This window comes from Hippocampus bargibanti, linkage group LG13, assembly GCF_051943395.1.
Source record: "Hippocampus bargibanti isolate YZ-2025 linkage group LG13, ASM5194339v1, whole genome shotgun sequence".
NCBI classification, from domain to species: domain Eukaryota; kingdom Metazoa; phylum Chordata; class Actinopteri; order Syngnathiformes; family Syngnathidae; genus Hippocampus; species Hippocampus bargibanti.
In genome coordinates this window covers 4,300,752-4,444,930 of record NC_142746.1, presented here as the reverse complement: position 1 = coordinate 4,444,930, position 144,179 = coordinate 4,300,752, and the positions used below count along the sequence as shown (strand labels likewise).

The 144,179-nt window shown below is 41.8% G+C and overlaps 5 protein-coding genes across 7 annotated transcripts; 2 read left to right on the top strand and 3 right to left on the bottom strand.

Annotated features, from left to right (window-relative positions):
• The first annotated feature begins 7,411 nt into the window (after positions 1-7,411).
• On the top strand, positions 7,412-27,082 carry LOC148889087 (galactose-specific lectin nattectin-like). Its single transcript, XM_089012070.1, has 7 exons — positions 7,412-7,458; positions 7,563-7,625; positions 18,434-18,455; positions 23,232-23,317; positions 23,432-23,566; positions 25,531-25,639; positions 26,872-27,082. The coding sequence occupies exons 2-7, from the start codon at positions 7,563-7,565 to the stop codon at positions 26,943-26,945; spliced, it is 489 nt and encodes a 162-aa protein (XP_088868196.1). The 5' UTR covers positions 7,412-7,458; the 3' UTR covers positions 26,946-27,082.
• Positions 27,083-40,197: 13,115 nt separating this feature from the next.
• LOC148889086 (galactose-specific lectin nattectin-like) lies at positions 40,198-57,830 on the bottom strand. The gene is made up of 7 exons (XM_089012153.1): positions 57,789-57,830; positions 57,550-57,612; positions 51,847-51,868; positions 47,348-47,433; positions 47,099-47,233; positions 41,953-42,061; positions 40,198-40,355 (listed from the first exon to the last, which is right to left on the bottom strand). The coding sequence occupies exons 2-7, from the start codon at positions 57,610-57,612 to the stop codon at positions 40,282-40,284; spliced, it is 489 nt and encodes a 162-aa protein (XP_088868279.1). The 5' UTR covers positions 57,789-57,830; the 3' UTR covers positions 40,198-40,281.
• Positions 57,831-61,529: 3,699 nt separating this feature from the next.
• Positions 61,530-72,948, bottom strand: LOC148889085 (galactose-specific lectin nattectin-like). 3 transcript variants are annotated; one of them, XM_089012666.1, is made up of 7 exons: positions 72,765-72,948; positions 69,174-69,236; positions 65,370-65,391; positions 64,647-64,732; positions 64,389-64,523; positions 63,704-63,812; positions 61,530-61,731 (listed from the first exon to the last, which is right to left on the bottom strand). In XM_089012666.1, exons 2-7 carry the CDS (start codon positions 69,234-69,236, stop codon positions 61,658-61,660), a joined length of 489 nt encoding a protein of 162 aa, XP_088868792.1. In that variant the 5' UTR covers positions 72,765-72,948; the 3' UTR covers positions 61,530-61,657. The 3 variants fall into 3 exon arrangements, with proteins under 3 accessions (XP_088868792.1, XP_088868793.1, XP_088868791.1); XM_089012667.1 differs by lacking the exon at positions 72,765-72,948 and adding an exon at positions 69,465-70,422; XM_089012665.1 differs by lacking the exon at positions 72,765-72,948 and adding an exon at positions 69,411-70,420.
• Positions 72,949-73,102: 154 nt separating this feature from the next.
• On the bottom strand, positions 73,103-77,078 carry LOC148889084 (galactose-specific lectin nattectin-like). Its single transcript, XM_089012664.1, is given in 8 exon segments — positions 73,103-73,336; positions 73,533-73,586; positions 73,589-73,640; positions 75,840-75,974; positions 76,078-76,181; positions 76,571-76,592; positions 76,745-76,801; positions 76,988-77,078. Coding segments are annotated over 7 exon segments (498 nt in total). The 5' UTR covers positions 76,988-77,078; the 3' UTR covers positions 73,103-73,262.
• A 3,741-nt stretch (positions 77,079-80,819) lies between these two features.
• slc2a15a (solute carrier family 2 member 15a) lies at positions 80,820-121,493 on the top strand. Its single transcript, XM_089012434.1, has 12 exons — positions 80,820-81,256; positions 81,677-81,775; positions 84,473-84,633; positions 87,195-87,319; positions 87,904-88,049; positions 89,264-89,396; positions 92,100-92,287; positions 92,443-92,553; positions 92,628-92,729; positions 95,207-95,282; positions 116,705-116,832; positions 120,831-121,493. Exons 1-12 carry the CDS (start codon positions 81,212-81,214, stop codon positions 121,083-121,085), a joined length of 1,569 nt encoding a protein of 522 aa, XP_088868560.1. The 5' UTR covers positions 80,820-81,211; the 3' UTR covers positions 121,086-121,493.
• Positions 121,494-144,179: the final 22,686 nt, after the last annotated feature.

The following is a 144,179-nucleotide window of genomic DNA, read 5'->3' as shown; positions in this document are numbered from 1 at the left end:
GGGATGCCTTGAACCGGTTGACAGTGCGGCACGATCCAAAACTTAATTAAACCGCCTTCAAAATTCCTGTACAATTTTGCACATGAGTATCAAGCCTAAATCAACATTTGTGGCCAAAATCAGCAATCTAAAATCACATTTTATTTTATTTGGTTAACTAGTAAGTGAAAGTGAAAACTTTATTTTTCTTCACCGGTGAATAAAAGGCCATTGTCCCTGCCCGCATTCCAAACTTTTTTTAAAAACAGATCAGTCTGAGAGCAAAATAAGTAGGATGTAATCTTCTCAAACCTGTGAATATAACCTTCTTGTTTACTTCTGTGTAAGCTCTCAGTCGTACAGGAGTGGTCCATAAATGAAAAGGTTTCTTCAGCCATCATCTGTACTTCTTTGAAGGTGTCGGACGTTTCGCCTCTTATCCAAGATGCTTCGTCAGCGAACTAAAGTATTTTGCTGGTAGTTTCGGCCCTATATATATCACTACTGTCCAGATGTGGCGGTGCCAGACTCTACTAAGAATGGTTCCTGTTCTCAGGTTGGGGGGAGCAGAGGACTACTCCCTGTGGCGACACTGATTGCTTCTATTGTCCTGCCTGAGTATGAGGTCTACGACTGGCCTGATTGCCCCATTTGCACTGGTATCACCTATTCAGCATAACTAAGCCTACGCTGGCTAAGCTCTCTTGTACGAATGATCCAAATTGAACCTCATCCCACCATGGCAATTTAGAAGATGTTGCTGTTTGATGAAAATTTTCAGTAATCAGTGTAGCCGCAGGGAGTAGTCCTCTGCTCCCCCCAACCTGAGACCAGGGACCAATTATAGCAGAGTCTGGCACCGCCACGTCTGGACAGTAGGGTTATATATAGGGCCGAAACTACCAGCAAAAGGCTTTAGTTCACTGACGAAGCAGCTTGGATAAGAAGCGAAACGTCCGACACCTTCAAAGAAATACAGAGGACGTCTGAAGAATCCTTTTCTTCTTGTTTACTACAATTAATTGTTTTTATAGTACTTTTTCCAAATCTAAACACATTGTAGAGGTCCAAAAGCCACAGGTCTCAGGACTGAAACCACAGGTTTGTTTAGTGTAGTAACTGAGACAGCACAACAAATTCCTTCTGGCATCAAATAGAGCCGTAAATTGAACATGGCTAAAATGAGCAACAGCCATCATGGCCCTTAAGATGAACAAAGGGAAGAAAGTAAGAGAAAAGAAAGATGTAGAAACACAAAATACAGGACCTGCTGTAAAGGCGGCAACTCTAACGGCGCCATCTTGAAGTCAAAAGAACAACAACAAAAAAACTAAATGACGAATCATGTGACAGAAGACAAAAGAAATTGACAGTCATTCAATCTTAAGCACTCTGTGCAACCTCTTTGTTGTATTTAGCATTTCTAGATGAAAGAGGAGAGGATCAAAGCCTCCTTTTCACCATTACAGGGGCAAAAAAAGCACAATCCCCCCTGAGCTGTCCAGCGATGACAGTCAAATGGCGTATTGAGAAGTGGTGTGACTGTTGGGTTTTCAATTTGTGACAAATTCTAGTTGTGGGAGATAAGCATAACTTCTTTTCGCTACATTCTTTTTTTGAAGGATGCTTGTGAAGGTGTGCCAAATGTATAGTAAACAACGTACACTGTAAATTGTTGTGGCATGCGTCATCAAGACCATTAAAGTTATTGGATAACGTCAGTCAAGTGCTGGCACTTAGAAAGGCTGCTGATTCCTGCCCTGACTTCATTTGCTCAGCTCAGGAATCGCAACGGTATATAAATGTAAACTCAATAGAGCACCGGTCCTTGTTGTTACTTTTAAGGACACTGAATTCCTAAATTCTATTGTATATATTTTCTCTTGGCATAGATGGGATTCCCTCTTCACATGTTGTTGGTCTTTTGTGGCATCAGTGGATTGTTCACCAGAACTGTAAGTCAAATGATGCATAATTGAGTCCACTTTATGTTTTGGCTGGATATGTCTCTTTTTATTTTCATCTGACTCTCGGTCTTTGGTGTTTAATGTCTTTGGATAACAAGAACAAATCAGATACTGAGGCAAAAAGATTTTTCTACTAATAGAATAAAAATCTAGATCCAGGTAAGTACAGACTTAAATTTATATTTTCGGTATTGTTTACTTGAAACTATTTGTTTGTTTTTATTATTGAAATGATTCAATACAGGAACGGAAGTAATGGTATTTACGCTAGTACAGTGTAAATTTTTAACTGAACACAAGGATCATTCAACAAATAAAATGAGTTTTTTTAATGTATGTAAGGACATATAATGCAGATAGAAGCTTACATATATCGATGAAAAGGTTTCTTCAGCCGTCATCTGTACTTCTTTGAAGATGTCGGACGTTTCGCTTCTTATCCAAGAAACTTCGTCAGCAAACAAAAGTCTTACTGGTAGTTTAGGCCCTATATATATATCCCTAAGGTCCAGACATGGCGGTGCCGGCCTCTGCTATGATAGGTCCCTGCTCTCAGGTTGGGGGGAGCAGAGGACGACTCCCTGCAGCTCCACTGATTGTTCTTATCGTTCTGACTAACGATGGCCTGATTGCCCAACTTCGACCGGTATCACCTCATCAGTATTACTACTCCTATGTTGCCTAAGCAAGCTATTGTATGAACGATCCAAATTGAACCTCACCCCACCAAACCGGTTTAATGAAGGATTTCATGAAAATCGCTTCTTTTACTCCCCTTTCAAACCATCTATGTTCTTTCGCTAAGATTTTAACCTCATTGTCGTCAAATGAGTGGTTGCTAGCTTTTAGGTGCAAATGTACTGCCGATTGCGGCCCACTAGTATTATCCCTGCAATCAGAATCAGAATCAGAATCAGAATCATCTTTATTGCCAAGTATGTAGAACATACAAGGAATTTGTTTCCGGTAGAACACGCTGCACTAGTATTGTCGTCAAAAAAACTGCTAAGTGGCACTATACAGTTCCATTTTGGCTACTGTTGAAGAGTTCAAAGAGTTAATGGCTTGGGGGAAGAAGCTGTTTAAATGTCTGCTGGATTTGGTGCGCATGGATCGGTAGCGCCTGCCTGAGGGGAGTAGTTGGAAAAGGTGGTGGGCAGGGTGCGGAGGGTCCAGTAGGATTTTCCGCGCTCTTGTTCGGATTCTTGCACTGTGCAAGTCCTCGAGAGTGGGTAGGGCGGTGCCAATGATTTTTTCCGCCATCCTAACTGTCCGTTGAAGTCGGATTTTGTCCATTTTTGTGGCGGCCCCGAACCAAACGGTGATGGAAGAACACAGGATGGATTCGATGACAGCCGTGTAGAAATGTTGCAGCACCTCCTGTGGCAGGCCATGCTTCTTTAGCAGCCTCAGGAAGTACATTCTCTGTTGGGCCTTTTTCAGAATAGAGTTGGTGTTGACCTCCCACTTCATGTCCTGGGAGACTGTGATCCCCAGAAACTTGAAGGTCTCAACGGTTGACACAAGGCAGTTGGATAGTGTGAGGGGTAGCTGTGGTGATGGATGTTTCCTGAAGTCCACGATCATCTCAACTGTCTTGAGCGTGTTCAGCTCCAGGTTGTGACGGCTGCACCAGAGCTCCAGCTGCTCCACTTGTTGTCGGTACGCAGACTCGTCGCCGTCTTTGATGAGACCGATGACCGTGGTGTCGTCTGCGAACTTTATGAATTTGACAGCTGGGTGCGTTGAGGTGCAGTCGTTTGTGTAGAGAGAAAAGAGCAATGGAGAGAGGACGCATCCCTGCGGGGCTCCAGTGCTCGTGGTTCGTGTTGTGGATGATATATTTCCCAGTCTGACCTGTTGTGTCCGTCCTGTCAGGAAGCTGAGGGTCCACTGGCAGATCGTGGGGGACACACCAAGCTGGAGAAGTTTGGGGATGAGGAGTTCTGGGATGATGGTATTGAACGCAGAGCTGTAGTCCACAAACAGGATCCTTGCGTAGGTTCCTGTGTTGTCAAGGTGGTCGAGGATGTGATGCAGTCCAATGTTGACTGCATCCTCCACAGACCTGTTTGCCCGGTAGGCAAACTGAAGAGGATCTAGCAGAGGTCCAGTGATGTTCTTTAGGTGGTTCAGCACGAGGCGTTCAAAGGACTTCATGACCACAGACGTCAGAGCGACAGGTCTATAGTCGTTAAATCCCGAGGGTGCTGGTTTCTTTGGAACTGGGACGATAGTAGACTGTTTGAAGCAGGATGGGACTTCACACTGCTCCAGGGATCTGTTGAAGATTCATGTGAAGACCGGAGCTAGCTGGTCAGCGCAGACTTTCAGGCAGGAGGGGGACACTCTGTCCAGTCCCGCAGCTTTCTTGATCTTCTGCTGCTTGAAGAGCCGTCTCACATCCAATTCGTGGATCTGTTGGGCAGAGGGCGGATATACGGTAGTTTCTGGTAATGGTGGAAGGACGTGGGAAATGGGGGTGTCTTTTTCAAAACGGCAAAAGTATGTATTTAACTCATCAGCCATACCATTGTTGTACACTGCTTGGGGGGAAGGTAAACGATAATTTGTTTATGCTTTCAGGCCATTCCACACCGATGCAGAGTCGTTAGCGGAGAACTGTTTGTTAAGCCTCTCCGCATAACTTTTCTTTGCGATGTTAATTTCCTTCGTCAGCCTGTTTCGGCCGAGTTTGTAAACTGCTCGATTGCCGCTTTTAAATGCGGATTCTTTCTCTTTCCTAAATTGCCTGAGTTTGGGAGTTTGTTGTTGTTGAATGAGCGGAAGGACTTTGTTGGTACACACATGTCCTCACAGAAACTGATGTATGATGTTACAGTGTCTGTGTATTCATCCAATGTGCCCGTTGAAGTTTCAAAGACGCTCCAATCAGTGCAGTCTCAGCATTCTTGTAGCGATAACTTTGCTTCATCTGTCCATGTTTTAACTGTCTTGACTACCGGTTTTACACATTTGAGTTTCTGTTTGTATGTGGGAATTAAGTGGATTAAATAGTGGTCAGAAAGACCCAATGCTGCATGCGCAACAGACCGGTATGCGCCTTTGAGTGCTGTGTAACAATGATCTAGAATGTTTTCTCCTCTGGTGAAACAGTCAATATGCTGCTTATATTTGGGGAGTTCACGGTTTAAGCGTGTTTGATTAAAATCACCCAAAATGATCAGGGGTGATTCTGGATATTTTAGCTCCAGATGGTTTACATGGTCCGCTAGCGTTTGTATACACGCGTTAGCATTAGCTTGTGGCGCGATGTACACGGCAACGAGAATAAAGGAAGCGAACTCACGTGGCGAGTAGAATGGCTTGCAGTTGAGAGACAGCGATTCCAAACCAGGGCTGCAGTGTGCGTCGAGCGAGCATCGTGACATCGGTGCACCATTCTTCGTTGATGTAGAAGCATAGTCCACCGCCTCCACTTTCGGTTTCAATTTTTTACAGTTTCAGCACACTTTAAGTCATTTTTATTGGTGTTTAGCATTTGACTAAAAATATCATACTGCGTGTTTTGGGTATTTTAGATGCTATAAAACGTTTTTCTGATGTCAGCTAGGAAACAAAAAATTGGTGTCGGTTGTCCTTTTAGGTTTATTTGTTCAAGATGTAAAATAATATCATTTCCAATTGTCACAATGATAGAGAGAGAGTAGAGTGGGGCTTCACTTCAATTTATGTGACACTGTTGGAGCCTTTCCCAGCCGTCTTTCGGCAGCCAGTGTGGGACGCCATGAACCGGTTGACAGTGCGGCACGATCCAAAACTTCATTAAACCGCCTTCAAAATTCCTGTACAACATAGCACATGAGTATCAAGCCTAAATCAACATTTGTGGCCAAAATCAGCAATCTAAAGTCACATTTTATTTTATTTGGTTAACTAGTAAGTGAAAGTGAAAACTTGATTTTTCTTCAACGGTGAATAAAAAAGGCCATTGTCCCTGCCCGCATTCCAAACTTTTTTTAAAAACAGATCAGTCTGAGTGCAAAATAAGTAGGATGTAATCTTCTCAAACCTGTGAATATAACCTTCTTGTTTACTTCTGTGTAAGCTCTCAGTCGTACAGGAGTGGTCCATAAATGAAAAGGTTTCTTCAGCCATCATCTGTACTTCTTTGAAGGTGTCGTTTTGCTTCTTATCCAAGATGCTTCGTCAGCGAACTAAAGTATTTTGCTGGTAGTTTCGGCCCTATATATATCACTACTGTCCAGATGTGGCGGTGCCAGACTCTACTAAGAATGGTTCCTGCTCTCAGGTTGGGGGGAGCAGAGGACTACTCCCTGTGGCTACACTGATTGCTTCTATTGTTCTGCCTGAGTATGAGGTCTACGACTGGCCTGATTGCCCCATTTGCACTGGTATCACCTATTCAGCATAACTAAGCCTACGCTGGCTAAGCTCTCTTGTACGAATGATCCAAATTGAACCTCATCCCACCATGGCAATTTAGAAGATGTTGCTGTTTGATGAAAATTTTCAGTAATCAGTGTAGCCGCAGGGAGTAGTCCTCTGCTCCCCCCAACCTGAGACCAGGGACCAATTATAGCAGAGTCTGGCACCGCCACGTCTGGACAGTAGGGTTATATATAGGGCCGAAACTACCAGCAAAAGGCTTTAGTTCACTGACGAAGCAGCTTGGATAAGAAGCGAAACGTCCGACACCTTCAAAGAAATACAGAGGACGTCTGAAGAATCCTTTTCTTCTTGTTTACTACAATTAATTGTTTTTATAGTACTTTTTCCAAATCTAAACACATTGTAGAGGTCCAAAAGCCACAGGTCTCAGGACTGAAACCACAGGTTTGTTTAGTGTAGTAACTGAGACAGCACAACAAATTCCTTCTGGCATCAAATAGAGCCGTAAATTGAACATGGCTAAAATGAGCACCAGCCATCATGGCCCTGAAGATGAACAAAGGGAAGAAAGTAAGAGAAAAGAAAGATGTAGAAACACAAAATACAGGACCTGCTGTAAAGGCGGCAACTCTAGCGGCGCCATCTTGAAGTCAAAAGAACAACAACAAAAAAACTAAATGACGAATAATGTGACAGAAGACAAAAGAAATTGACAGTCATTCAATCTTAAGCACTCTGTGCACCCTCTTTGTTGTATTTAGCATTTCTAGATGAAAGAGGAGAGGATCAAAGCCTCCTTTTCACCATTACAGGAGCAAAAAAAAGCACAATCCCCCCTGAGCTGTCCAGCGATGACAGTCAAATGGCGTATTGAGAAGTGGTGTGACTGTTGGGTTTTCAATTTGTGACAAATTCTAGTCGTGGGAGATAAGCATAACTTCTTTTCGCTACATCCTTTTTTTGAAGGATGCTTGTGAAGGTGTGCCAAATGTATAGTAAAGAACGTACACTGTAAATTGTTGTAGCATGCGTCATCAAGACCATTAAAGTTATTGGATAATGTCAGTCAAGTGCTGGCACTTAGAAAGGCTGCTGATTCCTGCCCTGACTTCATTTGCTCAGCTCAGGAATCGCAACGGTATATAAATGTAAATTCAATAGAGCACCGGTCCTTGTTGTTGTTGTTACTTTTAAAGACACTGAATTTCAAAATGCTATTGTATATATTTTCTCATTGAATAGATGGCATTCCGTCTTCTCATGTTATTGGTCTTTTGTGGCATCAGTGGATTGTTCACCAGAACTGTAAGTCAAATGATGCATAATTGAGTCCACTTTATGTTTTGGCTGGAGATGTCTCTTTTTATTTTCATCTGACTCTCAGTCTTTGGTGTTTAATGTCTTTGGATAACAAGAACAAATCAGATACTGAGGCAAAAAGATTTTTCTACTAATAGAATAAAAATCTAGATCCAGGTAAGTACAGACTTAAATTTATATTTTCGGTATTGTTTACTTGAAACTATATGTGTGTTTTTATTATTGAAATGATACAATACAGGAACTGAAGTAATGGTATTTACGCTAGTACAGTGTAAATGTTTAACTGAACACAAGGATCATTCAACAAATAAAATGAGTTTTTTTAATGTATGCAAGGACATATAATGCAGATAGAAGCTTACATATATCGATGAAAAGGTTTCTTCAGCCGTCATCTGTAGTTCTTTGAAGATGTCGGACGTTTCGCTTCTTATCCAAGAAACTTCGTCAGCAAACAAAAGTCTTACTGGTAGTTTAGGCCCTATATATATATCCCTACTGTGCAGACATGGCGGTGCCGGCCTCTGCTATGATAGGTCCCTGCTCTCAGGTTGGGGGGAGCAGAGGACGACTCCCTGCAGCTCCACTGATTGTTCTTATCGTTCTGACTAACGATCGCCTGATTGCCCAACTTCGACCGGTATCACCTCATCAGTATTACTAATCTATCTATGTTGCCTAAGCAAGCTATTGTATGAACGATCCAAATTGAACCTCACCCCACCAAACCGGTTTAATGAAGGATTTAGTTGTTTCATGAAAATCGCTTCTTTTACTCCACTTTCAAATCATCTATGTTCTTTCGCTAAGATTTTAACCTCATTGTCGTCAAATGAGTGGTTGCTAGCTTTTAGGTGCAAATGTACTGCCGATTGAGGCCCACTAGTATTATCCCTGCGATGGAGATAAAGTCTTTTTTTTTTTAGAATTTGTTGAGTCTCCCCAATGTACTGCTCTTTATAATTTTCATTCTTACAATGTATTGAATAAACTACATTACTTTGTTTTTCATTTGGCAGCCTATCTTTTGGCTGCACTAATTTTTGCCTTAAAGTGTTTATCGGTTTGAAATAAGTAGGGTACCCACAGTTTGTGAGTGCTCTCCTGATATGTTTTGACTCATTTTCTCTACCTTCAACGCTTGTTGGTATTAGTTTAGCCCTATGCTGGAGGGTTCTGATAACTCCTAGTTTGTGTTGTAAAGGGTGGTTAGAGTCAAAAATAAGTATTGGTCAGTGTGCATAGCCTTCCTAAAGACTTCTGTTTTTAGCGCTCTGTCCTCTTTTATAATTACTTTACAATCCAAGAAGGCTAGTTGGTTCTCTTTAATGTCCTCACGAGTAAATTTAATGTTGATGTCTACAGAATTGAGGTAATCTGTGAAGGCTTGAATTTCTTGTTTTTTTAATTATGACAAAACCATCTCTTTCATGTACAGATTCGCCACTATGGGTGAAACTGGTGAGCCCATAGCACAACCAGGAATTTGTTTGTAAAATTTCTCCCTAAATTGAAAATACGTAGTATTAAGGCAGATTCCAATAATTGGCAGATGTGGTCCGGTTTAAGTTTGGTTCTTTCATGCAGAGAAACATCCGCCAGCAGTCTCGTCCTCACCACTGAGACTGCTGCTGGGGTTGGGACAGATGTAAAGGTGGAAGTCATAGCGTAAGATGCCAATGTTTCCTCAGGTTCCAATATGAGGTATTTGATCTTCTCTACAAACCCTGTGGTGTTTTCTACGTGAAATTCGGTGTTACCAACCAACGGACCTAAGATAGTTTTTAAATATTTGGCTACATTGTATGTAGAGGAGTCAATGCTACAAACAATGGGTCTGAGGGGGAACCCTTATTCATGTATTTTTGGGAGGCCATTGAGTCATGGTGTGGCCTCCCACGGGTATAATCTAAAATACATCTGTTTGTTTATATGTTTCCCTTTTTTATTTTTATTTTATTTTTGGAGCCAGTCTATCATTTCTTTCTTGTATCTATTGGAAGGTTCCCTTTTTAGTAGCTCATAAGTGGAAGAATCACTGATTAACTTATTTATTTTGTCTTCATAATCCAATGTGTTGAGAAGCACTGTACACCTACCCTTGTCTGCTGGCAAAATAGTAATATTTTTACTTTTTGGAGAGTATTTAACGCCTTTCTTTCTTCTCATGTTATGTTGGACGGTGGTGGTTTGGCACTGCTAAGACGGGCCGATATTTTAATGTGCAAATCATCTGCCTCTGCATAGGAAAGTTAGTTATTTTTAATAGCCCATTCAGTAGCTGTGATGTAGTCTATTGTAGGTATTGTTTTAGGAGTTACTGAGAAATTTAAACCTTTGGTTAGTACCGTCTTTTCTGTTTCTGAATGATCTCTGTCTGACACATTTTTTATCCAATTCTTCCTTGAAATCTGCTCATACCTAATTTTTCCCGCGTTTACAAGTAGCTGTGATTGTTTCTGTAACAGTAATTTTTGAAATTTACCCTTTTGTCTCTCTTTGGTTTTGTGTGGTTCCTCATATGTGGTTAAGATTCCATTTCTGACTGTTTGTTTTCTATCTCTATGTTATGTCAAATTTAGTATTTTCCTATTATAATTTTGTTGCATTTTGTCGGCTAAGTATCCAGGTTCCAGGGATTAACAGGCTCTGTCTACATCTAAGATTGAATCTGAGGTGGTTTTTTAAGTCAGCTGATTTAAAAGTGGCCTTTTCTAAGTTACATACCAGCAGAAGGATGTCTCTCCCAAAGTTGGCATCAGTACGTCTGTGTAAGCTCTCAGTCGTACAGGAGTGGTCCATCGATGAAAAGGTTTCTTCAGCCGTCATCTAGACTTCTTTGAAGTTGTCGGACGTTTCGCTTCTTATCCAAGAATCTTCTTCAGCAAACTAGTCTTACTCATAGTTTAGGCCTTATATATATATCCCTACTGTCCAGACATGGCGGTGCCGGCCTCTGCTATGATAGGTCCCTGCTCTCAGGTTGGGGGAACAGAGGATTACTCCCTGCAGCTTACATATATTTTATTTTTCATTGACGAAGTCTGGAGTGACAGAGAAGTATGTCAGAGCGGTGCAGGACATGTATGATGACTGTAAGACAGCTCTGCTGTCGGTGTGACGGAGGAATTCAAGCTCGAGGGCGTCACAAGGGGTCAGCTCTGAGCCCCTTCTTATATGCTCTGCCAATGAACAGGCTGAGAGAGCAAAGTTAGACAGGAATTTACTTGGAGGATGATGTTTGCAGATGACATTGTGATCTGTAACAAGAGCAGGGAACAGGTAGAGGAGAAACTAGAGAGGTGGAGGTCTGCCCAGGAAAGAAAAGGAAGGAAGGTCAGTCGCAGCACGACGGAATATATGTGTGAATGAGAGGGAAACTCCCTTCCATGAGCCGTCACCTTACCGTGGTGGAGGGGTTTGTGTGTGCGATTATCTGAGGAGCTAAGTTGTCTGGGCGTTTATGCCCCTGGAAAGGTCACCCATGGCAAACTGGTGAGGGACCAGACATAGTACGACTCAACAGACACCTTATGATGAAAAACATGAATGGATTTGGTTTTCCCTTGCCCTGGAGCCAGGCCTTGAGATGGGGCTCATTGGCGAGCGCCTGGTGGCTGGGCCTACAACCATGTCGCCTGAAGAGGTAACATGGGTCCCCTTCTCAAGCGCTCACCACCCATTGTAGGAGCCATAAGGGTCGGGTACAATGTGAGCTGGGCGGCAGCCAAAGGCAGGACCCTGGTCCGATGCTCGGCTGCAGAAGCTAGTTCTTGAGACATGGAAGGTCACCTCTCAGGGAAGGAGCTCGAGCTGGTGTCTGAGGTATAAAAAAACTAGATATAGTACACACAGCCTAGGTTTTGGTACCACCCCTCTCGAGAAGGGTTATATTCTCTTCCACTCTGGAGTTGCCCATGGTGAGAGGTGTAGTGTGGGTGTGGGCATACTCCTTGCCCCCGGCTCGTCACCAGTATGTTGGGATTCACTACAGTAGACAAGAGGGTTGCTTTCCTCCGCCTTTGGGTGGGGGGACGGGTCCTGACTGTTGTTTGTGCATACCGGTCTGTTGCGCATGCAGCATTGGGTCTTTCTGACCACTATTTAATCCACTTAATTCCCACATACAAACAGAAACTCAAATGTGTAAAACCGGTAGTCAAGACAGTTAAAGCAAGGGCAGATGAAGCAAAGTTATCGCTACAAGAATGCTTAGACTGCACTGATTGGAGCGTCTTTGAAACTTCAATGGGCACATTGGATGAATACACAGACACTGTAACATCATACATCAGTTTCTGTGAGGACATGTGTGTACCAACAAAGTCCTTCCGCTCATTCAACAACAACAAGCCATGGTTCACTCCCAAACTCAGGCAGCTTAGGAAAGAGAAAGAATCCGCATTTAAAAGCGGCGATCGAGCAGTTTACAAACTCGCCCGAAACAGGCTGACAAAGGAAATGAACATCGCAAAGAAACGTTATGCGGAGAGGCTTAACAAACAGTTCTCCGCTAACGACTCTGCATCGGTGTGGAATGGCCTGAAAGCAATAAGTTTACCGTCTCCCCAAGCATTGTACAACAATGGTATGGCTGATGAGTTAAATACATACTTTTGCCGATTTGAAAAGGACACCCCCATTTCCCCGGTCTGCCCACCATTACCAGAAACTACCGTATCTCCGCCCTCTGCCATACAGATCCACGAACTGGACGTTAGACGGCTCTTCAAGCAGCAGAAGATCAAGAAAGCTGCAGGACCTGACAGAGTGTCCCCCTCCTGCCTGAGAGTCTGCGCTTCACACAAATCTTCAACAGATCCCTGGAGCAGTGTGAAGTCCCATCCTGCTTCAAACAGTCTACTATCGTCCCAGTACCAAAGAAACCAGCACCCTCGGGATTGAACGACTATAGACCTGTCGCTCTGACGTCTGTGGTCATGAAGTCCTTTGAACGCCTCGTGCTGAACCACCTAAAGAACATCACCGGACCTCTGCTAGATCCTCTTCAGTTTGCCTACCGGGCAAACAGGTCTGTGGAGGATGCAGTCAACATCGGACTGCACCACATCCTCGACCACCTTGACAACACAGGAACCTACGCAAGGATCCTGTTTGTGGACTACAGCTCTGCGTTCAATACCATAATACCAGAACTCCTCATCCCCAAACTTTTCCAGCTTGGTGTGTCCCCCACGATCTTCCAGTGGACCCTCAGCTTCCTGACAGGACGGACACAACAGGTCAGACTGGGAAATATATCATCCACAACACGAACCACGAGCACTGGAGCCCCGCAGGGATGCGTCCTCTCTCCATTGCTCTTCTCTCTCTACACGAACGACTGCACCTCAACGCACCCAGCTGTCAAATTCATAAAGTTCGCAGACGACACCACGGTCATCGGTCTCATCAAAGACGGCGACGAGTCTGCGTACCGACAACAAGTGGAGCAGCTGGAGCTCTGGTGCAGCCGTCACAACCTGGAGCTGAACACGCTCAAGACAGTTGAGATGATCGTGGACTTCAGGAAACATCCATCACCACAGCTACCCCTCACACTATCCAACTGCCTGGTGTCAACCGTTGAAACCTTCAAGTTCCTGGGAATCACAGTCTCCCAGGACATGAGGTGGGAGGTCAACACCAACTCTATCCTGAAAAAGGCCCAACAGAGAATGTACTTCCTGAGGCTACTAAAGAAGCATGGCCTGCCACAGGAGGTGCTGCAACATTTCTACACGGCTGTCATCGAATCCATCCTGTATTCTTCCATCACCGTTTGGTTCGGGGCCGCCATAAAAATGGACAAAATCCGACTTCAACGGACAGTTAGGACGGCGGAAAAAATCATTGGCACCGCCCTACCCACTCTCGAGGACTTGCACACTGCAAGAATCCAAACTAGGGCGCGGAAAATCCTACTGGACCCTCCGCACCCTGCCCACCACCTTTTCCAGCTACTCCCCTCAGGCAGGCGCTACCGATCCATGCGCACCAAATCCAGCAGACATTTAAACAGCTTCTTCCTCCAAGCCATTAACTCTTTGAACTTTTTCAACAGTAGCCAAAATGGAACTGTATAGTGCCACTTAGCATTTTTTTTTTTTACGACGATACTAGTGCAGCGTGTTCTACCGGAAACAAATTCCTTGTGTGTTCTACATACTTGGCAATAAAGATGATTCTGATCTGATCTGATCTGATATGCACCAAACAGCAGTTCAGTGTAATGCAATTCTGCAGCCCTTTGCCAAGCTATTTATTGAGAGTATATACAAATTAAAGTGCAATGACAGTGAGACCTGGAGGGTCGTGATTGCCCCGCCCCCCCGATCAGAACCTGGGTGGTGTTTTGTTATTGGACTTCTGTGCTGGACACTGATTGTCTATAACGAACACCTTGTTCAATCATAAGGGTGTCAATAAGTGCATTTGGCACCAGGACACCCTTGGTCAGTGTTCGATGATTGACTTTTTAGTTGTATCATAGAATTTTTGGCCACGTGTTTCGGACACTTAGGTAAAGAGAGAGGCGGAGCTGTCAACTGATCACCACCTAGTTGTGAGTAGGCTCCGATGGTAAGGGAAGATACAAGTCCAGCCCCTGCAGACACAAACATGTTGTGAGGGTTTGTTGGGAACGTCTGACGGAATTCCTTGTTAGAAGGAGTTTCAACTCCCACCTCCGAAAGAACTTTTCACATGTCCCAGGTGAGGTGGGGGACATTAAGTCCGAATGGACCATGTCTCTCTTGTTGTGGTGGCCAAACGGAGTTTTGGCAGTAAGGTGGATGGTGCCTGTCATGGCCGCAACCACCGTACTCGCTGGTGGACACCAGCAGTAAGGGATGCCGCCACGCTGAAGAAGGGGTCATATCGGGCCTATATGGCCTGTAGGGCCACAGAGACAGCTGACCGGTATCGATTAGCCAAGCAGAATGCGCCTTCGGTGGTCGGCGAGGCAAACACGCGGGCATGGGAAGAGTTTGGTGAGTCCATGGAAGCCGATCTCCGGATGGCTTCGAGGAAATTCCCGTCTAACATCCGGTGTCTCAGGAGGGGAAAGCAGCGCACCACGAACACTGTGTACAGTGGGGATAAGGCCTTGCTGACCTCGACTCGGTGGGCAGAGTACTTCAAAGAACTCCTCAATTTCACCAACACGTCTTCCTTGGAGAAAGCAGAGTCTGGGGGATCTGGGATGGGCTCACCGATGTGGTTAAAAAGCTCCTTGTGGCAAGTACCCAGGGGTGGATGAGATCCGCCCAGAGTTCCTCAAGGCTCTGGTTGTTGTGGGGCTGTCTTGGTTAACACACCTCTGCAACATTGAGTGGTCATCGGGAATAGTGACTCTGGATTGGCAGACTCGGGTGGTGGTCCCTCTTTTTAAAAAAAGGGACCAGCGGGGGTGTTCCAACTAACCAGGGATCACACTTCTCTGGCTTCCTGGAATGGTCTATTTAGGGTTTCTAGAGGGAAGTCGAGCCTCAGATTGAGGAGGAGCAGTGTGGTTTTCGTCCCGGCCGTAGAGCAGTGGATCAGCTATACACCCTTAGCAGGGTCCTTGAGGGTGCATGGGAAATCACTCAACCAGTCTACCTGTGCTTTGTGGACTTGGAAAATGTGTTTTATGGTGTCCCTCGGGGAGTTCTGTGGGGGGTGCTTCGGGAGTATGGAGTACAGGAACCCCTGATACGGACTGTTCGGTCTCTCTACGAGCGATGTCAGAGTTTGGTTTGCGTTGTCACTCAGTCTGAATCGTTTCCAGTGAAGGTTGGGCTCCACCAAGGCTTCCCTTTCTCACGGATTCTGTTCATAACATTTCGGGACAGAATTTCTAGGCGCAGCCGAAGCGTTTAATGGTTCCTCAGAAAAGTATATCTGCTTTTTGCAAATTATGTGGTACTGTTAGGACCTTCAAACGGGGCACCCCAACTCTCTCTGGAGTGTTTCGCAGCCGAATATGAAGCTGTTGGGTTGGAAATCGGCACCTCCAAATCTGAGACAATGGTCTCAGTCGGAAAAGGGTGGAGATCTTGGCCCAAATGGAGGAGTGTCATGATGCCAAAAGAAATGTTAAATAATTTTGTGTTTTTCTGGATTTTGGATGGGAGAAAGGTGCGCATTTCTCCCCATCCAAAACAGTAGTGTTGGGCGACCACTAATTGACTCTGAGAAGGTGATTGCAACCACCTGGGAATGGCCAATTTACGCTGGGATCTGATTGGCCAGAAGCTCAGGTGAAGCACCTTTAAAACCAGACTGAGCCAGTCACTTCGAGGAGGAAGAAGAGGGAGTAAGGACAGCCAGGAGAGCAGTGTTACCTGTGGTCTGCCAAAAACAACATCTGTTGCGACTTCAAATAAAGAAAACTCGCAATACCCTTCCTGCATCTGGCTGAGTGAACTTTTATCATCTTTCCACTTGTTTGGTGTCTCACCGCACAACAAGGAGTTTAAGTATCTGGGAGTCTTGTTTACAAATGAGCGTACGAGGAAACAAGAGATCGCCTCAGTGTGGCGTCTGCTGTGATACAGACTTTGTACCAATCTATCGTTGTGAAGAAGGAGCTGAGCAAAAAGGCAAAGCTCTCAATTTACCGGTCGATCTATGCCCCAACCCTTATCTATGGTCATTAGCTATGGGTCGTTACCGAAAGAACAAGATCCCAGATATTAGCGGTCGAAATGAGCTTTCTCTGTAGGGGTTCCGGGCTCTCCCTTAGAGATAAGGTGAGAAGCTTGGTCATCTGGGAGGAGCTCAGAGTCAGTATGCCTCCTGGATCCCTCTCTTGTGAGGTGTTCCGGGCATGCCCCACTGGCAGAAGACCCCGGGGACGACACAGGACACGCTGGAGAGATTATCTCTCCCAGCTGGCATGGGAACGCCTCGGGATCCGCCAGCATGAGCTGGAAGAAGTGGTTGGGGAGAGGGAATTATCGGCTTCCCTACTGAAGCTGCTGCGCCCGTGACCCGACCCCGGATATGCCGCAGAATATGGATGGATGGATGAAAGGGACCTCAGTATAAGAGTGAGTTTACAGGGAGAAGATATACATAAGGTGGAGGATTTTAAGAACTCGGGATCAACTGTCCAGAGCAATTGAGAGTGTGGAAAAGAGGCGAAGAAGTGCGTCCATGCAAGCTGGAACAGCTGGAGAAAAATGTCAGGTGTGATGTGTGATAAAAACGTTTCGGCTGGGATGAAAGGAAAGGTGTATAAAACGGTGGTAAGACCAGTCATTATGTTTGGACTGGAGACAGTGGCACTGAATAAAAGAAAGGAATCAGAGCTGGAGGTACCAAGTTGGATAGCATCAGGAATGAGTCTATCAGAGGGACAACTCATGTGAGAGCTTTTGAAGAGAAAGTCAAAGAGGCCAGACTGAGATGGTTTGGACATGTCTAAAGGAGAGTGAATATATTGGAAGAAGGATGTCAAGCCTTGAACTGTCAGGCAGGAGAACAATGGATGTCGTGAAAGAGGACATGAAGGAAGCTGGTGTGAGAGAAGACGATGTGCAAAACAGCGTTAGATGGACAGCACTGATTCGCTGTGAGGACCCCTGAAGGTTAAAGCCTAAAGTAAAATAAGGCCCCGAGGCACCGAGGCCCACTAGATTATCCCTGCGATGTTGATAAAGTCTTTGTTTGAGAATTTGTTCTGTCTCCCTAATGTATTGCTCTTTACAATTTTCATTTTTACAATGTATTGAATAAACTACAATACTTTGTTTTTTATTTAGCATAATACTACTACAACACATACATAATACTAAGGGGCCTCAATCGGCAGTACATTTGCACCTAAAAGCTAGCAACCTCTCATTTGACGACAATAAGGTTAAAATCTTAGCGAAAGAAAACAGAAGGTTTGAAAGGGGAGTAAAAGAAGTTATTTTCATAAGACAGGAAAATCTTTCACTAAACCGCCATGGTGGGGTGAGGTTCAATTTGGATCGTTCGTACAACAGACTACTTAGGCAACATAGGCTTAGTTAAGCTGATGAGGTTATACCAGAGCAAATGGGGCAATCAGGCCAGTCGTAGACCTCATACTCAGGCAGGACAATAGAAGTAATCAGTCAGGACAATAGAAGTAATCAGTTGAGCCGCAGGGTGTAGTCCTCTGCCCCCCCCCCACCTGATAGCAGGGACCAATAATAGCAGAGTCCGGCACGCCACGTCTGGACAGTAGGGATATATATAGGGTCGAAACTACCAGCAAAAGACTAGTTCGCTGACGAAGCATCTTGGATAAGAAGCAAAACGTCCGACACCGTCAAAGAAGTACAGATGACGGTTGAAAATAACCCTTTTCATCAATGGATTAAAGTTGTAATTTTTAGCATCTTGTATTCTAAAAATTAACAGCACACAGTTCAACCTGTGTGACTCGTCGCATCTAAAATGATTGATTTACGACCTCGTAAAATGCGATCAATGTGTCTGCAGAGGTATGGGTGGGGTTGTGAAAAGCATATATTTTTCTGTGTGGGTGCGTCTTCATATATAGTAATGCTACATACTACATTTCTTCTTCTTCTACTCAATAAAATTAAACATAAAAATTACATTGTCCGCCCGATAGTTGAGTGGTTACTACACCGACTTCACAGTGCAGAAGTCGTGAGTTCTAATCCCACTCCGGCCTCCATGTGTGTGGAGTTTGCATGTTCTCCCCGGGCCCTTGTGGGTTTCCTCCCACATTCCAAAAAACATGCATGGCAGGATTCTTTGGACACGAATTATGTTCAAATTTAACAGTGTTCCTTTCTTTCTTCCAGTGGGCCTTCACCCTATCCAGAGGTTGGTACACACTTCTTATTAATATCACCCTACCTGTGAATGGATGATATCAGTGTCTGAAACTCATGAAAAAAAGTAAGCGGACACGAGAGCAGAGCACTCTGAAAAGTTGCCTGCCTGCCATAAAGTTGCCTGCCCCAGTTTTCACAACTTGAAATACAATAAGACGTCTCATCGCAAAAAAAACCCCCCAAAAAAAACATCATTGTTGCGAAGTATAAAGGATTTTTTTTAATTAAGGAGATACCTACCACAAATGCTCCCTTGCTTAATTTATGGTAAATATCCCTTGCTGAAGATTTTGCTCGAGTTGTTGTTTGTCCTTGTGGTGCACAATGCAATGTTTGCGTTGCGTTGTCTGCTAAAAGCCACGTCGGCTCCTCTTTCTAAGCACCTCTCAAAACTCTCAAGTACACTTTACAGCAGGGGTCTCAAACTGAATTTACCCGGGGGCCGCTGGAGGCAGAGTCTGGGTGAGGCTGGGCCGCATCAGGATTTCCACAAGAAAATCACAGATAAAACATTCCAATGTTCTCAAAATCTTTATTTTTAACACACAAAAAATGAATTAAGTGAATAAATGAAAAAAATGAATAAAAAATAAATTAACCAGTAATAAATAAAGTAATTATAATGATCAAAAGGCAGACACAGACGACAGAAAAAAAACCCACAATTATTTTAATAACGTTTCAAATGTCTGTATTCACAGTTCTTTAACCTTTAACTTTCTTAACATAAAGAAAATATTGAACATGAACTGTCCTAACCATGGCTTCTCTTGCGTAATTGTTCAGCTCCACACACAAGTTTCATTCATATCAATCATGCGGGCCGCACTAACATTAATCTTTCATATCAAGGTGGGCCGCAAAATATTCTTTCGGGGGCCGCATTTGGCCCCCGGGCCGCGAGTTTGAGACCACTGCTTTACAGACACGGTATCGTCCGAAGCACGAAACAGGCTTCTGATTGGCTGCCGTGCCGAGTATGCAAATTGCCAAACGAACGTTCGGTCGTCAGTGACTGTAAAGTGTACTTGAGAGTTTTGAAAGGCGCTTCGAAAGAGGAGTCCACGTGACCTGTAGCGGTTTGCTTGGAACTTTTGCTTTATTGAATAAAACAAATGTTTGATTTCAAATTTTTTTTTTTTTCTTGAAGAAGTTGTCGGCCACCTGGGCCGAGACGTTTTGAACGTTGTACGCCGGATGTAAAAGTTGTAGGCCCCGGGCAAACACTGACAATACTACAGATTTGAATCCTGGTTCTACCCCTCCTCTCGCGGCTTATGCAAAGAAAATACATGGCTTCTTTATTGCGTCCGGTGGTCCAGTGGTTAGCACATCAACCTTAGAGTGCAGAGATCGTGGGTTCAATCATAGCTACGGCCTTCCTGTGTGGAGTTTGCATGTTCTCCCAGGGCCCGAATGGGTTTTCTCTGGGTCCTCCGGTTTCTTCCCACATTCCAAAAACATGCACCGATTGAACACTCTAAATCACAGGTGTCAAAGTCAAGGCCCGCGGGCCAAATCCGGCCCGCCACATCATTTTTTTCGGCCCGCGAAGGCAAATCAAACTTGTTAAATTCCATGATGATTGCTAAAATCTGAGCCAAAATTTCATATTTTTGGATGTCAACCACAGTAAAAGTCATTCTTGACTTCAGATTTGAAAACGAGTTATTGCTCTATATGTAATATTTGAAGGAATTTAAACATTCTAATGGGTTCCCCAAATTCAAAACGGCCCTCGAGAGGAAACCATAACTACAATGTGGCCCGCGGCAAAAAAATGACTTTGACACCCCTGCTCTAAATTATCCCTGATTATGTGTGTGAGCGTGAATTGTTGTTTGTCTCTGTGTGCCCTGCGATTGACTGGTAACCAATTCTAGGTGTCCCTCGCCTAGTGCTTGCAGACGGCTGGGATAGGCTCCAGCAGCCCCCGTGACCCGATTGAGGAATAAGCAGTATGGGTGGTTCGATGGATGGTTGAATGGGGTGGTCCAGGAGAGGTCAATCAGATGGATTTTTAAAAATAGATGAACATTTATCAGAATCAGAATCATCTTTATTGCCAAGTATGTAGAACACACAAGCAATTTGTTTCCAGTCGTACACGCTGCACTAGTATCATCATCAAAAAAATTGCAAAGAGCCACTATGCAGTTCCATTTGGGCTACTGTTCAAAGAGTCAATGGCTTGTGGGAAGAAGCTGTTTAAATGTCTGCTGGATTTGGTGCGCATGGATCGGTAGCGCCTGCCTGAGGGGAGTAGCTGGAAAAGGTGGTGGGCAGGGTGCGGAGGGTCCAGTATGATTTTCCGCGCCCTAGTTTGGATTATTGCAGTGTGCAAGTCCTCGAGAGTGGGTAGGGCGGTGCCAATGATTTTTTTCCGCCGTCCTAACTGTCCATTGAAGTGGGATTTTCAAGACACAAAGGCACCATTGTAAACTTCAGCCTCTACTCCCCAAAATAAATTAAAAAAATCCATCAATACTGCTGCTGCATCGTTTAATATCTCATGTGGATCATTTTGTGTTGTGTTTTGGATTTCTCTCATGTTAGTTATGTTTGAAAATTCCTAAATGGCAATTGTGAAATTAATTCACAGATTCTACCTATGTGAAGAAATTTGACAATGATTATTAAAAATAAATAAATAAATAAATAAATAAATAAATAAATAAATATGAAGAAATTTGACAATGATTATCACAACTAACTAACTAACTAACTAACTAACTAACTAACTAACTAACTAACTAACTAACTAACTAACTAATTAACTAACTAACTAACTAACTAACTAAATAAATAAATAAATAAAATCTTGAGACTCACTTCATGTTGATCAGGCAGGCTTTTTTTGGAAACAAACTATCATTTTGCATTAATTTGTAATTCAGAATGAGAATCATCTTTATTGGCCTAGTTACTAAGCCAATAAAGATGACTTGGTTGTTTTTATAAGTAGCTCGTATGCTGAAAAATTGTGAGCACCCCTGGCCTAGTATGTAGAACACACAAGGGATTTGTCTCTGGTAGTACAGGCTGTTCAAGTATCATCATAACAAGGACATGACAAAGACGTACAGTATGGAACGACATTCCGTAGTGTAAGTTTACCATTGTGTGGTGGTACAACCCAATTACAAGTGTGTCACAAAGTGCAAAGGATCAAACAGTGCAAAAACGATCAGTGGCAGAATACAATACAATAACAGTTGTACAGTTAGTGCAGGAAATCGGTGACACTAGCAATAAATAGGTGTAGCTTTAGGATCGGTTGGTAGTATATGTATCAATAACGAAAGATTGTCAGCATTAATGTTGAAAAAGCGCCTTGCCAATGAACCTCTCTAAAAAATAATACACAGGTCATGAAAGGACAATCGACACCATTTTCTTGTTTCCTAACTGACATCAGAAAAACGTTTTTTAGCATCTAAAATACGCAAAACACGCAGGCTGATATTTTTCGTCAAATGCAAAACACCAATAAAAATGACTTAAAGTGTCCCAAAACTGCCACAGAATGAGCTCGAAAACTGGAAAAGAGATGATAATTTATATATATATATATATACTGGGACTGGAAGATTAAGCATCTTAAAGGACTTTGAAGTTCTGTTTGTAATGTAATGTAGGGAAAGAGATGCTCATTTCAGAGCATTGTCATCAAACGGTAAGTATATTTTTTGCTTTTTTTAATGTTGCTGTGCCGATGACCATTTTGTGTTTGGGAGCCCTTTACTGAGCGAGTTGCTTGTTATGTAGCCACAAAAGGACATAAGCCTTCTTGTGCCGGTTCCAAGCCCGGTTAAATACAGAGGGTTGTGTCAGGAAGGGCAAAGCTTGGCCAAAACAACCATGCGGATCAAACTTCTGAAGATGGAGGACACTCATTCTCCGTTGTGACGCCTTGAAGGTAAAAGCTGAAAGGAAAAGAAGAAGTTACTGCAGGAAATGATTGGATTGTATTGGATTTGCCTTTATTAGTATCACAGTGGAGAAATTTACATTTAACAGCAGCAAAGTGATGAAAGGAATGAAAGTAGAAAAACAAAATACATGAGCTGCTGCAAAGGCAGTCACCCTCGCGGCGCCGTCTTGAAGTCAAAAGAACAAAAAAAACCTAAATAACAAAATAACATGACAACACATTGGGAGGAATCAGTGGGGCCACAGGGAGGGGTTCCCCTGCCCCCCCAACCTGAGAGTAGGGACCTATCATAGCTGTGTCCGGCGCCACCATGTCTGGACATTAGGGATATATAAATGGGGCCGATACGACCAGTCAGACTTTAGTTCGCTGACGAAGCCTCTTGGATAGGAGGCGAAACGTCCGAAACCTTCACTTTTGTACAGATGACGGCTGAAGAAACCTTCTCATCGATGGACCACTCCTGTACGACTGAGAGCTTACACAGACGTATGACAACATAAAGACAATATGACAAAACAAAGAAAGAGTCATTCATTCTTAAGCACTTTCTTTACCCTCTTTGTTACATGAAGCAGTTCTAGATGAAAGAGATAAATGATATATGATATGATATGAGATAAATGATAAATTTGTGAAATGTGATGAAGTTCCGTGACAACTGACACCAAAGATCCCATTTGAATGAACTGCTGAAATTCCGACAACTCAATGAAAATATTACTTCATGATGTGCTTTGTCCGATGTCTGAAATTTCTTGCTGTAAGGCAGCAACTCTAGACCAAGGTTATACTGTCATTAAAATATCTTTCTTGTAAAATATGTTGCAGATTACTTTTGCCCCCCTGGTTGGATTCGCCTGAATTCCCGCTGTTTGATGTTTCAAAATGAGAGATTAGCATTTATTGCTGCTGAGGTAAAATATTGATGACTCCCCACACAATGTTGTCTCTTGCATATGACATAAAACAAAATTATGCTTTTCCAATTGACATAATGTATTTTTTCAACATTTTTTTCCTCCAACTAGACTTTCTGCAACTTACTTGGAGGACATCTGGTTTCAATCCACAACGCGGTGGAGAATGAAGTAGTTAGACATTTGATTCTGGAAAACCGTGGATCTTTTACAACCGCTTGGATTGGCCTCCATGACAAGGTTGAGGTAAAATATTTCTTCCTGCAGCTGCAACTCAACAATAAATGGACCTCCATAATGTTTTTCATGCATTATTTCACTGGAGGTTTAGGCACTGAAATCATTCTGATTCTCAGTGTACCTGCATTTTCATTCATTTGCTCCAATTGTTCTTGAACATTGAACATCAAGTATACTGAACCTCTCAAAGTGTCCAGCTCTTATTGGGGGACATGGGCCTTTCCACCGCATTATGATGAATTTCGCGCCGCAAGGGTGTTGCTTTCCAAATCCAGGCTGAAATTTTGAATAATTTCTTCAAAGCTTTTACTTTCGGAATATTCAGGCCACTAATAAATGACAGATCACGAGTGCAAAGATGGAAGAAATTCACAACATATTTGAACAGAAAGGTTAACTGAATTCCAATGAATGACATTGTATTTCAGTGCACAGAGGGTATTCTGTTATCTTGCTGGGAATCTCCGGCAGCACCTCTGACTGTGCAATCGCTTACATTTTTACTGAACGCAAACCTGTAATGAGGCGGCCCTGCACCCTAGTGGTTAGCACACCGACTTCACAGTGCCGAGCTCGTAAATTCAATCCCAGCTCCGTCCTCCCTGTGTGGAGTTTGCATGCTGTCCCCGATTCTGCGTTTCTTTTCTCCAGGTCCTCCTGTTTCCTCCCAGATTCCCAAAATATGCATTGCAGGCTGATTGAACACTCCAAATTGTCTCGAGATGTGTGAGCCAAATGGTTTTTCGTTTTTGTGTGCCCTAAAATTGGCTAGCAACCTTTTCAGGGTGTCCACCCCCTCCCTATTGCACTAAGACGGCAGGCAGACTCCAGCACCCCCCGTGACCCTTGTGGAGATAAAGTGGTCCGGAGAAGGAATTCATGAATAAATAAACGGTAGTGCAGCAGTTTATTTTCAAAATCTTTCGATATAGCAAGTGACAATTTGAGCAAAAAAGGTAAATAACGATTAACAACGTCTGAAATAATGTCCGCCCAGACGCCCGGCGCGTGCAACTTTTACGTTGGGCGTACAACTTACAAAACGTCTCCGCCCGGGTGGCCGACAACTTTTGCAAGGAAAAAAAAAAAGAACAATTTTTTTATAATAATAATAATAATAATAATAATAATAATAATCAAGCAAAGCATTTGAAGATTTCGAAATCGGAATAAATTATGCGATTTCGAAATTTTTATTCGGTTTGGAAATTTCGGAGTTTCGGTTGGTTTAGCAATTTGCATACTCGGCACAGCAGCCAATCGGAGGCCTTCTTTGTGCTGCTAAACTTTCCTGAGCGTTATAAGGTCGTCTATTTGCCTCTCATTTTCCAAAGTAGACACACAGAGCCTCAGCCCCAGAAGAAAGAAGCTAACAAAAGAAGCTAACAAAATTTATGACGCTATAAAACGTAAACGTACATTAAAAGTGTTGGAAAATGATACACATATGCACGACCTTATAATGCTCGGGAAAGTCCGGAAATTCCAAAATTTCCAAACCAAAGGAAGATTTCAAAATCTGAATAATTTATTCCAGTCTCGAAATCTTTGTTCAAACGTTTGCTTTATTGAAAAAAGACCAAACGTTTGATTTAAAAAAAAAAGATCTCTCGCTTTTTTTTTTCTTTTTTTTTTCCAAAGAAGTTGTCGGCCACCCGGGCGGAGACGTTTTGTAAGTTGTACGCCCGACGTAAAAGTTGCAGACGTTATTTCAGACTTTTATTAAATGAAACAATGGTCTTTTTTATGACAAAGAAAAATATTCCCGAACTGACAGTGTCATGGCTTTCTTGTGACGTGACTAAAAAATAAGTGACTGGGTCAGGAAACCTTCAAAAGTAGGCTGCGAAAAAACTCCACAGCTTCACTGTCATTAAAGCAACTTGTCCCCGTTGATGGTGCCATTGCCGTGGATGAACAAGCATGCCTTACTTTGGTTGGATCACAAAAATATGACTTTTTTCTTACAGGATGGAAAGTTTGTTTGGACAGATGGATCACCTTTTGATTTTGAGGACTGGGCTGAGAATCGTCCAAGAGTGAATACAAATGATGACTGTGCAGTGATAAACTTTCGAGGTATGAATACAGTTTCACTATCCTGACCTACCCGGCATTTCAAAGGTTGTGGAGTAAGTTAAAAAAACATTTGTTGAGTCATACTTATGGCTATATTAATACTTGTTCGATTTTGTTGTTGATGTTGTTTTTGTTTCTTTGATTACGCAACCCACCTTAGCTCATTGTTAGACCCATGGCATCGTACTTCTAAATTAAAATGATTTCATTCAACAATATCCAGGGAGTGATGTTATTTCAAGAAAGCAGAGTTCCCACTGCAGCATTCTACTGGACTGTGTAGCTGCCCGTTGCTATTGCTATACCGTTATTCAACGAAATGTCTTGGGACTGCGGAGGAATGCAGTAGTGACACTCAAGTTGCCAGATTGAGTTGCCAAATGAAAAGGGTGCTAAAATTCTGTCCAGATCACACAGAATAAATTATTTAAAGGACAACCAACGTCACTTTTTTGTTTCTTAACTGATATCAGAAAAACGTTTTATAGCATCTAAAATACCCAAAACACGCAGTACGATATTTTTATTCAAATGCAAAACACCAATAAAAATGACAGTGTCCAAAATCTGCAAAAAATTGAGCTGTGAATTGGGCATTTTCAGAAAGTCCCGCCCCCAGTTCGTGACGTCACGCCAAGACGTCTTGCATTGCTGCAGAATCAAAACAATTCCACTTCCACTTCCACTTTCAATTTGAAGTAGTTTTTAGACACTTTAAGTCTTTTTATTGGTGTTTGACTAAAAATATCATACTGCGTGTTTTGGGTATTTTAGATGCTATAAAGCATTTTTCTGATGTCAGTTAGGAAACAAAAAGTAGTTGTCCTTTAAAGGACAACCGAGGCCTCCACACAAGTTGTGTCCATAATTTGTAAAATCACTTCAAATGACTTCTACTGAGCGTATTTTAATAAGATTCCACTGCATATAGCTATATTTTACGTTTTAAGACTCGCGCTGAATATTCAGGAATTTTTGTTTTTGAGTTGGTGACGATGCCTGACGTGACGTCACGTCACGTCTGGAACGCCCCTGACCCAGAAAGCGACGCACCATGCATTTAGGTTACTTTGTTTGGTCTGAAAACTTCGTGTTGATGGTGAAATTAGAAGGAAAAAACATGAATAACGCGATGGTGAATGATTGTCTGGTTGTCTCTGGTTCATGAATCGGTTGGTGAATTGTTACATCAGTATATCAAACTTAACCCTGTATGTTATCTCTTTTTTTAGGTGAATTCTGGAATGATAATCGCTGCAATATTCAAAGACAATCCGTTTGTGCCCTAAAGCTGAAACATTACTGATCGAAACAGACTTCTAATTGCATTATATTGGATTTTCACTGTTTTGACGTATCTTTGTGAAAAGCCATCAACTGTTCAGAAATGTTCAATTGTTCTTCAATGTCATCTTGGACTCTACAATGAATAAAGGTGTACCGTTCAGCATTCGTGTGTGCGTTCTTGGTTATTCATTAAAGAACTAAAGTAGCATTCTCAACTTTAAAATGGGATCCTGAATACACATGCATTCTTGTTTCACACAAAACATACGGATGATATTTGGTTCCGTCTTAATACACTCCTTCTTCTTCTTTTCCTTTCGGCTTTTCCCTTGCGGGGTCCCCACCTAACCTGGTTTTGTGCATCCTCTTCTCGCACACCAGCTACGTTCATGTCCTCTTTGACAATATCCATAAACCTCCTCTTTGGTCTTCCTCTCGGTCTCCTCCCTGGCAGTTCAAGGCTCAGCATCCTTCTCCCGATATAGTCACTCTCTCTCCCCTGGACATGTCCAAACCATCTCAGTCCGGCCTCTCTGACTTTCTCTCCAAAGCATCTAATATGAGTTGTCCTCTAATGTACTCATTCTCGATCCTATTCAACCTGGTCACTCCCAAAGAAAACCTGAACATCCTCATCTTTGCTACCTCCAGCTCTGCTTCCTGTCTTTTCTTCAGTGGCACTGTCTCCAGTCCAAACATAATAGCTGGTCTCACCACTGTTTTATACACTTTTACTTTCATCCTAGCTGAAACCCTTCTATCAGACATCACACCTGACATTTTTCTCCAGCCGTTCCAGCCTGCCTGGACATGCTTCTTCACCTCTTTTCCACACTCTCCATTGCTCTGGACAGTTCACCCCAAGGACTTAAAATCCTCCACCTTCTTTATCTCTTCTCGCCTTCATACACTCTCGCTTTGAACCATACACAATGAGATACAATGAAATTTGGACAGTTTAATTTTTTTGTTGCCATTGATAGGACTTGATGTCACTGAAGGATGTGTAATTTAATTCTATTCAGACCTGTGGACCTGTGCGGCCCATTTATTGTTTTGTTTCCAGTTCATTTGAGAGAAACGTAAAATCCGGAGTGATGTGGTGCCACATTAATCTCACAATGACATTTTTTTATCCCATTAACATTGATTTAAATTCATGCTGATATTAACACGTTAAACTGACAACTCTCTCGCTCTCTCTCTCTCTCTCTCTCTCTCTCTCTCTCTCTCTCTCTCTCTCTCTCTCTCTCTCTCTCTCTCTCTCTCTCTCTCTCTCTCTCTCTCTCTCTCTCTCTCTCTCTCTCTCTCCCCATCTACTCATCTATCCCTCTCTCCCTCTCACCCTCCAAAAAAACAAAAGTGAAAAAAACAAAAGTGAAATGGTGAGAAAATGGATAGAAAACTGACATTTGGACATATTTCAACTTTATATTTCCAGTGTAGACTGGAAGGTTAAAATATCCCATTAATCAGACTCCACAAATAACCCACACAAGCCATCTGTACACTTGATGCAAAAAGCTATCAACCCAGCTAAACAGAACACGATTGATGAGGAACAAGGTAAAATAATCGCAGAGAAACCACCTACAAGGTAGCATTCCTCAAGATGGTGAAAGAAGAAGGCTACGTTCCCATCAACTGTTTAATGCTGATGAAAGTGGCCACTCCATTCCATCAAGCAATCAACGACTATCACAAAGGTAAATAAAACGACTTTATTATACAGTACAGTTTATTTCTTTAATTATAATACCATACCACATTTATTATACATAAAATAAGGTATATTTTGTGTAGTTTTAAGGCTTAGAAAATTAGAAAGTAGAAAATTATGTTTTATGTGGACCTGGGAACAGATTATTCTCATTTTAATGGTTTTCTATGGGAAATTATTTTTTGGGATACACACTTTTCGCCTTACAGACTCTTGTCTGGGAACCAATTAAGTTCGTAAGCCAAAGCGATTTTTTCGAACACCGAAACCATCTCTTTGCTCCTGTCACTTGCGAGTTGACGAGTTGACAGCGGGGGGAGCGGGGGCGGGGGGGGTGCCTCTCCCGGCCGCTCACCTGCTGTCAATTCTCTAATCACGGACACGGGGCATTTATACGGTTCATGATTGACTCACCTCGCCACCGTACCTGGACTCTTCCTTCGATGCGCGAGTGTATCCGGTCCGAGGTATTTTCCCTGCGTCCCGTAAATTTATGTCATCTTCCGGCATTGCGTAATTTTGCACCCTCGTGTGCCATTTGCTTTTTGGCGTAGTAAGCGGGTCGGATCACCCCCTGCCTTCTTACTCGGTGTGTTTTCTTTTATTTGTGAATAAACATCCTGCTTGGGTAGTACGTGTCTGCTTTGGGATCCCAAACATTCCACTACGTTCCGACGAGTCAGCTGCCGTCACTCTTGTTCGGAACGTGACAGCTACGGATGACTCGGCTACAGGATGTTCTTTTCTCTTCAAATATCTATCCAATGACACTTGCTCTCACTCCCACGGTCACATCACTAGATTTCACAGCCTCCTTATTCTTTAATATCGTACTGATCGTAGATTTCGCCATGCTGTATTCCCTCGCCAGATCAGACACTCGCACACCTCCTTCATATTTTGCGATTATTTCTTTCTTAAATGCAATAGTTGTACGCACTACTTTTCTTTTGTCACTTTAAGCAGCACTTACTTTCTTTGGAGGCATGATTAGGGGCTAAAACTCTTCGTACACCTATATTAAACGCTAGAGCAAAACGCAGCACGTCCGCTAGCGACAACAGTTGGTCACGGAGAGAGCGATACACCCGTACGCCGCTCAGCACCCCACCCTCGCGTACGCACTCACGCGTCGTATTGGCGTTCGAACACCGATTGATGTTCGAACGCCGAAGCAAGAATATCTCGATCTTCGTTCAAACACCGATTTGTTCGAACTGTGAGGCGTTCGAGAACTGAGGTACCACTGTATTTGCTTATCCAGCTTGCTAAAGATGCAGTGTGCTAACTCTGGTCAGTTTGCTCTTATCACTAGGCGAGTGATAAACTATTGTAAGTTATGGGTTTCATAGAATGGTCGAAGAAGGAGAGATGGACTTTGTTAGAATGCAGCCTTTTATTATCTCGTCCCGTCTTGTCTCGTATCGTCTCGTTACGCTGAACTCAGTCGAGCACACCCTCTCCCGGCTTCCCAAAAACACTTCCTGATTTCCTTCAACCAATCAAATGCTATCACATAAAAATGTAACAGGAATTACAAAATGAATATAATTTTGATAACCTTAAAGGACAACCGACATTGTTCCCTGACTGACATCAGATAAACATTTTATAGCATCTAAAATAACCAAAACACGCAGGGTGACATTTTTAATCAAATGAAAAAAAACAATAAAAATGACTTAAAGTGTCCCAAAACTACTTCAAAATGAGCTCATAAAGTTTCAGTTTCAGAAGGTCCTCGTGGTACTAGCCAATCATAGTTTGCGAAAATTGATGTCTCTCTGCGCCTGCTAGAAGGCATGGGATTAATTTCTGACCCTTGCAACAAATAATGGCTGGAATGTGATTGGTTAAATACTTAAATATGAAATTACACATCTGGAAGCAGCACAACAAAGGAAAAGCAATGAAAAGAAGCTGAAATACAATTTGGAATTATATAAGAATTCATGGACAAAATATAATTGACATCAATTGTTGATTCCCATATTTCCTGACCAGCAAAGAAGTCTTTGCAGGTCCTGACAGTCTTCCACTGTGTACATGTGAGCTATGATAGTTAAGTTATCTAGCTGCAAAAGTGCATCCCATGCGTTTGTGCAGTAACGGGTCCATCGCGATTAGTTGGTTGATTGAAAAGTTGACACTTGATAAAAAAAGGTAAGGCACTCCCTGCTCTACACGATTGAGTGCAGGGAGAAAAAAAAACATTTCACCATGAAGGCTCATTATAGACTGTATTTGTAGCCAACTTAAGTCATTATGATCCTCTCATTTACAATGGCTTTGCAGGGTTGAAGGATTAATCGCTCTGCCGTGGGGACTTTTTTAATTTAGCCACAAGTTCAGCAAAACTACTTTAGGGCTTTCTCATTTACCTTTGTGTTTTTTTTCCCCATGTACGTTGCTCGTTTCTCTGTGTAGTCACACATAAGAACAAAATACTTCACATTTGTGTTTCACTGTGAATGGTGTTTTATTTGGAAGTGGAATTTCAGCTTACTTGAGTCCGTCGCGCTGCTGGAGATCATTTGGATATGCCTTTATTCGTTTCACCACATAACCAAACATATTGGAGCCGGCGCCAGACAAGTTGAGGCCATAATTTGTAAAATCATTTTACATTTTACAAAGATTCCACCGCACACAGCTATATTTTATGTTTTAATACTTGTGCTGAATATTTAGGAAGTCTTGTTTTCGAGTTGATGACGAACTACATAAATAACGCGATGGTGAACCGTTGTGTGTCACAGACAATTGTTGTACCACGCATAAAGAACGTGTAAGTTAATACAGATTTCCAGCAGACAAATCAGCCCATTTCAAAAGGAGCTTGTCTGCCATTTTGTGCATTTTCTGTGCGCTACATTGGAGTCCAAATGGCTCGAATTGATACGGAAGGACTTCTGCCTGTTCATGCGCCGCCATCTTGGGAATAAATAAATAAATAATAACAAATAATATGACAACACAAAGATACAGAGAGTCATTCATTCTTCTGGACTTGCTGTACCCTCTTTGTGATGACATGAAGCAATTCCAGATGAAAGAGGAGAGGAACAAAGCATACATTTCAGCAGTGGATCAGGGACGTCATGGTGAAATTTGCACGTCTACTACAAGTTAATGTTGAAAGCAAACACAAAGCTGTAGCATCCATTGACGAAAAGACCTTGTCTCACATCTCCTGTCCCACAGAAATCTGCTTCAATTCCAAGCCGCAACAGTACTACATACGCATCGGCGCTCTGCGCTGACACTCCTTTCTTCTTATCGCGGGCTCCTCAAGCCATGCATCTATCCAACCGCAGACTGTCAAACAGCACCGACTTTTCCGCTGAACAAAGCGGGGCTGTGAAGATGCTGCCCATTACAGGCGCAAAAAAGCACAATGGCCCCAGAGCTGTCCAGCAATGACAGTCAAATGGCACCAACATTCAAAAACAGGACTGGCATATTCATGCTGCCAAAAGGCGCAACCGCTCAGCACAGTATCCTCCTTGATCACATCATTCCACGTAGCCAACAATGCCTTGATGCTCTCACTTGATGCTGCAGCCATCTCCTCCTCCTCGCCCTCAGATGACAACTCCGCAATGGCTTGCTTCTGCTTGTCCTCTTGAAGGCACATCAAATCCTCTGTGTTGAGGACCTCATTATGGTCAGCAACAAGCTCCTCGGTGTCATCTGCATCCACTTCGAGTCCCATGTGCTGTCCAATGGAAACAATGTCGTCCAAAACAACAGTTATGAGGATCAAATCCTTCAAAGTCCCTCTCAAGGATGCATGCGGGCCACACATTCTTCCATGCTGCTTTCAAGGATCGAAGGGTAACATCATGCCAAGCCTTTTCTATCAGCTGAAAGCATTGAGTAAATAAAGCTGTTGTGTAAAACTTTGTTGCAAAGTATGGTGCCAATGGTGGACTTAGCATATCCGCTGAGCTGCTAAATCAGACAAACGTACACCTCGTTCGTGTTTCTCCATGATCTCCTTCTTCTCCTCGCCTGTAATTTTGTTTTGTGTCTTCTTCGGCTGAACACGAGCCTTTGGTGGGGTCTTTTTCGGTCCCATAACAGAAAAACTATCTGTAAAAAATCCGTGAAGAGGATCAACGTGTGCATTCAGAGAAATGGGGTGTGGAAAGGTAGGCCGGCTAGGGTTCTGTTCGGTTGTGTGATTTGGTGTTCTTGCGCCAAAGATTACTCCGCCAGCCGTGGTGGGGCGGCGCTGCGTGTGCATCTCGAAAAGTAGTGCTTAATTCATAAATTCATTAATGTCATAAATTTAACGTTCGTAAACCGAAAATTTCATAAGGCAAGGTGTTCGTAAACCGAGACCCCACTGTATATGTGTGTGTGTGTGTGTGTGCGCGCGCGCGTGCGCCCATGTGTATGTGCGTGTAAGAGAGGATAAAAACAAAGGCTGAGCGAGAGAGATAAAGGATGAGAGAGAGAGAGAGAGAGAGAGGGGGGGGGGGGGGAGAGAGAGAGAGAGAGAGAGAGAGAGAGAGGGCGGGATAGATAGATAGATAGATAGATAGATAGATAGATAGATAGATAGATAGATAGATAGATAGATAGATAGATAGATAGATAGATAGATAGATAGATAGATAGATAGATAGATAGATAGATAGATAGATAGATAGATAAACATGTTAATATCTGCATGAATTTAAATCAATGTTAATGGGATAAAAAATGTTAATGTGAGATTAATGCGGCACCACATCACACCGGATATTATGTTTCTCTAAAATGAAACGGAAACAAAACCATAAATGGGCCGCACAGGTCCACAGGCCTGAGTATAATTAATTTACACATCCTTCAGTGACATCAAGTCCCATCAATGAGAACAAAAAAAATGCAACTGTCCAAATTTCTTTGTATCACATTGTGTACGGTGTACAGTTCAAAGCGAGAGTGTATGAAGACGAGAAGAGATAAAGAAGGTGGAGGATTTTAAGTACTTGGGGTCAACTGTCCAGAGCGAGAGAGAGTGTGGAAAAGATGTGAAGAAGCATGTCCAGGCAGGCTGCAACGGCTAGAGAAAAATGTAAGGTGTGATGTGTGATAGAAGGGTTTCGGCTAGGATGAAAGGAAAGGTGTATAAACGGTGGTGAGACCAGCCATGATGTTTGGACCGGAGACAGCGTCACTGAAGAAAAGACAGGAAGCAGAGCTGGAGGTAGCAGAGCTGAAGATGTTGAGGTTTTCTTTGGGAGTGACCCGGTTGGATAGGATCAGGAAAGTGGATATCAGAGGGACAACTCATGTTAGATGCGTTGGAGAGAAAGTCAGCGAGGCCAAACTGAGATTGTTTGGACATGTCCAGAGGAGAGAGTAACTTCATCGGGAGAAGGCTGCTGATCTTTCAACTGCGAGGCAGAAGACCGAAAGGAAAACCGAAGAGGAAGTTTATGGATGTTGTCAAAGAGGACATGAAGGTAGCTGATGTGAGAGAAGAGGATGCACAAAACCGGGTTCGATGGATGACACTGATTCACTGTGACGAGCCCTGAAGGGAAAAGCCGATAGGAAAAGTGTCACGTCCACACAAGGTGTGGGCAACAGATCTCGTAGGACAAAAAAGGGAGCTGGAGCCAAAATACACAATGGAGACAGTAATGGGTTCAAAAGAGGCTTTACTTGAGACGCGCAGGGGGGAAATGAAAACAACAGGACAAAATTGCGAGGCAGCAACTACCGAGCGGGACCAACCTAGATGACGGTGGAGGCGAGAAGTCACAATGGGAAATTACACTGGCGAATACCGAGACTAACGGGGGACTTTTATAGTCAGAAGGCACATTATTGAGATTGGGATCAGGTGTGCGAGCCCGGAGGAGCATGGAGGGGAGGGGCGCACACCTGACGCCAATGAGGATGTGACAAAAAGAAGTAGGAGTATATTAAGACAGAACCAAATACAGTATCATCCGTATGTTGTGAGTGTGTGTAACAAGAAAGCATGTGTATTCAGGATCCCATTTTAAAGTTGAGAATGCTACTTTAGTTCTTCAATGAATAACCAAGAACACACAAACAAATGCTGAAAGGTACACCTTTATTCATTGTAGAGTCCAAGATGACAATGAATAACAATTGAACATTTCTGAACAGTTGTTGGCTTTTCACAATTAGAGGTCTGTTTCGATCAGGGATGTTTCAGCTTTTTGGCACAAAGGAAACGTCTTTCATTAGTGCAGCGAACATCATTCCAGAATTGACCTATAAGTAAAAAGAGACAACATATAGGGTTAAGTTTGATATAATGTTAACCTTTGCAATTCATGAACTAGAGTAAGCCAGACAATCTGCAATGTATGCACGATTGGGGATAAACAGCGTTCTGTAATTGGGATACATGTGTTATGACCATTGTACAAATTCAAGAAAGAGTCCTTTCGGGCCTATCTAGCCTATGGAACTCCAGAGGCGTCTGACCTGCTGGCCAAGCTGAATGGTTGTCGCTGAGTCAAAAACCTGGGCATAGAAAGACTTTGATGAGGCCATGGAAGACACATCTTCCCGGCCACTTGGGGAACATTCTGGTCCACCTCTCTCAGGAGGGAAGAACAGTGCCACTGTACTGTATATTGTGGAGATGGGGTGTACAGAAATGTTTTTAACTGTCGCTACTATCACACCTAACCAGGTCACCTACTGATGCCCATGAAGGACAGAAAAACTGGATGATTTTTTTTTTTTGGGGGGGGGGGGGGGGGGGGGGGGGGGGGGGGGGGGGGGGTGGGTGGGGGTGGGTGTCAGGATGGAAGCACTTTACAATGTCACTTTATTTTAACTGAGGCTGTATGTACACTGTATGTTTTGTTTCATAATCTATAGATTTTGAACTTTTTATTTACTTTTATTGAAGGTAGTTTGATCTTGACAGTCAATTACACTGCACCACAGCCATTGCTTGTCACATGGTCAGATTTGCACATGAGATTGGGCCAGCCATAGCCAAAAGCACAATGTGGATCACCACTTGCAAGTAAGGCCATTGGCATGGGGTGCAATGTGAGCTGGGTGTCGGCCCAAACAGCGGAAATATTGTGGAGCCTTTGTTTTGATTCTAGAGCAAGGCACGACATACTGGCGTGATGTCACGAACAAGGGGGCGGGACCTTCTGAAACGGAAACTTTCTGAGGTCATTTTGAAGTAGTTTTGGGACACTTTAAGTATTTTTTGTTGGTGTTTTTCATTTGACTAAAAATGTCAGCCTGTGTGTTTTGCGAATGTTAGATGCTCTAAAATGTTTTTTTTTTTGCAGTTGGCAGAAAGCGCAATTTTGATTGGATGATACTGGCCGTCATGTTGAAACTGGTAAACGCCCCTTTAAATAAGCCCGAGGAGTACAACAAATGACGAATACACTTAAAGGACAACCGAGTGGAAGAGAATCCAACCCCTCTTGAGAACGATGGTACCATAACCTAGGCTGTCTGTGGAGGTAAGTCTAACTATATCTATTCAAATCTTTTCTACCTCAGACATCAGCTCGGGCTCTTGCCCTGCAAGAGAGGTGACATTCCACGTCCCAAGAGATGGTTTCTGCAGCCGAGCATCGGACCGCGGGGGTGCCCGCCTTTGGCTGCCGCCCATCTCACATTGCACCCGACCCCTTTTGCCCCTACCATGGATGATGAGCCCTTGAGAATGGGACCCACATTGCCTCTTCGGGCTACATGGGTGTAGGCCTAGCCATCAGTTGTTCGCCAACAAGCCCCATCTCCAGGCCTAGCTCCAGAGAGGGGCCCCGATGACCCGCGTCTGGGCAAGAGAAAACCAGATCCATCCATGTTTTTCATCATAAATCATCATCTGTTCCCATCATCTTGTCCCTCACCGAGGACCAGTTTGCCATGGGTGACCCTGCTAGGGGCATAAAGGCCCAGACAACTTAGCTCCTCGGATCATCGGGACACACAAACCCCTCAACCACGGTAAGGTGACAGCTCATGGAAGGGAGTGTCGCTCTCATTCACACACATATATTCCGTCATGCTGCGAATGGCCTTCATTCCTCTTCTTTCCTGAGCAAACCTCCACCTCTCTAGTTTCTCCTCTACCTGTTCCCTGCTCTTGTTACAGATCACAATGTCATCTGAAAACATCATCCTACAGAGAGATTCCTGTCTAACATCGTCTGTCAGCTTGTTCATTACCAGAGCGAATAAGAAGGGGCTCAGAGCTAACCCCTTGTGACGACCCACCTCGAGCTTGAATTCCTCCGTCACACCGACAGCAGAGCTGTCTTACAGTCATCATACATGTCCTGCACCGCTCTGACATACTTCTCTGTCACTCCAGACTTCGTCAATGAAAAATAAAATATATGTAAGCTGCAGGGAGTAGTCCTCTGTTCCCCCAACCTGAGAGCAGGGACCTATCATAGCAGAGGCCGGCACCGCCATGTCTGGACAGTAGGGATATATATATATATATAAGGCCTAAACTATGAGTAAGACTACTTTGCTGAAGAAGATTCTTGGATAAGAAGCTGTCTTACAGTCATCATACATGTCCTGCACCGCTCTGACATACTTCTCTGTCACTATAGACTTCCTCAATGAAAAATAAAATATATGTAAGCTTCTATCTGCATTATATGTCCTTACATACATTAAAAAACTCACTTTATTTCTTGAATGATTCTTGTTTTCAGTAAAAAAAATTACACTGAACTAGTGTAAATACCATTACTTCAGTTCCTGTATTCAATCATTTCAAGAATAAAAACACACCAATAGTTCAGTTAAACAATACCGAAAATAAAAATGTAAGTGTGTACTTACCTGGATTTAGATTTTTATTTTATTAGTAGAAAAATCTTATACACACTCTTTTTGCTTCAGTATCTGATTAGTTCTTGCTCTCCAAAGACACTCAAAAGCAAAGACCGAGATTCGGATGAAAATAAAAAGGGACATCTCGTAGATTCAATTATGCATATTTGACTTACAGTTCTGTTGAACAATCCACTGATGCCACAAAAGACCAACAACATGTGAAGAGGGAATCCCATCGATGCCAAGAGAAAATATATACAATAGAATTTAGGAATTCAGTGTCCTTAAAAGTAACAACAACGACCGATACTCTATTGAATTTACATTTATATACCGTTGCGATTCCTGAGCTGAGCAAATGAAGTCAGGGCAGGAATCAGCAGCCTATCTAAGTGCCAGCACTTGACTGACGTTATCCAATAACTTTAACGGTCTTGATGACGCATGCCACAACAATTTACAGCGTACATTCTTTACTATACATTTGGCACATCTTCACAAACATCTTTCAGAAAAGGTTGTAGCAAAAAAAGTTATGCTTATCTCTCACAACTACAATTTGTCACAAATTGAAAACCCAACAGTCACACCACTTCTCAATATGCCATTTGACTGTCATCGCTGGACAGCTCTGGGGTCATTGTGCTTTTTTTGCCCCTGTACTGGTGAAAAGGATGCTTTGATCTTCTCCTCTTTCATTTAGAAATGCTAAATACATCAAAGAGTGTGCACAGAGTGCTTAAGATTGAATGACTGTCTGTGTCTTATGTGTTGTGTCACCTTATTCGTCATTTAGTTTTAAGTTGTTGTTTTGACTTCAACATGGCGCCGCGAGAGTTGCTGCCTTTACAGCAGGTCCTGTATTTTGTGTTTCTACTTCTTTCTTTCCTCTTACTTTCATCCCTTTGTTCAATTGGACACTTGACACTTGTACTGTAACTATGGGTTGATGCAATAAAGCAACATATATCAATATGCCTTTTTTGATACTTGCACAATGTAGTTTTAATGAAACGGTTTTGCACATTTACAGTATGCAGTTGACATTTTTCTATTGCTATGCTTAGAATATCTTGTTTTCTATCCTTTCACTCCCTCCCACTCCATTCCCCTTTCAAATTGCTTCTGTGGACTCCAAATTTCCTCATTGTGGGACGAATAAAGGTTTTCTGATTCTGAATCATCTTAAGGGACGTGATTGTCATGACACTCGAGGCTAGGAGGCAGCAATTGAGTGACGAAGGAAGGTGGGAAGGTTGGATCCGAAGTACACGACGAGACAAATATTCAGGAGCAAAATTCTTTACTGAGACACGCATGCAACATAACAAACTGGGGAAGGTGAGTGACGGCAACTAACAATGGCAGATCTGACGGCAAGGTGACGGTAATGTGCGATCGGCATATATAGTCAGAAGGCACAATCAGTAAATGACAAACAGCTGTGGGAGCCCAGGTGAGTGATGATGGGAGGGGCCGTCTCCAGGGAGCAGCGGAGAAGGTGACGGGAAGGGCGGGGTGCGCCCAGGACGGCGACGAGATGTGACAGTGATGGCTGTTGTTCAATTTACGGCTGTATTTGATACCAGAAGGAATTTGTTTTGCTGCCTCAGTTACTACACTAAACCAACCTCTGGTTTCAGTCCCGAGACCTGTGGCTTTTGGACCTCTACGATGTGTTTAGATTTGGAAAAAGTACTATAAGCGACACTTCTAAAAAAACTTGATTGTAGTAAACAAGAAGTTTATATTCACAGGTTTGAGAAGATTACATACTACCTGTACTTATTTTTCACTCAGACTGATCTATTTAAAAAACGTTTTGGACAGCGGGCAGGGACAATGCCATTTTTTATTCACCGGTGAAGAAAAATAAAGTTTTCACTTTACGTTTTTTACTATTTAACCAAATAAAATAAAATGTGACTTTAGATTGCTGAATTTGGGCAAAAATGTAGACTTAGGCTTCGGGGATTTATAATTATATTTTATTTATGATTGAAGTTCGGTTTGTAATGTAATATAGGGAAAGAGGTGATCATTTATATATGTATATATATATACTGTGATTGGAAGATAAAGCATCGATGAGAAGGTTTCCTCAGCCGTCATCTGTACAGATTTGTAGGTTTTGGACGTTTGCTTCCTATCCAAGAGGTTTAATGAAGGATTTTGTTGTTTTATAAGAAAGAAAAACAACAAAATCCTTCATTAAATCGGTCTGGTGGGGTGAGGTTCAATTTGGATCGTTCATACAATAGCCTGCTTAAGCAAAACAGGTTAGGCAACATTCGTAATGCTGATGAGGTGATACCGGTGGGAGTGGAGTAAATAGGCCAGTCGTTAGTCAGGAATGTAGGAACAATCAGTGGGGCCACAGCAAGTGGTCCTCTGCTCCACCCAACCTGAGAGTAGGGACCTATCATATCTGTGGCCGGCGCCGCCATGTCTGGACATTAGGGATATATAAATAGGGCCGATACGACCAGTCAGACTTTAGTTCGCTGACGAAGCCTCTTGGATAGGAGGCGAAACGTCCGAAACCTTCAAAATTGTACAGATGACGGCTGAAGAAACCTTCTCATCTGTGGAACAAGAAAGCAAGGATATAGGAGTTACATCTTAAAAAGTCTAGAATGTTACTTTCTCACAATGCAACCAAGTTCTTCAACGAAGAAGTAAGTACACACAAAAACATGCTCATAGTTACCCCTTTATTAATTGTAGTGTCCAACTATTTTTGACAATGAATAACAATTGAACATTTGTAAACAATTGCTGGCTTTTTGTTGAGTCGTCAAAACAGTCGAAATAAGTCATTCATTCAGTAATGTTTCAACTTTCTGGAACAAACAAAACGTCTTTGAATATTGCATGGAATATCATTCCAGAATTGACCTGTAAGTAAAAAGAGATCAAAATAAAGGGTTAAGTTTGATATAATCAAAGTCTTGTTGATGACATTTGCTATTTTTGAACCATATACCTGTACTGGATATGCAGGATTGGATATTAACAGTGTTCTGTAATTGGGATACAACGGTACATTGGAACCTTGAGTGATAACCGTTGTACAAATTGCAGAGACATATCGGGCCTATCTGGCCTGTGGGATTTTGGAAGCGTCTGACCTGCTGGCCACGCAGAATGGTGTCAAAAATCCAGGGACGGGAAGAGTTCGATGAGGCCGTAAAAGCCGTGTTCCTGACCGCTTTAAAATAATTCTGGTCCACATCTTTGAGGAGTGAAGAACAGTGCACTATTGCCACTGTATATGGTGGAAATGGGGTGTCCCAAAGTGTTTTTTCATCTGTCCCTGCTTTCGTCCCGAATACAAGGTGGCAAAAAAAAAAAAAAAAAACAGGCCCCAACTCTAATTAAGCCCTGTTTCTTCGTGTTTTGTCCGAATGAAATGAAACTTTGGTCATAACTAGTTTATTATATTCAAAACATTACAACAAAACAATCGGGTCTTTGGCCTTTTTTTTCCGTTCTACAGTATATGTTCTAGATGGCCTCCATTTTGCTCCATGCATTACTAGAGACACCGCAAGAAGTTGTCCATGACGTTTTACAGACTGAATTTGTAATGGCTCTCATCTCCTCCTTGATGGCTTTCTTGAGTTCCATAATGGTTCTGGGTTTCCCTGCGTACACTCTGTCCTTAAGATAGCATCAAAACCTGTCCCAAGATTAGCTGAAAGAGAACTTCGGAGGCCGAGTTATCAGTGTCAAGACTGATTTTGAGTGGGCACCCCATTGCCCGGACCTAAGCCCCCCAGATTTTTTTCTTTGGATGCCCATGCCTACGGATGCCCATGTCCTCACGAGGAGCAAGAGAACCAACCGGAGGACAGCATGACATGGAAAAGCGGGATTGGAAAGATTAGAATCTGATAGGTGTTCTGTTTCTTTTTCCTGTTCAGGTTTCTGTGCTCGTCCAAAGCAAAGACCCTGTTAAGACACAAGTGTATCGAGATGTCCACCTGGCACCACGACACAGCAAATGTTCAATGACCGACGTTGTTGTATTGTCCTCAAACTTGCGGCTGCATATGATAGAATTAAATTGCTTTGCGGCAATGAAACTTTCTTGTTCCAATTTTCTGGTCCATTCGCTATTCTTTTCTTTTGGCTACTCACCATGTCAACCTGAGAGGTAACTAGTGTATCGCGGTACAGCGCCAAGGCACTTTGTCAAATAACACTGTAGTAATAGCAAATTGTCGCTAAACAGTGGACGAGAATGGCAACTAAGCTTTCTTGAAATTGTGTCACACTGGATATTGGTAAAGCAAAGCATATTTGAAGTTAAGTACGTTGCTATGGGTCTAACAATGAGCCAGGGTGGTTTCCATTAACAAAGACAAACAAAAAACATTCTAACAAGTATGTTTAACATAGCCTCAAGATCAACTCAACAAATGGTTAGCCTAGGTTACTCCACAACCTTTGAAATGCCAGGTAGTTAAGCATAGTGAAACTGCATTCATACCTAGAAAGTTTATTACTCCACAGTCCTGTTCTGTATTCATTCTTGGCCGATTCACAGCCCAGTCCTCAAAATCAAAAGGTGATCCATCTGTCCAAACAAACTTTCCATCCTGTTAGAAAAAAAGTCATATTTTAGTGATCCAACCAAAGTAAAGCATGCTTGTTCATCCACGGCAATGGCACCATCAACGGGGACAAGTTGCTTTGATGATGGTGAAGGTGTGGAGTTTGTTCTCAGCCTACTTTTGAAGGTTTCCTGACCCAGTCACTTATTTTTTAGCCACGTCACAAGAACGCCATGACACTGTCAGTTCGGGAATATTTTTTTTCGGCCAGAGCATTGTCTCATTAAAAAAATCATTGACTTGTAATAAGAAGGTAGGTACATCATGAAATGTTTGCTACACCGTCAGCGCCAACCGCCGAGAGTAGAGCAAGCTTAAAGAGTTTCTCGTGCTATTTGATCGCTCCTACACTAATTGTCAAATCCCAAAGAAAGAACGGCACGAGGGCCTACAACGGCGTGTAGGAAAGGTTTACTCAACAGACGAAGTATATTCAACAGCTAAATAGCGGCATGGAGTTGAGCAAGTCGTCCTGCCTTGCTGTTTTTTTCTTTCGGTGTCCGTTTGGGTCCGAGCATGTGTTTCGCGCAACCTCTTCTGGCTTCACCGTTAGCAGGGAGAGGAATTTTTCAACAGCGCGATTACGTGGGAAGCCGTGGGTACTTGCGTCAGCGGTACGTGCGAATTGTTGTTATGAATTGCCGCACCCTGTTCTGGAGTTTAGCCTGAATTTTGAAGAGCCCTAATAATGACCATTAGCATGAGGCCAAAATGGTGGTGGTTGGGGAAATGACACTTTAGTGGCAAAGGGAAATATTTAAAATATATGATGCGGCAACTTATTTACATGTATTTTTGGCTAAAAATTTCACTTGCTGTATCAAAATAAAGAGACTGAAGGGGGCATTTAAAAAAAAAAAAACACTCAACAACGTCACGGGTATCTCGAGTCCGAAACTGCTGTATTATACTTTATTCATTTATTCATTGTCCAGACCGCTTCATCCTCATTTGGGTCACGGGGGTGCTGGTGCCTATAGTCTTTGGGCAGTAGGCGAGGGGCACCCTGAGCCAGCCAATCGCAGGGCACACAGAAACGAAAAACCATTCTCACCAGTGTCTGAAACTCATGACAAAACGTTACCGGACAACGCTGAAAAGTTGCAGACCCGGCCATAAACTTGCCTGCCCCATTTTTCACAACTTGAAACACAATATGACGACTAATAGCAAAAAAAAAACATTGTTGCAAAGTATTAAGGTTTGATTCTATTAATAATGTACCTACCAGTAATGTGTCGTTCGCGAACGAGCCGGCTATTTGAGCCGGATCTCTGAAGTGACCGAAGAGAACCGGCTCCTAAAAAGGAGCCGGAAATGGGGGCCGACTTCCCCGGCCACTTCTATTCCCCGCCCTCAAGCTTTCTGATTCTGATTCTGAAAACACTTTCTCAATCATCATACATGACAAAGAACGTGCTGGAGTCGAAGAATGGGCCAAAAAGCCACAGATGTTTGTCTAGCAACCTACTGCTGGAGTACTGAACCAAAACATCCTACATGTCAGTTACATGCCACTTTGTTGAAAATGTCAAAGTGGAGACCTGTCTGCTGGATTGTTTCGAGTTCAATGAAAGACACATTTCTGAGAATTTAGCAGAGGAGCTGGGGACGTACTGCAGGCCACATGCACTGTTTTGGAGCCGTTTGAGCAGGTCACTGGAGATCAGTGTAGTCAGGTACAGTGGACAAAGGTTATCACATTGTTATGCGGCGAGACAGCAAGCAGGTGGAAAAATGATAAAAGTTCACTCAGCCAGATCCAGGAAGGATATTTTGAGGTTTCTTTATTTGAAGTTGCAATGGAATGCAATTGGAATGGAATTGAATGCAATGAAAATCTCCCTCTTCTTCCCCCTCGATGTGACTTCCTCAGTCTGGAGGTGAGAATTGAGGGTGATAATGGAACAGACCTGACGTGCAGCAGTAGCGGGGAACTTCCAGAATACTCCGACAGAGACGGTAAGGTAAGAGTGGCTTTTATAGCCAGAAGGCACAATCAAGGGGATTGAACACAGGTGCGGAAGCCCGGGTGAGTCAGGACGGGAGGGGCCGTCTCCAAGGAGCAGCGGAGGAGGGGACAGGACTGGAGGGGTGCGCTCTGGACGGCGACGGCGATGTGACAGTGCCCCCCCCCCCCTCAACAGACGGCTCTAGGGAGCTGGTTTCCACTGGCTTGAGAAGGGAAACGTGGAAGACTGGACAGTGATCGATAAAGGCAGACCTGACGGCAAGGTAGTAGCAAGGGTGGCTTTCAGAATACTCCGACGGAGACGGGAGTGTGCGATCGGCAGATATAGTCAGAAGGCACAATCAGTAAATGACAAACAGCTGTGGAGACCCAGGTGAGTGATGATGGGAGGGGCCATCTCCAGGGAGCAGCGGAGGAGGTGACAGGAGGGGCGGGGCGCGCCCAGGACGGCGACGAGATGTGACATCGCCCTGCCGTCGCCGACCACAGGCAGTTGGTGTAGCAGTAGGGGCTCCAGCCCTGGATGATGGGGCCCTCCCACGAGATGGACGGGTCATGGGTACTGAGCCAAGGGAGGCCCAGTACTGTCAGCGCGTTCCGGGAGGGCATGACTAAAAATTGACGTGTTCGGTGTGGTTGCCCGCTAACCTATTTTTAGTGGGGCTGTGATGTGGGTGACCTTGGCCAAATGTCGGCCGTCAAGATCGAGGATCTACTTGGGGAGAAGGAGATCGATGAGATCACAACCCAAAGAGTCGGCCAGCTGGGGATCGATAAAACACCGATCGGCCCCCGAGTCCACTTGCGCCCGCACAGTTTGGGAGCTGGAAGGGCCTATTACATCGCCGTCAAGCTCCAATCGCGTCACGGGAGCCGTGGAGTTGGCCTTCAGAGGTCGCCGCGGTCGCCGTTTAGACGGGGACTTACAGGGACCGGAGGTCTTAGGCTGGGGGCCTTGGGTGCGACGAGCCCCGGGTTGGTGCGATCGTCCCCCCCCCCCCCCATCAGCATGGGTTCGGGGGATCCCTCCAGGCACCGCACTCGCTCGCTGCCGCCGGGTGTGGTCGTCCTGGGCCGGCTAGACCGCAGGCTGCTCTGCTCCCTCTGCCGCTCCCGAAGACGGTGATCCAGGCCAATGACGATGTCGACTAGGTCGTTGAAGGTAGTGCCAGCGTCGCGGGTGGCAAACTCGTCCTTGAGAGCGCCGTTCAATCCGCGACGAAACACTCCCCTCAGCGCTCGGTGGTTGTAGCCGCTGCCAGCGGCCTGGATACGGAAGGTGACGGAGTATTCAGCGGCCGAAAGGGCCCCTAGTACGCAGTTGTGGAGTCGCCGTTCTGCCTCGACCTCCGTCACCGGATGGAAGACCTGGCCTAGCTCGGCCACGAAGTCCGGGTACGAGGCTCAGAGCTCCGGTCGGGACTCCCGGACGGCCAGCACCCAGGTCTCAGCTTGGCCCGTGAACAGGCTGGTGATGAAGGCTACCTTAGCCTCATCGCTAACGTAGGCGTGTTGTTGTTGCTCGAACACGAGCGCGCACTGCATTAAAAACTGAGCGCAGCGCCTTGTTTCGCCTGCGTAGCGTGATGGGTGAGGTAGCTGTAGATCGCGCCTACCCACGGGCAGGGAGGAAGGGTCCGTGAGGCTGGCTCGAACGTTCCGCCTCTTGGACAAGGGCGGCAATGAATCTGTCTCCACCGGCGGGATCCACAGGCGGTCGGAGTATTATGTCACGTCCACTCGAGGCGTAGTGACCGGACTCGAGGGACGACAGAAGGAGGTAAGGGTTGGATCCAAAATACACGGGGAGACAGATTTTCCAACAAAAAGTCTACTGAGACACGCACTAAATAACAAACAGGGAGGTGAGAATTGAGGGTGATAACGGAACAGACCTGACGTGTAGCAGTAGCGCGGAACTTCCAGAATACTCCGACAGAGACGGTGAAGTAAGACTGGCTTTTATAGCCAGAAGGCACAATCAAGGGGATAGAACACAGGTGCGGGAGCCCGGGTGAGTCAGGACGGGAGGGCCGTCTCTAAGGGGCAGCGGAGAAGGAGACAGGAGGGGAGGGGCGCGCTCTGAACGGCGACGACGCTATGACAAGTCATACAAATAAAAATATTTGACAGAAATTTGAAGGTCAGATAGGTATGGGGGGGCAAGGTTATGGATAGCTTTAAATGTATAGAAGTTTTAAAGTTGATTCTATATATGACCGGGAGCCAGTGGAGCTCTTGGAGGACGGGGGTGATGGGGTGAAAGGATGAGGTTCTGGTGATGATCCGGGCTGAAGAATTCTGGACGAGTTGAAGTTTGTGGAGAAGTTTCTGAGGGACACCAAAGAGAAGTGAATTGCAATAGTCAATCCGGGAGGTGACAAGACTATGAACGAGGATAGCAGTGGTGTGAAGGGTAAGAGACAGGCGAAGACGATTGATTATGCGTAGGTGGAAGTACGCAAATCGGGTTAAGTTGTTTATATGGGAGTGGAAAGATAGTGTGCTGTCAAGAATGACACCCAGACTTTTCACCTGATGGGAGGGACAAATGGTCGAATTGTCAATAGTGAGAGATAAACTGTTAGCTTTGCTCAAGGTGGATTTGGTACCAACGAGGAGAATTTGAGTTTTTTTCGCTAAGTTTGAGGAAGTTATGGGTAAACCATAACCATGTCTTACATCTTTGCACTTGTGATCTGCAGCCTTTGTCTGTCATTCATATGTGCCTGGAATATTTTGAGTCCAACGGCTTGGAAAAAATTGTTCATTGATTCCATTTTGCATTTGAAAATCATTTGAACATCCTCACCCTTTTTTTCAACCAACACCCGATGGAAAGAAGGCCACTTTCCCGAACAAAAGCTTGGCATTTTGAGGGGTGCAGTAGACTTGATGTGTAATGTTCAAGAACCAATGGAGCAAATGAATGAAAATGCAGGTACACTGAGAATCTTTATGATTTCAGTGCCTAAACCTCCAGTGAAATAATCCATCAAAAACATTTTGGAGGTTTGGAGGAGTTGCATCTGCAGGAAAAAATATTTTACCTCAACCTTGTCATGGAGGCCAATCCAAGTGGGGGTAAAAGTTCCAAGGTTTTCCAGAATCAAATGTCGAACTACTTCATTCTCCACTGCGTTGTGGATTGAAACCAGATTTCCTCCAAGAATGTTGCAGAAAGTCTAGTTGGAGGAAAATATTGGGGAAAAAATACATTTTGTCAATTGGAGAAGCATACATTTGTCTCATTTCATATGCAAGAGACTACAATGTGTGGAGGGTCATAGATACTGTACCTCAGCAACAGTAAATTGCAATAACTCATTTTGAAACAAGAAACAGCGGGAATTCAGACGAGTCCAACCAGGCGGGCAAACGTAATCTGCAACACATTTTAGAACATTTTGATGACAGCAGAAAATGGACTTACAGCTGATTTCTAACCCCACTCGATCCATTTAATTCAGAGGTGTCAAACTCATTTCACATGGTGGGCCACAAATGGCCTCGGTAGAAGTCAAGTGGGCTGGACCATTAAAATTATACCATACGTGCTATATTTCACCAAATATCTTTCGTTCAATACCGAAACTTGTTGAAAACACACCAAGCACAAAGGTTTCCCACGCATCTCTGTAAAAAAATATGTCATGGTCCATTTTTCATTGTAAATTCTACACTCCTTATCTACTTTTCTCCGTTTGGATAATGACACAGGCTCCTCAGGGCTCGGAACGCTGCCTACAAAGCTGGCGGTGAGCTGGGCCTGAGGACAGCCAGGGCCAACCTGTCACGTGGCATCAGGATGGCCAAGAGACAGCACTCCAGGAGGATCGCCAACCACTTCAAAGACAGCAGTGACACCAGGAACCTGTGGCGTGGGATACAGACCATCACAGACTACAAGCCCACTCCACAGACCTGCGAGAACTCCACCACTCTGCTGAACCAGCTGAACGACTTCTTCGCCCGCTTCGAGGCAGACAACAGCACTCCAGCACAGAAGACCCCACCACCTCCCGGCGAACAGGTGCTGACACTGTCCCAGGACAGCGTGAGGCGATCCCTCAGAGGGACCAACGCACGAAAAGCCCCGGGTCCCGACGGCATTCCTGGCCGTGTTCTGAGAGACTGCGCTGTGGAGCTCACAGATGTCTTCACGGACATCTTCAACACCTCTCTGAGCCAGGCTGTTGTGCCCACGTGCCTCAAAGCCACCACCATTATCCCGGTCCCGAAGAAGTCGTCCCCCACCTGCCACAATGACTACCGCCCGGTCGCACTCACTCCCATCCTCATGAAGTGCTTCGAGCGGCTAGTTATGAACCACATCAAGGCTGCCCTCCCCCCCACCCATGACCCCTTCCAATTTGCATATCGGCCCAACCGCTCGACCGATGATGCCATCTCCACTGCTCTCCACACAGCGCTCACCCACCTGGAGACCAGAGACTCCTACGTCAGAATGCTGTTCATCGACTTCAGCTCAGCATTCAACACAATCATCCCCCAACAGCTCACCAATAAACTGAGCAAACTGGGGATCAGCACCTCCCTGTGCAACTGGCTGCTGGACTTCCTGACGGGGAGACCACAGGCAGTCAGAGTTGGCGACAACACTTCCAGCACCATCACGCTGAACACAGGGGCCCCCCAGGGGTGTGTGCTGAGCCCCCTCCTCTTCACTCTGCTCACGCACGACTGCTCACCATCATCACCCAGCTCCAACCTCTTCATAAAGTTTGCGGATGACACGACTGTGGTGGGCCTCATCAACAACGACGAGGAGACAGCCTACAGGGACGAGGTGAGCCGCCTGGCCATGTGGTGCAAGGACAACAATCTCCGTCTGAATGTGGAGAAGACGAAGGAGATTGTTGTGGACTTCAGGAGAGTGCGCCCCCAGCATGCACTAACCATCGACGGTGCTGCAGTGGAGAGAGTGAGCAGCACCAAGTTCCTGGGAGTGCACATATCCGAAGACCTGTCCTGGAGCCACAACACGGCATCAATGGCCAAGAGATCCCACCAGCGCCTGTACTTCCTCCGCAAGCTCAAAAGAGTTGGAGCCCCGACCCCCATCACGACCTCCTTCTACCGCGGTACCATCGAGAGCATCCTGACCAGCTGTATCACCGTGTGGTACGGCGCCTGCACCGTGTCCTGCCGTAAGACTCTGCAGCGCATCGTGAGGACAGCTGAGAAGATCATCGGTGTCTCTCTCCCCCCCCTTCAGGACATCTACAACACCCGCCTCACCCGCAGAGCCATCCGGATCGCTGGCGATCCCACCCACCCCTCCCACAGCCTCTTCAGCCTGCTGCCATCGGGTCGGAGACTGCGGAGTCTCCGAGCCAAGACCAGCAGGCTCAAGGACAGTTTCTGCCACCAGGCAGTCCGGAGACTCAACTCCCTCCCAGCCCTGCCCAGCCTGCCCCTTCCCACTGCCACACTCAGCGAACTCTGAGTACACGCTACATGCTGTACGATCATCCTGAACTCTATTTTTTGTTATTTCTCATTAGACAAGACCTCACTTCAACCCTTTCTAGTTGTTTGTTTTTGCAATTACGACATTACGTCACTTTATGTACGTCACTTCCTCACTTTACATATGTCACTACCTCACTTTACATACGTCACTACCTCACTTTCCATACGACACTACCTCACTTTACATACAGAAATTACATGTATTGTCTGTTGTCAATTGTATGTCTTTTTTAGCCACCTTATAAGTGCCTTGCATGTCTTGCACGCTGGGTCCGAGAGGACATTAATTTCATCTGTGCTGTATGTCATGCATATTAGCATATTTGACAATAAAGCTGACTTTGACTTTGACTTTGACTTTGAGGATATCGCGGAGATCCGCGGTACGATGTCCGTGCTGGTTCAACGCTTTGAAGGGGTTGAGACACGCGCCGCGACTTTGACAGGGCCCCCCACCCCCTCGGTAAGCAGTCGTGATCTTCCCTTACCACACCAAGCACGTTACGGAGGTGTACCCGGGCGCTGCGCCCAATTTCTTATGCAGTGCTCGTTGGTGTTCGACCAACAACCCTCCGCATACGCCAGCAACGAGGCTAAAGTGGCGTTTGTCACCAGCCTACTCACCGACCAGGCAGCTTCCTGGGTGTTGGCGGTTCTGGAGTCCCAACCCGAACTCTGTGTCTCTTACCCGGACTTCGTGGCCGAGTTACGCCAGGTGTTTCATCACCCAGTCACAGAGACCGAAGCAGAAGGACTGCCCCTGGACTTTCAACAAGGGATTTGTTCGGCCGCCGAATACTCTATCGCCTTCCGCATCCTGGCCGCCCGGTGCGGGTACAACGATCGGGTGCTGAGAGGAGTGTTCTGCCGCGGACTCACCGCCGCACTCAAGGAGGAGTTGGTGACCCGCGACGCAGGCACAACTCTCAACGAACTGATCGCCGTCGTCCTCTGCCTCGACAATCGACTCCGGGAGAGGAAGCGTGAGCAAGGCGGCCAGCGGGCAGGCGAACACGGGGTCCGGCGCGTACGTCCTCACCCGGCATCAGTGAGCAGGCCCGGCGTCAGGAGAAGAGCCACAAGCCGATGTAGATAGGGGGGCGGAAGCGATCGCGCTAAACCTGGAGGACGTCATACTCGAGGTCCCCCGCCGAAGACTCCGGCGTCTGTGATTCCCCTTCCAAACGGCGGCCATTACGCGCTGGAGTTGGACGGCGATTTAATGGCTCCCTCCAGTTCCCGTGCTATACAGCCGTTAGTGGACTTGTGGGCGGACGGGTGCTTTATTGATCCCCAACTCGCGTCTTCGTTGCGGCATTGAGAAGTTGACGATACCTAAGGAGATTCTCGATTTGGATGGACGTTTATTAGCCAGAGTTACTCAAGTTACCGCTCCACTTAAACTCCGGCTGTCGGGCAACCAGGTCGAGCATCGTCGTTTCCTTCTCATGCCGTCCCGCGCAGCACCACTCGTTCTTGGCCTGCCCTGGCTCAGCACCCATGACCCTTCCATCTCATGGGAGGACCCCACCATACAAGGCTGGAGTCCCCACTGCTACGCGCACTGACTTCGGTCGGCCACAGCAGGGCGCAACCTTTCCCGTGGCGGCCCTGACGAAGCATCTTGGATAAGAAGCGAAACGTCCGACACCTTCAAAGAAGTACAGATGACGCCTGACAAATCCTTTTCATCGAGGGACCACTCCTGAACGACTGAGAGCTTACACAGATGTAGCGCAGCACTGGGTTTTTCTGACCACTGTTTAGTTTAATACACTTAATTCCTACATAGATGCCGACGTTCAAATGCCGGTTTTATCCTCACAAGGGTCAAATGGAGTTCTGGAGCCAATCTCAGCTATCTTTGGGCAGTATGCAGGTGTTCATGGTGTAACCGGTTGATATCCTATCCAGGGCACTCAGAAACAAACAACCACCCACTCTTACACTCTCACACCTAGGTACAATCTTACTGTCTTCAATCACCCTGCCATGCACATCTTTGGAATGTAGGAAAAGCGGTGTACCTGGAGAAAAGCCATACATGCATTGGAAGAACAAGCAAACTCCACCCAGGAAGGCCAGAACTGCAATTTAACCCACTAGACCAGCAGGCCCAATGAAGAAGTCAAATATGGTCTACCTATCCTGGTCTCAACCCGTGAGACAAGGATAGGTACCAGGTTTCTTTTCTGTAGTATTCATTCAAAAGTCCTCCTCTTGTCCTTTCGGCTTTTCCCTTCAAGGGGTCGCCACAGCGAATCAGTGTCAATAGTATAGTAGTATAATAAGAGGTACCAACCTCTCGCGAGGGGGAAGGCCCACTGTAAGAAAGAAAGAAACAATGTTAAGTTGGAGCATTGATCAGTCATGGCTCATATATATTACAGCTAATACAGCGTGAAGTAAGCTGTAAAAGGGTATAACTCATTTTTAAACGGTATCGTGTTTAACTGAATATAATTATTTTTTATAATATAATAATAATATGTATAATATAATTTATAATAATTTTTTATATTTTATTTTTTATAATATTATTTATAATAATATTTATAATACAATATTTTTTAATATAATATTTTATAATACTTTTCAGCAAAGAATTATGTCAGCTCTAATTGGGGCTACTCAGGAGGATTGTCACAATCAACACAAAATGTAGCTTCCGCAGTCCTGATTTTGTCACTAATGTCAGAATCAGAATCAGAAAGCCTTTAATAGTCCCACAATAGGGAAAGTTGCAGTCCACAGCAGCAATTAGAAAGGGGGAGGGCGGGTGAAAGAAAAAAAGTATTCTAAGATTAAGAGAAATGTCAGAGGAGTGAGATGTATACTGTAACTGTTCAAAAATGTTTCATAAAGAACCCTACACAGTGCAAGTATAAAAAAAGCATATTTGTGATACATATGTAACTGTATTGAGAAAACAATCATTTTTTCATTCACATGTTAAGAAGGAGCTACCCAGTGCTGTCAGGGAGGGCAAAATGGTGTGGGAGGGGCTGTCCATCATGGTTTTTAGTTTAGCTAGCATCCGTCTGTTGCCCACCTCCTCCAGAGAGTCCAGCGAGTAGCCCAGGACAGAACTGGCCCTCTTGACCAGGCGCTCCAGTCTTTTCCTGTCCTGATTGGTAAATGCCAGCTGACCAGCAGACAATTCCACAGTGGATGACTGAAGCAACCACAGAGTCATAGAAAGTCTTCAGGAGTGACCCCTGAACCCCAAAAGACAGGTTTGACGATGCCCGCTTCTGTCGTTTGCCGTGTTTTCAAATACTCTCCCTTGATAGCCAAAACATTATAGTGTGTGCAAATTGGACAGAACTGTAGCTGTAATGTGCTACTTAGCTCCTAACACATCATACCGAGTGTCTCTCTTGGTAGGTAGAGTAAATACACACTATTTGCAGGAAGTGACCCGTATGTATGAAAAATACTTGACCAACAAGAATATGAATTTTAAGAGACCCTAAAAAAATCTCTGGAATCTGACCTGAAAGACACAGGTTTCATAATTTTATACAGTACGCTGAAGGTCAGTGACCCCTAACTTCACTCTTGGAAGTCATGGTATGATTTGATATGATGGAGGTCTTAACCTAATGATAACCCCAGAGGTCAAACTCAGAATCCCTCCACATTTGAAATCAAAGCTTTGGCCTAAAAGAACAAAAACTGATTTTTTTTTAAAGCGATCCTCCTCTCCTTGAAAATAAGAGCTAAACAGCACCACAACTATACTACACACATCCAAAACCATCAATGGTATGAATGCATTTTTGGAAGGCCAAAGTTAAACAGATTGGGAAAGGGCTTCAATGGGGCTTTACACTGATTTGGCCATGAGTGAATTCCTTGCCATGGCCTCAAAAGTGCTGTGATTAGCCCGTGGGATAGCCATAAGAGGCCTAAATATACTGTATTCAGATACTCGAACATAGTAACATTTGATTTCCTGTTGATAGCTCAGTGAGGCATGGTTGAAAAATTTTCCACAATTCTGAAGGCTAAATTATATGTTTTAAAATCAATTAAAAGTATTTTAGTCAACTTCTGGGAAAACTTGGAATGTCCCAATCAGGGCCGATTGTGTGATTTTTAACTGGTGCGGTATTGGTTAAAAAAAGATTGTATCTACCCCGGTCATGGATGACGCTTCGTACTGATGTCACAACGTTTATTGTGGAACACTATAAAGGACATTTAAAAATGACAATTAACATTACAATAAGTTCGACGACAAATTAATAATGTACAGTGTGCACCTTATGAACCGAAAGTAGATAAACTTTTACGTAGACGTTTAGACTGTCGTTCTCTCTCTCTAGCAGTTACTCTCGTACATCGAAACACATGACACAGAAGCGGAAGTGATAATGACAAAACATTATAAATAAAGTATAGAAGATGATTTTAAGAAAAACGCACATACAAAGGTTCGCATAGAAACGTTAAACACTTTTACAGAACAACAAGTCCAAATAAATGTTATTTTTGTTGTCATGGAAACCAATGACAATATACCCACAGTTACAAAGATACATTTTATTCGTTTTCACAACATAACATTTCAGTAAAGCAAAAACATAATCCTAACGTCTTGACAAATATAAACATCACAGCTTAGTTTTAATTAGAGGTGTCAATTTATCACGTACATTTCAATTAATTAACCACAGACATTTTAAAGGTTTCATTTTTTTCAATCTCAATGTATTTTATTTAACAATAATAGCAATCGGTGGCAGCATTGTTGTGGGTTACCAGCAGTTGAGACGAACTGGATTTGAGCCAAAATTGTCCTTGTAAGATCGGTTCACATTTTTATTTCTGTATAAATGTTGTAGTACGCCGTATATTATTTGAAATGCTAAATGAAATGCAAAACAAAAACAAATACAGTAAAAAACATATACTACGTTGACAGGTATGAATCGGATTTGTTCTGCATTAGACGCACCATTCACAACGGAAAAGAAGAGAACATCTACTCTGTCTGTGATCATTTTGAGCAGATCTCTGCTAAAAGGGTACAAATGACAATAACCCGTACAAATATATAATGTAACCTACTGTGACGACATGGTGTATCACTGGTTTTAATGCATTCTACTTGTTGATATTTTAAGGGACAACCAACGTCACTTTTTTGTTTTTTAACTGACATCAGAAAAACGTTTTATAGCATCTAAAATACCCAAAAAACGCAGTATGATACTTTTATTCAGATGCAAAACACCAATAAAAATGACTTAAAGTGTCCAAAATCTGCAAAAAATTGAGCTGCGAAATGGGCATTTTCAGAAAGTCCCGCCCCCAGTTCGTGACGTCACTCCAAGACTGCTTGCATTGCTGGAGAATCCAAACAATGGCTTCAGATTCAGAGAATATGCTTTCTTGTTACACATCCAGTTATGAATATTATTCAAATAGTTCTGAAGAGGAAAGCCTACATGTTTGCAATTGATTAAAGAATGTATTCCATGCCATTTTGAGGCAAGATTGGGGGGCAAATCGATCACCAGAAAAGAGGCACAAAATGGCGACCTCCTGTGGCCACCTCCATTTCCACAGGCTGATAAATTCCTTATATGGAGCTTGGACGCCCTCTTCTGGCAGCAAACGTAAAGCAAAATACATTGACGTGATGTGTCTTTTTTTCGGTCAGGGGGCGGTCCTTTAGTGACGTCACGTACGGACTCGTCACCAACTCAAAAACAAGACTTCCTGAATATTCAGAGGGAGTCTTAGAACGTAAAATATAGCTATATGCGGTAAAATCTAAATTATGGACACAACTTGTCCGAAGACGTTGGTTGTCCTTTAAAAGGTGAAGTTTAAACTTTGTCCGAACGAACTTGGGTACCAACAGAACACCTTTGTTAGGGTAATTCAAAATTACCTAACAACCTTTCCCTCAACAAAAACGAATGAAATGTGTGTCTTGTTCCTTGTTTGTGTGTGAATGTCTAAAGTATAGCAATTATTCTTTCAAGTAACACATGCACAGTCATTTACATCACAACCCCCTGCCTTTTATCACTGTCTGCCATGACATTTATTATCTACATGATGGCTCAGTAGAGCAAGTGAATCACTCAGAGTCATTTTGCAGCATGAAACGCAAGGCGTTACACAGCAGCCCAAATGGTGCAGACCATCAACGATCTGAACTGTGAATATGTTTTCCTCTTCAGAGCTATTTGGATCATATTCATAACTGGATGAGTAACAAAAAAGCATATTATCCGAATCTGAAGCCATTGTTTTTATTGTCCAGCAATGCAAGACGTCTTGCCTTGACGTCACGAACTGGGGGCGGGACTTTCTGAAAATGCCCAATTCGCAGCTCAATTTTTTTTGCAGATTTTGGACACTTTAAGTCATTTTTATTGGTGTTTTGCATTTGAATAAAAATATCATACTGCGTGTTTTGGGTATTTCAGATGCTATAAAACGTTTTTCTGATGTCAGTTAAAAAACAAAAATGTGACGTCGGTTGCCCTTTAAGTTCACCATTTTGTGATTTTTTTTTCTCAAAATCGCTGAATTTTCACATTTACCGTTCAAATACTACTAAGTAGAGACGAGCGGTGAGGCAGCAGCCGGCTCAGCCTCACCATGGATTGCGCAATGACTATACTCTGCAGTGAGACCGCATTGCTGCCCTTCTGCATATCGCTATTAAAGTGTTCAAACACTTTTAGTATATGAACTAAATTTATCCAGTTTTCTACAATTTCTACAATCATCCATCCATCCATCCATCCATCCAGCCATCCATCCATCCATCCATCCATCCATCCATCCATCCATCCATCCATCCGTCCATCCATCCATTTTCCAGACCACTTAGTCCTCATTAGGGTTGTAAGGGGTGCTGGAGCCTTTCCCAACCTACTTTGGGCACTAGGCGGGGGACATACAAAATTTGTTTTCAGCTGCTGCCAGCGCCTGCTCGCGGTGCCTGCTCGTGGCGCCTACTCAGTATCAGTACCGAGCTGCATAAGTAAATATGTTGATGTGTTGATTTAATAGCGGATTTGTCAACCCACAATGGCTGAAGCCATTTTCAAGATGGACTTTTCAAGAAAAGATGAACATAGTTAACTCATTCCCTGCCAGGCGATGTGCAAATATCTGTCCACTTCATTACCAGGGTTTTTTGTCATTTTCACTAAATTTGCAGGACCCACAGAATATCGATGTCACGGTTTGCAAGGTGGTGATGGTGATGGATCCCAAAAAAGTAGGCAGGAGGGAGCAGCAGGATGTAATTCACAAATTGGATTAAAATAAAGTCAGCAGGAACCAAATCTTAAAAATCCAAATCATCAGAAGTACAAATTAGCAAAGAAAACCATGAGTAAGAACAGGGTGAAGCAAACACATTGACGGAGAATAATAATTTATCATGTTTAAAAGTGCCGTGCTTTGCTGACCAACTAAACAATAGGCTTACAGTCAAAGCGCAGATGGCCACAGTAAATCTGAGTGAAACAGACACGGCAAGGTGAACTGTCGTCTCCATCAAGATTCTAGAAGGTCCGGCCTTGCACAGAATTTAGGGTTTTAGATACTCCTTTTTCACCAAAGTTATTTACGGCTTAAACATCCTGCACAAGCGCCAGATTACAAATTTATCGGTTATTGGAAAAGACAACCAATTAAAATGTCTTATGTTTTACTGCTTGCAGCTGTTGGTGCTCAGAACGCCCAGAGGCGTGGCATTATAATCAAGAAAACTGTGTTTTACTAATATATCACGTCAAATAATATCCAACATACAAATTTAAGTATAGGCCTACTTGGTTCTAGATTTTTATTTTTTATGTTTTATTTTTGTAGAAAAATCTTATCCATGCTATTTTTGTCCCAGGTCCCGATCAGTTCTTGCTATTCAAAGATACGACAAACCAAAAACTTGGATTCAGAAAAAGGGTGATCGGGACATCTCCAGCCAAAACACAAAGTGAACTCAAGTATGCATCATTTGACTCACAGTTCTGGTGAACAACCCACCGATGCCACAAAAGACCAACACCAGGTAAAGATGAAATGCCATCTGTGCAATGAGAAAAACTAAACATTAGAGTTTTGGACTTCAGTTGCTTTAAAAGTTACAACAGCAATGACCGATCTAGACTATCATATCATAGTTTGCATTAATTTACAAACATAAAAAAATACATGACCTTGACATTCAAATGTGAACGGATGAAATAAATCTGTGAAATATACCTTTGCGTTGCCTGAGCTGAGCAAATGAAGTCAGGAGAGAAATGATCAGACTTTGAATTGCCTGCACCTGGCTGACGTTGTCCAATATCTTTAACGGGCTTGATGACGAAGGATACAAAAATGTATTGTGTACATTCTTTACTATACTTCTGGCACAGCTACACCACTACCTTTAAGAAAAGGGTGTGGCTAAAATACTGTAAGTCAGGTTTATCTCTCGAGACAAGAATTCGTCACAACTTAAAAACCCAGAAGTCACAACACTTCTCAATGGCAACGTTTTATATCAAGGTAGAGCTGTTGAGTGAACCTGGCCAAGCTGGAGAATTTAGCATCTTTTATGACCCTTCCACATGATAAGAGTAGAAGAAGGGAGGTGAAAGGTGGTGTCCTCTCATGGTCTGGACCTTATAAACACAAATGAGTACATTATAGGTCCAACTTCCGGCTCGGGGCCCAAATGCGGCCCAGGGCCAATTTTCATTCGGCCCGCAGCCTCTGTCATAAAATCCATAACGTCTGGCCCGCATCTACACTTAATACATTGGGCTGTAGCGCTGTTACCTGCCTGTGCTAAATACTGTCATCTAGCGGCTCAATTAGGAACATAACATTAGTATATGAGTAATTGACTGAATTTGTTAAGGCAATTCGCTATACGAACACATTTTAACCATCTTTATGGCTGCTGCTGCTCACCCATTGAAAAAAAACGTATCGTGAGAGTTTTGAAAAGGCGCTTATAAATTAAATGTATTATTATGATGATGATGATGATGATGATTATCTCATCTCATCTCATTTTCCGTACTGCTTATTCCTCATTAGGGTCGTGGGGGTTGCTGGAGCCTATCTCAGCTGTCTTCGGGCACGAGGCGGGGGACACCCTGAATTGGTTGCCAGCCAATCGCAGGGCACACAAAGGCATACAACAGTCACTCTCACACTCACACCTAGGGACAATTTGGAGTGGTCAATCTGCCTGCCATGGATGTTTTCAGTGTGTGGGAGGAAACCGGAGGACCCGGAGAGAACCCACGGGGGCCCGGGCAGAACATGCAAACTCCACACATGGAGGCCGGACCAGGGACGCGAACCGGCGACCTCTGCACTGCCGCCCGATGATGATGATGATGATGATGATGATGATGATGATGATGATGATGATGATTATTATTATTATTATTATTATTATTATTATTATTATTATTGACTGTAAAGTGACCTTGAGAGTTTTGAAAGGCGCTTATAAATGAAATGAAGTAAGTATTATTATTATTATTATTTTCTATTTCCATTCAGATCGTTTTATTTTCTCAGACTTCTTGTCATCATGTCACATTCTGTCCGCCTTTACATGATGTGACCTACATGACATCACATCCTGTCCGTCCACCTTTCTCTACCCTCTTGGCTCTTCTCCCCTGCCTGCCCCTCAGGGTGGGCAGTCGCATTTTGTGCCGTCCCAAAGATTAAACAATCTTCTAACCTTGGCATACGCACTACATTTCGGGAAACACACGGAACGCCACCCACCCCGGCTGGCGGAGTAATCTTCGGCAGAAGAACAGCAAACCACACGACCGAACAGCGCCCCAGCCGGCCTACCTTTCTTTCCACACCCCCTTTCTCTGAGTGCACACGTCGTTCCGTTCGTCTTCAAGGATTTATCACAGCCGTCATCTGTACTTCTTTGAGTGTATATATATGCGCGCAGGATCGGATATATCGATAGTCCGGTTATATCGATATTTTTTCGGACTCCCGAGAATATCGATATAACGAGACTTTACTGTGTATATATATTAGATAGATAGATAGATAGATAGATAGATAGATAGATAGATAGATAGATAGATAGATAGATAGATAGATAGATAGATAGATAGATAGATAGATAGATAGATAGATAGATAGATAGATAGATAGATAGATAGATAGATAGGTAAAACATAGAACACAGCTGAACACAGGTAACATCCGCCTTACGCCCGGATTCCGCTCCGACAAAACAGGATAGTATCCGATGTCAATCTGTTTTTTAAGCAACGTTTTCTATTGAATACTATTATATACCAAAATGTTGACAGTCCATTCATATATCTTATCAATTTCAGTGTCATTTTTATCATTTTATATTTCGTAGTATCGATTTTTATTACTGTGTCGGCGCACACGCTTTCTGCTGACCCAAATACGCACGGGTTCCCACGCTTTCGAACTATCCAAAAATCTCTCTCCCTGCTAACGGAGAAGCCAGAAGAGGTCACCAAACACACACGCTCGGACTCAGGCGGACGGCAAAGCAAAAAAGTTATGCTGGTTGGCCTCTCCCCAGCTGTATCTCGTGCCAACGTGCAACCCGACCCAGGGGCCGTCTGCAACCCGCAACCTCGCCGCGAAGCAGAACAAACTGTCTCACAGAGGAGGCGGCGGCGGCGACCGTGAGCCCGACGCGGCATTTGGACGTACTGTTGCTCTTGTGGTTTATGGCACAACCCGTCGAAATGACGGACAACTTTATGATAGAAAATAATTGGTTAATGTAACCTCCACAGAAATATAAAAGATGTGAATGTTGATCCAGTCTTGTGTAGTATTTGTTATTATAAATACTCCTGAGTCCTCACAAATAGAAATCCAAGCGTAGGCAACCGTCGGCGTCGAGTTTTTTTTGTAGTTGTTGTTTTTTGTTGTTTTTGTGTTGTCTTTGTGTTTTCTTTTGCCACTGTGTGTTATTGTGTGTCGTGTGGACCAGATGTGCATTATTTTTCAGTATTTTTGACCAGGACATTCATCAAGGAGGAGACTGCTTGTGCCTTTTCAGCTGTTGTGAGAAACCTTTTTATGGATGCTACAGCTTCATGTTTGCTTTCAAAATTTAGCATTAAGCAGACGTGCGCATGTCACCATAATGTCCCTGATCCACTGGTGAAAAGGATTCTTTGATCCTCTCCTTTTTCACGCAGAACTGGTTCATACAACAAAGAGGGTGCAGAAAGTGCTTCGGATTGAATGAGCCTCTGTGTCTTTATGTTGTCATATCTGTTATTTTGTTCTTTTGACTTCAAGATGGCACCACAAGAGTGGCTGCCTTGACAGCAGTTCCTGATTTTTTTTTCTACTTCTACTTTTGCTTACCTTTTCATTTCAGAATTTTGCCTCTGTGAAATGTAAATTGCTCCAGTGTTTGACTATTACAGGTTAATCGAATTGAATCTAATCTAAATGAAGTGAAATTTCGAGTTTGCTTCAGGCTCGGGACTGAATATCAAGTTAATTGGTTAGGCTCGGGTCGGGTCGGGCTTTAATACCCACAGGTTGGATATCGTTGATTCGGGGTGGATTTTTGAGGCCCGATTTTACCTCGAGTTAACATGCTGACTATGTTCTGATCACGTTCAGAACACGATCTCAACACGTGACAAAACACGATCTCAACACATGACTTCAGATGGTCAGAAACATTGTTGCAGTCTTCTGTATGCTGCTTTAGTCAAGATGGCTAAAGACAAGATGACTAATGGAGCACAGATACCCAAGTATCGCAAAAAAATTGGCATTATGTAAAATAGCAATAAAATCAAACCTATTACACGATTTCAAAATGCAATTATACAATTGTGAACAATAAGAAATTATTTAATTTAAATACATTTTCTCATTGGTTTAACTGTAAAACAAGAATGCAATGTTACTTTCTCACTATGCAATACAGAAAAAGCAAGAACACATAAAAACTCAAAGGTACCCTTTTATTATTTGTACCCTCTAAGTATTTTTGACGATGAATAACAATTGAACATTTCTAAACAATTGTTGGCTTTTTGCTGAGAGTTGTCAAAACAGTGGGAAAAAGTCTGTTTCAATCAGGAATTCTTTAACTTTTTGGAACAAACAAAAGGTCTTCGAGCACCGCATGGAAAATCAGTCCAGAATCGACCTGTAAATAACGACATCAACATAAAGGATTAAGTTTGATATCACCAAAGTGTTGTTGATAACATCTGCTATTCATGAACCACAGAAAACCAGACAATCTGTAAGAAATGCAGGAAGAGGGGATTGTAAACATTCCATAATCGAGATACATCAAAACATTGAGTCCTGCCCCATTGTACAAATTGAAGAAAGAGTTCCAGCAGCTCCTGTATTTTGTTTTTCTACTTTCATTCCTTTCATAACTTTGCAGCGGTGAAATGTAAATGTTTCCACTGCGAGACTAATAAAGGCAAATCCAATCTAAATCCAATCTGGCCTCTTGAACTCTGGATGCATATAACTTGCTCGCCATACAGGATGCCAGCCAAAACCGTAATGTGGATCACACTCCTCATGAGCTCATCACCCACAAGTGAATAAATCCTTACTGTAGTTTAATAATAGCTTTATCTGTTGTTAAAGCGCAAGATAAATCAATATGCATTGGATTATATGTACAGTGATACCTCGGTTTACGAAGCGCTTGGCTTACGAACATTTCGGTTTACGAACGTTAACTTCATGAAAATTTAACCTTGGCATACAAACTATTTTTCGGGATACACACGGAGCGCCACAATGAGTGATGTGTCGTTCGCGAATGAGCCCGTTCCCCTAACAAGAAAAAGGCAGCCGATTGTTTTTGTCCTCTATTCCCCACCCCAAGTCTTCGGTTAAGGCCACGTAGTTGGTCAAAAACGCAGCAGTGAGAGGGTGGGGGTTACAGACAGAGAGAGATTGAGGCTGTTCTCCAAAAAAGAACATAGTAGCTGATTTTTTTTTGTCCTCTATTCCCCGCCCCCAGTCTTTGGTTAAAGCCACAAGATTGGTCAAGAACGCAGCAGACGGGGTGAGGGGGGTTAAACATTAAAAAGACAGGCAGAAAACATAGAGAGAGTGAGAAAACGGATTGAAAACAGTGACATTAGGACTCGTTTAAACTTTGACAAAAACTTTGTTCAAAAGCAGAGTGGAGACTGCAAGGTTAAAATATCCCATCAATAAAGCTCCACAAATAACCCGCACAAGCCACCTGTGCACTTGATGGACAAAGCTATCAACTCAGCTAAACAAAACACAATTGATGAGGAACAAGGTAAAATTATCGCAAAGAAAACACCTCCAAGGTATCATTCCTCAAGATGGTGAAAGAAGAAGGCTAAGTTCCTCATCAAGTGTTTCATGCTGATGAAAGCGGCCACTCCATTCCATCAAGCCATCAACGACCATCACAAAGGTTAATAAAACGACTTAATTATACAGTACAGTTTATTTCTTTAATTATAATACCATAGCACATTTTTATACATAAAATAAGGTATATTTTGTGTAGTTTTAAGGCTAAGAAAATTTAAGGCTAAGAAAATTAGAACGTTTTATGGGGACCTGGGAATGGATTATTCTCATTTTAATGGTTTCCTATGGGAAATACATTTTTGGGATACACACTTTTCGCCTTACACACTCTGTCTGGGAACCAATTAAGTTCATAAGCCAATGTATCACTGTATTGTCTTGTTGTTTTGTGCGAACAGCACAGCGATGGAGCCCTTTTTGGGACTATTTCATTCCGCTGGGGGACTTAGATGCCCATGTGGGTAATGACAGTGTGAAATGAAGGGGAAGGACCAGAACTTGAATGGTGTTTGGTGTCTGTCCAGTAGAATGGCGGACTGGCAACTCATCTTTTTTGGAAATGATACCACTCATCTAAGATTGCTGAACAAAAGCATTTTAATTGTGATGTACTGTGTGTTTCTATGTGTCGAACGATGAGCCATGATGGGTGGTATGAAAAAAACAGCAAACACTAAAATATTCTTACGAATATGCTGAACGTAGTCATGAGTATGGTTTATCAAATGGTTCGCCAGGTTTGCTCCACATCCCTGGAGATGGACTGGGGATTAAGGATGGTTAAACTGCATTCATACCTCCAAAATTGATCTCTCCACAGTCATCATTTGTATCCACTCTTGGCCGATTACTAGCCCAGTCATCGAAATCAAAAGGTGATCCATCTGTCCAAACATACTGTCCATCCTGTTGGAAAAAGTCACATATTAGTGATGTAAGAAGAAGAAGAAGATATAAATTAAAAAAAATTATAGCAGCGGTTATATCGATATTTTTTCGGACTCCCTTGAATATCGATATAACGAGACTTTACTGTATATATATAATATTTATTTATTTATTTAGATATATAATATTTATTTATTTATATCTTCTTCTTTTTCATCTTCTTCTTCTTCTTCTTCTTCTTCTTCTAATTATTATTATTATTATTATTATTATTATTATTATTATTATTATTATTATTATTATTATTATTATTATTATTGGTTTCACATGGACCTACTTGGACCTAGTACCTTACTGTAATAATTAATGTTTGTTAAGATGGTGGCACATGGAGAGCTCGGTATTTAGAAGGCTATACTTGATGTTTAATGTTCAACATCCATTGGCGCAGAAGAATGAATATGCAGATGCATTGTGATTCAGATTGATTTGAAGGCCTACAGTATATTTCCAGCGAAATGACTACCGACACCAAAAATATTTCTGAGCACCAAGTATTGCTGATTACAACATTTGTCGCAGCAAATATGTTACCGCAATCTTGTCCTGGAGGCCAATCCAGGAGCGGGTAAAAGATCCTGTCGCTGCCATAATCAAATGTCGAACTACTTCATTCTCCAGCGCGTTGTGGATTGAAACCAGATTTCCTCCAAGAAGGTTGCAGACAGTCTTGTTGGAGAACAAAAATAGTGAAAAAATACATCAATTACGTCAATGGGAGGAACATACTTTTTTTCTGTTTAATTTCAAATGCAAGAGACTAAAATGCATGCTGGGTCATCTATATTGTACCTCGGCAAGACTAAATCGTAGCCTCTCATTTTGAAACAGCAAACAGCGGGAATTCAGACGAGTCCAGCCAGCGGGGCAACAGTAATCTGCAACATATTTTAGAACATGAAATGGTTTATGAAACGGTTTTGCACATTTACAGTATACATCTCAGTCTGCTGACATTTTTTTTTTACATTTTTATTTTACTATGCTTAGAATATATTGTTTTTCTATTCCTTTCACACACCCTCCACCCCATCCCTTTTCAAATTGCTGCAGTGGACTGCAAATTTCCCCATTGTGGGACGAATAAAGGTGTTCTGATCCTGATTGTTAAGGCAATTCTCTAAAAGAACACATGTCAAGCATGGTTTTATTTTCCTAATTTGTAATTTCTCAGACTTACACATCCGGTCAATGACATCTCATCTTGCCGCTCTTTACAAAAGCTCTCCCGAACAGCTCTCTCTTTCTCTCTCTTCTCGGGCATCAACCATCTGCGCGAGCAGACTGCTCCAGTGGGTGCAGGCAGCTCCATTATGTGCCGTCCCAAAGATTAAAGAATCTTTTTTTTTTCTTACCACATTGTGAGGTCGACACGCTAACCACTCGACTACCGGGCCTCAATGAAGAAGTCAAGTATGCTCTTTACAAAAGCCAACAAGCCAAGATGAGAACCAATATTCTATTCTGTAATATTCATAAACATATAGTGGTATAAACAAAGAGGTAGATACCAACCTCCGGATAGGCTGAAGCCCCACTGTAACAAACAAAGAAAGATACATCGTTAAATTAGAACATTGATCATTCATCGATCACATCTATACAGGGTGGAGTAGGCTCCATAAATATGTAACTTATTTTTCAAGCTGCCGGGTGTAATTTTTTCAGATTGTTTTTTTTCTAAGTATTATGTCAACTGACTCTAATCCCGTGGCAATGTCGTAATCATCACGGTACGCGGTCCTGGCTTGGAAGAAGTGATTTATAGTGTGCGACAAACATATGACAGTGATGCCTCGGTTTACAAACCCTTTGGTTTACGAACTTTTCGGCTTACGAACGTTACATTTATGAACATTTTACCTTGGCATACGAACTTTACCTTGGTATACGAACTTACGTTTTATAGCATCTAAAATACCCAAAACACGGGCCGATGTTTTTAGTCAAATGCAAAACACCAGTAAAAATGACTTAAAGTGTCCCAAAACTACTTCAAAATGACTCGGAAATGCCAAGTTTCAGAAGGTGCGTGACGTCACGCTAGGGTGTCTTTGCCTTGCTCTCGAATCAAAACAATGGCTTCAGATTCGGAGAAGATGCTTTCTTGTTACTCATCCAGTTATGAATATGATTCAAATAGTTCTGAAGAGGAAAGCATAAATGTTTTCAATCGATTAAAGAAATCGTTCCGTATCAATTCGAGCCATCTGGACTCCAATGTAGCTCCCAGAAAATACAGAAGATGGCATCCAAGCTCCGTTGGAAATGGGCTGATTTATCTGCTGGGAATTTGTGTCCATAATTCTTAAAATCACTTCTACTGAGCGTATTTCAATAAGATTCCATCGCATATAGCTATATTTTACGTTTTAAGACTCGCACTGAATATTCAGGAAGTCTTGTTTTCGAGTTGTTGACGATTTCTGACGTGACGTCATATCTGGAACGTCCCTGACCGAGAAAGTGACACACAATGCATTTTGGGTCCTTTGTTTGGTCTGAAAACTTCGTGTTGATTCGTGTTGATGGCGAAATTAGAAGGAAAACACATAAATAGCGCGATGGTGAATCGTTGTGTGTTGCACCAAGACTACAATTTGATATTCACTGACACAAATTTCCAGAAGACAAATCAGCCCATTTCCAACGTCGCTTGGGCGCCATCTTGTGCATTTTCTGGGAGCTACATTGGAGTCCAGACGGCTCGAATTGATACGGAAGGACTTCTTTAATCAATTGCAAACTTTTACTATTTGAATCATATTCATAACTGGATGAGTAACAAGAAAGCATCTTCTCCGAATCTGAAGCCATTGTTTTGATGCTTGAGCAAGGCAAGACGTCACAAACAAGGGGGCGGGACCTTCTGAAACTCGGCATTTCGAAGTCATTTTGAAGTAGTTTTGGGACACTTTAAATCATTTTTATTGGTGTTTCACATTCAACTAAAAATATCGGCCTGCGTGTTTTGGGTATTTTAGATGCTATAAAACGTAAGTTCGTATACCAAGGTAAAGTTCGTATGCCAAGGTAAAATTTTCCGAAGCTTCAAGCCTTGCTCCCTTTCCACCTGGTCTCCTGGACACACGGTATGTCTACCGTCCTTCTCTTATTAGTGAGTGCCTTGTTGCGGTTACAAGAGTGCGCGATTAGCCAGTGGGGTGGCCACAGGAGACCTAAATATATATTGACACTGAATGAAGTATCTCCCATCATCCATAGTAATATTTGATGGCCTGTTGTTTGTTCAGTACGGTGTGGTTGCAAATTTTCCACAATTTTGAAGGCTCATTTGTTCTTCATCATGATTTCAATTGCTCTAATAGAGACTTGAAGTACATTTCTGAGCAAAACTAGAAATGTCCCAATCCGGTCATTTGATTCAAAATCAGAGACAATCATGTCATTTTCTACTGATCCGGTATCGGGTCAAATAGATTAATTGTATTCGTTTTTGAAACAATTGAAGCTCAGAAAAGCAACAAAAGTATCAAAATGTGCAAATATATTGCCAAATATCGACCTAACCGAACGTCTTAGTTTTAATTGGCAAAATATTATATTTCTGTTTAATTGTATTTTATTTCGTATGAGCTGAAGGCACGCCAACAGACAGACTTGTCCCCCACACCCCAAACAGTCCTCCTCCAGGCAGCAGCAGAATGGCAGGTTTGACTCCCAGTCAGTCTCTTCGCTAATTGGCATTGTCATGAAGAGAGAGAGAGTTATGTTTAACAAGTGAACATTTTTTGGTGGGAAGCAAACCTGTTCCACAATGGTCGCAAGTTACGAGGTCCTAAATCATTCATGATGTTTTAGATGTGACAAGTCAGACAGGTGCCCAAAAACTACATGTGTGAGCTGTGTGGACTAAATTTTTAGCCTACACAAGACCTTAAAGGACAACCAACGTCACTTTTTTGTTTTTTAACTGACACCAGACAAACGTTTTATAGCATCTAAAATACCCAAAACACGCAGTATGATATTTTTAGTCAAAGGCAAAACACCAATAAAAATGACTTAAAGTGTCCAAAATCTGCAAAAAAAATGAGCTGCGAATTTGGCATTTTCAGAAAGTCCCGCCCCCATTTTGTGACGTCACGCCAATACGTCTTGCATTGCTTGTGAATCAAAACAATGGCTTCAGATTCGGAGAATATGCTTTCTTGTTACACATCCAGTTAAGTTATGAATAAGATTCAAATAGCTCTGAAGAGCAAATCATACATGCTTGCAATCGATTAAAAAATGTATTTGGACCATTTTGAGGCAACATTGGGGGAAAATCTCTCACACAAAAAAAGAGGCACAGAATAGCGACATCCTGTGGCCACCTCCGTTTCCACAGGCTGATAAATTCTTAAATGGCGCTTGGACACCCTCTGGCGGCTATTGGGTGCAACACGAGGTCCCCAGACGAAACAACTACAACAAAATACATTGACGTGATGGAAGGACAATGCGACAATGCATCCTTTTCACGGTCAGCAGGCGGTCCTTTTCTGACGTCTTAAAACGTAAAATATATGCGGTGGAATCTTATTAAAATACGCTCAGTAGAAGTCATTTGAAGTGATTTTACAAATTATGGACACAACTTGTCCGGGGACGTTGGTAGTCCTTTAAATGACAACATAAACAGATTTTTCAACATTGAATAGATCTATCTATCTATCTATCTATCTATCTATCTATCTATCTATCTATCTATCTATCTATCTATCTATCTCCGTCCGTCCTTCCCTCCCTCCCTCCCTCCCTCCCTCCCTCCCTCCATCCATCCATCCATCCATCCATCCATCCATCCATCCATCCATCCATCCATCCATCCACCCATCTATCTATCTATCTATCTATCTATCTATCTATCTATCTATCTATCTATCTATCTATCTATCTATCTATCTATCTATCTATCTATCTGTCTATCTATCAATCTACTGTAAAGTGACCTTGAGAGTTTTGAAAGGCGCTTATAAATGAAATGTATTATTATTATTATTATTATTATTATTATTATTATTATTATTATCTATCTATCTATCTATCTATCTATCTATCTATCTATCTATCTATCTATCTATCTATCTATCTATCTATCTATCTATCTATCTATCTATCTATCTATCTATCTATCTATCTATCTATCTATCTATCTATCTATCTATCTATCTATCTATCTATCTATCTATCTGTCTGTCTGTCTGTCTGTCTGTTAAAGTCTCAGATGCAAATGGAAAAAAAAACAAAGCGTGATCAGGACATCCCCTGTCAAAACACTAAATGAATTAAAATTTGCATCATTTGACTTACAGTTCTGATGAACAATCCACTGATGACACAAAAGACCAACAACGGGTGAAGACGGAATGCCATCTGTGCAATGAGAAAATATCCACAAGTTTGGGATTTCAGTTGCTTTAAAAGTAACAACAACATGCTCTATGGAATTAAGACTGTTATAGCTTTCTTTTCATTAATTAAAAGTGTAAAAAATTAACATGACATTGACATTAAAATGTGAATGTGTAAATTAAATCTGAAATCTACCTCTGTGATGCCTGAGCTGAGCAAATGAAGTCAGTGCAGAAATGAGAAACGTACCACCACTTGGCTGACGTTGTGGAATCACTATACTGTCTCAATGATGCATGCTATAACAATGCACAGAATACATTCTTCACTGTACTTTTGACACACCTTCACAGGCGCCTTTAAGAAAGGGTATGGCTAAAGGAAGTCGTGTGTATTTATCAATACTAGATTAAATTTATTATTGTTAATAACTTAAATTGTTTAATTAACATGATCATAAACAGGAAGGTTGTATCTAAATTTGGAATTGATATTATACATTCTTCTTTTACTTGAGACTTTTACCTTGAGGGGTCGCCAGAGCGAATCAATGTCCTCCATCTCACACATAAAACAATTATACATCCATGTATAACCAGTGGCGAGGCGTGCATGTAAACCCTCGGCCTTCGGTAGTGCTACGTCTTAATCAATCCACAGCTGTGACTGTAAAAAGTGTGGTGCGATTTACTTCAAGTCCACGAGAGGGTGCTTTTCGCCAAGAATTAACTGACCTTTCTTAACTAGTTCACTGCCATTCCCGAATTTATTCAGGAATGGCAGACACTGGCTTGTGTCCCTCTCGTGGCTACAGAACAAGCTACGCTCAAATCCCACCTCAAAACCCATCTGTTTAAAATTGCATTCATGGGGGAGTTTAATCAGCTATGTTATTATTTATCATTTATTTATGGTTTTATGTGTGGCAGGCCCGGTAGTCGAGTGGTTAGCACACCGGCTTCACAGTGCAGAGGTCGCCGGTTCGCGTCCCGGTCCGGCCACCCTGTGTGGAGCTTGCATGTCCTCATCAGGCCCGCGTGAGTCTTCTCCGGGTCCTCTGATTGGAGGACCCGGAGTATAGAGGACACTCCAAAAACATGCATGGCAGGCAGATTGACCACTCCAAATTGTCCCTCGTTGTGAGCGTGAGAGTGACTGTTGTACGTCTTTGTGTGCCCTGCGATTGGCTGGCAACCAATTCAGGGAGTCCCTCGCCTCGTGCCCGAAGACAGCTGTGATAGGCTCCAGTAACCCCCACGACCCTAATGAGTAATAAGCGGTATTATTATTATTATTATTATTATTATTATTATAGCTAGGCAGCCAGCTATACCACTAATAGAGAGATAGCTAGACCGCTAATAGCTAGCTAGCACGATAGCTAGCTAGATAGCTAGCCAGCCAGCTAGACCACTAATAGATAGATAATAGCTAGCTAATAGAATTTCTAACAGATACAAAATACATAGCTAGGTAGGTAGCTTGATAGCGAGCTCGACTGTCATAATTTATGTTGTAACAGGAACCCTACCCATGAATTAATTTCAAAGAATGTTTATGTAGTCCTCAAACTCAATTGTCGCAATCTGGTTGGCGACCAACGGGTGGCGCTGTCGGCCCCGCCTGCACCTGCACAGGTGTTGGTCGTTCCAATCAGTGGCAGTTAAAAGGACTCCCGTCATGACCATTCGTTGTATGTGTTTGCTTCACCCTGTTCTTACTCATGGTTTTCTTTGCTACTTTGTACTTCTGATGATTTGGATTTTTAAGATTTGGTTCCTGCTGACTTTATTTTAATCCAATTTGTGAATTACATCCTGCTGCTCCCTCCTGCCTACTTTTTTGGGATCCATCACCATCACCACCTTGCAAACCGTGACATCGATATTCTGTGGGTCCTGCAAATTTAGTGAAAATGACAAAAAACCCTGGTAATGAAGTGGACAGATATTTGCACATCGGCTGGCAGGGAATGAGTTAACTATGTTCATCTTTTCTTGAAAAGTCCATCTTGAAAATGGCTTCAGCCATTGTGGTTTGACAAATCCGCTATGAAATCAACACATCAATATATTTACTTATGCAGCTCGGTACTGATACTGAGTAGGCGCCACGAGCAGGCACCGCGAGCAGCCGCTGGCAGCAGCTGAAAACGAATTTTGTATGTCCCCCGCCTAGTGCCCAAAGATGGTTGGGAAAGGCTCCAGCACCCCTTGCAACCCTAATGATGACTAAGTGGTCTGGAAAATGGATGGATGGATGGATGGATGGATGGATGGATGGATGGATGGATGGATGGATGGATGGATGGATGGATGGATGGATAGATGGATGGATGGATAGTCTGAAACGATTTGGTTCTATTTTTTGTTTCAGTCATAAGTCCAAAACACAGTATCAATGGGGGTGAATTGAATATCAGATATATTGATCACTTGTTCATCTGGGATTGATAGATTGTGTTTTGGCACCAATTCAGAGCGTTTGTTGGACTTTTCTCTGTCACCGCTAGTGTTGCATTTTCACACCTCAAGTTTTGTTCTCTGTTCTTGGTCCTTACGCTGAATTGCTATTCATGGGGTTTAGTCAAAGTTAAGTCAAAGTCAGCTTTATTGTCAAATATGCTACTATGCATGACATACAGCACAGATGAAATGACTGTCCTCTCGGACCCAGCTTGCAAGGCACTTATGACTTTAACAAACATAATAAACACGAAAACGCCAATTTTCCGGTAGAGAGAGGAGTCGCTGTGTGTTCACAAAAATAACAAATAATATGACAACACAAAGACACAGAGAGCCATTCACTCTTCAGCACTTGTCGTACCCTCATTGTGATATGAAGCAGTTCTAGAGTAAAGAGGAGAGGATCAAAGCATCCTTTTCAGCAGTGGATCAGGGACGTCATGGTGGAATGTGCACGATTACTACAAGCTAAATGTTAAATGATGTCATTTTCTTTGTGTATCATTCATTTGATTTATTCATTTTATGAACTGCTTTATCCTCACTAAAGTTGCGAGAGTGCTGGAGCCGATCTCAGCCGTCTTTGGGCAGTATGTGGGGAGCACCCCGAGCCAGTTGCCAGCCAATCGCGGAGTACACATAATATAATAATAATACATGTCATTTATAAGTGCCTTTCAAAATTCTCAAGGTCACTTTAGTCACAGGATAAGTTTCTCTGTGGGTGAGCAGCGGCAGCCACTGGAAGTAACTCAAATAGATACAAAGCTAGCTAGCTAGTTAATATAGAGCTAATAGATAGCAAATAGATAGCTAGCTAGACAGCTATATAGCTAATAGCTAGTTGGTTAGGTAGCCAGCCAGATAGCTAGCTAGCTAGCTAGCTGGCTAGGTCACTGGCTAGGTAGGTATCTAGGGAGCTAGCTAGCTAGATACATAAACACAAACACAAAACACAAATAAATAAAATACAAAGATAAGTAAATAAACACATAAACCAAGATGAAGACGCCAGGTGGCATTTTGGAACTGAGGCGGACGCTTACTTAAACAGAAACAAACCATTTTCATTCACACTCACGTATAAGCATGTTTTGGAGTGTTCAATCAGTCTGGCGTGGAGGAAACCGTCATAAGGGGCGCTTTGAGCAGTGCTTTGTCCGATCCCTCACCTAAGACCTGTTTGCAATGGGTGACCCTGCCAGGAGCACAAAACCAGTCAACTTCGCTCTGAGAATCCTTGGGATACACCAACTCCCCTACCACGGTGTACCTTGGTGACAGCTCATGCACGAGTGTAAAATGGGAATGTATGCAAATTAAAGAGCCTATCTTAAATTAATGATGCTTCTGACATGGGAATGTCATTTTTTTATTTATTTATTTTTTAACGAATGAAGAGAAAAGCAAATACACACAAACACCTCCTAAAAGAGATTTATTCATCGGATATGGTTTGAGTTTCCAAGTTGTTTTTATGAGTGTCTTTTCTTTACTGTTTCAAGTCACAATGAACAATGGATTGTTTGCCAAGAGTCGTTGTCACAGTAAGAAGGAAAAATGAGTGGATCTGATTTTCTTAGATGTTTATCGAGTCCTTGGCACAAACAAAAGATCGTTGACGATTACACGGCCGATCATTCCAGGAGTCACCTGCAAGAATTCATAAATGAACATGTTAGATTGTTGTAGATTTTCTTCGTCGTGATTTCATATTATGAGATGATTTGAATAACATGTCAACATTACTTCTCCTTATATTCAAAATGTAAAACTAAAAAGATGGTAGGCTAGATGTATTTCATTCCCCATGTGAGAATAATTAAGGATAATGAAACCGCACTTTTACCTCTAAAGTTGATCTCTGCACAGTCTTGATTTGTATCTACTCTTGGCCTGTTATAGCCCAGTCTTCAAAATCAAACTTTGAGCCATCAGTCCATAAAAAGTTTCCATCCTGAAAGACAGTCACTTTTTGTTGTAATGTAGATGTTTACTTTTCCCGAACAATTTGTGTATCATACATTGTAATAGTCTCCAGACATTCATGGTGATGTTTTACTCTATATTTTACCATTGTAAGAGTGAAAAAAAAAATCAACCGTAAAGGAAAGAGAAAAACACTATAGTGTGAGCGGGGGGAGGGGTTACAGAAACAGAAAGACACGCACACAAAAGGGAGACGACAGAGCTTGAAACAAAACAACAACAAAACAACAACAAAACAACAACAAACAATAGTGAAAAAAAAAAAAAAAAAAAAAAACAACAAAAGTCAAATGGTGAGAAATGATCAAAAACTCAGTGAAATCTGGACTCGTTTCAACTTTATTGATAAGGCAGAGTGTAGACTGCAAGGCGAAAATATCCATTCAATCAGGCTCCACAAACACATGGCACATGCCATCGGTACAATTTGAACATACAAGCAAGGGAACCAGCTATTAATGAAGTTTCTAGTGTGTCTGCCTGCATCTGTTCCTGTTGCAATATCACAACTTCTAAGATGTACAACCCAGAGCTCCTTGAGACACTTTATGCAAAAAGCTATCCATTGCATCAAGCCATCAAATAAAATGACTTTAGTATACACTACCATTGATTTATTTACAATACCATAGAACATTTATTATACATAAAATAAGGTATATTATGTGTAATTTTAAGGCTTATTTAGTTGAAAATTACGTTTTATGGGGACCTGGTGAAGAGTATGAGCATGTAGGCTGAGATGTTTTAAGTACGGAATCGATAATTTTTTAAATAGTGCACATGGATCTTGAATGTTAGCTTGAAAACGATTTGATACGTGTTCTCTCGACTGGGCATTTAACAATGCAATTGTTGTGCAATCGCAGGAGTACGTGCCTCTTTTGAGTTCTAACTCAGAAAAATTTCCCCAAAAGCTGGAGAATTATTTCTTTTTATTTTTTTCTATGTGCTATGCCATTCTTTTCTTAATAACCTATATTTTTTAATTGAGAAAAAACACAAAATATGCCATATTTCCAAAAATACGGTGCAAAGTACAATATTTAGTATGCGATTATTACAGCATGAGGAGTTCAATATTTGATAACAAATATGTGTTTTACAACACATGATATGACAAAAAGGCCACATTCACTTTTGTTTATGATCCCAAGAATCAAGCACAGATAATAGACAGATGTACTTAACACACATATGGTATAAACCACACATGGTGGACTGCTTTGGAAGTGCATTTTGATTTAAAAACAAAACTAAATAAAACAATACTGTATGTAGTTCCGCGTTACATCCAAATTCCATGGTTAGGTCTTGGCTAATAGCTATTTTACTTTCTGAAAACTACATATCTCTGAGCGAAGACCAGCAGGCTCAAGGACAGTTTCTGCCACCAGGCAGTCAGGAGACTCAAGTCCCTCTCAGCCCTCCCACTTTCCACTGCCACACTCACCGAACTCTGAGTACACACTACACTCTGTACTATCATCCTGAACTCTTATTTTTTACTTTTTTTCTGCAGGATTTCACCTCAACGGTTTTTGTTTTTGCATCACTACACTACGTAACTTTACACGACACTACATTTACATTCACAATATACATGTGTTTTCTGTTCTGTTGTCAATTGTCTGTCTTTTTTAGCCACATAAGTGCTTTACACGCTGGGTCAGAGAGGACAGTAATTTCATATGTGCTGTATGTCATGCATATTAGCAGATTTGACAATAAAGCTGACTTCTCTATTTCCTGTTTTAAAGGCGAGATGAGCTGTGGGGTGTGTGAGGGACTAGTATGTCTGCCCTGCAGCCTCTTGTGTCACGATTTTGAACTTGTTCTGTATTGTTTGAGTTTACTCCTGAAGTGAAAGGTCTTACCTTCCACCGCCGCACAAGACACGTGTCAGTGGTCTTTGAAAGTACAAGCGTCTCCATTGGATTGTTCACATTGTTGACTCTATGATCAGTATTAATCTAGTTTTTCGCAAAAGATTGAAATCCGTGAAATAGAATAAAATCCCCACCCCATGTTTTTTTTTCCGAGATGTGCTGTTATTTTTTTTTTTTTGTACAAACGCAATCCCCCCCTCTCTCTTTCCCACAGCCACAGCCATCTATATATATATATATATATATATATATTTTTTTTTTTTAATCGTAGAATGTACCTGGACTCGGTCATGTAGTCCAATCCATGAGAGCTTAAAAGTTCCAGCCCCTGCCAGAATCAGGTGTCGGACGACTTCATTTTCCAAATTATTGTGGATGGAAACCAGGTTTCCACCAAGTATGTTACATACAGTCTAGTGGGAAGAAACATTAGTAAAATATAAAAATCACACAAGCAGTTGGCACAAAATACATTAATTGTATTCAAATATGCAAAACACCACAGCTGTACCGCACTTCAGCAAGACGAAAGTTGAGCTCCTCATTTTGAAAGATCATACAGCGGTTGTTCAAATTAGTCCAGCCTGGAGGGCAAAAATTGTCTGCAACATATTCCACACCTAAGATGTGACCAAAAGATTAGATTAGGAGTTGGTCCCAAGCAGAAAAATTATTTGCAAAGTGGAATTTGCAAAGTCAATTTTTTATTTGTTGGCACTTTTTTCTCTCGATGCTCTGGCGTTCTCCGTAAGAGTAAATACATAGCTGTGACATACCATATTGTCTCATGATCAATTCTGGTTTGATCCATTGCCTATTCATTAATTTTTCGCTCCCCTTTTCATTTTAATCACAGTCTCATAATAATCCACGTTTATGAATATGAGCATAAATAGTAGTATGTCTCTAAAGGTCAGCTCGCGGATTGACTTGCTGTCAATCAATAGTGTCACAGTGCTGAATAAATCATAAATGAAAGCATATTGTAGTATGCAAGAGCGTCACTTACCTCTGTTCAACGAAAAAGCCCACTGTTAGAAAGAATAACATTTTATCATGTCAAACACAACAGCTAATGTGGAGTCAAATACTGTAGGAGTTGGACTAAATCATAATAAAAAGGTCAATTTCAGAAAACTCAAACCATTGAGTGGTTTAAATTCATTATTTTTTTTAAACTTACAGTTCCAGTGAACAGCCCACTGATGACACACAGTAACAGGTGATGCGCAAATGCCATCTGTGGAATGAGAAAAACAAAATAAAAAACAAAAAAAACATGTCAATGTCGGATGTACACTTCTATTCGCATTTAATTATTACTGTTTGGTTGAATTTAGATTTAATTTTAAGATTTTATGTTGGTAAAAATCCAAACATTTAAATTGACATTGAGATTAAAAAAGTCTGATGAAGTCTTTGTTACCTTTGCTGTTGTAAAGCTGACCTCCAGGGAATAAATTGAGGACAGCAATGGAGCAGCTTTTCAACATGCCAGCACTTGACTGACATTAAACCGTACTCATTATCATGTCAGAGTTGTGAAATAACTGATAATTACCAAGTTCCTGATGATGCATGCTGGAATCAGTGTACATAATTGTCTTCATTACACGCCCACAAAACAAAGGCATGACTTGGAGATGACTGTAATTGAATGGGTACGTCTTCATAACATAAAACTACAAGCAAACTAAACGTGAGAATTCATTGCAATTTGTATGACACCGTTCCTTCGTTACAACCATGCACGCTTAACAGATAACAGAGTCATTTCAGGATCGACATTCGTAATCAGTTTGGAATTATCATGGAGGTAAGTTTGGTACACATGTAACTTGTCCTTGTTGCAAGGATGTGTAATATATTTCTATTTGTAGCAACAACAAAAAAGTTGCCGTATAATTATTTTGTACCTGTCACATCCTCGTCGACGCCAGGAGCATGCCCCTCCCCTCCTGCCTCTTCCTCCACTGCTCCTGGAGTGGCCCCTCCCCTCCCTTCTCTCCGGACTCGCGCACATGTTCCCCATTTCCTTAATTGTGCCTTCTGGCTATAAAAACCACCCTTACCGTTCGGTGAGTACCGGGGTATTCGAGGCAGTTCCCTGTCACCCAGCCACACACCGGTCTGTCTCGTTGTTCTCCTCTTTTGCCTGATTTTCTGTTTTACCTCATGTATCTCAGTAAAGACTTTTATTGAATCACTATCTCCACCGAGTATTTCGGATCCAACCTTTACTACCTCCTGTCGTCCCTCGAGGTCTGTCACCACTCCTCGAGCGGACGTGACAGTGCCACTATGAACCAAAAAATCTGTCAAAGATATACACATTTGTGTAGCTGTAGAAACGTGTACATGTGAAAAACATATATTCTACTTGGTGTGGGAAAAAACTGTAATTGAAGCAAAATTACATTTGTGAGGAGAAAATGTATTCTGACCTGTAGGATTGACAACTTATAGTCAAAAAACTAACTCGCCACAAATTTGTGTTTTGCTGTAGCTGTACTAAAATATGACTTATGATGCAGATATTTCACTACTTTTACAAATACATGATTGTCATATCAGTTTGGGAGGGTTATTTATAAATGCACACAACACCAGTTATTGGTTACCTGTTAAAAAAAGGAGCTGTGAATGTAGTCAATGAACCATAATATGAAAGCAATGTAACTTAAAGGACAACTGACCCCAAGTTGTGTCCATAATATGTATAATCTGTATATATTTTACGTTTTAAGACTCGCACTGAATATTCAAAAAGTCTTGTTTTTGACTTGGTGACGATAAGTACCGTGACGTCTCGGTAGGTATCGTCACTGAACGAGAAAGCAACACACAATACATTTTGGATACTTGGTTTGGTCTGAAAACTTCGTGTTGATGGCAAAATTCGAAGCATACATATACATAATGCAATGGTGAATGTGTTGGACCAAGACTACTATTTGATACTAGCTGACACAAATTCCCAGCAGACAAATCAGCCCACGGTGCTTGGGTGCCATCATGTGCATTTTCTGGGACGCTACATTTCAGTCCTGACGGCTCGAATTGATCCGGAAGGACTTCTTTAATCAATTGCAAACATTTATGCTTTTCTCTTCAGAACTATTTGAATCATATGATTGAACTATTTGAATCATATGATGAGTAACAAGAAAGCATCTTCTCCGAATCTGTAGCCATTGTTATGATTTTAGAGCAAGGCAAGACATCCTGACGTGATGTCACAAACAAGAGGGTGGGACCTTCTGAAACTCGCCATTTCCGGGGTCATTTTGAAGTAGTTTTGGGACACTTTAACTCATTTTTATTGGTGTTTTGCATTTGACTAAAAAGATCAGCCTGCGTGTTTTGGGTTTTTCTGATGTCAGTTAGGAAACAAAACAATTGTGTCTGTTGTCCTTTAAGTACTTTTACTTACTTTGGGATTTATCCATTGCCAAGTATCCGCTTTTAAAGATAAAATAATAAAAGAAATACTGATCAATATCGGTAAATTGCACAGCACACTACCAAACAAAATTGTCACAAAAATAGCATTTCCTACTTCTTGCCTTTTTACAAAGATTGTTTTATTTGTTATTTCTGTCACGAGCATTTGCAAGCCGGAAACAAAACACAAACTTGAACTTAATTATCTTGAGTCATCTTTTTTTCATTTTGGGTGATTTTAAGAAAGCACAAGTTAATCATGAGCAGCACATTGACTGTTCAGTCACAGAAGGCAACATTTTAGATCACTGCTATACAACACTCAAAGGTACTGTCAGAGATATTCGATCGGACACTGATGACAAAGTCTCGAATGCAGGAATATTGTCCTTTACTGCCGGCAGGGGACGTAGCCATTCCAGACAGACGCCCAAATTCTGCAGCCCTCTGCCAACTATTTATAGAGAGTAGATGCAAATTTAAGTGATACATTAGTAAAACATAGTTTTCTTGATTTGAATACCACACCCCTGGACGTCCCAAGCACCAACAGCTATAAACAATAGAACATAGACATATTCGGATAGATTTGTATGCCGGCTAATGACCTCAAAAGTCCTAAATTACTCATTTGAAGGAATTTCTCGAGTCCTAAATTATTTTCAAGCCCAGATCTCCTAGATTAGGGCTGGGCAAAGTTTTTTGCTTGGGGACCACATTAATTCCAAACATTGACATCTCCGGACAGGTGACACTCTGACGAAGGCGGAAGTATACGCCGAAACATGTCAGGTACTTGAACACCTACAATACAATACAATACAATACAATACAATACAATACAACACAATACAATACAATACAATACAATACAATACAATACACTGTCTGGAAGAAAATAATCTGTTTTAAATTAGATATCAAGTCGACAGGATGAACTTAATACAACTGAGTGGTAAATAAGTTTTATTCCTCGATCTCTCTCTCTCTGCCCCTCCCTTACACCTGACATTTAAATGCCTGTCATTACACGTCCAAATGAAATGAATGTAGTCAATCACATCAAATCTCAGTTGTGTACCAACCTTTGGCGGGTCGGATTTAAAAGACAAAGGGTCCGGATCTGGCCCGCGGGCCATAGTTTGCCCACCTCTGGGCTAGATGATCATCAAATACCTTAATCTGTACTGCCTTTTTTTGAAAGATTGATTCAGCACTGGTTTGGATGAGTCTCATGGCTGTGGATATGATTTGTTTTCTCACAATAAACATCTTTCAATCTGAAGGTTGAGGGAAAGTCAATCAGCTGTGTAATTCAAAGCAGCAGATTACAACTCGGTAATCACTCAGAAAAGAACACACTGCCCTCCAAATTCCTACTGAAAAACGATTTACACATGACTACTCTCTGATTGCACACACACTGTTGGATTAAGTCCAAAGCTACACAGCAGTATTAATAACTTTTAGGAGAAATCATTACAGTACATATTTTAATGTGATTTTTTTCAGTCCTTTGATGTACACACTTCAAAGCATTAAGATGACGTTAAACATTGCTGTATTTAGCCTCTGTGCATCCCAGTTTTCAGAAATGTTCTTGATGTGCTATTCAGGAAAATATTTGTATTATTTTGGATGTAAATCTTAACATACTTTTTTTTTCATTGTATTTGTGTGTCACACAAAGCTTAACCCGCTGTACAGAATTGTGCCAGACCCAAGCTAATCTTCTCAGGCTAACACTTCCCCATCCATGAAGCTGCTATTTTCCTTCACCATTTTCTTTGTTTAAAACGGCTCTCCTTGCCTGGTTTCTGTATCTGTTATTTAATTATATGTTCTTCCTTCTTGAATTTCGTTTTTTTTTTTTGTTTTACGTACAGTCATCCACTGGACCATTCTACCTTTTGGAACCCTTCTTCTGGATTTTTCTTATCTCTCTGATTTAATTCACTTAGAATTAATTGCTTCCCACAGGTCTTCCTCTTGCTGTCACGCTGCAGTCTGTCATGTGATGACACTATGTGGGCTTGTTTTTTGGGAGCCTGCGCTTTGGCTCAGTGGAATAGTGACTGAGATTTCTTCTTATTCATGGACGCAGTAACTTCTGTTAAGTACAACATGACTTCTTCTGCTCTGCCCTCATTGGCAGCATAGATGAAACTCTTTTTTCAATTGTGGAACTTTACGACGAGTATTTTAAATGGCCGAGGAGGTCTTAATCCCACCAACTGGCAAAATAAACCCGGTAAGTAAATTTAAATAGATCAAGAGGTTGTTCGAAGTGTATGATATTTTGTTTAAAAAAATCCGCCCGTTGCTTATTTCAATTTACAAACAGTTCATGCTTTTAAACAATGTTCATGTTCCTATGATGCTGATAAGTGCCTGTTTTAAGTGGACGACAACTGTGACCTTTTGTAGTCTTCAGGAATGTGACCAATTAATGCCAGACTTTTTCAGAACAAAATACCATTTCACTCCAAAACAATACCGACAGTGTTTTACCAAAAGACAGCCAATATGTGAAGGATGTGCTCAAGGGCAACAAGCTATTCGAAGAGGAATATTGTGATGAATGGGAAATCTGTTTCTGTGCTGGACATACTTGATATGACTAAATGTAGAGTCTGACTGTTTTAAGGAATTTTCTTCCCTTTTGAAAAAGCATCTTACAGGCTCACTTTTGGCTGTGGCTTTTCTTACTTCTTTTGGGAGTTCAATGCTCTATGGATACAATTTAGCTGTGGTCAACTCTCCAGCTGTGGTAAGTAAGCTACACTCTTTTATTAAAGTATGTCAGTCCCAATTTTTTTTCTGGACACCAAAACATTTACAATTGGAATCAAAAGACTTATTGGAAGGGGAAGCCAACATTTCAAATGTATAATCCATTGGATGTCACAAACAATTTAGAAGACAGCATTATTTATTTAACCCCCTTTTCTTCATAAGTAAGTATTCAAACATGAAAATTTGCACCAATCAGCACATAGGCAACTGAATGACCACAAACGAGCAGGTTCATAATCACTGTATTTTATCCCAGATATTTTTTTTTGAGTGGGGGGAGGCTCAGTCAGACATGTAAATACATTAGGATTTTTCTTTTTTTCATCTTTGTGAACCTCCCAAATAAATAAATAAATAAATAAATAAATAAATAGAAAGATAGATAATAAGTGTGAGCGCGAATGGTTGTTTGTCTCTGCGTGCCCTGCAATTGGCTGGCAACCAATTTCGGGCCTTGTTTCCAAGGATACGGCTGGGCTCCATCACCCCTCCCAATCAGTGAGGCTTAAACGTTCTGGAGGATGGATGGATGGATGGATGGATGGATGGATGGATGGATGGATGGATGGATGTATCCATCACAGTTGGAACACGACCCCAGTCTTCCAATTCAGAGCCAGAGTACCGCTTATTATGATACTATTTCTATGAACGCAAGGAGAAAATTAAATGCGCGCAGGATCGGATATATATCGATAGTCCGCTTATATCGATATTTTTTCGGACTCCCGAGAATATCGATATAACGAGACTTTACTGTGTATATATATATATATATATATATATATATATATATAGATAGATAGATAGATAGATAGATAGATAGATAGATAGATAGATAGATAGATAGATAGATAGATAGATAGATAGATAGATAGATAGATAGATAAGGGCGGCCCGGTAGCCGAGTGGTTAGCACACCGGCTTCACAGTTCAGAGGTCGCCGGTTCGCGTCCCGGTCCGGCCTCCCTGTGTGGAGTTTGCATGTTCTCCCTGGACCCGCGTGGGTTTTCTCCGGGTCCTCCGGTGTCCTCCCACACTCCAAATACATGCATGGCAGGCAGATTGACCACTCCAAATTGTCCCTAGGTGTGAGTGTGAGAGTGATTGTTGTATGTCTTTGTGTGCCTTGTGATTGGCTGGCAACCAATTCAGGGTGTCCCCCGCCTCGTGCCCGAAGACAGCTGAGATAGGCTCCAGCAACCCCCGCAACCCTAATGAGGAAGAAGCGGTACGGAAAATGAGATGAGATGAGAGATGAGATAGATAGATAGATAATTAGATAGTTAGATATGGCAAGGGCCTGCCTGATACTTTGCACATTGTCTCACTGTTATTCCTATAGCATTTAAACCATTGGTCTCAAACAGGCGGCCCGCGGGCCAAATGTGGCCCCCGAAAGAATATTTTACGACCCGCCTTGATATGAAAGATTAATGTTAGTGCGACCCGCATGATTGACATGAATGAAACTTGTGTGTGGAGCTTAACATGTAGGCAAGATAAGAAATGTTTAGGACAGTTAATGTTCAATATTTTACTACTTTTGTTAAGAAAGTTGAAGGTTAAAGAACTGTGAATACATACATTTGAAACTTTATTAAAATAATTAGTTTTCCTGTGGTTTTTTCATTCGTCTGTCACTGCCTTATGATCATTAAATTATTTTATTTATTTATTACTGTTTCACTTATTTTTTTATTCATTTTTCCATTTAGTCGTTGAATTCATTTTCTGTGTGTTAAAAATAAAGATTTTGAGAACATTGGAATGTGTTATCTGTTATTTTCTTGTGGAAAACCCGATGCGGCCCAGCCTCACCTAGACTCTGCCTCCAGCGGCCCCCGGGTAAATTGAGTTTGAGATCCCTGATTTACACCAAGGAATTTGAAAAGATTTGATTAGATTAGCCTTTATTAATGTCCTCCATACTTATTGTCATGTCATTTCTTATGATGATACTCGTGCAGCGTGTTCTCCTGGAGAAACATTCCTTGTGTGTTCTACATAATTGGCGAATAAAGACGATTCTGATGGTTCCAACATGCTCTGACCCTTGTCATGACCCTTGTTCGAATAGGCAGGTCAGAACATTTATGAAAGGGTGGATAGAAGGATCCTCTGTAAATGTACTTGTTGGAACAAAAAGGCATTTACAAATCAGACAAAAATTTTCTTCAAGTATGAAATATAACAACAATACATTTTCTGTGTACTCATATAATATATCCATCACCCATCCATTTTCTGATTTATTCTCACAAGGGTCGCGGAGGGTGCCTGAGTCTATCCCGGCTGCCATAGGGCAGTATTCAGCGTTCATCCTGACCCGGTTGCCAACCAATCGCAGGGCACACAGAGATGAACAGCAATCGACACTCACACTCACACCTCGGGACAATTTAGAGTGATCCATTAACCTAAGATGCATGTTTTCCACATATGGAGAAATCCAGAGTACCAAGAAGAAAACCCGCGCAGGCACAGGGAAAGCATAAAAACTCCATACAAGAAGGCCATAGCCAGAATCAAACCCACAATTTCTGCAATGAGAGGTTGATGCGCTCACCACTGGACCACTGCATCTAATACGCTGAAGTTTCTCATAATATCATAATTTTATTACATTCTGCCAGTATCTTGAGCTAATCTCACATCCTTCTTACCTTAGTATATCAAGAACTTCTACAACAAAACAGCTTTGAGCCGTAATGGAACTGGACTCAATGGAGAGGCATTGACACTGATGTATTCACTCACAGTGTCCGTGTTTGCAATTGGTGGTTTACTGGGTTCTTTGATAGTCGGTGTATTGGTCACTCGCTTTGGCAGGTAAGATTTTAAAAACATCTGTTTCTTTTAAATATATATTTACTCATTATCATCACATAACCAACTAATAAAACATTCAATGAAGAGTTATAGACTACACAGTATTGACCTGAAGCATGATGACTGTACATAACCATATGAAACCGATGCCAGCTCGTGCTGTTTCTCAGTGACTGTCCAGTATGGTGGCATGTATTGAGACATTATTGTTTTCATTATTTGACACTTAATCAGACTAAAGCTTATTTCAGGTAATCAGAAGCAAATGATATATGATGCACATTTATTGTTTATTCACACCATGCCTCACAAAATGAAGAAATAGTAATTTTTAGTGTTGGGTTGATTTAACTCGCCGCATTTGCTAATGTGTTGAGAGTCTAGGCTTTTAGTCTACAAAGCAGGTTTTGACCCTTTTCAATAGAGACGAGAATTAGATAACCAAAATTTACATCTGTTGTCATGAGCGAGAAGTGAGCATTTGTATATGGTTTCATGCCACAAAAAGAGTACCAAAGATGCAGTGTTTGCTTGAAGGACGCTGATGGAGAAGGACAGAGAGGTCTGAGGGAACTGCATTGCGACTTTGTAGATCTGGAAAAAGTATGACAGGGTGCCAAAAGAAGAACTGGGGTATTACATGTGGAAATCTGGAGTGACAGAGAAGTATGTCAGAGCGGTGCAGGACATGTACGATGAGTCCCTCCTTATTTGCTATGGTGATAGACAGGCTGACAGACGATGTGAGACAGGAATGTCCTTACAGGGTGATGTTTCTAGATGACATGTTATCTGTAGCGAGAGGAAGGAACAGGTGGATGAGAAACCAGAGAGGTGGAGGTCTGTGTCTGTGTAAGCTCTCAGTCGCACAGGAGTTGTCCATCGATGAGAAGGTTTCTTCAGTCGTCATCTGTACAAATTTGAAGGTTTCGGACGTTTCGCCTCCTATCCAAGAGGCTTCGTCAGCGAACTAAAGTCTGACTGGTCATATCGGCCCTATTTATATATCCCTAATGTCCAGACATGGCGGTCCTCTGCTCCTCCCAACCTGAGAGTAGGGACCTATCATAGCTGTGTCCGGCGCCGCCATGTCTGGACATTAGGGATATATAAATAGGGCCGATACGACCAGTCAGACTTTAGTTCGCTGACGAAGCCTCTTGGATAGGAGGCGAAACGTCCGAAACCTTCAAATTTGTACAGATGACGGCTGAAGAAACCTTCTCATCCAGAGAGGTGGAGGTTTGCCTGGAAAGAACACAAATGAAGGTCAGTCGCAGCAAGAGGGAATATATGTGTGTGAACGAGAGGGTACTACAGGTAGAAGAGATAAAGAAGGTAAAAGATGTTAAATACTTGGGTTCAACTGTCCAGAGCAATGGAGAGTGTGGAAAACAGGCGAAAAAGCATCTACAGGCAGGCTGAAACGGCTGGAGAAAAATGTCAGGTGTTATGTGTGAATTTATTAGTCTTTATTAGTTTTGTGTGTGATAGACGAGTTTCAGATGGGATGAAAGCAAATACAGTAAAGTCTCGTTATATCGATATTCAAGGGAGTCCGAAAAAATATCGATATAACCGGGACTATCGATATATCCGACCCTGTTTGCATGTAATTTTCTCCGTGCGTGCATAGAAATAGTATCGATATAACCGGGACTATCGATATATCCGATATCGATATAACGAGACTTTACTGTATGTGTAAAACTGTGGTGAGACCAGCCATGATGTTTGGATGGGAGTCAGTGCCACCTGGTCACTATTTGGGAGTGACCAGATTGGATAGGATCAGGAATGAATATATCAGAGGGACAAGTCATATTCGAGGCTTTGGAGAGAAAGTCAGAGAGGCCAAACAGGGTTGATTTGGACATGCCCAGAGGAGAGACAGTGAATATATAGATGGGGAAGAAGACCAAAGAGGAGGTTTATCGATGTTGTGAAAGATGACATGAAAGTAGCTGCTGTAAGAGAAGAGGATGCACAAAACAGGGTTAGATGGAGGACACTGATTCACTGTGGCGACCCCTAAAGGGAAAAACTGAAAGGAAAAGAAGAAAAAATCATGATACTGGATTTGGAGTGTTGTTTCGGAAGCGAGTGTAACAGTACATTCGCTAAACTTCCCTTCCCAACATGCATGATGCACACAGGTTGACCACAATAGTCTTAAACTATTTTGATGCATTTTTAGTTGCATGCGTCAGTCACAAGTAGAAGCATAACATTATTATTTTTATGAGTATTTGTCAGTTAGTTATTGCAAAATCAGTCACATGAGAAGGGTTACAAATACATTAATGCATTACGTTTTGATATGACCGTATACTAAATTTGGATGCAAGACAACAAATCAAAATCAATATACATATCATCAATATACAATACATGTACCAAAAAGACAAACTCTAAGCGACAGTCAATATCAATATCCTAAAACATTTTCCAAATTCCGGTGGGGACAACGGTATTGTTGGTTCTGAATTTTGCATGCTTTGAATTACAGTACACTTTCCACATACTGCTTATTGAAATGCATATTTGTAATGCAATTTCAGGAAAGGCACAGTGGTAAAAACAACAGTTCTGGTGTTTATTGCTGGTTCACTAATGGGCTTTAGCAGGATCTGTGGTTCACCTGAAATGATCATACTCGGACGTTTCATCACAGGGATTCACTCAGGTAACCCTTTCTTCAGAAAACACACAACACAAAAGCGCTATATGATTACGAGTCATACCGTATACCACCATCAAGGTTTGGACAATCCTGTGGAACAGCATCCCACTGTCACTAATCTCCAGCACGAGACAATTTGAGGCGCTGAAGGTCATCTGCGCAATTGCACACTTGTTCTAATACAGCGACTGATCACTTTAACATGGTTCAATGTTTTTCTCAACCAACTGTACAGCTCGTCTGTGTAAGCTCTCAGTCGTACAGGAGTGGTCCATCGATGAGAAGGTTTCTTCAGCCGTCATCTGTACAAAAGTGAAGGTTTCGGACGTTTCGCCTCCTATCCAAGAGGCTTCGTCAGCCGCTGAGGCTTCGTCCGAAACCTTCAAAATTGTACAGATGACGGCTGAAGAAACCTTCTCATCGATAGTGCCTCTTTGCAATTTTTTGACAATGATACGAGTGCAGCGCGTTATACCGGAAACAGATTCCTTGTGTGTTCTACATACTGGGCAATAAAGATAATTCTGATTCTGATTACAATTCCAATCTGGTTTAAATTGTGTCATGTGTCTTTCATATTACGACAGGAATCTCACTCAGTGTCGTTCCAATGTACCTCGGTGAGATTGCACCAAAGAATCTCAGGGGCTTTTTGGGTCTGGTGCCAAGTATCTTTATTGGCATTGGAGTCTTTGCTGCTCAAATCCTTGGACTACAAGAATTATTAGGAAAGGTACGTTTTAAATCCATAACTTCTAGTCAGGTTCAGTGTCATCACTCTTCCTTTAAACAAGAATTAGCTGCATGATACGGTTGTCTACAGAGAAAAGGCCTGGCCTCATAGACATTGCTGTTTGTATGGGAAATGTGCAAACCTTTGTGGATGCGCCCTTGTGTCTGTCTATGCACGTCTCTGGAAACAGGCATGGTGATGATGTATTTCAGCATGTGTACAGCTGGCAAACATGCACAGTCCATTGCAAGGTATATGTGTCAGAGATATTCGATCAGACACTGTGGATAAAGGCTCAAACGGGAAGATTGTCTTTTACTGCCGGCAGGGGACACAGCCATCAAGACAGACACCCAAATTCAGCAGCCCTCTGCCAAGCTATTTATAGAGAGTGAATGCAAATTGAAAGTAAATGCAAAAACATAGTTTTTCTTGATTTGAATACCATGCGCCTGGACGTCCCAATCACCAACAGCTATAAACAATAGAGCATAGACATTTTAATTGGTTGTCGTTCCCTGAACCGATTTTGTAACCCGGCTAATGAGTTCGTCCTGTGAGGGAGTTTGAAGTCCTAAATTATTCCTTTGAAGGAGTTTCTCAAGTCCTAAATTCTGTTCAAGGCCAGATCTCCTAGATGAAGATGCCAGGTTAACAAGCTGTGTCTTTTATCTCAGATTTAACCCAGGTTTCTCTGTGCTTTAATTGTGTATTTTAGTATAACAGCATGAAACTTTTAAATATGATAACTTCTATTCTGTCTAATCTCCATAAAGTGGTCATGAAACCAATCTAAAAACAGAGCTTCTATGCAGTCCGGTCATTTGTTTTTATCCCTGTCTTAAACCTGAATTGAAATAGGTGCTCACAAAACAGAATTGTAACTTTACTGAGTGGGCAAACACAATGATGACACAATTTGTTACAGCTGCACACACGATGTCTGTGGGGTGATAATAAATTACATCTAATCTTGTAAAAATAAAACAAATTTATCACATTATTTTATAAAATACCTCTGCATATTGGTAAGTGTAGCTTTTATATATTATATATGATATTGTCAGCGAGCGTTCTCACTTGCCTAGCAGCATTTGTAAAAACAGTATTTGTTGTACTTATTCATTTTGTCATTAATTTGACTTGTTTCCTTGTGCTGTATTGTAATTGTTGAATATGATTTGAATATGTGTACTACTTATATTATAATACAGGAAGAACACTGGCCTCTGTTTCTCTCTGTGGTGGTGGTGCCTACATTTGTACAGTTGCTGCTGTTACCATGGTTCCCAGAGAGCCCCAGATACTTGCTGATTGAGAAGCACAATGTCCATGCCACCATCACAGGTCAGGGGGACATATTTTTACCTCACCAAAAAAAGAACATTCTGATGCATGATTATAAAGCCCCAGGGGCATAACTTTAGGGGCAGGATCAACCCAAATGTGCAAGTGTGTGACGTTGTTCTCATTCACAAATACTACTTAGTTTGTCTAGTAGGACAATGGAGCAAGTATCAAATATTGAGTCAAAAGTGAAATTAGATGGGTGCCAATACATTTTGCCATTCCATCATTTATCATTCACTCGTGGCCCGCCCACCTACACCCTTGTACAAATTAATTGCAGCACCATGTGATCTTGACTGTTTTCTGGTTTAAATCATTCTAAAGCTTGTGAAATGTTATGAACAATGTTTGCCATGATAGGGGTGGAGTCTGTCTGATGTACTTCACCTACTACATTCCCGAATTACTTGTTTGCCAGGCCTCTGATTGGATAATTAATGGATTACCAAGACCTAATCCCCTTTCCGTCGAGTATAAAAAGATGGGGTTTTTGACTTATAAACCAGTTCTTCTTCAACGAGATGGATACAACACTGCGGATGTCTTTGCACAGAAGAACATTATTGTGATCGATTGGCCTGGCAATTCGCCAGACTTGAACCCGATTGAGAATTTATTGTCAATATCAAGATTCGTCTGCGTGAGAAAGATTGCACAACCAAGATGCCCTAATTGGTGCAATAATTAAGACCTGGTACAGGGACCCTTCCATCTAAAGGAGTCCAAGATGGCGCCCGAGTAGGCAGCCGTCAGCAAGTGCTCTGATGAGCCTTGCTTTTTTTTTTTGTTGTTTTTGTCTTGTTTTTGTGTTTTCTTTTGTCACTTTGTGTTGTTGTGCGTCGTGTGGAACGGATACGGATTGTTTTTCAGCATTTTTGACCTCGACATTCATCAAGGAGGAGACTGTTCTGAGCGGTTGCGCCTTTTCGGCAGCATGGATATGCCAGTACTGTTTTTGAATGGGAGGAATGTCGGTGCCATTCGACTGTCATCGCTGGACACCAAAGGGGCCATTGTGCTTTTTTGCGCCTGTAATTGGCAGCATCTTCACAGCCCCGCTTTATTCAGTGGAAGGTCGGTGCTGTTGGACAGTCTGCGGCTGGATGGATGCATGGCTTGAGGAGCCCGCGATAAGAAGGAAGGAGCGCCAGCGCAGAGCGCCGATGCGTATATGGAACTGTCGCGGGATGGAATTGAAGCTGATTTATGGGGGACAGGAGATGTGAGACAATCTCTTTTCATCAATGGATGCTACAGCTGTGTGTTTGCTTTCAACATTTAGCTTGTAGTCGACGTGCACATTCCACCATGATGTCCCTGATCCACTGGTGAAGAGACGCTTTGATCCTCTCCTCTTTCATCTGGAACTGCTTTATGTAACAAAGAGGGTACAGAAAGTGCTTAAGAATGAATGTCTCTCTGTGTCTTTGTGGTGTGCTTAAGAATGAATGTCTCTCTGTGTCTTTGTGTTGTCATGTTATTTGTTATTTAGTTGTTGTTTTTTTTGTTCTTTTGACTTCAAGACGGCGCCGCAAGAGTGGCTGCCTTTCCAGCAGCTCCTGTGTTTTGCTTTTCTACTTTCATTTCTTTCATAACTTTGCTGCTGTGAAATGTAAATTTCTCCATTGCGAGACTAATAAAGGCAAATCCAATCCAATCCAATCCAATCCAATCCAATCCAATCATCTACAACTGTCAAAATCTGGTCGATTCCATGCTAAAATGCATCGCTAAGGTGATAAAGAACAAGGGAGGACACACTTCTGACTAAAATTTACATTTGAATCATTTGAGTTGTCAAAAGATTTAAACAATCAATTTTATGCCAAAATAACAGGGTGGTGCAATTAATTTGCACAAGGGTGTATCTGTCATTGTCAGTCCATCAGCGTTTGTTCAACCATGCGTCATTCATCACTAAATTGCAGTTTTAAGTTAGTAAAAAAGGGACCAATGGTGGTGGGCACATAAAGAAATTTCACCGGTCTGTCGTTCGTTAGCAGTTGACCTGCCAGTCCGTCATCATAAGGTCGTCATCCCATCATTGTTATTGTAATCACCCAATGTCTTTGGGGTTTGTGCATTCTACTTTCTCAAGGTATTTGAACAACTTTGCATGTATTAATAAATTCTAAAAATATCTGCACATCAATATGGGAAAATCCTGAATTGAAAATCATGCACCACGTGCATAAAAATATTCTGAAACATCATTTAATGTTTATTTTAAAACATGTTAATGTCATTGGAAATATTTTAGCTTGCCCATACGCCATGTAAATACTCTGTGTCATTATGGGGAAAAAAATGTTGTTTTTAGCATTTGGCTTGCATTTTATCCATAGGGTTCAATGTAAAAAAGGGGCAGACTGGAAGAATGAGAACCGAGATTTAGCAGCTAACACAACCACAAGCCGCGTAATTGATTAGTGGCGTGTCCTGTTGCAGGACACACACACACACACACACACACACACACACACACACACACACACACACGACAAACAGAGAAACACACACAGGAAAAAGACAAGGTGATGTCTCTTGGAGGCTGTTATTGCCTTTAGTATGATCAGGGCATGTGACGTGTATGTCGCCATGTATGAAATGGTAAGCTTAAATTTTACTTTGTGATTGAACTTCCAGAAGAATGTGTGCTTTTTATGGTTTTGTTTATGACGTACAGTTTGCTTTCCCTAGCTCTGAAGTGGTACAGAGCCAATTGTAACATCCAGGCTGAGATTGAGGAGATGCAAGAAGAGCAGCGTTCCTTGTCATCACTGGAGACACTGTCAGTTTGGAATCTGCTCCTTGATGACACAGTTCGCTGGCAAGTCCTCAGTGTGGTGGTCATCAACATTGGGATGCAGCTGTCTGGAATTGATGCTGTAAGGGCTGCGTGTTTGTGTGTGTGTGTGCGTGCATGTGTGTGTGTGTGCATGTGTGTATGTGTGTGTGTGTGTGTGTGTGTGTGTGTGTGTGTGTGTGTGTGTGTGTGTGTGTATATATATAGATAAATTAATATGAAACATTTTCTTTATAGATCTGGTTCTACACAAATGACATATTTGAAAACGCAGGGATACCAACACCAGAGATCCCGTACACTACAGCAGGCACAGGAGTGATAGAGATAATTGCTGGACTCATTGGGGTATGTTTAAGTGTGCAATCAAAATATTTAATTAATTGAAGAAGTATCTTTTCCACAAACATGTTCTCTTGCAGTGTTTTACCATAGAGAAGCTGGGGAGGAGACCTCTTATGGTGGGAGGGTTCACCATAATGGGCATCTGCAGTGCTGGCATAACATTCACCCTAATTTTACAGGTGAGCATATTTACATTCTTGGAGAAATAGGTCACACTGGCACTGATTTATGTTAGTTGATCCAGACTATGTCTATAGATTACTATCCCGAAAATGTATGTTTTGGGCAGTCCATTGGTTGACTCTCACGTTGGCCGTACAGTGGAGGCTTTAGCATTCCTGTGCAATGGCAGGTTGGTGGAAAATTCGGTATTGTCCCTCTGTGCGAGTGTGAGCAAGGGTGGTTGTTCATTTCAGTGTGGCCTGAAATTAGCTGGTAATCCGTTCAGGATGTACCAGCCTACTGCCCCAAGAAAGCTAGCATGGCTTCCAGTGCCCCTTGTGACAGACAATAAGCGCATTCGAACATAGGTGGACAAATCAGAATATTTAAGAAATAATTATAAGAAAAAGAAAGCCTTTATTTGTCTCACAATGGAGAAATTCCTAATTTACACCACCAATGTTTCGAAAGTAAGAAAGTGTAAAACAAAAAGTCTCGGAGCTCTGTAAAGGCAGCTACTCTCGTGGTGCCATCTTGTAGTCATATTAACAACATACATTTGGTTTAATCCCAATCTCAACCACTTTTATGCATACTCCTTGTTATTTGAAGTAGCTATTGTTAAAAGAGGAAAGGATCAAAGTGTCGTTTCATCAGTGGATCAAGGACACCATGCTGAAAATGTGCACACGTCTTCTATAAACTACGTTTTGAAAGCAAATGAGAAGCTGTATTGTTGATTGACGAAAAAGGAGAAAGTCTGACATCTCCTGCCCCATGTAAATTCACTGACACCAAACCGCGACTCCCAGTTCCACATCGGCACGCTGTCCTGACGCTCCTTTCTTCTCATGTTCGGCTCCCCAACCCATTCAGCCACAGACTGCGAATTGCCAAACGAACGTTCATTTGGCAATTTGCTTACTCGGCACGGCAGCCAATCAGAAGCCTGTTTCGTGCTTCGGACTATACAGTGACTGTAAAGTGTACTTGAGAGTTTTGAAAGACGCTTAGAAAGAGGAGTCCATGTGGCTTACAGTGATTTGCTTGTAGCTTTTGCTTTATTCAATAAAACAAACGTTTGATTTTGAAAAAAAAATCGTTTCGTTGTACGCCCGACGTAAAAGTTGTACGCCCGACGTAAAAGTTGTACGCCCGACGTAAAAGTTGCACGCCTCGGGCCTCCGGGCAGACGTTATTTCAAACACTGGCAATACTAATTCATACCAGTACAGTGAGACCTCAACTTACGAACACCTTATCTTACGAACTTTCCATCTTACGAACGTCAAATTTATGAAAATTAAACCTGATAATAAGCACTATTTTCATAATGCACACCCACCACGGCTGGTCCATCAAGCACACGACCTTTGGATCTGGCGAAGTGATCTTCGGCGGAAGCACACGACCGAACAGCGCTCCAGCCGGCGCAACTTTCTACACCCCCTCTTATTGAATGCACACGTCGATCACCTACTTGGAGCTTTTTGCTGATAATTTTACTATGATGGGACCGAAAAAAAAACCCACCACAGGCTCGTGTTCAACCCAAAAAGACACAAAATAAAATCACCGTCCCTAAGAAGGAGATAATTGAAAAAAACGAACGAGGTGTGCGTTTGTGTGATTTAGTGGCCGAGCACGGCTATGCTAAGTCAACCATTAATACCATTTTCCGGAACAGAAAAGCCATCAAAGGTGCGTCTGTTGCAAAAGGTGTTTCCGTGCTCTCAAAGCGACGGTCTCGGGCAATCGAAGAAGTTTAAAAACTTCTGCTAATTTGGATTAGGGAAAAGCAGCTATCGCCGACAGCGTGAGTAAAGCTATTTTTTGCGAGAAAGCACGGCTAATTCATGCATTCAGGCTTATTTAGTTGTGTTGTGCGACGAGACAGCAAGCAGGTGGAAAGATGATAAAAGTTGCAGCCAGATGCAGGAAGGGTATTGTGAGTTTTCTTTATTTGAAGTTGTGGTTGATATCAGTTTTCGGCAGACCACAGGTAACTGCTCTCCAGGCTGTCCTTTCTCCCTCTTCTTCCTCCTCGAAGTGACTGGCTCAGTCTGGTTTTAAAGGTGCTTCACCTGAGCTTCTGGCCAGTCAGGTCCCAGCGGCAATTAGCCATTCCCAGGTGGTTGCAATCACCTTCTCAGAGTCAATTAGTGGTCGCCCAACTCCAGAAAACACAAAATTATTTAACATTTCTTTTGGCATCATGACAAGTTGAAAAGTATATTTTATGGAAACCCGGTAACGGATTATTCCCATTTTAATGGTTTCCTATGGGATTTTTTTTTTTTTTTGAGACACTTTTCGCCTTACACACTCTGTCTGGGAACCAATTAAGTTCGTAAATTGAGGTCTCACTGTACATTGTAAATTGGGTACTTTCATATTTTATTATCGAAGGCAATGTGCCAAAGAGAAGGACCAGAAAATGTTGGATGTAATGAAGTGTTTTTTTTTTCTATTTTGTTACATTTTCTTCTTTCAGACTCATTTAACTCTAATGCGTTATGTGAGTGTATGCTGTGTCGTTGGCATCATCGCTGGATTCTGTATCGGCCCAGGCAAGTTGCTCTTCACTACATGTTGACAGGAACATAAATTAATAATTCTAATTGTTCACTTTGGGTCATGTTTTCCCATGTGCAAACGAAGGGAAAAGCTCTTCTTTTGATGATGCACATTCTCTCATCAACTTGATCTGTATTTTTGATCACCCTCTACAACAGGGGTCGGGAACCTTTTTGACTAAGAGAGCCATAAAAGTAAAATATTTAGAAATGTTTTTCAGCGAGAGCCACACGCACGCGCGCGCGCACATACACACGCTCGCGTGCGCGCGCACACACACACGCGCGCACGCGCGGCCACTTTTCAACAAAATATCAGAATGTATTATTTAAAATAACTTTGTGATAGTACTCACCGTTATCATGGATGGTTTTCCGTTCCTCGTGTTTGGTAAAAATCCAGGAAAACGATCGGAATGAAATTCAATTTGCCGGTCCAGAGGCGAAGTTACTGCTCGCTAGCCTGCACACGGCTCATAAGCTTCTACACTTGCTATCTGCAATCTATTACGTTAACATGGGGATTGTTAAAATGTCACTGACATTCGACTGTTTTATCGATGGTATTGTTTCATTGCAAATTAGAATCAGAACATTTTCTCTCCTCTAATGCTCCGGTGCTTTCACGCTGAAGTGCACTAGTTGGGCGTGAAGTGCACTAGTTGGGCGTTTACCTGTTTCAACATGACGGCCACTATCATCCAATCAACATGGCGCTTTCGGCCATTCTAGGTCAGTGTCATCCAATCAAAATGGCGCTTTCCGCCAACTGCAGCCCCAACGGGAAATGAACGACGAAAAAAACGACAATATGTACAGTTAAGTCTCGTTATATCGATATTCAAGGGAGCCCGAAAAAATATCGATATAACCGGGACTATCGATATACAGTAAAGTCTCGTTATATCGATATCGGATATATCGATAGTCCCGGTTATATCGATACTATTTCTATGCACGCACGGAGAAAATTACATGCAAACAGGGTCGGATATATCGATAGTCCCGGTTATATCGATATTTTTTCGGACTCCCTTGAATATCGATATAACGAGACTTTACTGTATCCGATATCGATATAACGAGATTTTACTGTATTATAATATGTAATATTTATCGGCGAGCCATATGCAATCATCAAAAGAGCCATATATGGCTCGCGAGCCATAGGTTCCCGACCCCTGCTCTACAACATGCTTTTCTTCAGAAACGCATGACAATTAATCAGATTAACCATCCTGTGGTCTTTGGGTCAAAATGACTCAATACTGTGATAAAAATTCCCCAAAAACACTAAATGATATTTTTTTTACTTGAAATTTTATAACTTCTCTGTGTGCTGATGCCGTGGTAATACATTTTTACATTGAAGAGGCTCTAGTGCTGATTTTATTGCTGATATCCAGCAAAACAACTGATTCAGAAGAGGAAGTGGACAATGTATCAGAAGAAAATGAGGAGGAATATAACTCAGAGTATGATCAATAATTTTCAGGACCCTCATTGTACCTCCATTCAACCTGTTTATCACACCAGCAATAGAAAAGTAATCCTGAGTTGACAAATCCGAAGGTTTTTCTCAACTATGGAAACAACTTGAAAAAGAGGGATGAGACCAACCTACAGGCCTACTTAGGGCTGCGAATCTTAGCAGGTGATCTGGAGGTAGATCACCTGACCTGATATATCATAAGAAGACCAAAACTGGAGAAGACACTTATCTAACTCCACTCATTAAAAGAATAAACATGTCCCTCGCACAGAAGCCTGAGCAGCAGTGGTGAAAGCTATTCAGAGTGTAGGAGATCCTGGGAAAACCGAGGATCCAGCTACTGTCGTGTTGTCAAATAAGGCACATGTGAGTCCAGCTGTTGCGTTAATGTAGGTAACTTTTATTTTGGATTGGATTTGCCTTTATTAGTTTCGCATTGGAGAAATTTACATTTCACAGCAGCAAAGTTTGCCTCCAATGCAATGCCTTTTCCCCAGTCACTCCCTCTTCTGGTCCTTGCTGATGTCAACGCCCAGCGCCACTGATCTTGTCAATCACACCACATCTCCCCTTTCTAGAATCATTGGATAGACTATCAATGATTCAACAGACCTTGAGGATTATTCTGCCTCGTGGTTGAAAGGTCTCTAAGACTGTGCCAAGGGATCGCATAGGAAAAACAAACATTGCAAACAAACATATTTGAGACAATCCATTTGAGAACAATAACGTGATGGTCCATCTTAACTGATCCTCCTCTATGCTCTGTAATGGGCTGAACATTGTACGGAAAAAAAGAACAGTATGTACAAGTACATCTCAATATTCGTTATATACCCACCCCCATTTTTTTAAATAAACAACCCCGCAAGCAGAGCCTGAAAGTAGGAGGAAAAATGGGGAGAAAAAAATCATAAGTCCAAGTTTCACCACGACTCTCCCAAACCTGGTCTTGGTAGTAGGAGTGGGTGGTGGGTCTGGAAGATTGTGCTGTAGTGGTTCCGCTGATGGACTTTCTGGATAGCCTCCCGAAGACTGCAACGCTGCATCACAGCCACTCTGCTCAGACGAGGACCTCATTGGGATGAGATGACGCCGGTTTCGTCTGATGGTCCCGTGAGGTCCCTCTACCAGATATGATCGTGGGGAAGCATGTCTTTCGATGATGGCTCCTTCCGCTCCTTGGTCCTTAATCCACACACACTGTCCTGGGTTGAGTCTAACGAGGTTCTGTGCACGATGTCGCGTGTTGTAGCGTTGTGCATCTTTTGTCCTCTTTTCATCTTCCTCCTGGATGATGGCTTCTCGGTCGGGGATGGCTTGGTTAAGCAGGACAGGAAGAACGGGCACCGTCGTGCGTCCCAATGAGAAGCTGAGCTGGGCTGTACCTGTTTTCAAGAGGGGTAGCACTTTACGCGAGCAAGGCCAGATAGGGATCGTCTGCTTTTTTCAAGAGGCTTTTGATCGTCTGAACTGCATGTTCTGCCTCGGCATTGCCTTGTGGGTATTGTGGGCTACTTGTAATTTGGCGGAACCCATAGGACTCTGCAAACGCTGTGAAGACTGTTCCGGAAAACTGAGGCCCTCCATCCGAAACCAGAAGGTTTGGGATCCGATGGCGTGCATAGATTGATTTGAGGTGGTGGATTACCTCGTTCGATTTTGTGGAGGCCAACAGAGCTATTTCCACATACCTTAACATGTAGTCTACAACCAGCAAGTAGGTCTTGTTTCCGAGCATGAACAAATCTGCTCCTAGCTTTTCCCATGGTCGGCCTGGGTACGGTTGTGGAATCATTGGCTCTCTGTGGTTCCGTCTTTATTTGCAGTATATTCGGCAGTTGAGAACCAACTCGTTCATCTGTTGGATTGGATTGGATTTGCCTTTATTAGTCTCGCAGTGGAGAAATTTACATTTCACAGCAGCAAAGTTATGAAAGAAATGAAAGTAGAAAAGCAAAACACAGGAGCTGCTGGAAAGGCAGCCACTCTCGCGGCGCCGTCTTGAAGTCAAAAGAACAAAAAATAAATAAATAACAAATAACATGACAACACAAAGACACAGAGAGACATTCATTCTTAAGCACTTTCTGTACCCTTTGTCACATAAAGCAGTTGCAGATGAAAGAGTAGAGATCAAAGCGTCAATTCCATCCCGCGACAGTTCCATATACGCATCGGCGCTCTGCGCTGACGCTCCTTCCTTCTTATCGCGGGCTCCTCAAGCCATGTATCCATCCAGCCGCAGACTGTCCAACAGCACCGACCTTCCGCTGAACAAAGCGGGCCTGTGAAGATGCTGCCCATTACAGGCGCAAAAAAAGCACAATGGCCCCAGAGCTGTCCAGCGATAAAAGTCGAATGGCACCGACATTCCTCCCATTCAAAAACAGTACTGCAGGGGTGGCCAACCAGTCAGAGACTAAGAGCCACATTTTTTACTATGTTACTGCAAAGAGCCACATCAAGATGGTGGTGCGTGAACACGCAGCAGCTCCCCTCTCTCTCCCGTCAAATTGGCGTTTTTGTGTTTATTATGTTTGTTAAAGTCATTAAAAGTGCCTTGCACGCTGGGTCCGATTGGGTCGCCCCATCCGCCACACACACAGACCTCTGCTCAGACAGATTTATTATAAGTATCACCTTTTAAATACAAAATCAGCAAATATATTGGAAATTGACTCCGAGAGTACTAAAACCACAGGCAACAAAGAACACTGTCTTTCCACACACAAACTCAGTAAAACCAAGTCCACAAACAAAAATGTAATAATTGACAATAGTTTGCATGTTGCTTAGTGGGATTTCTGGCATTCTTTGTCTTGAACAATCCTCATTAAATCTGGCTTGCATTCTGTTGTTGCCACTCGATGCAATTCTTTTACATGAGTGTCGGTCAGAACCGCTCGATGCTTTGATTTCACATGTTTCAGGGTAGAAAACACAGACTCGCAGACGTATGTTGACCCAAACATTGACAGTATCTTAAGCGCAGCCGGTTTGACATTGGGGTATTTGTCCATTGGCACGCGTTTCTTGAACTCAATGGTCCCTTCCCTTAAAGCAGGTTTCAATTGATCTTCCTCACAAAGGTCGATCATCTCTAACTCAGCCGCAGCTTCATCTGTGTCTAGCGGCACTTTCTAACAGTCCGTCTCCGCATTAAACGGCCTCTAAGACTGTGCCAAGGGATCGCATAGGAAAAACAAACATTGCAAACAAACATATTTGAGACAATCCATTTGAGAACAATAACGTGATGGTCCATCTTAACTGATCCTCCTCTATGCTCTGTAATGGGCTGAACATTGTACGGAAAAAAAGAACAGTATGTACAAGTACATCTCAATATTCGTTATATACCCACCCCCATTTTTTTAAATAAACAACCCCGCAAGCAGAGCCTGAAAGTAGGAGGAAAAATGGGGAGAAAAAAATCATAAGTCCAAGTTTCACCACGACTCTCCCAAACCTGGTCTTGGTAGTAGGAGTGGGTGGTGGGTCTGGAAGATTGTGCTGTAGTGGTTCCGCTGATGGACTTTCTGGATAGCCTCCCGAAGACTGCAACGCTGCATCACAGCCACTCTGCTCAGACGAGGACCTCATTGGGATGAGATGACGCCGGTTTCGTCTGATGGTCCCGTGAGGTCCCTCTACCAGATATGATCGTGGGGAAGCATGTCTTTCGATGATGGCTCCTTCCGCTCCTTGGTCCTTAATCCACACACACTGTCCTGGGTTGAGTCTAACGAGGTTCTGTGCACGATGTCGCGTGTTGTAGCGTTGTGCATCTTTTGTCCTCTTTTCATCTTCCTCCTGGATGATGGCTTCTCGGTCGGGGATGGCTTGGTTAAGCAGGACAGGAAGAACGGGCACCGTCGTGCGTCCCAATGAGAAGCTGAGCTGGGCTGTACCTGTTTTCAAGAGGGGTAGCACTTTACGCGAGCAAGGCCAGATAGGGATCGTCTGCTTTTTTCAAGAGGCTTTTGATCGTCTGAACTGCATGTTCTGCCTCGGCATTGCCTTGTGGGTATTGTGGGCTACTTGTAATTTGGCGGAACCCATAGGACTCGCAAACGCTGTGAAGACTGTTCCGGAAAACTGAGGCCCTCCATCCGAAACCAGAAGGTTTGGGATCCGATGGCGTGCATAGATTGATTTGAGGTGGTGGATTACCTCGTTCGATTTTGTGGAGGCCAACAGAGCTATTTCCACATACCTTAACATGTAGTCTACAACCAGCAAGTAGGTCTTGTTTCCGAGCATGAACAAATCTGCTCCTAGCTTTTCCCATGGTCGGCCTGGGTACGGTTGTGGAATCATTGGCTCTCTGCGGTTCCGTCTTTATTTGCAGTATATTCGGCAGTTGAGAACCAACTCGTTCATCTGTTGGATTGGATTGGATTTGCCTTTATTAGTCTCGCAGTGGAGAAATTTACATTTCACAGCAGCAAAGTTATGAAAGAAATGAAAGTAGAAAAGCAAAACACAGGAGCTGCTGGAAAGGCAGCCACTCTCGCGGCGCCGTCTTGAAGTCAAAAGAACAAAAAATAAATAAATAACAAATAACATGACAACACAAAGACACAGAGAGACATTCATTCTTAAGCACTTTCTGTACCCTTTGTCACATAAAGCAGTTGCAGATGAAAGAGTAGAGATCAAAGCGTCAATTCCATCCCGCGAGAGTTCCATATACGCATCGGCGCTCTGCGCTGACGCTCCTTCCTTCTTATCGCGGGCTCCTCAAGCCATGTATCCATCCAGCCGCAGACTGTCCAACAGCACCGACCTTCCGCTGAACAAAGCGGGCCTGTGAAGATGCTGCCCATTACAGGCGCAAAAAAAGCACAATGGCCCCAGAGCTGTCCAGCGATAAAAGTCGAATGGCACCGACATTCCTCCCATTCAAAAACAGTACTGCAGGGGTGGCCAACCAGTCAGAGACTAAGAGCCACATTTTTTACTATGTTACTGCAAAGAGCCACATCAAGATGGCGGTGCGTGAACACGCAGCAGCTCCCCTCTCTCTCCCGTCAAATTGGCGTTTTTGTGTTTATTATGTTTGTTAAAGTCATTAAAAGTGCCTTGCACGCTGGGTCCGATTGGGTCGCCCCATCCGCCACACACACAGACCTCTGCTCAGACAGATTTATTATAAGTATCACCTTTTAAATACAAAATCAGCAAATATATTGGAAATTGACTCCGAGAGTACTAAAACCACAGGCAACAAAGAACACTGTCTTTCCACACACAAACTCAGTAAAACCAAGTCCACAAACAAAAATGTAATAATTGACAATAGTTTGCATGTTGCTTAGTGGGACTTCTGGCATTCTTTGTCTTGAACAATCCTCATTAAATCTGGCTTGCATTCTGTTGTTGCCACTCGATGCAATTCTTTTACATGAGTGTCGGTCAGAACCGCTCGATGCTTTGATTTCACATGTTTCAGGATAGAAAACACAGACTCGCAGACGTATGTTGACCCAAACATTGACAGTATCTTAAGCGCAGCCGGTTTGACATTGGGGTATTTGTCCATTGGCACGCGTTTCTTGAACTCAATGGTCCCTTCCCTTAAAGCAGGTTTCAATTGATCTTCCTCACAAAGGTCGATCATCTCTAACTCAGCCGCAGCTTCATCTGTGTCTAGCGGCGCTTTCTAACAGTCCGTCTCCGCATTAAACGGGTCGACAAGGAATGTAATCTGCGGCCTTTTCAGTTGTAGATCACGGAATCGGGTCACAAAGTTTTTGTGCAAGTTTTCAACCAGTGTTGCATATCTGGCTCTTTTCTTATCTAGGGTATCGGTGGTGACTTGCCCGCTGGCTTTTAGCGGAGTGGAAAAATGTGTTAAATCTCCCTTTTGAATATGCGCCCTGAACAGCTTCAGTTTGTTGGCAAACCCAAACACACTTTGCACCAAGTCAGGCAGAATTTTTGACTTACCCTGAAGGGTAAGGTTCAGTTTGTCCAAGTGACACAGCATGTCGAACAAAAAAGCCAGATCCATAATCCACTCGTGGTCCGAGAGCACGGGATAGTCCTTGTCTTTCTCTTCCATGAACAGTTTCACAGCATCCAACAGCTCAAAAAAGCAAGAAAGTACTTTGCCTTTTGACAGCCACCTCACAGTGCAGTGCAGCGGCAGGTCACCTGGAAGCCCTTGGTCCAGCTCAGCGATGAGATTCTTGAATTGTCTGTAGTGAAGCGCATGAGTGCGGATGTAGTTGACGATTTGCATCACAGGCTTCATGACAGTCTATAAATTCAATGATTTAGACACAAGTTGCTCCCTGTGGATGATGCAGTGGAAATTCCAAAACTCAGGAAATGTTTGGTCAGCTTTGCACAGCCCCACAAGCCCGTTCACAGATCCTATCATGGCAGGTGCTCCATCCGTGGCTATTGCAGTCAGTTTTGGTATGGGCAGATTTGCTTTTGCAAATGCAGCCATCATTGTTTCCTACACATATGCCACAGGTTCTGTCTTTTAATGGCACAATATCAAGGAGTTCTTCTTTGAGCACACAATCCTTTGTCACAGACCGTGCAAATATTGCCAACTGAGGCTTGTCTTGTATGTCACAACTTACATCCAATGCGACACTAAAATACTCACATGCTTGAAGGTCAGAGTGCAGCTGTGATTCAATAGCGGTGCAAATGTCTGAAATTCTGCATTCAACAGTGTGGCGGGACAGTTGGACATCTGCTACCATTTGTTTTAGTTTGTCGTTTTCAGGAGACAAGATTTCAACAGCGTCACTGAGGCATTTCTTAATAAACTCCCCTTCGTTGTATGGCGTTTTAGACTGTGCAATGTTCCAAGCCAGTTGGTATGATGCAAGCGTTACGGTCTCTGGTTGCTTTGTAAATTTTCGGGAAAAAATTATCTGCTTTTCAGTCTGAGTTTTTAAAGTGACCAACTTGTGCTTGCGAAGTTCAGTCCCTTTGGGGAATTCTTGGTCGATGTTCGCGTGGAGTGAGATGAAGTGGCGCTGAAGATTTGACACTTTGAAATGCGGCAATGACGCCTGACATATAAGGGAGAATGGCTTGCCCTTACGTTCAACAAAAAAATATAAACTCTCCCACTCTGTTAAAAACGTCCTGTGTTCGTCTTCATATTTTCGTTTTGCTGTGCATTTTTCCCTGCCATTTTGAGAGCGAACTTGACGCAAACTAATTGTTTACGTCGTAAACAATTTGTGTCGAGTCTCTGATTGGTTGGCCACCCGCGGTTTACGACATAAATGATTTTTTTAGCGGTTGCGCCGAAAAGGCGCAACCGCTCAGCACAGTCTCCTCCTTGATGAATGTCGTGGTCAAAAATGCTGAAAAACAATCTGTATCCGTTCCACACGACGCACAACAACACAAAGTGACAAAAGAAAACACAAAAACAAGACAAAAACAAAAAAAGCAAGGCTCATCAGAGCACTTGCTGACGGCTGCCTCCTCGGGCGCCATCTTGGACTCCTATGGCTTAGCCCAGGCCACCATACCGCCCGCCGCCCTCGCTCTCTACACTTTACCACGCCCATCATGCAGTTTAGCGAGAACATCTTTTCTCATGGTTGAAGGTATGACAATTCTATGTCCCTTCAGTAGGATTCCGTCGTGGACTGTGAGGAATGCCTGCTCTGCTCTGTAAAGCCTGAGTGCGGGTTCATTGGGGCCTTGTTCGGGCCAGCCTTCTGCTTAAAAGGACACCCGGCTCGACCATCTGGTGTCGGTTCATTGTTTGTTGCATGCTTTGTCTGCAATGTGTATGCAGTGCATGTGTTTGGTTAACCTTGGCGGACTTTTACACTTGATTTTCTTTTGATACGTTGTATTTTTTCCGTTCAGATGATTTTGATGTTTTACATTTTGTTCCTGCTGACTTTTAGTTTAATACAATTTGTCAAACAACCTCCTGCTCACTCCTGCCTGCTTTTTGGGATCCGCACCCGCCATCACCACCTTGCAAAACGTGACATTTCCTCCACTGATGGCAGGATATACTTTTCTCTGCAGACTGACTCGTTGAGTTTGGTGAGGTCGACACAGATTTGTACAGCACCTGATTTCTTGGGCACTACCACCAGTCTGTTGGCTGCTCGATTCTCTTTATTACTCCGAGTCGTTCCATGCGGGATAGCTCTTTCTTGACTTTGTCCATTAATGGAAATGGAATCCTCCTTGGTGTTTTTCAAGAACACATTTGAGTCCAGCTGTTGCGTTAACGTGGGTAACTTTTGTTTTGCCTCCAATGCAATGCCTTTTCCCCAGTCACTCCCTCTTCTGGTCCTTGGCGCCTCCTGCTGACATCATCACCCAGCGCCACTGATCTTGTCAACAATCACACCACAGCTACCACAGCCAGTTCCTCAGCCTGGGCAAGTAAGAGAAGAGACGCAAGGTCTGCCCTCAAAGGGACTGTAAAAGACAAACTGTGGGCTGCTGGTGTAAGAAGTATACAGTATACACAAAGGCAAAAATCGTTTTCGCCCAGTTTTTTGTTATTCTGAAGCTATACAAATACAAGTCAGGAGCTAGAACATTTATCACATTTTGTCATTTATGTTTAAAAATTCAATTAAGCTGCTTATTTGGGGGGGGGGTTACTGAATATGTGTCATTTTGACCCGAAAGTACACCCGGTTTGTACAGAAAGTGAGGACAACAGAAGGGTTAAATTAGTTGAATTGGCTTTATTCCAATGTAGTGACACACCACATGACAGACGTTTGATCACATAATTACAGGTAAGTGGTCGACACTTTGCTGAGGTTCCTCATGCCGCTTCATTCCGATGGCAGATTAGAGAATACATATATAGGTGTATATTCAAGAACTGTCACATCAACCATCGCTCACCCCCCAGTCATTCCACACACTTAATTCCTCACTTGAGGCAACCTTCACACTTAAACGTGCTCTGTCATTTTTAAAGAAAACACAGCCATACTACAATCAAAGCGACAGAAACAAAACAATGTTATCTTAGTTCACATCAATCATTTTTTTCAATCATTTTCAATCATCATTTTTTTTTGTTCTTTTGACTTCAAGACGGCGCTCCGAGAGTGGCTGCCTTTCCAGCAGCTCATGTATTTTGTTTTTCTACTTTCATTCCGTTCATCACTTTGCTGCTGTGAAATGTAAATTTCTCCACTGTGAGACTAATAAAGGCAAATCCAATCCAATCCAATCCAATCCAATCAAAAAGAATTGCACGGTACTGCTTGTCTTGGCAATTGCGACAGTATCAAGGCAGTAGGCAGTAGCCTTCATAATAACACGAAAATGTATCAGTGCTCAACTGATGCATCACGTTAAAATGAAGACAACAAACTGCCTGCAAATTGCGGCCTGCTCGAAAAGCTGCCTTTCTGTGTGCACGAACAGCTGATTCGCTAACTGCCTGCTCTAGTTATAGAAGTTATAATCAAGAAACCCACAAATGTGCCTGTTAGCCACTGATACAAAGGTGCGCTATTCTCATATAGTGGCAGACAAGTGACTAATTGTGGACGCTGCAATTTTCCCCACTTGGTTTGAAAAATTTCATTTTTTGTGCTAATGTAAAAAATGCAAGCCTCCTTCAATAATAATCCATCCATCCATTTTTCGTACCGCTTATTCCTCATTAGGGTCGCAGTGGGTGCTGGAGCCTATCCCAGCTGTCTTTGGGCACAAGGCGGGGGACATCCTGAATTGGTTACCAGCCAATCACAGGGCACACAAAGACAAACAACAATCACTGTCACACATAGGGACAATTTGGAGTGTTCAATAATAATAATAATAATAATAATAATAATAATTTAGTCATATGCTGTGGTCAGCAAAATGTATCCATCCATTGTTTTATTCTCAGCCTCATGAGGGTCGCAGGCACGCTGGAGCCTCTCCCAGCCGATTTGGGCAGTATATAATAATAATAATAATAATAATAATAATAATAATAATAATAATAATAATAATAATAATATTTGCTCTGCGCATGTATACACAAGGTCTTGGTTTGGCGTTCGTCCATTCATTATTTTAATTACCGTATTTTCCCGGCTTTACCATGTGCCACAACAGGTCTGGCAAGTACTGTCAGCAGCCACCGACTCCATTCCCTCTCCTAGAAGTATGCAGTCCATACTAAGATACATAAAACGCCGTTTCACTTCAATAACCTCTTAAAATGCAAGGTGGATTTTTTTTTCTCGATCTCGCAATAATTTTAAGTTTTTCTTTTAATAATTGGGAATAGAACATTTTTTGTTAGTTTTTTATTTTTAGTGTCTCAAGAAAAACATGAGTTGTTTATTTAAAAAAAAAAGTAAGGCCAAAATATTCAATAACAATCTTTAAAGAAGATAAATGAAGGAAGATTGGTAATCTCTGAAAGTCAGAATCGGAATCAGAAAGCCTTTAAAGGACAACCGATAACACTTTTTTGTTTCCTAATATCAGAAAAGCGTTTGATAACATCTAAAATACCCAAAACATGCAGTATAATAGTTTTAGTCAAATGCAAAACACCAATAAAAATTACTTAAAGTGGCTAAAAACTACTTCCATTTGAAACCGGAAATGGCCAGTTTCAGAAGGTCCCGCCCCCTTGTTCGTGGTGTCACGCCGACGTCTTGCCTTGCTCGAGAATCAAAACAATGGCTTCAGATTCGGAGAATATGCTCTCTTGTTACACATCCAGTTATGAATATGATTCAAATAGTTCTGAAGAGGAAATCATACATGTTTGCAATCGATAAAAAATTCCGTGTCATTTTGAGGCAACTGGGGGAGAAATGTAGCACCCAAAAACGGCAGAAGATGGCGACAAAGCTCTGTGGAAATGGGCTGATTTTTTTTCCTTGAAATTTTTGTCAGCGAATATCAAATAGTTGCTTGGTGCAACACACAATGATTCACCATTGCGTGATTTATGTGTTTTCCTTCTAATTTCGTCATTAACACAGATCAACACGAAGTTTTCAGACCAAACAAAGTACAGCAAAATGCATTGACAAAATGCAAGGACGATGAAAGGACTGCTACAGTGTGTCCTTTCTCGGTCAGGGGCGTTCCTTCCGTGACGTGACGTCAAGACTCGTCACCAACTCAAAAACAAGACTTCCGGAAAATTCAGCGTGAGTCTTAAAACGTCAAATATAGCTATATGCGGTGGAATCTTTGTAAAATACGCTGAGTAGAAGTCATTTGAAGCGATTTTACAAATATTGACACAACTTGTCCGGGGGCGTCGGTTGTCCTTTAATAGTCCCACAATGTGGAAATTTGCAATCAACAGAATCAAAATTTAATGTATTGCATGTATAAAAAATGGCAGAAGACTAAATGGTGCAACTGCACAAACATGTTCCAGAAGAAAAAAACGGTACATAGTGCAAAGTATAGAATATTAGGCATAAATTGTATTTATTATTGTATAGTGATAAAATCTGATAAAACATTTAAATATGTTTGACCTCCTAACAATTGAGAAAATACCACATATACTATTCTGCAATTTTTATGTTCGTGTTAGACATCTGTGTCAGCTGTCAGTCGTACAGGAGTGGTCTATCGATGAAAAGGTTTCTGCAGCCATCATCTTTATTTCTTTGAAGGTGTCGGACGTTTTGCTTCTTATCCAAGATGCTTCGTCAGCGAACTAAAAATGTTTGCTGTTAGTTACGTTAGACATACGTCAGACATAAAAAAAAGCTAAATCTGGTGGTTTTGTTGACATTTCCTTGAGCGCAGTACCATCTAATGGGTGCATAATGTAACATAGACCTCTACTGTATCACCTTCTAACATGGTGTTCCCTTTATAGGAAAAAACTTTTTTAAACATGCCATTCATTCAAGGCGCGCCTTATAGTCTGGTGTGCCTTATATATTGAAAAAGTTACACCAGTCATTGGGGGTGCGCCTTTTGTTCGATGCACCTTATACACCGGAAAATCCTTGTACCTCCAATTCTAGAAATTATTTGAGTTTCTCTTCTACTTATTTTATCAAAACGATTTCGCAGATGAGGAGCGAAATGTCCGAAGAGGCACAGATGACGGCTGAAGACACATTTTCATCAAATATCAAATATCAAAGGTGTTTTTTTTTATACCTGCACTACAGTATGTACACTTAGTATGACAGTATGACACATTTTTGCACAGTTATAGTATACATCTCAGTCATCTGACATTTCTTTTATGCTTAGAATACTTTGCTTTTTATCTTTTATCCATTGTTGCCCCAATGTTGCCTCAAAATGGCATGGAATAAATTCTTTAATCAATTGCAAACATGTATGCTTTCCTCTTCAGAACTATTTGAATCATATTCATAACTGGATGTGTAACAAGAAAGCATATTCTCCGAATCTGAAGCCATTGTTTGGATTCTCCAGCAATGCAAGATGTCTTGGCGTGACGTCACGAACTGGGGGCGGGACTTTCTGAAAATGCCCAATTCACAGCTCAATGTTTTGCAGATTTTGGACACTTTAAGTCATTTCTATTGGTGTTTTGCATTTGACTAAAAATATCATACTGCGTGTTTTGGGTATTTTAGATGCTATCAAACGTTTTTCTGATGTCAGTTAAAAAAACAAAAAAGTGACGGCGGTTGTCCTTTAAAGGATCACTCCTAATTATCCTTAGGTATTAGTGCAAACGGTCATTCGTCGATGTGTGCCTTGCGATTGGCTTGCCTAAGCAGGCTATTGTATGAACGATCCAAATTGAACCTCACCCCACCAGACCGGTTTAATGAAGGATTTTGTTGTTTTATAAGAATCGCTTCTTTTACCCCCCTTTCAAACCATCTATTTTCGTTCGCTAAGATTTTAACCTCATTGTCGTCAAATGAGTGGTTGCTTGCTTTTAGGTGCAAATGTACTGCCGATTGAGGCCCACTTGTATTATCCCTGCGATGTTGATAAAGTCTTTTTTTTTGAGAATTTGTTGAGTCTCCCCAATGTACTGCTCTTTACAATTTTCATTCTTACAATGTATTGAATAAACTACATGACTTTGTTTTTCATTTGGTAGCCTATCTTTTGGATGCACTAATTTTTGTCTTAACGTGTTTATCGGTTTGAAATAAGTAGGAATTTTATGTTGCCAAAGGACTCTTTGTAATTTTTCAGAAACTCCTGCAATGTACGGTACTGCTACTCCTCTCCTTTTTGAATCTTGAGAATTATTGGTTTCGTTCGCTATTCTTTCTTTCTGACATTTGTTGAATGACCACTGAGGGTACCCACGGTTTGTGAGTGCTCTCCTGATATGTTTTGACTCTTTTCTCTACCTTCAATGCTAGTTGGTATTAGTTTAGCCCTATGCTGGAGGGTTCTGATAACTCCTAGTTTGTGTTGTGAAGGGTGGTTAGAGTCAAAAAGTAAGTATTGGTCAGTGGGCGTAGCCTTCCTAAAGACTTCTGTTTTTAGCGCTCTGTCCTCTTTTATAATTACAATCCAAGAAGGCTAGTTGGTTCTCTTTAATGCCCTCACGAGTAAATTTAATGTTGATGTCTACAGAGTTGATTTTTTGCCTATCGCAAACTGGTTTGTTGAACATTTTTTCACTCCCATCAAAACCAGCTCATGCGTCAATCAGTTTCCGTGATGACTGTTTCCAGCAAGTATTTAGAGACTGTTGCTGTGGTGGTTTCATCTTTTGCCAACAGTCATAAATTATAATGGCAGGGTGTCATAATTCGTCTGTGTAAGCTATCAGTCGTACAGGAGTGGTCCATCGATGGGAAGGTTTCTTCAGCCGTCATCTGTACAATTTTGAAGCTTTGGGACGTTTCGCCTCCTATACAAGAGGCTTCGTCAGCGAACTAAAGTCTGACTGGTCGTATCGGCCCTATTTATATATCCCTAATGTCCAGAGATGGCGGCGCCGGACACAGCTATGATAGGTCCCTACTCTCAGGTTGGAGGGGAGCAGAGGACCACTCCCTGTGGCCCAACTGATTGTTACTACATTCCTGAATAACGACTGGTCTATTTCCGCCACTCCCACCGGTATCACCTCATCAGCATTACGAATGTGTAATGATCCCTTGTAGGTGCTTTCTCTCTGATAGTTGTATCGAGTTCTTCATCAATTGTGATCTGTTTATCTGGGTTGATAGCTTTTTGCATCAAGTGTACAGATGACTTGTGCGGGTTATTTGTGGAGCCTGAACAAAAGTGTGAGAGTGTGAGAATAGTGAGAAAATGGATAGAAAACAGTTAAAATATTCCATATATTTTAACCAGTTACATGCATCATGGAAACTGCCATGGAAATATCAAATGAAAAAATAAATTAAACAGTTATATGTATTTAGTGATTTGTACTTTAAAGTTCTTGTCCATTTAACTTCACCGTTTTTGGATTTTTTTTCAAAATCGCTGAATTTTCACATTTACCGATCAAATACTAAGTAGAGACGAGCGGTGAGGTAGCAGCCGGCTGAGCCTCAACATGGATTGCGCAATCACAATGCTAACTGTGCTGGCTTGCTCTGCAGTGAGACCGCATTGCTGTCCTTCTGCATATCACTATTAAAGCGTTCAAACACATTTAGTATATTAACTAAATTTCTAGTTTAGCTGGTGTATATAATGTACAGTCACTGTACATTATAAACACTGTACTACAGTGTTTATTTTGTTTTATTTTTATCAAAACTGTGCGTAGGTGAGGCACACAGTTCTCCCACCTCATGACAGGGGGCGCTTGTGCTTCCAGAGATACTTGCGACTCCACGGCTGCAGAATAATACAATTAGGGACAGCAAGCTACAGTAAACAGTTAGCAAGTAAAGTGCAACCCTCCAGTCATGTTTTCGTGTTGCTTGGCCTCATTTTCAGAATGGAGGTTTACATATATAAATTGAAATAATTTTCTAAACTGGACTTTCGATCGAAGCAGGAGATAATAATTAAAGGAAGACCAACACTGGAGCTAAAAGGTTTGCTTCAGACAATGGGACAGAATACTCGCTCTTTTCAGACGGACTGGTACTCACGAAAAGGCTGGCTGTGTGGATGTCCAGCAAGAAGCCGCCTCTTCTGCTTTTCCTGCCTCCTATCAAATATCAAAGGTGTTTTTTTTTATACCTGCACTACAGTATGTACACTTAGTATGACAGTATGACACATTTTTGCACAGTTATAGTATACATCTCAGTCATCTGACATTTCTTTTATGCTTAGAATACTTTGCTTTTTATCTTTTATCCATTGTTGCCCCAATGTTGCCTCAAAATGGCATGGAATAAATTCTTTAATCAATTGCAAACATGTATGCTTTCCTCTTCAGAACTATTTTAATCATATTCATAACTGGATGTGTAAAAAGAAAGCATATTCTCCGAATCTGAAGCCATTGTTTGGATTCTCCAGCAATGCAAGATGTCTTGGCGTGACGTCACGAACTGGGGGCGGGACTTTCTGAAAATGCCCAATTCACAGCTCAATGTTTTGCAGATTTTGGACACTTTAAGTCATTTCTATTGGTGTTTTGCATTTGACTAAAAATATCATACTGCGTGTTTTGGGTACTTTAGATGCTATCAAACGTTTTTCTGAAAAGTGACGGCGGTTGTCCTTTAAAGGATCACTCCTAATTATCCTTAGGTATTAGTGCAAACGGTCATTCGTCGATGTGTGCCTTGCGATTGGCTTGCCTAAGCAGGCTATTGTATGAACGATCCAAATTGAACCTCACCCCACCAGACCGGTTTAATGAAGGATTTTGTTGTTTTATAAGAATCGCTTCTTTTACCCCCCTTTCAAACCATCTATTTTCGTTCGCTAAGATTTTAACCTCATTGTCGTCAAATGAGTGGTTGCTAGCTTTTAGGTGCAAATGTACTGCCGATTGAGGCCCACTTGTATTATCCCTGCGATGTTGATAAAGTCTTTTTTTTTTTGAGAATTTGTTGAGTCTCCCCAATGTACTGCTCTTTACAATTTTCATTCTTACAATGTATGGAATAAACTACATTACTTTGTTTTTCATTTGGTAGCCTATCTTTTGGATGCACTAATTTTTGTCTTAACGTGTTTATCGGTTTGAAATAAGTAGGAATTTTATGTTGCCAAAGGACTCTTTGTAATTTTTCAGAAACTCCTGCAATGTACGGTACTGCTACTCCTCTCCTTTTTGAATCTTGAGAATTATTGGTTTCGTTCGCTATTCTTTCTTTCTGACATTTGTTGAATGACCACTGAGGGTACCCACGGTTTGTGAGTGCTCTCCTGATATGTTTTGACTCTTTTCTCTACCTTCAATACTAGTTGGTATTAGTTTAGCCCTATGCTGGAGGGTTCTGATAACTCCTAGTTTGTGTTGTGAAGGGTGGTTAGAGTCAAAAAGTAAGTATTGGTCAGTGGGCGTAGCCTTCCTAAAGACTTCTGTTTTTAGCGCTCTGTCCTCTTTTATAATTACAATCCAAGAAGGCTAGTTGGTTCTCTTTAATGCCCTCACGAGTAAATTTAATGTTGATGTCTACAGAGTTGATTTTTTGCCTATTGCAAACTGGTTTGTTGAACATTTTTTCACTCCCATCAAAACCAGCTCATGCGTCAACCAGTTTCCGTGATGACTGTTTCCAGCAAGTATTTAGAGACTGTTGCTGTGGTGGTTCCATCTTTTGCCAACAGTCATAAATTATAATGGCAGGGTGTCATAATTCGTCTGTGTAAGCTCTCAGTTGTACAGGAGTGGTCCATCGATGAGAAGGTTTCTTCAGCCGTCATCTGTACAAATTTGAAGGTTTCGGACGTTTCGCCTCCTATACAAGAGGCTTCGTCAACGAACTAAAGTCTGACTGGTCGTATCGGCCCTATTTATATATCCCTAATGTCCAGAGATGGCGGCGCCGGACACAGCTATGATAGGTCCCTACTCTCAGGTTGGAGGGGAACAGAGGACCACTCCCTGTGGCCCAACTGATTGTTACTACATTCCTGAATAACGACTGGCCTATTTCCGCCACTCCCACCGGTATCACCTCATCAGCATTACGAATGTGTAATGATGCCTTGTAGGTGCTTTCTCTCTGATAGTTGTATCTAGTTCTTCATCAATTGTGATCTGTTTAGCTGGGTTGATAGCTTTTTGCATCAAGTGTACAGATGACTTGTGCGGGTTATTTGTGGAGCCTGAACAAAAGTGTGAGAGTGTGAGAATAGTGAGAAAATGGATAGAAAACAGTTAAAATATTCCATATACAGTAAAGTCTCGTTATATCGATATCGGATATATCGATAGTCCCGGTTATATCGATACTATTTCTATGCACGCACGGAGAAAATTACATGCAAACAGGGTCGGATATATCGATAGTCCCGGTTATATCGATATTTTTTCGGACTCCCTTGAATATCGATATAACGAGACTTTACTGTATTTTAACCAGTTACATGCATCATGGAAACTGCCATGGAAATATCAAATGAAAAAATAAATTAAACAGTTCTATGTATTTAGTGATTTGTACTTTAAAGTTCTTGTCCATTTAACTTCACCGTTTTTGGATTTTTTTTCAAAATCGCTGAATTTTCACATCAAATACTAAGTAGAGACGAAGTAGAGACGAGCGGTGAGGCAGCAGCCGGCTGAGCCTCAACATGGATTGCGCAATCACAATGCTAACTGCTGGCTTGCTCTGCAGTGAGTGTTATCAACTTATGACAATGTCTGGACTCAAATGGGATATTGCAACCTAAAAAATTTACAACGGAGCCTCATCAAACATGAGCGGTCGACCGCGCACATCCAAAGTCAAATCGCGCTAAAATCATTCGGGATGTCCAGGATCGACTTGGCTTTGGATGAACAGCGAAGACTCAACATCAGCATCCACAATGCTAAGGTAAAGGATAACCGGGAGATTTTAAAAGATCTCACCAAGGAGTCCGAAAAAATATCGATATAACCGGGACCATCGATATATCCGACCCTGTTTGCATGTAATTTTCTCCGTGCGTGCATAGAAATAGTATCGATATAACCGAGACTATCGATATATCCGATATCGATATAACGAGACTTTACTATATATATATATATATATATATATATATATATATATATATATATCGATGAGAAGGTTTTCTTCAGCCGTCATCTGTACAAAAGTGAAGGTTTCGGACGTTTCGCCTCCTATCCAAGAGGCTTCGTCAGCGAACTAAAGTCTGACTGGTCGTATCGGCCCCATTTATATATCCCTAATGTCCAGACCTGGTGGCGCCGGACACAGCTATGATAGGTCCCTACTCTCAGGTTGGGGGAGGCGCGGGACCCCCCCCCTGTGGCCCCACTGATTGTTCCTACATTCCTGACTAACGATTGGCCTATTACACCCACTCCCCCCGGTATCACCTCATCAGCATAACGACCCTCATCAGCATTGCGAAAGTTGCCTAACCTGTTTTGCCTGAGCAGGCTATTGTATGAACGATCCAAATTGAACCTCACACCACCAGACCGGTTTAATGAAGGATTTTGTTGTTTTATAAGAATCGCCTCTTTTACCCCCCTTTCAAACCATCTATGTTCTTTCGCTGCCACCTGCTTCCTTGCCAAACAACAGCTGGCATTTCGTGGAAATGATGAAAGTAAATACTCTGCTAATCGTGGCAACTATGTTGAACTATTACATGCTTTCGCTGAGAAAGATGACAGGATAGCGAGACATTTTGGAGACATCCACTGTATTTTCTGGCCTGTCAAACAGAATACAGAACGATTTAATTGAAGCAGTTGGTGATGTCATTAGAAATGACATTAAAAAGGAGAGCGGTGCAGCTCCATTTGTTGCTGGAGAAGTAGACGAGATTGTCATTCTCAGCACTGAAAACAGACAGTCGGAGTAGGACTTATCAAGGACGACTTTCTTCACTGGCAGTGATCTCCATTGAGACAGAGAGACTTAAAACTGAAGAAAGATAAAGAAGGCTTCTACAAAGAAGTTATCAATGCCTTTCTTCAGAAGGAGCGGCACATGGACTTCATTTACAAGTAAAGGTAACATGATAATAAAGTTTTTTTAAATTATTTTTTTCTATGCTACAGTTTGTATATATAAAGAATGCTGACATGACATTTTAAACAAAACACGTTAACTGTTGCCAATCAAATGGTGAATAAGCTACTTTGGAAATCTGTTTGTAAATCTGACTGATGACGTCAGTGCCTCACCAGCCATGAACCTCACCGCACGTCACTGATTTTAACTGTTTTCTATCCATTTTCTCACTATTGTCACAAAATATCCCATATATGTCAACTGTTTTCTATCCATTTTCTCACTATTCTCACACTCTCACACTTTTGTTTTTTTGTTTCAAACTCTGTCAGCTCCCTTCGTGTGTGTTTTCTCACTCTCTCTGTCTGCCTGTCTCTTTAATGTTTATCCCCCCACCCCCACTGCTGGGTTCTCGACCAATCACGTGGCTTTAACCGGGGACGCCATTTTGTTTTTTTGGAGAACGGCCTCTCTCTCTCTGTTTGTAACCCAATCCCCCACTGCTGTGTTCTTGACCAATCACGTGGCTTGAACCGAAGACTGGGGGCGGGGAAAAGAGGACAAACACGGTGCCCACCATTTTCTTGTTAGGAGAACGGGCTCGTTCTCAAACGACACATCACTCATTGTGGCAGCTCCGTGTGTATCCCGAAAAATAGTTTGTCTGCCAAGGTAAAATTTTCATAAATGTAACGGTCGTAAGCCGCAAAGTTTGTAAGCCAAGAGGTTCGTAAACCGAGGTCTCACTGTATATCAAGAGTCAAATAAAATTAGTTGGATCATTGAATGTATTTTTTGTTCTTTTCAAATATTGCACATTTGTATACATTTTTCTGATGTTTTATTGATATTGAGAATGGAAAATATGACTTCGGATATGTATTTGTCTCTTGCAGCGGGGGTTCCTTTTTTGGTCACTGCTGAATTGTTTAAACAGTCCCACCGCCCTGCAGCCTATATTGTGGGAGGATCTCTCAACTGGCTTTCCAATTTCACTGTGGGCTTTGTCTTCCCCTTCTTACAGGTGAAAACACTGAAGTAATGTAGAATAGCGAACGGAAATAACAACAACAACAAACATTTGCTTGAAAAACATTTGCAAAAATACATACAAAAGACACTCTGATCTGATATGTAGATATTTATACTGCAAGGAACTATATGTATATATTTTTCTAATAATGGAAAAGGAATTCTTAACAAAGGACTACATTGCACATCAGTGTGAATGTGGATGTTTCTTCAGCCATCATATGTACTTCTTTGAAGGTGTTGGACGTTTCATTTCTTATCCAAGAGGCTTCGTCGGCGAACTAAAGTCTTTTACTGGTAGTTTCGGCCCTATATATGTCCCTACAGTCCAGAGTGGCGGTGCCCGACTCTGCTATGATTGGTCCCTGCGCTCTGGTTGGGGGAGCAGAGGACTACTCCCTGCGGCTACACTGATATTTCTATTGTCCTGACTGAATATGTTTATTGTCCTGCCTGAGTATGAGGTCTACGACTGGTCTGATTGCCCCATTTGCTCTGGTATCAATCATAGCAGAGTTTGGAAAGTAAGGATATATTTATACAGTAAAGTCTCGTTATATTGATATTCAAGGGAGTCCGAAAAAATATCGATATAACCGGGACCATCGATATATCCGACCCTGTTTGCATGTAATTTTCTCCGTGCGTGCATAGAAATAGTATCGATATAACCGAGACTATCGATATATCCGATATCGATATAACGAGACTTTACTATATATATATATATATATATATATATATATATATATATATATATCGATGAGAAGGTTTCTTCAGCCGTCATCTGTACAAAAGTGAAGGTTTCGGACGTTTCGCCTCCTATCCAAGAGGCTTCGTCAGCGAACTAAAGTCTGACTGGTCGTATCGGCCCCATTTATATATCCCTAATGTCCAGACCTGGTGGCGCCGGACACAGCTATGATAGGTCCCTACTCTCAGGTTGGGGGAGGCGCGGGACCCCCCCCCTGTGGCCCCACTGATTGTTCCTACATTCCTGACTAACGATTGGCCTATTACACCCACTCCCCCCGGTATCACCTCATCAGCATAACGACCCTCATCAGCATTGCGAAAGTTGCCTAACCTGTTTTGCCTGAGCAGGCTATTGTATGAACGATCCAAATTGAACCTCACACCACCAGACCGGTTTAATGAAGGATTTTGTTGTTTTATAAGAATCGCCTCTTTTACCCCCCTTTCAAACCATCTATGTTCTTTCGCTAAGATTTTAACCTCATTGTCGTCAAACGAGTGGTTAGTAGCTTTTAGGTGCAAATGTACTGCCGATTGAGGCCCACTAGTATTATCCCTGCGATGTTGATAAAGTCTTTTTTTGAGAATTTGTTGAGTCTCCCCAATGTACTGCTCTTTACAATTTTCATTCTTACAATGTATGGAATAAACTACATTACTTTGTTTTTCATTTGGTAGCCTATCTTTTGGATGCACTAATTTTTGCCTTAACGTGTTTATCGGTTTGAAATAAGTAGGAATTTTATGTTGCCAAAGGACTCTTTGTAATTTTTCAGAAACTCCTGCAATGTACGGTACTGCTACTCCTCTCCTTTTAGAATCTTGAGAATTATTGGTTTCGTTCGCTATTCTTTCTTTCTGACATTTGTTGAATGACCACTGAGGGTACCCACAGTTAGTGAGTGCTCTCCTGATATGTTTTGACTCCTTTTCTCTACCTTCAGTGCTAGTTGGTATTAGTTTAGCCCTATGCTGGAGGGTTCTGATAACTCCTAGTTTATGTTGTAAAGGGTGGTTAGAGTCAAAAAGTAAGTATTGGTCAGTGTGCGTAGCCTTCCTAAAGACTTCTGTTTTTAGCGCTCTGTCCTCTTTTATAATTACTTTACAATCCAAGAAGGCTAGTTGGTTCTCTTGAATGTCCTCACGAGTAAATTTAATGTTGAAGTCTACAGAGTTGAGATGATCTGTGAAGGATTGAATTTCTTGTTTCTTAATTATGACAAAAGTATCGTCCACATATCTAAACCAGTGTCTAGGTTTTGTCCCTGGGAAGGATGTGAGGGCCTGTTTCTCCATCTCTTCCATGTAAAGATTAGCCACTATGGGTGAAACTGGTGAGCCCATAGCACAACCATGGATTTGTTTATAAAATTTTTCCCGAAATTGAAAATACGTAGTATTAAGGCAGATTTCTAATAATTGGCAGATGTGATCCGGTTTCAGTTTGGTTCTTTCATGCAGAGAAACATCCGCCAGCAGCCTCGTCCTCACCACTGAGACTGCTGCTGGGGTTGGGACAGATGTAAAGAGAGAAGTCACATCGTATGATGCCAAAGTTTCCTCAGGTTCCAATATGAGGTCTTTGATCCTCTCTACAAACCCTGTGGTGTTCTCTACGTGGTATTCTGTGTTACCAACCAACGGAGCTAAAATAGTTTTTAAATATTTGGCTACATTGTATGTAGAGGAGTCAATGCTACAAACAATGGGTCGGAGGGGGAACCCTTCTTTATGTATTTTTGGCAGGCCATAGATACATGGCGTGGCCTCTCCCGGGTATAATCTAAAATACATCTGTTTGTCTATATGTTTTCCTTTCTCTAGCTTTTGGAGACAGTCAATCATTTCTTTCTTGTATCTATTGGAAGGGTCCCTTTTTAGTTGCTCATACGTGTTAGAATCACTGATTAACCTATTTATTTTGTCTTCATAATCCAATGTGTTGAGCAGCACTGTGCATCTGCCCTTGTCTGCTGGCAAAATAGTAATATTTTTGTCTTTTTGTAGAGTAGTTAACGCCTTTTTCTCTTCTAATGTTATGTTGGACGGAGGAAGTTTGGCACTACTGAGAAGAGCTGATATTTTAATGCGTAGATCATCTGCCTCTGCATACGAAAGTTTGTTATTTTTAATAGCCGATTCAGTAGCTGTGATATAATCTATTGTAGGTATAGTTTTAGGAGTCACTGAGAAATTTAAACCTTTGGTAAGTACCGCCTTTTCTGTCTCTGAGAGATCTCTGTCTGACAAATTTTTGATCCAATTCTCCCTTGCAAACTGTTCATACCTAATTTTACGCGTGTTTACCAGTAGCTGAGATTGTTTCAGTAAAAGTAATTTTAGAGAGAGACAAAAAAAAAAAAGAGAGACAAAAGGGTAAAAACAATCTCAGCTACTACTATCATAGCTGTGTCCGGCGCCACCAGGTCTGGACATTAGGGATATATAAATGGGGCCGATACGACCAGTCAGACTTTAGTTCGCTGACGAAGCCTCTTGGATAGGAGGCGAAACGTCCGAAACCTTCACTTTTGTACAGATGACGGCTGAAGAAACCTTCTCATCGATGGACCACTCCTGTACGACTGAGAGCTTACACAGACATATATATATATATATATATATATATATATATATATATATATATATATATATATATATATATATATATATATATATATATATATATATATATATATGTATATATATATATATATAACTACCAGTAAAATACTTTAGTTCACTGACAAAGCCTCTTGGATAACAAGTGAAACGTCCGACACCTTCAAAGAAGTACAGATGACGGCTGAAGAAACCTTTTCATCGATGGCCATACCTTGTAAATGCCTTACACGCGTCGTTAGAAGTACAGGGAGAGTATACAGATACGCGTGACCACTACAGCTTGTGAAGGTCAAAAGAAATAGTCAGCTTCAAAGTGTAATTCTCAAAGAGGCTAAACTGGACAAAAATGATATACATTTGGCAAAACGGCGGAGTCAAAGACGGGCAACCAACTGCAAATCACTTCCTGGTTGGCTCCAGCACATTTGATATTAATTGGTATTTTTTGTCACAACATAAACACAGTCACTCTCCTGAATTGCCAGCATTTTACAAGCCACACCATGTTGTCTTTGAAGCTAACACAAGATACATTTACAACACTATGTTTAGTTGTTTGTAACCATTGTGGGCCCTCATCTTCAGTTTTGCATTTCATCTAACCTCTAGATGTCAGCTGGGTCTTACTGCTACCTGGTCTTTGCCAGCGTTTGTCTGTCTGTAGCCGTCTACGTCTACGCAGTCATACCTGAGACAAAAAATAAGACATTCATGGAGATAAGTCGATTGTTCACCAAGAAGCAACCAGTTGTAGAGACACAGTCCCTTCTTCTGGTGGAACAGCTGAAGTTGAAGAAGATGAATGGCTATGGAGGCCTAGAACATCAGTCACTGGAGTTTGATAGTTCTTCCTTTGTATCCTAACAACATTTGACATTAGTACTAAAAATCCAGAATACTGTTGCCAATGATTTGAAAGTTTGTTGAGAAAATGTGTAGTGAAGTGAATGGTTTTTTTTTTTCATCGAACCGAACCTTAAAATGTTTCTTTCCTGGTACAACCGTGTGGTCGTGTTACAGCTTCAGTCATTGTGAAATTGCTATGTAAATCAGCATGAATTGCATCTATTGTATTGTGTGATATTGGGTGTTTGCAATCCAAGTACAAACACACAAACTAATCCATTGATTAAATACTGCATATGTGTTACACAACATAAATGTCTGTTAGTAAGATTCATGTATTGAATGTGTGTTGTCTTTTTTATGCAATCATACTGTATAGTATCATGTGAGCTATTTTAGAAAATATTCTGTGATTGATAGTACATTAAAATATGTGCACTCATATCTTAAACGCTGTGGACACGCAACTTCTTTTTTTCAATCTTTTTAAATGGCCCATGTTTGCATCAGCCGTCACCTTAAGGTGTTGGAGGGGATGGTGTGTTGCTTGGGGCTAAGTTGTCTGGGGCAATAAGCACCTGGCAGGGTCACCCATGGCAAACAGGTTCCAGGTGAGGGTCAAGAAGAGGGGTCGGGAACCTTTTTTACGAAGAGAAACATAAAAGTAAAGTATGATTTACTTACTTACCTGTTTCAGTAGGGGTCCGATCCTCGGGCACAGAAGCTAGCTTGGGATGTGGAATGTCACCTCTCTTGCAGGGAAGGACCCAGAGCTGGTATCCGAGGTTGAAAAGTTCAGACTCGGTATAGTCACACTTCACCATACAGCCTGGGTTCTGGTACCAGCCCTCTCTAAAGGGTTTGGACTCTCTTTCACTCTGGATTTGCCCACGGGGAGAGGCACAGAGTTGGCGTGGCCATACTCATTGGCCCTCGGCTCACCGCTTGTACGATGGGATTTACTACGGTAGACTAGAGGGATGCTTCCCTCCCCCTTCGGGTGGGGGGATGGGTCCAGACTGTATTTTGTGCATATGCACCAAACAGCAGCTCAATGTACACATCCATTTTGGAGTCCTTAGAGCAGGGGTCGGGAACCTTTTTGACTAAGAGAGCCATAAAAGTAAAATATTTAGAAATGTTTTTCAGTGAGAGCCACACGCACGCGCGCGCACATAGAAACGCTCGCGTGCGCACACACACACACACACACACACACACACACACACACACACGCACGCGGCCACTTTTCAACAAAATATCAGAATGTATTATTTAAAATAACTTTGTGATAGTACTCACCGTTAACATGAATTGTTTTCCGTTCCTCGTGATTGGTAAAAATCCAGGCAAACGATCGGAATGAAATTCAATTTGCCGGTCCAGAGGCGAAGTTACTGCTCGCTAGCCTGCACACGGCTCATAAGCTTCCACACTTGCTATCTGCAATCTACTTCTCGCAGAAGTATGTTGATGATAACGTTAACAAGGGGCTTGTTAAAACGTCACTGACATTCGACTGTTTCATCGATTGTATTGTTTAATTGCAAATTAGAATCCGAACATTTTCTCTCCTCTAATGCTCCGGTGCATTCACGCTGAAGTGCACTAGTTGGGCTCATTTAAAGGGGCGTTTACCTCTTTCAACATGACGGCCACTATCATCCAATCAAAATGGCGCTTTCGGCCGTTCTAGGTCACTGTCATCCAATCAAAATTTCCGCCAACTGCAGCCCCAACGGGAAATGAACGGCGAAAAAAACGACAATATGTATTTAGTTTTATCGGCGAGCCATATGCAATCATCAAAAGAGCCATATATGGCTCGCGAGCCATAGGTTCCCGACCCCTGCCTTAGAGGATGTGCTGGAGAGTACTCCTGTTGGGGATCCCCATGTTCTGCTGGGTGATTTGTTATTGGACTTCTGTGCTCGACACAGATTGTATATAACAAACACATCGTACAAACATAAGGGTGTCCATATGTGCACTTGGCACCAAGACACCCTTGGTCGCAGTTTTATAATTGACTTTGTGGTTGTACCATCGGATTACGGCCGCATGTTTTGGACACTCAGGTGAAGAGAGGGGCGGTGCTATTTCCTATTGGTCCACTTTAAATTCACTGGTTTACGCAGCAGAGTGAGACCCCTCTATCATACCTGAAGAGGGCTGTATATGTGTCGGAGTGAGACTGCCTTCCGAATATTTTAATCCATGCAATGCTAACTATGTTGGGGAAAAAAAGAAAGTGGTCGGACAAATATGTGCAACATGGATTTACATGTATCACGGAACGTGACGGGAGTCAGCGTCCCATCTGCATGATTTGCAATGCCAAGTCAAGCAACCCTAGTCTCGCACCTGCAAAACTGAAGGAACACTTCTTGAAGCTCCTGGGAGATGGGGAATACAAGAATACAACACTTGCTGAATTCAAGGTGAACAGAGCCAGATTCGCCAAAAAGGCCACCCTGCCCGCTCTTGGAATGGTACCTCATCAACAAACCGATTTTCACAGCATCGTACGGAGTTGCTTATCTGATCGCAAAACAGGGCAAACCACACATTTGGCAAAACATTCGTAAAACAAGCTGCGTTAAAGATGATGAATCTGATACACAAAACAGCTGCTGATGGTAAATTATCACAAATTCCACTTTCAAAAGACACCATCAGCGACAGTCGAGAGTGCTTGAGAAAAGACATCTTGGCTCAAATTGTTGCGGATCTGATTTCAAGCCCGGCAAAATTCAGCCCTCAACTCGACGAGACCACTGACATTTCCAATCTAAGCCAGCTTGCCGTTTTTCTGCGTTATGTGAAAGACGGCATGATAAGCCCCTTGTAAGCCCCTTACAACAACAACAACTAACAAATAAAGAAGCTTGTGGATGACTTCGTCAGAGACAACAACATTTCGTGGGATATGGTTTCTGCAGGTTGTACGGACAGCACTCCAGTGATGCTGGGAAGAAAGTCTGGTTTTGGTGCGCTAGTTTTGTTCTGGAAAGTTTACCTTAAGTACTTAAAATCCTCCACCTTCTTTATCTTTTCTCACTGTAGCATCACTCTTTAGGGTCCCGCTCATTAACACACATACATTCCATCTTGCTGCAACTGATTTATTCCTCTCCTTTCCAGGGCAAACCCCCATATCTGTAGTTACTCACCCACCCTACCCTGCACTCACTATAGAGCAAACATCCTCGGCCAAGAAGATTCTTGTGTAACATCATCTGTCAGACTGTCCATCACCATAGCGAATAATAATAATAATAATAATAATAATCCGAATCAGAATCAGAATCAGAAAACCTTCATTCGTCCCACAATGGGGAAATTTATAATAATAATACATTTAATTTATAAGCGCCTTTCAAAACTCTCAAGGACACTTTATTAAAAGGGGAAAGGAGATTCTTGTCTAACATCGTCTGTCAACCTGTCCATCACCATAGCAAACAAGAAGGGGCTCAGAGTTGATCCCTAGTGGAGGCCCACCTTCACCTTGAATTCCTCCGTCACACCAACATCACACCTCACAACTGTCATGATACATGTCTTGCACCGCTCTGACATACTTTTCTGTCACTCCAGACTTCCTCATGAAATACCACAGCTCTTCTCTGGGCACCTTGTCGTACGCTTTCTCCAGATCTCCAAAGGCACAATGCAATTTCTTCTGACCTTCTTTGTACTTCTTTATCAGCATTCTTAAAGTAAACACTGCATCTGTCACACTCATTTTTTTGCATGAAGCCATACTGCTGCTCACAAATGTTCACTTCTGCTCTTAGTCTAGCTTCAACTACTCTTTCCCATAGTTTCATTGTATGGTTTTTTTATACATTTAAAAATGCAACTCAAAGTGCTGTAAAACTAACACAAGCCAAAATACAACGTATGAGGACCTCCCAAAATAGATGCACATTTAACCTTACAATCATGCCTGCATTCATAAATACACTCACATAACGTAATAAACTCTGTCACAAAAGACATGGCAAGTCACATAGAAAATGGCGGAGAAGACACACGTATGAAGAAATTGACTGTATTTAAAATCTGTTCCTCAACGAATCTAAAAAATGTTTTTAAATGTGATTGAGGGCATTAAATATAAAAAATGGTTACCAGACTTACCTGGGACAAAACTCAACCAAGTATCCTTGTGTCAAGCAGGCAGAGCTTTCCAGTGTTTCCGCCGGGAAAAAAATGACAGTCCGGGTTTATTAACGAAGCACAACATATAAAACACTTAAAACTACAAAAAAACATTTTTTCTTCTGTTTCTTTCCCAAAATAAGTAAATCAACTTTTCCAGCAGCTTATCGTCATAATTGAGATGTAATGTCTTCAAGTGGTGCCTTGATTTATTTGGCTTTGTGCAGTCTGTAGCCATTATTTGAAAGACACAGTTAAAGGACAACAAAGGACATATTTTACGTTTTAAGACTCGCGCTGAACATTCAGGAAGTCTTGTTATGAGTTGGTGACGAGTCCTCACGTGACGTCAGAAAAGGACCGCCTCCTGCCCGTAAAAAAGACGCATTGTAGCGTCTTTCCATCACGTCAATGTATTTTGCTGGACTGTTTTTTGAAACCCTTGTGTTACCAAAAGCCGCCAGCAGAGGGAGTCCAAGCTCCATGCAAGGAATGTATCAGCCTGTGGAAACGGGCTGATTCATTCCTCACAGGAGCTGGTCGCCATTTTTCTGCCTCTTTTGTGGGACGTTACATTGCAGTCCAGATGCCTTGAAATGACACGGAAGAACTTCTTTAATCAATGGCAAACATATATGCTTTCCTCTTCAAAACTATTTGAATCATATTCATAACTGGATGTGTAACAAGAAAGCATATTCTCCGAATCTGAAGCCATTGTTTTTATTCTCCAGCAATGCAAGACGTCTTGGCGTGACGTCACGAACTGGGGGCGGGACTTTCTGAAAATGCCCAATTCGCAGCTCAATTCTTTGCAGATTTTGGACACTTTAAGTCATTTTTATTGGTGTTTTACATTTGACTAAAAATATCATACTGCGTGTTTTGGGTATTTTAGATGCTTTCAAACGTTTTTCTGATGTCAGTTAAAAAACAAAAAAGTGACGTCGGTTGCGCTTTAACTATATAGTTTACATTTTGTCATATTGCATTGTCTCTCTGATAACTTTTTATTTTGTCTCATTAGCTTCGTCTCTCTATCCACCTCTATTTTCATCTTGTCTCTTGAGGATTTGTTTATCCATCCATCCATCCATCCATCCATCCATCCATCCATCCATCCATCCATCCATCTGTCATGATCTGGTTGGCGACCAACGGGGGGCGTTGTCGGCCCCGCCTACACCTGCACAGGTGCTGGTCGTCCCGATCAGATTGGCGACCAGCGGGTAGCGACGTCAGCCCTGCCTGCAGCCTCGCAGGTGCTGGTCGTTTAATCATTGACACTTAAAAGGACACCCGGCGTGACCATCCGGTGCCGGTTCATTGTTTGTTTGCTGCTTGGTTGCTGCATGCATTGTGTATGTGTTTGTTTAACCTTGGCGGACTTTTACTTTTGGTCTTCTTTTGCTACTTTGTTTTTTTTCCATTCAGATGATTTTGATGTTTTACATTTTGTTCCTGCTGACTTTAATTTAATACAATTTGTCAAACAACCTCCTGCTCCCTCCTGCCTGCTTTTTGGGATCCGCACCCGCCATCACCACCTTGCAAACCGTGACACCATCCATCCATCCATCCATCCATCCATCCATCCATCCATCCATCCATCCATCCATTAACCTATCCATTTTCTGAAAACTAATCCTCACAAGGGTCAAGTGGGGAGCTAGAGCCTACCCCAGCTGTCTTTGAACAGTGGGGGGACCACCCTGAACGAGTTGCAAGCATATTGCAGGGCATACATAATTGAACAATTATTCACATTGAAAATTCGAAGGAAACTGGAGTACACGGAGGAAACCCAGGATGGCTAGAGTCGAAATTGAACCTTTCACCTCTGCGCTGTGAGGGAGACATGCTAACCAGTCAATCACTGTGCCAAAAATGTATATTTCAAATACAAAAGAAAAAAAAGACAATAATAATGAATCTTTGGTTCCCGATTTTGGCCTCGGCCAAATTGTTCCATTTTCCTTTTCTCAGAAATGTCAAAAACATGCATAGCTTGTTGATTGAGTTCTCGTCTAAAATTTGGTGTGGTTGTGAGCACAAATGTTTGATTGTCTTTGTGTGCCTATAATTGGGCGCCAACCGGTCATAACAAAGGGGATTGACTTAATTACAATAATTATGAGTAATTACCCAGGTGTTCTGTCCTGGGACTTATGAATTATTAAATAGGGCTCGACAAAGATCATATTTCGTTGTACTAAGTTCATCCTGTCTTCTTGATATCTAATTTAAAGCAGATTCTTTACTTACAGACAGTGTATTGTAGGTGTTCAAATACCTGACGGATGTTGTTGGCAACAACATCTGTGACACTCTGACAAAGGCGGAAGTATACGCCGAAACATGTCAGGTATTTGAACACCTACAATACACTGTCTGTAAGTAAAGAATCTGCTTTAAATTAAAGATCATATTTGTTTGTCCTAACGTGAAGGCAGGGTCGGAGTCACCCTGGTAATAAAACAAAAACACATACCAATATTTCTTTTCATAAACATCCTCCAAATCAATTGGTTCGCAAGGAACAAAGACACATTCCTCACTCACCTTTTTAACCTGACCACACACTTTTATCATCAGACAGTCCAAGGAGTCCCAAAGTTGGTTTTATCGTTCCAGTACTCCTCCAATTATCAGGATATGCCGTTCAGATGAAAGAATAAAGACTTTTAATAAAGTTTTGTGCATGATTGAAACAACCTACCTTTGTGAACAAATCTTCTCAGTAATGAATATCAATAAAACAAAAATGCGTTGAAAGCTCACGAACAAGCAATTAAATGACATTGTGAAAGTGTCAGCTATCAGGACATGACACCTAGTAATGATGCACTTGTACAGGCCAAAAGATGCCAAATATCATTTAATCTTGAAGTGCATTACTATATTTTTCAATACCAATTTATTGTTAAAGTTTTGTGCCGTTGTAGAATCATTGGGATCAGTTGAAATGCATGGGTGTGAATGATAAAAGTAAATTGCACATTTGTTCATCAAACAAAATGTTATGTAAAAGAAATGCTCATTAAATGTCATCATTTTCCTAATGTCCGTGTGCTTCTTTACACCAAAACTCATGAAAGATGTGATATTTTGGTTATGTATAGCATGTATGGTATAATTTTAATGGTACCGCTCATTTGACATCAACCAAGGCCATATGTGGCCCACCGTGTGAAATGACTTTGAGACCCCATGGTTACGCTGTTAAGCACCGAGCCTGGTCTTACCTTTTGTTCTCAGCAGAGATATCCTGTATGTTTTTATTTCATATCTCAGTGTAAGTCTCAAAATTGGTCAGGTTTAATTCTTAGATTATAAGATATACTGTATAGATATTTTGTATATTCCTTGTGGATGAGCAAATTCAACGTCAATCAATAGCATAACATCTCACAAACAGGTGTTTGGTTTGCAATGGCGAGCCGTGCATTTCAAAAGCCTTCATTAGTGCTAAGTCTGAAACAATCAGCAGCTGTGACTGCAAAAAGTGTGGTGTGATTTAATACAAGTCCAGTAGAGGCTACCATTAGCCAGGAAATACTATAACTGCCTGAATTCTTTTTCATTTCCATCTTTTCCATGTTTTCCATCTTTTCTTGAAAATGGCTTTAACAGTAAATCTGCAACTAAATCCATTTGTTCTCCTCATTCAGCCATTGTAGGTGAAGTAAGCAAATATTTAATCAACACAACATTATATTTGCTTATGCAGCTCGCTACAGATACAGTGTACAAGCTCTGGCCAGTATGCACTTGTCACTTGCAGTGAGTGATAAGAGCCGTTTTCGCAAACTATGATTGGCTAGTTACGAGCCTTTGCGTCTGCAACTCAAAATATGATTTTTATCAAAGAAAATAATCCATGGCCTTTCTCCCACCAAAACGCATGTTATAAACCGCAAACTGACATTAGTTCAGACTTTTCAGGAATCACAAGCTCTTAGTCATCTTCCGAACCCAGAGCCTGCCGTATTCTCAGGTGATCCTCTGAACTTTATTGAGTGGAGTACAAACTTCAAAGCTCCGATAGAGAGGCAATGCTCAAATCCTGCTAATAGTCTGTATTATTTAGCAGGGGAGGAAAAATCTTCTCTGGAAGGCAGCTTTTATCGAGGAGATGATGAAGCCTATCAGCAATCTTGGGATCAATTCAATGCCAGATATGGTCATCCCTTTTTTGTGCAGAGAGTTTTCAGAGAAAAAAATCAATTGATGGGCAAAGATTGGTGGCAGGTACTTCCTCAAAGTAAGAGAATTCAGAGATTTACTGCAAATTGTAACAATGCCATGCCTCACATAAAGGGTCCGCAAGTTTTGAATGACTGTGAGAAGAACCTCGATTGTACCCTTCCTTTTCAAGTACGACCTCACCTCCTCGCCAATAAGATGTGAGCTTTGACAAGACTGAACCAACTTAGAAAGAAGTTGAACAGAGGACGCAAGTTCAAAAGTAACCGTTTAGATAGAAAAGTAGAAGTAAGGAAGAAAGGGAGGGCGCCTAAAAAGGCCTTCCGTCATTCAAAATATTCAGAACAATGGTAAAATTACTCTTTATTATTTTGAAGGTTCCGTGTCACTTGTTTCGATGTGTGAGAGAAATCGAAAGAGAGAGAGAGACAGAACGAGACACATTAAGAGAGAAATCGTCAGAGAAGGAGAATGATAAAGTCTACGTCATTAAAATGTGTCTACTTGCGATTCACAAGGTGCACACTGTGATTTGTTTATTTATTGTATGTGTGTCGAACCTATTGTAGTAATGTCGATTGTTGTTTTAAATGTCTTTGAGTTTTCATGGTGTTCCTCAATAAACGGTTTGGACATCAGGACGAGGCGTCATCATTGACCGGGGTAGATACACCCCGTATTAGACCATTGGGCACACTTTAGTAACTCAACACTGATATTTTGTGACCGATTCACATTCTCAAAACATTGAAAATGCTAAGGCTACAGTTATTCATAATGTTTTTTATTTATCCGGTTTCCGCCCACATTCCAAACAAAGTCAAAGTCAAAGTCAAAGTCAGCTTATTGTCAAATATGCTAATATGCATGACATACAGCACAGATGAACACATGCATGCCAGGCAGATTAACACTCCAAATTGTCCCCAGGTGTGAGTGTGAGAGTGACTGTTGTTTGTCTTTGTGTGCCCTGCGATTGGCTGGCAACCAATTCAGGGTGTCCAAAGACAGCTGGGATTGGCGCCAGCACCCCCCACGACGCGAATGAGGAAGAAGCGGTACTGAAAATGAATGGATGGATGATTCCAAGCACGAGGGCACAACGACAGATTAAAAAAAAACAGGAGGATGCCAGCTGTCATCAAAGAATACGATCTTCAACAGAATCTGGCCGAGTAACTTTTCCTAATTTAGCACACCTGAAAACCCCTGCGAAAAAGGGGTAATTCCCAGGCACACCTCTTGCCACAGTCCAATAAGTAAAGCTTCATTCATAACTGCTCATGGAGAAATAACATTCATCTTTATTTAGAAAATGTTTAATTAGAGTGTAACTTGTGCTCGTGTAAATATGATTGGAGATGAAGAGGGTGTGTTCAGATATGTGCACGATGACGTGTGTTCCCAATGAATTTTGGCAGCGGCTGGCCGTGCATATCACCCATTGGTGCTAGGTCAGAATCAATCCACAGCTGTGACTGCGAATAAAAAGTGTGGTGTGATTTACTAGAGGGTCGCATTAGCCAGGAAATAACTTGTGAAGAAAGACATACTGTCATTAAACTGTTCAAGTTTTTAACATGAACTTGTGGATTCGTGATCTGGGGTCAGAAGTCACTCTTTCACACTGCTGAGAAGATTGAACAATAGGACTGTGAAGCATCAATAATAACCTCATAAAATTGCAATATTATTTGCTATTTTCTGACATTCTCCGATCTTTCTTAATGATGTCCGTTTTTTCTTGAAAAGTCCATCTTGAAAAGGGCTTCAACAGTAAATCTGCAACCAAATCCATTTCTTCTAATCCTTCAGCCATGATGGGTTAAAAATGGTTATGCCGCTCTCGGCCAATACAGTGTGCTAGCTCTTGCCAGTATGCTCTTTTCAGTAGAAGATCATGATACGATTATTAACTGGTGACTAGCCAATCATAGTTTGCGAAATATCTGATGTTACCCAGGCCTGCAAGCGTGTCACCAACTCAAGATTGGTTAAAGCAACAGAGTAATTGACATCATATTTAATGCGACGGGGCCTGCAGAACTGATTGTGAAAGCTCCCAAGCAGATTTTTGACCCTGGTAACAAATGACGGCTGAAATGTGATTGGTTAAATGGCTACTATATTTATATGAATCAGGTGCACCGGAGTATAAGGCACACCCCCAACGAATGGTGTATTTTCAAACTGTTTCTATATGTAAGGCACACCGGACTATAAGGCGCACCTTAAATGAATGAAAAAGGTTTTCCAAATGTGATTTAAAAATATATAAAAATATAAGCCACACCACATTATAACACACTACATTAGAGGCTGGGGTTATGCACGACTTCTTCAACATGGGGAAATGGAGTCGGTGGTGGCTGGTGACAGTAGTTGCGAGACCTGTTGTGGTTCAGTATTACTTCACGTATAAAGCGCACCTGCGTATAAGGCGCAGGATCATCAGGATCATTTTGAAGAAAATCAAGGCTTTTAAGTACGCCTTATACACCAGAAAATACGGTGAATACAAAAACACGCATCTGGAAGCAGCAAAACAGGGGAAAAGCAATGAAAGGAATCTGATAGACAATTAGTAATTATTTACTCAGAATTTATGGACAAAAATGGATTGGATTTTTTGGATTGGATTGGATGTACCTTTATTCGTCTCACAGAGGAGACATTTACATTTCACAGCAGCAAAGTTATGAAAGGAAGAAAGGAAAGAAAGAAGTAGAAATATAGAAATATATAGATATAAATATAGAAAGAGACTCAACTCCCTCCCAGCCCTGCACCTTCCCACTGCCGCACTCACCGAACTCTGAGTATACGGTACACGCTACACTATCATCCTGAACTCTATTCTTTCTCATTTTTTTCTGCAAGACCTCACTTCAACCTTTTTTTTGTTTGTTTTTGCATTACTACACTACGTCACTTTACATACGACACTACCTCACTTTACATTCAGAAATTGCATATATTGTCTGTTGTCACCTGTCTGTCTTTTTTAGCCACATAAGTGCCTTGCACACTAGGTCCGAGAGGACATTAATTTCATGTGTGCTGTATGTCATGCATTTTAGCATATTTGACAATAAAGCTGACTTTGACTTGTGATGGCCGTTAATGGCTTGATAGAATGGAGTGTCCGGTTTCCTCAGCATTAAACATTTGATGAGGAACATAGGCGTCTTTCACCATCTTGAGGAATGATCCCTTATAGGTGCTTTCTCTGTGATAATTGTATCTAGTTTATCAATTGTGATCCGTTTAGCTGGGTTGATAGCTTTTTCCATCAAGTGTACAGATGACTTGTGCGGGATATTTGTGGAGCCTGATTGATGGGATATTTTACCTTCCAGTCTACACTCTGCTTTTGAACTATCAAAGTTTAAATGGGTCCAAATTTCACAGTTTTCTATCCATTTTCTCACCATTTTACTTGTTTTTTTTCACTTTTGTTTTTTTTTTTGTTTCGCACTCTGTCCTCTCCCTTTCGTGTGTGTGTTTGTTTTCTCACTCTCTCTCTGTCTGTCTGTCTCTTAAATGTTTAACCCCCCCCCCCCACACACACACACACACACTGCTGGGTTCTTGATCAATCATGTTGCTTTAACCGAAGACGCCATTTTGTTTTTTGGACAACGACCTCACTCTCTCTCTGTCTGGAACCCCATCCCCCACTGCTGCGTTCTTGACCAATCACGTGGCTTTAATCGACGACTGGGGGCGGGGAATAGAGGACAAAAAAAGTCAGCTGCCATTTCCTTGTTTGGAGAACGGGCCTGTTCACATCACTCATTGTGGCAGCTCCGTGTGTATCCCGAAAAATAGTTTGTGTGCCAAGGTAAAATTGTAATAAATTTAACGTTCGTAAACCGAAAAGTTCGTAAGCCAACTGGTTCGTAAACCAAGGTCCCACTGTACAGTGATACCTCGGTTTACAAACCCCTTGGTTTACGAATGTTTCTGTTTACGAAGGTTACATTAATGAAAATTTTACCTTGGCATACAAACTTTTTTCCTACATGCGTAACGGAGTTGTGCACTAAGATTATTAAATTATGACGGAAGTGACACAACGCCGCACAGTGTGGTACCAAGTCCCGCCCATAGTTTCCAGAACAATCTGGACGAGATTTATGGTGAGTCGCATTTCTCTGATGGTCTGGATTAATGTGCATTTTCATGACAATATCTTATTTTGTTTCCCCTTTTGTACTGTCGAGTGTTAACTAATTAGTTCCCTGATTCCTTTTGAGTCCAGATTACTTTTTGTGTCATTATTTAATTCACGGTTTGTCGAGTGGAACTTTGAAGCACATTTGCTTCATAGTGCTTTTCTGTTGCGCAGTTAATCACCAGACGAAACCCATGCGACTTCACCCATCCCTTCTGCCATACTGTGTTGCAGGTAATAATTGTTTCATTTCGTTTTTATTGTACAATATTTAGTTTCTTGTGTCGTGTTTCATTTGGCCGTGAGTGTTCGTGGCGGGTTGAACTGTGCCACCATTAACCGCGTGTTCTGCCGACGTCTCTGCATGTGATGCGTTCAGGGACATCATGTAAATAACCGGAAACTCTGAGTTGTTTTCTCTTTTTCTGTAAATAACCACTACACGGTCACACGTTGTTCATTCTGTATTGTTAACCACAATGTTTTGCATATGCAGAACAATCTGGACGAGATTTATGTTAATCACCAAACGAAACCAATGCGACTTCACCCATCCCTTCGGCCATACTGTGTTGCAGAAATAAAAGAAATAAAAAGACACATCCACGTGTCTGGTCTTATTAAGACGGCAGCATCGTGGAGCTCAAGACAGTCTCTGTTGTGATACCCGTCACACATGGAGCTGCCTCAATGAGTGATGTGTCGTTTGCGAAGGAGCCCGTTATTCTAACAAAAAAATGGCAGTCGACTGTTTTTGTCCTTTATTCCCCGCCCCCAGTCTTCGGTTAAAGCCAGGTGGTTGGTCAAGAACGCATCAGTGGTTTAACGTCTGTGTAAGCTCTCAGTCGTACAGGAGTGGTCCATCGATGAGAAGGTTTCTTCAGCCGTCATCTGTACAAAAGTGAAGGTTTCGGACGTTTCGCCTCCTATCCAAGAGGCTTCGTCAGCGAACTAAAGTCTGACTGGTCGTATCGGCCCCATTTATATATCCCTAATGTCCAGACATGGTGGCGCCGGACACAGCTATGATAGGTCCCTACTCTCAGGTTGGGGGGGGCGGGGGACCCCTCCTTGTGGCCCCACTGATTGTTCCTACATTCCTGACTAACGACTGGCCTATTACCCCCACTGCCCCCGGTATCACCTCATCAGCATAATGACCCTCATCAGCATTGCGAAAGTTGCCTAACCTGTTTTGCCTAAGCAGGCTATTGTATGAACGATCCAAATTGAACCTCACCCCACCAGTCCGGTTTAATGAAGGATTTAGTTGTTTTATAAGAATCGCTTCTTTTACGCCCCTTTCAAACCATCTATGTTCTTTCGCTAAGATTTTAACCTCATTGTCGTCAAATGAGTGGTTGCTAGCTTTTAGGTGCAAATGTACTGCCGATTGAGGCCCACTAGTATTATCCCTGCGATGTTGATAAAGTCTTTTTTTGAGAATTTGTTGAGTCTCCCCAATGTACTGCTCTTTACAATTTTCATTCTTACAATGTATGGAATAAACTACATTACTTCACATCAGTGGTTTAAACATTAAAGGACAAACGACGTCTCCGGACAAGTTGTGTCCATAATTTGTAAAATGGCTTCAAATGACTTTTAAAAAGATTCCACCGCATATAGCTATATTTTACGTTTTAAGACTTGAGCTGAATATTCAGGAACTTTTGTTTTTGAGTTGGTGACGAGTCCTTACGTGACGTCACTAAAGGACGGCCCTTTACCGTAAAAAAGACGCATCGTAGCGTCAATGTATTTTGCTGTACTTGTTTGGTCTGGGGACCTCGTGTTGCACCCAAATGCCGCCAGAGGGCCAGAAGAGGGCGTCGAAGCGCCATATAAGGAATTTATCAGCCTGTGGAAACGGAAGTGGCCACAGGAGGTCGCCATTTTGTGCCTCTTTTTTTGGGTGACAGATTTTCCCCCAATGTTGCCTCAAAATGGTACAAATAAATTATTTAATCGATTGCAAACATGTATGCTTTCCTCATCAGAACTATTTGAATCATATTCATCACTGGATGTGGAACAAGGAAGCATATTCTCTGAATCTGAAGCCATTGTTTTGATTTATTAGCAATGCAAGACGTCTTGGCGTGACGTCACGAACTGGGAGCGGGACTTTCCGCAAATGCCCAATTCGCAGCTCCATTTTTTGCAGATTTTTCACACTTTCATTTTTATTGGTGTTTTGCATTTGACTAAAAATATCATCCTGCGTGTTTTGGGTATTTTGGATGCTATAAAACGTTTTTCTGGTGTCAGTTAAAAAAAAGTGACATTGGTTGTCCTTTAAAGAGACAGGCAGACGACATGAGAGTTTCAACTTCGATAGTTCAACGGCAGAGTGGAGACTGCAAGGTTAAAATATCCCATCAATCAGGCTCCACAAACAACCCGCACAAGCAATCTGTACACTTGATGCAAAAAGCTATCAATCCAGCTAAACAGAACACAATTGATGAGGAACTGGATAAAATCATCACAGAGAAAGCACTGACAAGGGATCATTTCTCAAGATAGACAACAGAAGAAGGTTATGGTCCTCGTCAAGTGTTTAATACTGACACTAACACTCCATTCCATCAAGCTATCAGCGACCATCACAAAGGTAAATAAAAGGACTTTATTATACAGTACAGTTTATTTATTTAATTATAATACCATAGCACATTTATTATCCATAAAATAAGGTATATTGTGTTTAGTTTTCAGGCCTAGAAAATTAGAAAGTAGAACATTATGTTTTATGGAGACCTGGGAACGGATTATTATCATTTAATGGTTTCCTATGGGAAATTATTTTTTGGGATACACATTTTCGCCTTACACACTGTCTGGGAACCAATTAAGTTTGTAAGCCAATGAATCACTGGAAATACCTTTCAGCTCAAAATATATGAGGTTGTCAGTACTCAAAATGTGGCATTTTTTTCAAAGACAGATTTAATATGTCTCCAATCATAGTAGATTCATGTCGTAGTACTTAAATGTAAATATGTTTACCCATTAGTCATCAAAGTATAGTGGGAGTGAGGTATTTAAGTGCCCCAGAATTCTTTTTAAGATGTTAATCACGGCCCTCTTTCCCCAGGGCAACAGACATGAGACAAGATCAAGTATGCTAATGTAAGGGGCCAATAAGCATTTGTGTTATTTCCAGAAGTTTGTCAGACATTCTCCAATTTTGTTTGTCCACCCACATAGCTCTAGTTATTTGTTGTTTTCCACGTTTTTTTCCTTAAGGACTATGCCATTTTCTACCATGCACGACTTTGATGTCATAGATGAGTGTGGGTGGGGTCAAGTGGAAGTGTTTAATGGTTTGCATCGTCAGAGGTTAACGATTAACCCTTTATTTGCACTAATAATTATGAAACTGTAACCCAATAGAATGGTTTCTACTCTCATAACCGCTGTCCCTGAAAAAGTGAAAAAAAATAAGAGCACCATGACCATGTCACGATTTGTGAGGTGGTGATGGAGGTGGACCCCAAAAAAGCAGGCAGGAGGAACAGAGTGTATTTGACAAATACAATAATAATAATAATAATAATAATAATAATAATAATAATAATAATAATAATAATAATACATTTCATTTCTAAGCGCCTTTCAAAATTCTCAAGGTCACTTTACAGTCAATGGAGAAGTTTTTCTGTGGGTTAGCAGCGGCAGCCACACGCGCCAGCGTTGATTCAACCCGGAAGTAACTTGAATAGATAGAAAGCTAGCTAGCCAGCCAGTAAATAGCTAAAAGATACCCAACAGATAGCCACCTAGATAGCCATATAGCCAATAGAAAGCTAAATAGAGAGAAAGCTCGCTAGCCAGCTCGTACATAGCTTTTGTCACGTTGTGTTTTTGTGCGTCGTGTGGAATGGAGACAGATTTTTTTGGGGGGCATTTTTGGCTGTATTACATGAAATAAAGTCAGCAGGAGCAAAATCTCAAACAACAAAGTTATCAGAACAGAAAGGTCCAAAGGATCAAACAAAACCATGAGTAAAACATGACATGGCGAAACAAACTTGACAGGGTGAAACAAACAATCACCCGACACTGAATGGTCGTGCCCGGAATCCTTTTAACTGCCACTGTTTAAAACGACCAACCAAGACCTGTGCAGCTGCAGGCGGCACCGACAGTGCCACCCGCTGGTCGGTAACCGGAACGTGACAGACTAAGTTTATCTGTGTGGATCTGAACAGGATGGCAGAAAAAAAAACATTTAGTGGTTTATATTTGATTGTTTTCATTCACTTACATAATGAATGTAATATCCAAAAATATACTACAATTCTTGAAAAAAACATTTTGGTAAGACATTCCACAAAAGTTTTATTATTATTATTATTATTATTATTATTATTATTATTATTATTATTATTATTATTATTATTATTATTATTATTATTATTATTATTATTATTATCAGTGTTTGAAATAACATCTGCCCCGATGCCTAAGGCGTGTAACTTCTACGCTGGGCGTACAACTTCCAGAACCTCTCTGCCCGGGTAGCCGACAACTTTTTCCAGAAAAAAACGAAATATTGTTTTTTTTTTCAAATCAAACGTTTGGTTTATTCAGATTTTGAAATATTCGTTCGGTTTGAAATTTCGGAATTTCGGTTCGTTTGGCAATTTTTATATTTCGGTTCATTTGGCATTTGACATACTCGGCAGCCAATCAGATTCTTGCATCGAATAACTTCGTGCCCCGACGTTCCCGAGCGTTATCAGGTCGAGCATTTGCATATCGTTTTCAAAAGTAGACGCACAGAGAACACAAGAAGAATGGACAAGTGGTTAGGAATCAAGCCAAAACCTCAGCCCCAGAAGAGAGACTCAAAAGAAGCTAACACAATTTATGACGCTACAAAACGTAAATGTACATTAAAAGCATTGTGGAAAGAGGAGTTCATGTGGCTTGTGGCTGGATAGCTAATAGATGGCCGGTCAGGTAGCCGGCCAGCCAGCCAGCCAGAGAGCTAATAATAATAATAATAATAATAATAATAATAATAATAATAATAATAATGTAAATTTCTCCACTGTAAGACTAATAAAGGCAAATCCAATCCAAATCCAATCCAATCCAATAGATATACTTTTAGATAGCCATTAGAAAGCCATTAGATAGCAAATAGATAGCTCGGCAGCTAGCCATTAGATAGCCATTAGATAGCGAGCCAAATAGCTAGCAATATAGCTCATAGATAGCAAGCTAAATAGCCATCCAGATTTTTTGGGGTTATTCCGGGTTGAGTGAACACTGGCGCATGTGGCTGCCGCTGCTCACCCGCAGGAAAACTGATCCAGTGACTGTAAAGTGACCTTGAGAGTTTTGAAAGGCGCTTACAAATGAAATATATTATTATTATTATTATTATTATTATTATTATTATTATTATTATTATTATTATTATTATTATTATTATTGTAGCAGACGACGCAACGCAAACATTGCCTTGTGCAACCTGCCGGCAAGTGTATGGACAAACGACAACTGTAGCAAAATCATCAGCAAGGGATATTTACGACAAATTAAGCAAGTGAGCATTTGTGATAGATACATGAATTACTTCATTTTAAAGTGTTGTTCTGTTATATATTCTGATTATCAATCCTTAATACTTTGCAGCAATATTTTATATTTTTTTTGCGATTAGTCGTCTTATTGTGTTTCAAGTTGTGAAAAATCGTGTAGGCAACTTTTCAGAGTTGTCTGCCCTGGTGTCCGGTAACTTTTTGTCATGAGTTTCAGACACTGTTATTTCTATTAGTATTAGTATTAGTATTAGTATTAGTATTAGTATTAGTATTAGTATTAGTATTGGCATTAGCATTAGTATTAGTATTATTATCTAGCTAGCTATCTAATGGCTATATCGCTATCAGTCTAATAGCTATATGTTAGCTATCTATTAGCAAGCGAGCTATATTTCGATCTATTTGAGTTACTTCTGGGTTGACTTGGTGATGCTGCTGCTCACCCACAGAAAAAAAATCCTGTGCATGTAAACTGTAAAGTGACCTTCACAATTTTGAAAGGCGCTTAGAAATGAAATGTATTATTACTATTATTATTATTATTATTATTATTATTATTATTATTATTATTATTATCACCATCATCATTATTATTATTATTATTATTATTATTATTATTATTATTATTATTATTATTGTATGAATTTAATTGCAGTAATGCAACAGATATTACACTCGCCCTGCACATTCTTTTAAAAACAACAGTGGATATATGTAGGTCTACAAGTGCATCAAACATTTTTTGGAAAGTACCAGGTTGATGACAGCCTTTCATTTCTCACTTGTTTTGAATCGAATTGTTTTTTTTTTTTTTTTTTTTTTTGTTTACATCTGTGCATACCCTGCACAGCCACTAGATGCCACTAACGACGTATTCATTCAGCCCGATTCAGCCCGTAACTGAACTGAAGATGTCTATTTCACCTCAATTAAGTTCGACCTTTCAACGGTCTTTCCAGACTTTCAGACTTGTTCCCAGCCTTTCTCCGTTTGATCGCATTATTGCTCAACAAGGTCATTATCCTCATTCCCAAAGCCCTCATCTAGGAACTCTTGCTTTAGTGGAGAAAATGACACAGACGTGTTATTGCTCATGCCATTTACGATTGCTCAAGCCCAGAAACAACAAATAGTCAATACACAGCTCAATACACAAGGTAGCCCTAGAGAGTCTGTGCCATGATGGGCTTGGGGAGGCTTTATATGGTTCACGGGCAGTTTACCTTGAAAGTTATTTGAAGTCTTTGTAAGCTGTGGTGGTTCATTGTATACTAGACCCTCATCTTAACAAGTAGCTGCATTTCGCAATTACCTGAAATGGTGGATCCCACACAGCACTCAAAAGAGAAACATGGGTGTCTGCCTCTGTGAATAACAATACTACAATTCCCAGTTGTGAACCCTGTGTTTGTGTCCTTGTCATAGAACATTTGTTTTTGTCAACCCTGTGAATGGCCTTTACAGTCGTTTATACACAAAACATCGCAATAGCGGGGGTCCCAGGTGCCACTGTAATGGCTAAACTGCTATTAAAACCAGGATGTATTTCATTTATACATCCATACATGAGTCAAGAACAACACGTTCAAACAAACAAAGCATTTCTCAATGTGTAAACAGACTATCCTGCTTAATGTGAACAGTGTGCTGTAGGAGGAACCACAAAGCAAATAAGGAAGTAAATACATACTCTGTATGCAGACAATATATGTAGTATTCCAAAATGTGAACTTTATAATAATAATAATAATAATAATAATAATAATAATAATAATAATAATAATAATAATAATAATAATAATAATAATAATAATAATACATTTTATTTCAAGTGCCTTTCAAAGCTCTCAAGGACACTTTACAGTCACAAACAAGCATAGATACAATAATAAATAAAATACAATTATAAATAGAATACAATAAATAAAATACAATTATAAATAGAAACAAGCGATAGAGTTGTATTTTGAGATGAGTTGGTCCGGAATCGTCACCAACTCAAAAACAAGACTTCCTGGATATTCAGTGTGAGTCTTAAAATGTAAAATATAGCTATATGCCGTGGAATCTTTGTAAAATACGCTCAGTAGAAGTCATTTGAAGTGATTTTACAAATTATGGACACAACTTGTCCGGAGGCGTCGGTTGTCCTTTAAACTGAAACAAAAAAGAAACTCATCGCCATAAACTGAAAGATCGAGGAAGAACGCATGGGCAGAAGGCATTTGACATGTTTTGTTTAAACTCAGCCATTTCCCCTGAACATCAATGAGAAGGAGCAGTCTTCTCAGGACAAAAATGTTCAAAATATTTTTTACAGGGAAGACGCTTTGATAATAAACATAAAACGGAGAATGATTTTGCATAATTCCCCCGATAATAATAATGACATTTCATTCATAAGCGCCTGTGGCTGAAGTCTCCTTGCGTAAGATCCTTCATCTCCCATTGGTCCTGATGCTGTGTCATCATTGGGAAAAGGAAGAGTCAGAATGAAGCGCTTTGATATTAATAATAATAATATAATAATAATACATTTCATTCATAAGCGCCTTTCAAAACTCTCAATGACACTTTACAGTTCACTCAACCTGAAGTAAATAGATAGAAACCTAGCTAGCCAGCTTGTAGATAAATAGATAGCCAACGGATAGCTAGCTAGATAGCTAGCCACCTAGATAGCTCTATAGCTAATAGCTAGCTAGCTAGATAGTTAGTTAGCTAATACACTGAATGTCACTATTAAACACACAGATATAAAGCTAGCTAGCTAGCTAGTAGATAGTTAATAGATAGCCAATAGATTGCTAGCTCGATAGCTAGATAGCTAGCCACCTAGATAGCCATATAGCCAAGCCAATAGAAAGCTAAATAAAGAGAAAGCTAGCTAGTGACTTGTAGGTGGAAATAGACAGCCTATTTACCTTATGTACCCATTTAATGAGAATGTTTAAACCCAATGACCTGTTGACAGAAAAATGGCTCTCTGTGATGGTCATTTGAATCCACCCAAAATTATAAGAGTTAGAGTTCTGTTTTCCACCCCAACCATGTGCGATGACTCCCTAACAAGCCTGAGCTGAATTAACTTCGGATGAGATGCGAAACATTACATCATTACAAATCTCGCTTGACCTGATGAATTTAATTTATATATATACAGTAAAGTCTCGTTATATCGATATCGGTTATATCGATAGTACCGCTTATTACGATACTATTTTCATTTCCCTTGCACATTTCTAGTCTTTTTATGTATAATTAGTACCGTTTAGTACGATACCCGGTTATTACGATAATCCGGTTATTACGGTGCTCCTTTTCATCCCCCGCAGGCCATTTTTGTTGTTTATATCGATATATCCGTCGCGCCATTGGTCAATTTGGTCACGTGTCTTGTTACGTGAGCCGCCATCGGTCGCGCCATTGGTCGACTTGGTCACATGAGCCGCCATCGGTCGCGCTATTGGTCGACTTGGCCGTGTGACTTTGTCACGTGACACGCCATCGGTCGCGCCATTGGTCAACTTGGTCACGTGTCTTGGTTACGTGTCACGCCATCAGTCGCGCCATTGGTCGACTTGGTCAGGTGACTTGGTTACGTGCCCAGCACCATTCATTCATTTTCAGACGCTAGCTCGTGTGTAGCAGACGAGATTGAAGTGTTTGTGTTAAAAGGTAAAAATGGGAAGCAGAAGAAGATTGATGACTTTTTTAAATTGTATACATAATACAGTAAGATGTAAGCGTTGCAGTTTCCCTGTTGTGTTATGTACATGCCCACTGTGCTGTATATGAATGAAATCGTTTTTTGCAACAATGTTTCTTGTTTTGTCTGCTGAAGCGCGATGATTTTGAAAATTATTAACATTCCATACTGTGTATTAAAGGACAGCCGATGTCACTTTTTTGCTTGTGAATCCAAACAATGGCTTCAGATTCGGATAATATGCTTTCTTGTTACACATCCAGTTATGAATATGTTTCAAATACACTGTAGTTCTGAAGATTAAAGCATACATGTTTACAATCATGAAAGAATTATATGTGCCATTTTGAGGCAACATTGGGGGAACATCTCTCACCCAAAAAAAGGGAGCTAATGGCCTGCTCCGTTTCTTATATGGCGCTTGGCTGCCCTCTTTTGGCGGCTTTTGTTTAATGCAGTTCGGCGCAGGATCGGATATATCGATAGTCCCGGTTATATCGATATTTTTTCGGACTCCCTTGAATATCGATATAACGAGACTTTACTATATATATATATATATATATATATATATATATATATATATATATATATATATATATATATATATATATATATATATATATATATATATATATATGCGGCCCGGTAGTCGAGTGGTTAGCACACCGGCTTTACAGTGCAGAGGTCGCCGGTTCGCGTCCCGGTCCGGCCTCCCTGTGTGGGTTTTCTGCGGGTCCTCCGGTTTCCTCCCACACTCCAAAAACATTCATGGCAGGCAGAATGACCACTCCAAATTGTCCCTAGGTGTGAGTGTGAGCGTGACTGTTGTATGTCTTTGTGTGCCCTGTGATTGGCTGGCAACCAATTCAGGGTGTCCCCCGCCTCGTGCCCGAAGACAGCTGAGATAGGCTAAAGCAACCCCCGCGACCCTAATGAGGAATAAGCGGTACGGAAGATGAGATGAGATTATATATATATATATATATATATATATATATATATATATATATATATATATATATATATATATATATATATATATATATATATAATGTAGCCACAAGGGGGCACCAGCCAGTGTCTTATTGTGCCGGTCCCAAGCCCGGATAAATACAGAGGGTTGTGTCAGGAAGGGCATCCTGACGTAAAAAAAAATTGCCAAAACAAATATGCGAATCAAACCTATGAATCCCATACCGGATCGGTCGAGGCCCGGGTTAACAACGGCCGCCATTGGTACTGTTGACCTTCAGGGTGCCAGTGGAAAATGGACTACTGTTGGTCGAAGA

Excerpts from the sequence above, each read along its gene's own strand:
- LOC148889086 (XM_089012153.1), bottom strand. The coding sequence starts at position 57,612 with ATGGCATTTCATCTTTACCTGGTGTTGGTCTTTTGTGGCATCGGTGGG. Across the intron at positions 51,869-57,549 it reads GTGGGTTGTTCACCAGAACT|TGGGCCTTCCCCCTCGCGAG; the intron begins GTGAGTCAAATG and ends TCTTTCTTACAG. Across the intron at positions 42,062-47,098 it reads GCCTCCATGACAAGGTTGAG|GATGGAAAGTTTGTTTGGAC; the intron begins GTAAAATATTTT and ends TTTTTCTAACAG.
- LOC148889085 (XM_089012666.1), bottom strand. The coding sequence starts at position 69,236 with ATGGCATTCCGTCTTCACCCGTTGTTGGTCTTTTGTGTCATCAGTGGA. Across the intron at positions 64,733-65,369 it reads GGGCTTCAGCCTATCCGGAG|ATTACTGTTGCCCCGCTGGC; the intron begins GTTGGTATCTAC and ends AATATGTTGCAG. Across the intron at positions 61,732-63,703 it reads TGGAGAGATCAATTTTGGAG|GTCGATTCTGGACTGATTTT; the intron begins GTATGAATGCAG and ends CGTTATTTACAG.
- slc2a15a (XM_089012434.1), top strand. The coding sequence starts at position 81,212 with ATGGCCGAGGAGGTCTTAATCCCACCAACTGGCAAAATAAACCCG. Across the intron at positions 81,776-84,472 it reads TGGTCAACTCTCCAGCTGTG|TATATCAAGAACTTCTACAA; the intron begins GTAAGTAAGCTA and ends TTCTTACCTTAG. Across the intron at positions 116,833-120,830 it reads TTGTCTTCCCCTTCTTACAG|ATGTCAGCTGGGTCTTACTG; the intron begins GTGAAAACACTG and ends TCTAACCTCTAG.
- LOC148889087 (XM_089012070.1), top strand. The coding sequence starts at position 7,563 with ATGGCATTCCGTCTTCTCATGTTATTGGTCTTTTGTGGCATCAGTGGA. Across the intron at positions 7,626-18,433 it reads GTGGATTGTTCACCAGAACT|TGGGCCTTCACCCTATCCAG; the intron begins GTAAGTCAAATG and ends TCTTTCTTCCAG. Across the intron at positions 23,567-25,530 it reads GCCTCCATGACAAGGTTGAG|GATGGAAAGTTTGTTTGGAC; the intron begins GTAAAATATTTC and ends TTTTTCTTACAG.